Genomic DNA, 137957 nt, shown 5'->3' with positions numbered 1-137957 from the left:
GTCTGTGTGTCTGTGTGTCTGTGTGTGTCTATAAACTTCCCCACTTCCAAGCTGGAACCGAGACTTACCCGGCAGAGAACGTCATCTCGGGGAAGGAGAAAGACCGCCCAGAAACAGGTGGAGTCGTTTCTCAGAGCTCCGCAGAGGACTTATTTGTCCAAGGCTCTGGTATCTTTCAAAGATAAATAATGGAATTATGGAAACTGAAAATGTATGCTTGCGCAACCTTTGAGAGGATCGGAGCGTGTGAGCCCGGGGTCTGCGTCAGCTAAAGCTTGTGCCTAGATAAAAACCGGGGCTTACGTCATTTGTTTCTGTGCGTTGAATGGTTTTCTTTGCAGAAAACAGCCATGTGCTGTGAGCGTTCATTGGAAGGGATTAGAGATATGCCCTTGTATTAATAGATTTGTTTTTTCATTGATAGATTTCATTCTTTGAGAACAGTTTTAGGTTTACAGAAATACTCAACGGCAAGTGTAGAGTTCCCACATACCTCCCTTCCCCCCACACCCAGTTTCCCCTATTATTAATATCTCGCATTACTGTGGTATGTTTGTCATAGCTGAGCCGACACTGATGCATTATTATTAACTAAAGTCCACATTTACATTAGAGATCGCTCTGAGTATCGTACGTTCTGTGAGTTTTGGCAAACGCATACTGACCTCAATCCACCATCACAGTGTCAAACAGAATAATTTCACTGCCCTAAAATTCCCCTGTGTTGCCCCTATTATCAATAGATTGCTTGAAGAAAGATTTTAGATTTAAGTGATTCCCCCCCTCCCACTTTCTTCTAGAAAGTAGAGGTGATATTGTGTCCCTTCCCTCCTCACGTCCACCCCCTCTCCATTCCAGAAAGCTGGACCCAATGGTTGGTGCTGACAACCCCAGAAGAGGTGGCCAGGACATGCGAGTGCAGGGTGGCCATGCGTCAGGCCCCCGAGGAATTGAGGGGACGGTCACACGATCGTCTCCCAACGTTGTAGTGGGACGTACTTACCCACAGTCCCAGCTCAGAAGCGCCCGGACGGATTCCATTCCGTTCGTCCACCTGCCGGTGGTCGCTTCTGGTTGGTCTGGTCGCTCTGTCTCTCTCTGTCTCAGAAATAAATAAACGTTTTAAAAAAAATTTTTTTTTAATTTTTTTAAATGTTTTTATTTATTTTTGAGACAGAGCGTGAGCAGGGGAGGAGCAGAGAGAGAGGGAGACACAGAATCCGAAGCCGGCTCCAGGCTCTGAGCCATCAGCACAGAGCCCGATGCAGGGCTCGAACCCACAGACTCTGCGATCGTGCCCTGAGCCGAAGTCGGACACCCAACCGACTGGGCCACCCAGGCGCCCCCCGGTTGTCCTTTCTCCAGCCCCTTCAAGTCACAAATTGGTGTCACGTTAGTCACTGAACATCTAATTCCGCAAAATAGTGGAAATCATCCATCTTCCTTTTGAGGAGATTGCTCTCCAAGCTGCGGTCCAGACGTAGAGAGAGCTGTGACTGGACAGAGGCCGGCCACCAGTTTCTGCTGGCTGCCGGCAGGGACTTCCGGCCCAGTGGCTGGGAGCGCCGTCATTTCTCTCAGCAGCTGCCTCCCCAGCAGCCCGTCCCCACATCCAGTGACTGGCCACAGGCCCACTGGGAGACGTCACAGGTCACCTGGCCCCTCTGTGCACTCCTGCTCCTGCCCTTCCTTTATTCAGGCATCCTTCCCTCATAAACTGCCCCGAGAAATGTCCTGCAGTCCAAACTCCCCCACGGCGTCTGCTTCCAGAGAAGCCAGCCTGAGAAGCCCTTCCAGCCTCTCCCTTTCTGCTGGCAGAAGTTTCGGACTGTCCAGGGCCGGCACTCAAGGAGCAAAGCTGCCGTCACGCTGATCCAGCCTCTGCGCTCTCCGGAACTGGGATGTATCTCAGGACAACCCCCTGGCTGGTACTTAGCATGGGTTTGCAGGGGTGAGGCTCTACCCTCTCCCCATCTAGAAGAATCTCCCGTATTTGCTGATGAGACAAAGCTCAGCTTACTGCTCACTGTGGTTGGTCGTCATAAGCAGGTCACTGCCTTGCAAAGCCCAGTAGTGTCTCAGAGAAGGAAAGCTAAGGTCGGGAGGTACCGAGAATAGTAAGCTTGGGACAAATCAGGCCTGGGGGGTGCTAGATTAAGACTGGGTAAGAATCGTGATACAACAGACCAGGATTGGTGGGGGCGGCCAGGCTAGGATTTTGAGCCACGGAATCTTAGGCCACAACGGTTGATGCTTCCCATTGGAGAGCTGGTCAGTTTTTCTGGGAGCCCCTCTACTAAATCAACTATTTGCTTGGGCAAGACAATCCCAGGAGAGCAGAGAAATGCCAATGAAGGCAGTGGCCAGCCATGTCCTGTTAACGGGGATGTTGAGGCATGCTTTGCGTCCGGGCTGAGTGTGGAGGAGAGAGTTTTGGGTTACGATTAGCTCCCTCAACAAGCCAAATGCATCGCAAGCCCCAGCCCTGGGCCTCTGGCTCTACCTCTAGCTTCTCTCTGCCAAGATGTGTTTGCCACTCTTGGACTGGACTGCAGTGACCCCTCACGAGCACTTTCATCCGATCCACGGGAAGCACTCACCCTTCCTTTCCCCCAGCAAACCCTAGAAGCACGGGCCCTGCAAGCCGCACCTGTTCTCAGGCCCAACCCTTATGTCCTCCATCCAGGAGCCCATCCATGCCCTGGGCTCTGAATGCCAGCAGACACATACTGAAAATTCAAAGCGGTTGGCCTCTAAGCTTAGGGTAAGAGGCAGGCACCCCTACCTACCACCTTCACGGGGGTGGGGAGAGGGGCACTCGTGGCGTACCAAAGCTTTCTCGAACATGCCTTTCTCACCCAGCTTCCAACCCTTCCATATCTACCCTGAGGAATCATGCCGCCATGTTGGTATCTTGGCCGAACACCAAACTCTGAAGCAAAGTATCTACTAACTCTATCCTTCAACCAGAACTCTCTCTCAATATCCTTTTAATGGCATCAGGACCTCATGCCTAAGTGGCATTAAACTCACACCAACATCGTTACTCTGGGTGTTCTCGGAGGACTCTCAGCCCAACGACGATAACACCTGCTCTCAGCCCTCCGTCACCCGGATGCCCGCCTTCCGAGAACCCCTGGAAGCAGGATCCAGAGGTAGATTCATAACGTCTACAATTCTGGTGGTAATATCTACCATTTAGCAAGACATTATGCTAGTCTTTTTCTAAGTGTCATTTCAAATAGTCCTCATAACAACTCTGTGAGACAGGTGTTCTTATCATTCTCTTTTCACAGGAAAGGAAACAGGAAACCCCGAGAGGTTAAGTGACCTGTCCAAGATCACACAGCCAGTGATTGGGAGGTTAGGATAGGAAGCAGGCCCATGGGACTCTTGTGGACATGCTTCCTAGTATCTATTCCCCTCTTCTTCCAGCCCCAGTGCCTGTGTTCATTTTGGGACCCATCCCCCCTCCCCGGACAGCCCTCATGGTCCTGGTGGGCATCGCCACCGGCCATAGGGGAGGAGCACGAGACCAGCAAGGTGCACTCCCCAGAATTCAATCATTGGTCCAGGAGACAGATAGGTCTGAGGCCAGAGAATCGGCAACGCGCAGGATGCAGCTATTTTCAGCGGGACTTGAACTTAACAATATCAGGTCTCACTGCTCCTGGCAGCTACCTGCCTGAGAATGTTGTCAGCACAGGAGACAGAAGCAGAGTGACGAGAAGAGGGGCGCTGGCCCCCACCAAGCTCCTGTGCCCCTGTGTTCACCTCCCCCCACCCCACACTGGGCAGACACAGCCCACACTCTCCTTCTCCCACTAAACCCAACTGAGTGAAGTTTTCTCCTCTCAAGCACAAATGAGGAATCTTGAGGACCTAACACAGAAGCCCAAGCAAGATCTGAGAAGCTCTCCCGCTACCTCTCTGGAACAAATAAAACCCAACAGAAGAGGAAGTCTAACATCCAAAATGCTACTGTGTGACCTCCGTGTTTCTCGATCTCGGCACTACTGACATTTTGGAACAGATAACTCTTTGGGGAGAAGGGGGCGCTGTCCTGTCATTGGAAGAAATTTATTTACAGTGTCCCTAGCACCTGACCACCCCCACTGCCAATCATGACCGCCATAAATGTCTCCAGACATTGCCAGCTGTCCCCTGGGGATGGAACTGCCCCCGGTTAAGAACCCCTGTGTTGGGGCGCCTGGGTGGCTCAGTCGGTTAAGTGTCGGACTCTTGAGGTCAGCTCAGGTCATGATCTTATGGTTCGAAAGTTTGAGCCCTGCATTGGGCTGCATGCTGACAGCACAGAGCCTGCTTGGGATTCTCTCTCTCTCTCTCTCTCTCTCTCTGCCCCTCCCCCCCACTCTCTCGCTCTCAAAATAAAGTTTTTTAAAAAAATTATTAAAAAAAGAACCCCCGTGGTAACTGACCACAAAGAAGAAGAAGAACCATCTAGATGCTCCAGGCCCAAGAGCAAGGGGAATGCACTGAGATTGGAAAGGCAGGGCACGGGGGGGCAAGAGGGGAGTGAAGATGTCTATCCCAGAGATACTTGTGGGGGCCGGGAGTTGGCGGGCAATGTAGGGGTCCCCAGCTCATGGAGTGAAGAGAAATAAATGTGGTGAGTACATGCTGAGTCAGGCAGGGTGCGGATCCAACAGGGCAGCCGGGGGGACTTCGGTGATGGAATCGTGTACAAGGTACGGGCAGCATCCGGAGATACTAACAAGCGACAGCCAAGCATCATCAGATTGGCATCTGCCGGGAGCTGTCACCTCCCTGGTGCCTGAAGGAGCGACGGCAGGAAGAGGCCTCTGGACATGAGCGGTGGCCTGTTGCCGTGGGTAAGGGAATTCAGCCACGGCTCCCCCAGCCCATCAGACCAAATAAACATCCCGGCCTCATCCCCTGCCTACCGTCTCATCTCCTGATGACGCTTCCTGAAGCCCAAATTCAACTGGCAGCCGGAAGATAAGAGAACCCGATAGCTACAGCTCATAGAGTTTCGCTTCCCAGAGAACTGAGCAAGGTGGAAAGTGGGTCTGGGAGTAAGTGGCAGGTGCCCAGCACACACACCACGGAGAGCTTTGCAGGGTTAGAAGCAATGGGTTGGGGTGGGGGTGGGGGCGCCCGGGTGGCCCAGTTGTTTAAGCGTCCGACTTCAGCTCAGGTCGTGATCTCACGGTTCGTTGAGTTCCAGCCCCGCATCGGGCTCTGTGCTGACGGCTCAGAGCCTGGAGCCTGCTTCAGATTCTGTGTCTCCCTCTCTCTCTGTCCCTCTCCTGCTCACACTCTGTCTCTCTGTCTCTAAAATCACAAAATACAAAATACAAAGCAGCAAGACTCTTTTTACAAGGACACCTACAAAGAAAAGATTCACTTGCGGGAGTATTTGCCTATGGCAGGAGAGGAGCTACAGAACGGCAAAGGGGAATGCGGATAACAGAGAATGAACTATCATAAACAAAAGAGGGGTCTTGCGTGGACTAGAGAGAACAGAACCGCATGAACTAGGCATGTGATTAACTCAAATTTCTGCACAGAACGCTGAAACGGTATGGGGCGCGGGGCATAAAAGCAAAGGAAGGAGGAAGGAGGACAGGAAGGAAGCAAGCTGATCCAGGAAGGGAGCAGGTGGGTGTGAGCAGGAGCTTCCCAAGGGCGCCCCCCTCCCTGGTCCACAGGGGCCCCAGCCCAGATGGGGAAACGGTTGTCTCAGGGGGCCTCTTGGCACCTTCTCCACGTTTCTCTGAAAATGGAAGACACGTCAAGAGATTGCACAAGGTCCTCATTTCCCAAAATGATTCCAGAATTTTAAGGCCACTAAGCTTGACACCTTTGATTTTGGAATGAATTCAAGTCCCAAGACCCAAATCGAGCCTCGACTTTGCAACCAGCCAGGCGTGAATCAGCCAACAGATGGTGGGTGTGCATTTAGAAATGAGCCTGGTGAGCCCTGGGAGCTAGAGAGGCTCCCAAGACGAGGCCTGCCAAGCTCAGCCTCTTCTGCGAGGGGCTGAGGGACCAGAGGCCGTGTGGGTCCCACTCTTTCAGGCTGCTGGGAGTTGTGGCAGTGGGGGCGGGGGGTGGCGTCTGTCTCTCAGGGCCTTCCCTAGCATCTCTTTTTGTCTGCTTCTCACCTCCAACCTTCCCAAGGAGAGAGGGTTTCAGTGGATGGCCCGGTCACCATCCAACATGGAGACTCTTTTTTTTTTTTTTTAATTTTTTTTTTTTTCAACGTTTATTTATTTTTGGGACAGAGAGAGACAGAGCATGAACGGGGAGGGGCAGAGAGAGAGGGAGACACAGAATCGGAAACAGGCTCCAGGCTCTGAGCCATCAGCCCAGAGCCTGACGCGGGGCTCGAACTCCCAGACCGTGAGATCGTGACCTGGCTGAAGTCGGACGTTTAACCGACTGCGCCACCCAGGCGCCCCGAACATGGAGACTCTTGATTGGGAAGCTTCAATTGGCTCGGCCATTGTTAGCTCATCTGGGGCAAACTGATTCTCTTGAAGCACAGGGCTATTTTCTCTGCATGGCTGGGTGGCACCGAGGCTTTGCACCTGCCCAGAGACGCGTAATAGAGACCGTGAGTCTAAGTTTCGTAAGCGTCACTGCATTCGTTGTCCTGTGCCACATGCTGGGACACCACATAACTGATGTTGCCCAGGCCGCTCCTCTGGAGGTCCGTACAGCTGACCCTTAAACAGCACCCATATGTACTGTGGGGGTTCACTTACATGTGGATGCTTTTATAGTCCAGCGCCGGAAATGTGTTTTATCTTCCGTATGATTTTCTTAAGAGCACTTTCTTCTTTCTAGCTGGCTTTACTGTTGAGAACACAGTATGCAACCCATACAACAATCAAAATACATGCTAATCATCTGTTTACGCTATCGGTTGGCTTCCGGTCAAGAGTAGGCTATTAGCAGTTAAGTTTGGGGGGAGTCAAAAGTTATAGGCAGATTTTTGACTGTATGGGAGGGAGGTGACACCCCTAACCCCCACATTGTTCAAGGGTCATCTGTACAAGGTAAACGGAAGCCCCTTGCTCCAGGGTTCGTCCCCACCAACATGGCCACGCGCCATCACCTCCTGCCTTTGGCGCCTTCCTCAGCGAGGAAGGCTCGCAGTTTCCTCCCGGTCCATGCTTGGGGGCAGAGTTTAGTGGCCAGGACCTTCTACTTTGATCCCCTCTAGACTGAACCAGACTGTTCCATCTAGTGTTTCTTATTAGCAAAGCTTCAGGCTTTATGGATTCCCACCCAGATACCGCCCTCTAAGCCCCCACGGGAGAATAAGATCCAGACATCAGTGACGGTGACAGTTTTGCCCAACGATGTCCAGAATAACTTGGCCAGCAGTGACCTTCTGACTGGGTCTCTCTGGTGGGTTCAAGCATGGAAACAAGAGGCAGACCTTCCCCAGAGAGGCACGGGGCTCATGAGGCTTTCCAACCCTACCCACTGCGTCGTCCTCTCCAGGGCAAAGAAAAGGACCTCCGGAACCAGATCAAATAATAACAGTGCAAATGTCTCCTTTCGATATGGCCTTGCCCGCGGGTTTTCAACGGATGAGATTTAGAACGTTTAGAAAGGAGCCTTCTGTTCTTATTTTGTGAGTGTTAGAGGTCACTGCAGAGCCATCCGCTGTCCTTGAAAGCAATCTCTGTTGTTCCCCCATGCCAATCTTGCATGCTCTGGCATGAATCAGCAATGTGGATTTTACTATTTCATGGAGAAAACTGAGCAGGGTGGGGGTTTACAACACTCCCTGGAGAGCAAACTCTTCAGATTCCTTGTCGCCCATGTCTTCTTCTCAGTCCCTGGTCAGTGGGTCCTTGGGGCTCTTTTCTGACCCTCCCCATGCAGCCCCTGGCATTGTTCAGCACCCCCACCTCCTGCTTCCTGGGCCCTTGCTTGTTTGTTTGTTTACCTAATCCTTATTAAAGCTGGGTCTTCATGTTGATCAGTCTGACCAGGGGCGTGCCAGGGGCCCACCTTGCCCTTGGCCCTTTCTGAGGCTCTTGTCCCACAAGGAGAGAAACTTGGGACAGAGACAGTATCACCCAGCCTTCCTGATGCCTCCCTGGGAGCCCCACTCTCCTCATCCTTCCACGCTCTCCACCCCCACCCCCCCCCCCCAATTACCTCGCTGACACTTTTCCTGCCACTCCTGACTCTTCCCACGGACCTCCCCCTTCAGTGCTCTCCTTCCTTTTGTGGAATGGGTTGGCTCCTCTCTGGGCTTGTAACCACATTCCTACCTACTTCCCTTTCCGTGACCTTGCTCAGGAAACTCCACTTACCAAGAACAGCGTTGAGACCCAGCCCTTAGGCCTTCAGAGGAGAAGCTTCTGATTGGCCAGTATTTGTCACGTGTCCACCTCTTGGCCCAAACACTGTCTCCAGGAAGATGTACCGCTAAGTTAGGGGCAGCCGGAGGCACGAGCCCACCCTGCTTGCAGGAGTGGGAGGGGCCCAGTGATTGACAGCACCCCCACGGTGCCGACAGGGCGTCAGGTGTATTTCCTCCAAAACAAAGGGGATGCTGTTAGCAGGAAAAGGTTGATGTGCACGCAAAACCAAAAGTTATCTCGACTTGGGGATCCCCTTGGAAGTGGAAGTAGGCTATGGGAGAGGGGGAGGAGGGATTCCCCTTCTTACTTTGCAACAGAACATTTTGGTTACTTTAATGGCCCCATCACCCTCTCTGCTGGATTTCTACCACTTGCCATCAAAAGAATCTATACTTTCACAGCAGCATTGCAGGGGGGAAAAATACCAGTTTTCGCGCTTCTTTTTCATATCCGCTTGGCTAAAAAATGCTTTTAAGAATTTTAAACTATTTTAAAGTTTGTTTTGAAATTCCGCAGCTTCCTTCTTGACACACGTTTAAAGATGGGCTTCTGGTGGTTTATCCTCTCTTATCTCTTCCGCATAAAACTTTTGAATTACTTATGACTAAATACGGCTTAACTTGGTGGTTTCTCAGGAAGTAGACGGAGCGTGACAGCCTGTCCACGGGAAGATCGGCCACCTGAAGAATTCAGGTCCTCGCCTTCCTGACAAACATGTCTCGCCCCAGTTCCCACAAGAAAACTTCTTGCTTCAGCTGATGACCTTGCTTCTTTAGTTTTATTTGAGCTTCAAGCACTTGTCGGAGCAAGCCTGTTTTTTTCATGGGTGGCTGCAGACCCTTTATGAAGAGGAACACTTCGCAAGAGTTAATGACAGAAAGCACTGTCAAAATCCAAGACGTGAATATAATTAAAATCACATGGTGGTCCCTGTTGGCCGCCGGGGCACACATTAAGAAAGTCTTATCTTCAAGAGTACGTTTAGGACGCCCTGTCATAGAAAATTAGTTTAAAATGATAGCTCAGAAAAAGAAATGTAAAAAGCTCTCCTGCCATTTATTATTAATGTGATTTATGTTAAGTCTCTCAGTGGAATGTGAAAATGTGCCAATAAATTCGTTCAAGAAATGGTGTGAAATTAAATATTAATGAAGGGCTCAAACAAGCGCCCATTATACCACAGTGTAAGTTTGTAAACATTTCCATAAGTAATTCACACCCCATGTGCAGGTAACCCTACAGTCAAAACAAAAAACAAACAAAAAGAATCCTCATTAAATTTATACCGAAACCTTTGTGTATTTTCCAATTCACTAATTTAATCTTGGCCTCTGGTTTTGAAAACGGGAATAAGCCGTCGGCGCTCGCACGTGGATCCACCGTTCGTGGACGGTCTTTGGGTCGCAAGGGACAGAAAGCCCAACTCACGTGGCCTCAGCGTAAAGAATTTGCATGTTTAACTGAAAAGTACGAAGGAAATGTGACTTCAGGCAAGGTTTCACGCAGCCCCTCAAGGATGTCACCAAGAACCTGGCATCTTCCGGCCTCTCTCGAGGGGGGGTGGGGAGGGGTGGGGAAAGGCCTGTGATATCCGAGAACCTTTCCTCTCCCTTCACTTCGGGATCTGGGCTCTCAGGCCCCCAGCGGTCAGGTGGCTTGACTGTTGATGGCTCACCGCTTGAGGCATTGTTTCATATTAGTGAGCGCTCAGATATTCCCATCCAAATACTCCTCTGCCTCGCCCCAGGTTATGTGGCCTCCTGATGCGCGGTACAATGGCAAGTCCTCTTGCCTAAATTTGAGACTGCTGAAGGGCCAACTTAGCCCCAGGGCTCCCTGCGGGACCGGCTAAGGCCTCTGCTACAACCGTTTGGCGGTTCACCTTCTTCCTCTGCTCACTCCTTCCTGGTTTGCCCTCTTACTGTTTCCTGAGACCGCTACAGTTTTTGAGACCACTCCCCAACTGATTTCTGGCATGTAAATCTGTTTCCAGGGACCCAGACCAGACCTGTGATAGTTGAAGCTAGGAAAGACTTTAGGAAGCAGACTTCTTTTTAAAAAATTTTGTTTTGGGGCGCCTGGGTGGCTCAGTCGGTTAAGCGTCCGACTTCGGCTCAGGTCATGATCTCGCGGTCCGTGGGTTCGCGCCCCGCGTCAGGCTCTATGCTGACAGCTCAGAGCCTGGAGCCTGTTTCAGATTCTGTGTCTCCCTCTTTCTCTGACCCTCCCCTGTTCATGCTGTCTCAAAAAATAAATAAATGTTTAAAAAAAATTTTTTAATAAAAAAAATTAAAAAAAATTTGTTTTAACATTTTATTTATTTTTGATAGAGAGAGAGACAGAGCACAAGTGGGGGAGGGGCAGAGAGCGAGGGAGACACAGAATCCGAAGCAGGCTCCAGGCTCTGAGCGGTCAGCACAGAGCCAGACAAAGGGCTGGAACTCACACACCGGGAGATCATGACCTGAGCCTAAGTCGGACAGGAAGCAGACTTCTAAAGCCAGTTTGGAGCTGGAAGGTCAGGAGCAGGGAGGCCCTGGCACTCTGGACCTGGTGCAATTGTTAAAACTTTCACTGGGGATGCCCTGGGTTGGGAAACCTTGGAAGGAAGGCACTGGTGGAGGCCAATCCCCAGGCATTTCAGAAGTTGGAGGGAAATAGGAATGCAAGGACTGTGGGGTCACATGGCTGGAGGCTATCAATGCTTAAAGAAAGGCAATGAAAGGCTGAGGACTTAATCATCAATTTAAGGCAAAGTGTAAAAGTCTCCTTGGCAGCAAGTAAAGAGAGACTTTTATCTTCTGCAGCTGGAGGGCAGAAAAAGCTAAGAATCAGGTCTGGAAATTCACTATAAGAATAATGGCGCAGCCACAGGGGAGACAAGATGGTGGATGGTTACCCTTCTCACCCACCCCTTCAGGACTCGTCGCCTTCCTCAGCGATGCCTGGGCCAAAGGAGCCAGTGCTGACCCCCGGCCTTCACCACAGGGGGCCTCACTATAATTCTGCCCCCCCCCCCCCCCCCCCCCCGCTCAGCACCTCGTACCTACCAAGTACACCATCCTGATTCACCAGGTCACACCCTACCACTACCCAGTGCCCCTCTGAAGTGATGGGAACATACCTGACACGCCCAGCCACCCCAGGATCCCCAGGGCCCAAGTTTGGACAGGCTACAGAAACTGTGAGCATCTCTGTCGACAAGGAGGAGGCCTCCTCTGTGGCCCCCAATAGCAGTGTGAAAACCGACCCCAACGGAGAAAGAGAAGAATGGAGATCCAGAGAGGATCAAATTCTCAACCGAAGACAAGTCTGTCCTGCCAAGGTCATGCCCCAGTAGACAAGGATTAGGACTCAGAGACTTGGCATGGAAGCATCTGGGTCAATGCACTCAAACAGCTCGAGTCTCGGGGTTCCACTGAACCCCCTGCCCCTGAGGAAGTGCTCCACCCACCCTGTTAAGGGCTAAAGCCCCCCTCCCCCTCCCAGCTTCTAGATGGTGCGGGGTCCCTGCCAGGCAGCATGGCATGCATGCCCTCGCCTGGCCCCCAGACAAAGAACACGAGTCAAGTCGCAACAAAACCCAGCCTGTGAAGGGGAGGAAGAAGCCCATACCGTACCCTGGAGGCGCTACCGGAATGTCCTGCCAACAAGTCCTGGCAGGAGTCCGGAGAGTGGATCTGAGGCTGGGCCCTAAGAACGAGGGCCCCGGGGGCAGAACATAAGGTCTGATTGGAGAAGATTTTTGTTTTAAGGGTATTTTTTTAATTTATTTATTTTGAGGGAGAGAGAGAGAGAGAGAGAGAAAGAAAATGCAAGTGGGGGAAGGGCAGAGAGCGAAAGGGAGAAAGAGAATCCCAAGCAGGCTCCGCTCTGTGAGCGCAGAGCCCCAATGTGGGGCTCGAACTTCACGAACCATGAGATCATGCCCTGAGCTGGAATCAAGAGTCAGACCCTTAACCGACTGAGCCATCCAGGGACTCCTGCTTAGAGAAGATTTAATAATATGGAAGCACGCTGCTGTGATACAGGATTCCGCCAGGATGGCTTGGGTGGGCCTGGACACAGCAGTGGCCCAAAGTAAGTGAAGCAGAAAAGCCAGAACTGTGGTGGCAGGTGATAGAAGGAAGGATCGAACGGCTTACTGGACAGGGCCTACTAGGCCGGATTATCCTACAGAAGGCCTGAAGACCCCCCCAGCTGGCTCTACTCCGGAGACCCCACAGGACACGCTGACCTTCTGGAAGAAGTTCGTTGTTGACTGTTTCCTCCACTGGCCGGGGCTGCGGGTGGGAGATGCTGTTCCAGAGCAGACTCCCTGAGAGCAGCGGGGATGAGAAGAACCTATAATGACAGAGACCACGTGGTAGCACTTGACTGCTGCAAAGTGGGCACAATTCTCATAGGAGCAGCAAGGTCACAGAAGCAGCCGGAGGTCCGGACTCCCAGGGGGCCATGGAAATGGTTAAGAGCACATGATATTCCTCGAGGCAAGATACGCAGACAGACAGAAAGAGCATTGCTTGGGGCGGCTGGGTGGCTCGGTTGGTTGGGCCTCTGACTCTTGATTTCGGCTCAGGTCACGATCCCAGGGTCACAGGAAAGAGCTCCGCGTTGGGCTCTGCGCTGGGCATGAAGCTTGAGATTCTCTCTCCCTCTCTCTGCCCCTTCCCCGCTTGCGCGTGCGCTCTCTCTCTTTCTGTCTCTCTAAAAAACAAAAGAAAGAAAAAAGAACATTGCTTATTTAAAAACGATCAGCCAGGGGCACCTGGGTGGCTTGGTCGGTTAAGCGTCTGACTTCGGCTCAGGTCATGATCTCACGGACCGTGAGTTCGAGCCCGGCGTCGGGCTCTGTGCTGACAGCTCAGAGCCTGGAGCCTGTTTCAGATTCTGTGTCTCCCTCTCTCTCTCTGCCCCTTCCCTTTTCATGCTCTGTCTCTCTCGGTCTCAAAAATAAATAAATGTTAAAAAAAAAAATTAAAAAAAATAAAAACGATCAGCCACCCCAATAAAAAGTCATGATCCCTTGCCAGCTCCCAGCCTAAGGTAAGACCTAGAACCTACTGAATAAAGAAGGCCCTACATCACCTGGCAAACGTATAGGGTGAGGTTTCCCCACGCTTTTCCATGGGAAGAAATTGGGTACTTGAGAATCATACACTGGGGAAAGGGGACTACACAGACATTTTGGAAACTGTTGGACCCAAAGTCCAAGTGGACATTATTACCCAGGCACCCGAAATGTCATCGTGGCCCCTTCCCAAAGGGAGAGCATGAAGGTCAGGTAGTAAGCGTAGTCCAAGTTCATGACCTGCTTTACAGTGGGTCCCCCAGGTCCACAGAACCACCTAGCAGTCATTTTTCTGGCCTCTCCATATATAATTGGGATAGACGGAGCTGATTTGGATCCTCATCCTATGGAGTGAGGGCCACGAGGATGAGGCGGGAGAAGGGGAAGCTTCTGGAACTGCCTCCCACCCCAGCCAACCAATAATCCTGTCTCTTCTGGGCAATGGCAGAGATGAGTGCTGTCCTTAAAGGCCAACCTCGTCATTTCTCCCATTTAGTCCCTCAGTCTGACCCTCTGCCATCCACCGCCATGGGATCCGCACCTCCCGCTTCGGCCGCATCTATAGCCACCTTGGGATGGAGGGATTGGGCTCACAACCAGCTAGCTGGTGGGAGAAGAAAAAGACAATGTTTGGTTCACGGATCAGTTGGCTGGGCATGTGGGGGAAAGCCACAAAGGACTACAGCTGCCCTATAGTCTTCTCAGGGGCGGTCCTGGAACTGTAGGCAGGAGAAAACTGTCCCCCGTGGGCAGAGCTTCAGGTGCTACATCTGGTCATCTGCTTTGTGCACAAAGAGAAATGGCCTGAATTGGGGATGTGCGTGGATTTGCGGGGGAGTGGTAAATAGTTTGGCTGGTCAGTCAGGGACCTAGGAGTAGCATTCGAAGATTAGGAAAAAGGAGGTCTGGAGAAAGGCGTGTGGACAGACTCCTGGGAGGAGGCACAAGGTGTGAACATTTTCTATCACTCGTTAATGTGATCACTGAGCCCCGCATGGGGGCTGGGGTTGAAGCCAATCCCTCTCGGGCCAGAGAGAAGGGATAAAGGGCAGAGGGGGACAGAAACAGTAGATGCCTACTGCCATGACAGATTTGTTTGGGGAACAAGTCGCCAAGAAAAATGTGCCTAGATTCTTACTTCTAGGACGGAGCGGAGAGATCATCGCATCCAAGCTCTCACCAAAAAGGTAATTAACCAGCCTCCACTTGAACACTTTCAGACAGGACGTTCGTTACCTCTCCCGGGAACCTGTTTCTCTTGAGGACCTTTGTGGTTTTGCCTTACGTGGCCAGTTGGGGTTTTCTCTTCCTGCCGCCAAGGAGGTGCGCCCCCTCCCCCTCTGTAGGTCCCATGCCGAGCAAGGACCTACAAGAAAGTATTTGGGTAAAATGGAGAGAAGTGAAAGATACTTTGGTAGCAGAAAAACTCCACGAAGTCGCCTGCAAGAAGTGACCCATTTTAGCCAGAGAAAGAATTGTTTCACTGGTCAGTGTTTCACTCAGAGGGAACTAAAACCCTCTCCCTCAAACACAAACCACCTCTGCTTCCATTGAGAGAAAACCCAGAAAGAACCATTTGACTAAGAGCCTGGAATGTAGCACATGGGATAAAATGACCCCAGGACTAGCTGTTTGGGGGGGGGGGGTGCGGGGGGGTAGGGGGCGGAGGAGAGAATAAGGACAAACCAGAGAGGGAGCTTTCAGATGTCTGCTGGTCTGAGCTCAACAAAAAATAGGGTGAAATTTTCTGTACCATTCTTCAGGCTCAGACTCAAGGATTGGTTGTCTAATGATAAGGGTTTACTTTTAAATTTGAAGGGTTATTCTTTCCTTTAGCTTAAACTGGTACTAATTCTTTCTCTCTCTCTCTCTCTTTTTTTTAAGTTTATTTTTTTATTTTGAGAGAGAGAGAGAGTGCAAGTGGGGAAGAGGCAGAGAGAGAGGAGAGAGCGAGAATCCCAAGCAGGTTCCTCACCGTCAGCGCGGGGCCGGATGCGGGGCTCGAACCCACAAACCGTGAGATCGTGACTTGAGCCAAAATCAAGAGGACTGGCACTATTTCTGAGTATAACCAATGTCTCTTGGTAGGGCCAGTTTAGGGGGAAGGCCAGCATGGCAGCTGCCTGCTGGGAGGAGAACCCTTGACCCTAATCAGAAAAGCGGTCCCAGCTAACTCAGGTTTCCACATGTGACTCTGTACCTTAGAGGCAGGATATAAATGACCCCCACTCTTGCCAGAGGGGGCAATGCCTGTGGTGCAAATTTTAAAATAGTGTTCATCGGCCCCCAAACAGTTTCTGTTGAGTATTTCCTCCGACGTGGAAATCACAAGGTGCAGCCATGGTCATGACAGGGGCCCTAAGCCAGCCGGCTCTGAGGAACTTCCCTAAAGACCGCAGCTGCAGTCGGCTGAAATTATGAAACCAAATCACACCAGGGGAAGACTGCTTACCCAGAAGGCGAGATTTATTTTATTGTCTAATATTTAAACAGTTTAATATGCCTCCCAGTACATTGTCTGAATGGTTCAAAAGAGACCATATAACAGATATATGCAGTAAGTCCCTCATTTTTTTATTAAAAATTTTTTTTAACCTTTCAGTTTATTTTTGAAAGACAGAGAGACAGAACATGAGTGGAGAAAGGGCAGAAGAAAGGGAGACACAGAATCCGAAGCAGGCTCCAGGCTCTGAGCCATCAGCACAGAGCCCGACGCGGGGCTCAAACTCATGAACCGAGAGATCATGACCTGAGCCAAAGTCGGTCGCCCAACCAACTGAGCCACCCAGGCGCCCCTATTAAAAAAATTTTTTTTAACATTTTTATTTATTTTTGAGAGAGAGAGAGACAAGCATGAGTGGAGGAAGGGCAGAGAGAAAGGGAGATACAGAATCCGAAGCAGGCTCCAGGCTCTGAGCTGTCAGCACAGAGCCCGACATGGGGTTCGAACCCAACAATTGTGAGATCATGACCTGCGCCGAAGTTGGACGCTCAACCAACTGAGCCACCCAGGCGCCCCAATAAGTCCCTCATTTTTAACGTAAAGGAATTTATATACAGGTTTATTGACAGAGCACCTGTTTCTCCCCATCTACAACCAATGTGTTTGGGGAATGTCGGTTTCAAGGGCACCTGGGTCTCTCCGTCCCCCTGGCCCCTGGACTCAATAGCCTGTGGGTCCAAGTGAGGACAGACACATCATCATTAATGCCCCAAACACAAAAGCTCTTTGCTCTGGCCTGCAGCACCCCAGATGGCCGGCCACCCCCTCCACAGCATCTCCGAATGAGGGACCTCTCTGTGCCCTAGGACAAGCCTCCCTGTCTGAGCCTCCTCCCCAGCCAGCCACTGCCCGCACATCTCCTCGAAGACGGTTCCAGCACCGTCTCTGCTCCGGGAGCTTTGCAGAGGCCAAGGCCTCTCCTGATGCCTGCTAGTCTTTGCTGGGACACCCAGAGCCCTCCCGCTGGGAAGCTGCTGACGCCTGCCCGTGGAGACCTGGAAGGGGAAGGGGAGAGGGAGGACGGCCCCTCCGCAGCTCCACACCGCATCCTGTCACCTGGGCTCCAGAGGGACAGGGGCGTGTGCAGTCTCCCCACATCCTTCAGCTTCTGGCCCCGCACCTGTCACCGTGGAGGTTCTAAACCAGTTCTGCAGGCTGGGCCAGGACGCATGGGCCACTCCGTTCCCTCCCTTCTCCACTCTCACTTCCTCCCTCTCCTGGATCTCCTTCCACACGATGTGCATGTGTGTGTGTGCACACGTGCACATATGCATACACACACAGACACACACACGTGAATGTAAGCTCCATGAGCGCAGGTATTTTTTTTGCCCGTGTTCTTCACCATCGGCTCTTCAGTGCTCGGAACAGTGCTTAGCGCATAACGGATGCTCCAGAAACTCTGTAGAAAGAACAAGAAAAAAAAAGTGAATCCCTCCTGCCTCCTCCTTCAGCGCAAGAGCCCATGCCCCCATGTGTATCATTTCAGACAGAAGAGCCCACAGGGCCCCCAGTTCCTCCAATCCTGCAGCTCAGCGAGGCTCAGCGAGGATCCCCAGCCCTCAGGCTTATTGGCAGGCCGTGGCCTCAGCAGCCTGGGCTCCCGCTCCCCTCCCATCATCTGTGGGACACCCGGCCTTTTCCAGCCTTCTGCCCCTACCATGGCTCTGCTTTCGCCACCCATCCCCTGCCCACTGTGTCACAGCCCATCCCCGGCCCCCGTCAGGGTGACCCTCCTCATCCCCAGGACTGGCCCAGGCGCTCCCGGGAGTTTGACGCGATAGTAGGAGACTAGGTTCCACCTTGTAAAGACCCAGCTGCAAGTGTGAGGGGAGAGGAGGCCAGCAGAAGAGAGACACTTTCTAAATATTTCTTTTAATGTTTATTTTTGAGAGAGAGACAGAGTGTGAGCAGGGGAGGGTCAGAGAGAGAGGGAGACACAGAATCCGAAGCAGGCTCCAGGCTCTGAGCCGTCAGCCCAGAGCCCGACGCGGGGCTCGAACCCACGAACTGTGAGATCATGACCTGAGCCAGAGTCGGACGCTTAACCGACTGGGGCACCCGGTCGTCACTTAGGGTTGAAGACCGCTGTCCGAGACACCAGCAGTCTGGTCGGAATTAAGTCCTGCGAGATCCAGGCCAGATTCTTTTAAGTCAGAGTCCATCAGGGTCGGGCCTGTGTGAGTCTCCCCAGAGCCTCAGGGCCCCTGATCCATGAGTGTATGAACACACACACACACACACACAGGCGACACAGATCATTGAAATCCGTTCTGAGAAGCTTCTGAGTCTGTAAACCGAGGTCCAGTTCTGCACAAATGCACCGCATTGACATTTGGAAGCAGACCGCTCGCATTGTGCTCGGGGTCGGTGTGGTCAGTGACTCAAGGGTCCTCCCCAGGAGGGACAAGTGGGAACCTGCGGGTCAGCCAGGTAACTCGTGTCTCCCGGTGTTTGGCCCAGAATAAGAATGAGCCTTGGAGCAAGGGGAATTCGAATGTCCTCCACAACCGCTTCTAATTTGCAGATGGCGGTTTTTTCCCCCTAGGCCCAGCCAGCAAGGTTTCGGGAGGCCTCCAGCCTTCCACGCCACCCACCACAGCACCGCCCTCCCTGTCCCTAAAGTGCACCTCACTTGCTTTATCTCCTCTGGCACAAATACCCAGGAGGCTTGGTTCACGGGGAATGGCTTTAGCTGTACCAGCCTCTCCCTGAGAACATTTAAAATGTTAAAAGCTCAGAAGATAACTCCTTTAAGTGCTTTTGCAATCAGAAATCAAAGGGGAGGAGGAAACCTTTTGAAATCAGAACAGGCCTGAGGGCGCCTGGGTGGTTCAGTCTGTTAAACGTCAGACAGCGGCTCAGGTCACGATCTCACGGGTTGGTGAGTTTCAGCCCCGAATTCGGCTCTCTGCTGACAGCTCAGAGCCTGGAGCCTGCTTTAGATTCTGTCTCTCTCTGCCCCTCCCCTGCTTGCACTCTGCCTCTCTATCTCCCCAAAATAAATAAACACTGAAACATTTTTTTAATTAAATAAAAAAACAATAATCAGAATAGGCCAGGAGTGGACCACATGCCTCCCAAAATGCATGAGCGCACACTGATGGGAGGGGATACTTGCACGGGGTTTGAGGTGCGGGGGAACATGTGGCCACTTCTGCTTGGGGAAGGGGGAGGGCCCAGGAAGAGAAGGACAGAAGGAGGACTTTAAACGGCACTTAAGGGGCGCCTGGGCGGCTCTGTCAGTTGAGCGTCCGACTTTGGCTCAGGTCATGATCTCGCGGTCCATGAGTTCGAGCCCCGCGTCGGGCTCTGTGCTGACCGCTCAGAGCCGGGAGCCTGTTTCAGATTCTGTGTCTCCCTCTCTCTGACCCTCCCCTGTTGACGCTCTGTCTCTCTCTGTCTCAAAAATAAATAAACATAAAAAAAAATTTTTTTTAAACGGCACTTAAAGATGACGTGGCGTTCACCAGGCCACAGCCAGCCAGCTGTGCAGGGGCCAACCAGGCCTCTGTCCTCAGTGCCTGTGCTCATGAAAAAATCCCGTCACCATCAAGGGGAAGGGATCCAAACCCCCGAAGCATCGAATGGTAAGAGTGAGAAAACATGGAGGTTTCTTGTTTTCAAATATTCAAACAGACCTAAGAATTGTGAGGAAGCGAGTAAAACTTGGCCGGGAATTCCTGGCAGGAGGGTAGCGTGGACACTGCTCCCCGGATATCGCTCTCAGCCTTCCCTCCTCCCGTCCCGACAGAACACTCGCGAAATGGCCACCAGAGAAAGGGGAAGATGTGCGTCGGCCCCGGGAACTAGCCATCCGCGCGGAGGAAACCAGAACTTTCTGTCAGGGCCAAATAGAAGGCATCTTGAGAGAAGGCAGGCTGCTACCCCATTGGACAGAGGCCACATGTCCAGGACAAAGTAGGGGATGCTGGCCACCCAGGAAGTGCCCTCACTCAGCAGGCAGGGTGGTCCGAGAGATGGGGGGAGAGGGTCACCCCTAAGCTTCCCTCCTACCTCTGCACGCCTGCAGCTTTCTGACCACCCCGAGTGTACTTTGTGTGCCTGGGCTGGTCGCACCTGGGCACAGCCACGGAGAAGCCCTGAGAAGCTACTGGTAGTTCTCCGAAGCAGAAAAGCCTTCTTTTCTGTTCCTTTTCTTCCTGTTGCCAGGAATTCCCCCAAACCTTTGATGAACTCATTTGCAATGGTTAATGGCTTCTTGAGAATTTAAAAATAATACCACCCCATTTTTCCCCCCTTTTCTGAGAATGCATCCATAGAGGTGGCACAAACTCAACCAGAAGTGGCCGCTTACCTCCTTTCTCTCACACCTCCTGGGCTGCACCATGTCCGACATGATCATTTCCCCTGTGTTCTATTTTCCTCAATTCCTGTGGCCTGAACCTGGTGACCCTCTGAGAGAGATTCAGGCAGGAACTCTTACCAGCCTCCCACTGAATGTGGTTTGGTTCCTTGACTTGAGTCATTGTTGGATAGGCCAAAAAAAAAAAAAAGGTATCCCTTTCTTTCCCTCCCCTCATCGGAGACAAAGGTCACAGGAATTAGACAACTGAAGATCAAAACCTCAGGTTTATCACTGACGAAGGGGACTACAGAGTGTGGCTTTGGCTCCTTAGACACATAGGCTCCCTAGTCATTGACACCTGACCTGGACGGACTTGGCAGGCAGCCTCTGACACTGCCCCCTGCAGGGCTAAGTCTGCTATTGCAGGCACAGAGCAGCCCAGGAAACACTGAGAAGGAGCTGAGCCGCAGTCACCAATCAGAGAAGACACTCCTCTGAAGAATGGGACAGACGCCTCCCCTTGTCACCACCCCTAATCTCACCCCCACGTGGAAAATGAAACTGGGGAATAAGTATTCTACCCTGACATCCATACCGGGCAGACTTCCCTCTGTGAGGATGAGGCAAATGAAAGCTCATAGGATCTGGGAAGTTTCTGCAACTCAAAAGATAAATATCCCGGAAGGGTTCTGTAGAAGCTGCCTCCCTGGGGAAAAAAATGTTTACTGCGGCACAGGTTTAAAAATATATATATCTGAAAAAGAGAAAAAATAATAAAAAATCAAAAAATATATCTGAATATCTGATTTGAATTTTCAATAAGATTCCAGGGCTGGGCACCTGGGGGGCTCAGTCAGTTAAGCGTCGGACTTCGGCTCAGGTCGTGATCTCCCAGTGAGTGAGTTCAAGCCCTGCATCGGGCTCTGTGCTGACGGCTCAGAGCCTGGAACCTGCTTCCGATTCTGTGTCTCCCTCTCTCTCTGCCCCTCCCCTGCTCGCACTCTGTCTCTCTCTCTCTCTTAAGAATAAACATTAAAAAAAACAAAAATAAAAAAAGATTATGGGGGCTCTGGAAAAGATCTAGAAACTAGAAAAGATCATAATAACGAGGCAGAAATCTAAGAGCAGGAAGTAAAGCAGGGAGACAGAAACCACAATAGCTGGGTTAAAACCCGTGATGGAGGCTGTAAATAGATGAGACACTGGAGACAATACAATTAACATGGTCAAGGGTCAGACGATAAAGAGATGAAAAGGAAAGGGGCAAGCAGTCAGGCACAGGGGATACAACCTGGAATAATAGGAATTCTGGAGAGAAAAGAATAGATACAACAAAAGTAGTCATCAAAGACCTGGCAGGAGAAAATGTTGCCGATATACAGAAAGAACTCAGTTGGAAGCTGAGCATATGTTCGGAGTCCCGAGCAAAGTTGACAACAAGAAGGCGGCCACATTTAGACACACTATGGTGGCATTCTCAAAGTGAAAAATAAAAGTTAAAATTTCCAGAACACAGGCACACACACACCGCCCTTGGAATGAAATTAAAGACAGATTTTACTTTTCTTCTGATAATCCGTTGTTCTGGGGTATGTTGTGTGTGTGTGGGGGGGGGGGGGGGGGGGGTTAAAAAACACTATAGGCAGGGATGCCCGGGTGGTTCCGTCAGTTAAGCGTCTGACTTCAGCTCAGATCATGATCTCGTGGTCTGTGAGTTCGAGCCCCGCGTCAGGCTCTGTGCTGACAGCTCAGAGCCTGGATCCTGCTTCGGATGCTGTGTCTCCCTCTCTCTCTGCCCCTCCCCCACTCTCACTCTGTCTCTCTTTCTTTCTCAAAAATAAAATAAACATTAAAAAAAGCTTAAGAAACACCACATGCATATATTTCTTTTATAATTAAAAAAAATAAGCTTAGATGGGGGGAAGGGCAATAAATTAGGATCTTACAGACAAAAGGGGAGAAGAAAAAATAAAAGCCTAAACTAAAACGATCTCAAAGTTCTCACGTCATCCAGAGAAGTAAATGTCAATATCTTTTCCTACCTAAACTCCTTGCTAGAAACACATTTTTTACTTTTGGGGGGCCTGGGTAGCTCAGTCGATTAGGTGTCCAACTTTGGCTCAGGTCATGACCTCGGGGTTTGTGAGCTCGAGCCCTGCCTGTGTCGGGCTCTGTGCTGACAGCTCAGAGCCTGGAGCCTGCTTCGGATTCTGTGTCTTCCTCTCTCTCTGCCCCTCCCCCACTCATGCTCCTCTCCCTCTCTCTCTCTCTCTCTCCCTCTCTCTCTCTCTTTCTCTCTCTTTCAAAAAAAAAATATGAAAAAAGAAATACATTGTGCTTTGTAAACCATAGATAAGTATGGACAAAAGATACAACAATTCTAAATGTACCTCTTACTTAGATCTTCAGACATTCATGATGCAAAAGTTACCTTCAGTGCACTTCAATATTTTCTATTCTTGTCTCTGTCCTTCTATGCTTTTTCAAATGCCACCGCAATGTATTAAATTGAGTGCGTTGTGACCCGGGTTTGAAATCCACTGATGTAGAAAACCTAAAGGAAAAGCCATGCTGTCATTCATGAATGAAGGCCAACAAAAAGACCTTCTTAGGTGCGGAAGTTGTTTAAAAAATAATCCCTCCCGAGTACTTTCCTTGAATAAATCAAAAACTCCTCTTGAAAATGTCTGGTAGGAAACTACAGGAAAAAATCAGATGCAGGAACTCGTGAATGAGAAAAAAATCCACCTGGAAGCCCTTGCTTAGAGGTCTAGGGAAAGGACCACTTTCATATATTCTCAGAAGGATTCAGATATTGCAATCTTCTGGCAATGTCTTTTTCCAAAATTGAAATGTACACACTCATTTCACTCTTGCAAATCTATATACAAAAGTAAAGACAACAGTATAGGAGGAAATATGAACTCAGGTGGTTCTTAGAGCAATGTGTGTAATGGCAAAGTAGTTAGCAATGATCAACATGTCCAATAGCTAGTTCATGGTTTAATAAGTGTCGGTATATCCATACTAAAGTAGTGTACATCGCATAGCTGTTTGTAATAAATTAGCTATGTATACATTAACCTGGAAGAGTGTCTGTGATGAAATAAACCTAGAACAGTGTCTGGGATACAATGATGTTAACAAGCAAGGAGTTGAATCATTTCTGCATGATCCCATTTCTGTGAAACGTAGAGGGGGACCTATTCAGGGCTTACATCTGCATGTATTTACGAGAGCAGAGAGAAAAATGTGGAGGGAAGAAAACAAACTGTCAAAGCTGGTTAATTCTATATTATTCAGTCATAAAAAAAAAAAAGAAAGAAATCTCACCGTTTGCAACCAAGTGAATGGAGTCAGAGGGTATCATGCTAAGCAAAATAACTCAGAGAAAGACAAATACCATATGATTCCGCTCATATGTGGAATTTAAGAAACAAAACAAATGAGCAGAGGGGAAAAAAGAGAGAGAAACCAAGAAACAGACTCTTAAGCATTGAGAACAAACTGATGGGGAGGTGGGTGGGGGGGATGGGTGAACTAGGTGATGCGGATTAAGGAAGGCACCTGTCGGGATGAGCACCTGAGCACCAGGTGATGGATGTACATGTTAAATCACTGTATTGTACACCTGAAACTAATGTAATACTGCACGTTAACTAACTGAAATTAAAACAAATAAACAAGGGGTGCCTGGGTGGCTCAGTCGATGAAGGCTCTGACTCTTGATTTTGGCTCAGGTCATGATCTCAGGGTTGTAAGATCCAGCCCCGAGGCTGGCTCCTCGCTGGCAGTGCAGAGCCTGCTTGGGATTCCCTCTCCCTCTCTCTCTAAGTTTTTTTAAACTTAAAAAAAAAAAAGAAAGAAAGAAAAGAGGGGCGCCTGGGTAATTCAGTTGGTTGAGCATCCGACTTCAGCTCAGGTCACAAACTCATGGTTCATGAGTTCAAGCCCCGCATCGGGCTGTGTGCCGACAGCTCAGAGCCTGGAGCCTGCTTCGGATTCTGTGTCTCCCTCTCTCTCTGTCCCTCCCCAACTCATACTGTCTCCCTCTCTCAAAAATAAATAAACATTAAAAAAAAAAAAAAAAGAAAAGAAAGAAAGAAGAAAAAGTGGGAGTGAATGGGGGCAAACTGATTTTCCACAACAGGGAGTTAAAATCATAGTTCCCTACAGACTATGATCATTAAATATCACAACCACAACATCTGAAAACCTTCAAGGTAAACGCAAGTAGAATGAACAAAGAACTCTAATTCTTTCCTTCTAAATTATTGAGCATTATGGTAAACAGTCTACACTGCACTAGAAAGGAAATTAACAACAATTTTAAGTGCTGCTTTGGCACGTGGTGAAATGAGGAGGACCTTGAATGGCCTGACCGCCGAGTTCCCCTCCCCACTTTGCTCCTCAAATAAGGTCCCCCAGCCAAAGAACTCTCCTTATCAGGGGTACCAAGAGCAGGTTCGGTTTATTCCTGAGGAACAAGTTTCAGTTCCCTGCTAGCCTGCATAATTATTCAAACAAGCCAATAATGTTCTCCCATGAAAACCAGGGGTTATCACACCCCTTTGATAGTGTAAAGGCTGCCTTGCACAGCCTGTTGGTACACTCTGTTCCTGAACACAAACCTCCTACGACCCTGCACAGTGCACTGTTTTCCCCTCCCCTGGGCAGTGAGTATATGTGACTAATAAACTGCCCAGAATTGGGCATCATGTGTTCGGCCATCCCAATAACCCTAGGGAAGGAATCCCTCCTTCACCAAAGAGGTGAATAAAAGGCAATTAAAACACAAGAAGATATAAAAACAAACAAACAAACAAACAAACAAACCCAGAAAGCTCAAATAAGTTGACAAAAACAATACCAATCCTGGTACTGCTAGGAGAGGAAAGGAAAATAGACTTTCTCAATTCAAAAGAAGGTAGGAAAGGAGGAAAAAAATGTGGAGAAAATGGAAGGTGAGGAGAAAATACAGCATAATAACAGAAGAAAGTTCAAATAAATCACTCACAGCAATAAATATGAATGGATTAAACACACTTAGGAAGATATGGCTTATGAGATTGGATAAAAAATAAAATCTCTATGGTATGTTACGAGTTTTTTCTCCAACTCTGGAATAATCTCAGCTATCAAACCTTCAATATTATTTCCCTGCCATTTTCTTCATTCTTTTCCTTTGTAAATCCTATTAGAGGCTCTAGATCTATTCTCCTGTTCTTTGAACTCTTTTCTTTTGAATTTCTCTATTTCTTCTTGCTGAATTCTATGTATATCCTTCCAAACTATCATCCAGTTCACCAATTTTATTGTTAGCTATATCCAGTCTAAAATTCATCCCATCTTTTGAGATATTTTTTTCATTTCATGACTAAATTTTATCTCTGAGTTTTTTTGTTTTTGTTTTTGTTTATTTTTTAAAATTTACATCCAAATTAGCATATAGTGCAACAATGATTTCAGGAGTAGATTCCTTAGTGCCCCTTACCCATTTAGCCTGTCCCCCCTCCCACAACCCCTCCAGTAACCCTCATGTTTTGTTGTTTAAGAGAGAGAAAGAGAGAGTGAAAGCAAGCAGGCAAGAGGGGCAAAGGGAGAGAGAGAATCTAACCATGGGATCATGACCTGAGCCAAAATCAACCAACTGAGCCACCCAGGTGCCCCTATTTCTGAGACTTGTAGTTGCTTATATTTCATTTCATTTTTTTTTTAAAGATTTTTTTAGGTAACCTCTACTCAATGTGGGGCTTGAACTTACAACCCCAAGGTCAAGAGTCACGTAGTCTCCCGACTGAGCTAGCCAGGTGCCCCACTTATATTTCATTTCTATATGTTCAGTTTATTTTCATCTGCATTGTTTCATAATTTCTTGTTTGTCAAATGCTGTCCTCATTTATCTCTCTGAGCATCCTTATTTTCAAGTCTTTGCCAGATTAGTCCAAAAATGAATCTCATCTGTGAGTGCATATTTCAGTTGTTGAGTTGGCTGGTTTATTTAGCATTTGATTTCTTCACGTGCTTTGGAATTTTAGTTTATAGGCTCATTATGGCTGGGAGTTTTTGCTTTTACTTTATGCTATGTTTTTCTCTCTCTCTTCTTCCTTGTCTGGTGGTTTTAGTTTTGTGACTGCATCCACAAGATGATTCCAGAACTGGTCTTGTGACGGCAGCTGTGAACTTGTGCTTTTCACCGACTTGGGGGTCTTACAGACTCAGTCATGGGCTTAGGGGAGGGCTTACCCAGTTATTGGCCGTGAAGCTGTCTTTGCTATGCTGCTTCCTCAGGCCCGCAGTTTTGGCCAAAGCCCCTAAGAGCTGGTCAGTTGCCATCCTTTTTTTTTTTTTTTTTTTTAATGTGTTTATCTATTTTTGAGACAGAGAGAGACAGAGCGTGAGCAGGAGAGGGGCAGAGAGAGAGGGAGACACAGAATCAGAAGCAGGCTCCGGGCTCCGAGCTGTCAGCACAGAGCCCGAGGCGGGGCTCAAACCCATGGACTGTGAGATCATGACCTGAGCCGAAGTCGGAAGCTCCACGGATTGAGCCACCCAGGCGCCCCAGTTGCCATCCTTTTTTTAAATTATTTATTTATTTATTTATTTATTTATTTATTTATTTAAAGAGAGAGAGTGTGCACAAGCCGGGGAGAGGGGGCAGAGGGAGAGAGAGAAAGAGAGAGAGAGAGAGAAAGAGAGACTTAAATAGGCTCCATGCTCAGTGGGGAGCCTGACTCGGGGTTCTTTCCTATGACCCTAGGGTCATGATCTGAGCTGAAATCAAGATTCAGATGCTCAACCACCCAGGCGCCCCAGTTGCCATACTTTTCAGCCACTTTTTCACAAATCAGGGGCCTTACTCCAGTCCCTGGCTTTAGCCAGAGAGTCTGGCTTTATCCTCTATTTCATGTGCAACATTTTAGCTTCCATTACTCCGTAGGCCCTTGGCTTTGGCTCTACTTGCCATCTTGGTTTCCAGTGAGATGTTTATCCTGGTGTTTTGTTTTGTTTTGTTTTGTTTTGTTTTTGTTGGTTTGTTTGTGTTAGTCTGTTTATCCTTTTTGTCTCTTGCATGCGTTTGGAACATAGAGAGTAGTCAAAGCACGAACTCTCCAACGTTCCTCCCGTTAACGTTTTTGTTTAAGTCACTCGGAGATGGAGTTTCTGCTTCTCACAGTGAAAACGTGCTGGCAGATAGAGTTTGGGGATTAAAGAGATGGGTGTTGAAACCACAACCGTGGAAGTACAAGTAATGGGCTTTCGTGTGGGTTTAGTGGGCTGGGCAGGGCTGTGGGTCAAACTAGGAAAAGCCCTTCTGGGCACCTTTTAATTACTGACCAGCTTCGTACAGCGCCTCCACGTGGCAGCAAAATGATTTGCAGGAGCGGAAGGTTCCAACCAAAGTGCTCTCCTGTTTGGGGGTGGAAACCCAGCTGCCCACACCCCCCCCCCCTCCTTTTGTGAACTGCATGTGCCCAGCACGGGCTTTTTAGACAACTCAGAAGACCAAGAAAAAGCTAATCCTGCATATGGGCCCTCAACTGGTTAAACAGAAAGATAAGCGATCTACCCTTTCATTTTTGGAACAATTCATACCGTTGACATACACTATAAACAAAATAACTGAGAACGAAAAACAAAAGAGACATAGTGGAGTGTTTAAATCCTTCTCCAGAAAAGAGATTCACGAATTTCAGGACCGGCCCAAAATTTCAGCACAAAATTCTGAACAGACCAATAGCCAAGAGGGGGAAAAAAAAGAAGTTGTCAAAGAATTAGCTCCTTGAAGACTCTTGGTTTACATGGTTTTTTTGGGTGTTTTTTTTTTTTTCTGACAAGGCTTTTCTAACATTTAAGGAACGGCAGTGTCTAGTATAAATTATTTCAAACACAGAATAAGGAAAGAATGTTCCTCGATTTGTGTTGTAAACTGATATAACTCTCAGATTTACCAAAAATAAAAAGGACAAAGAAAACCATCGACTAGGGTTTTCAAATACAAGTGTCTATAAGCCAGAAAGGAGTATAAATGGGTGAAGTTGCTTAGGTGTGAAATGACAGGGGAAAGTGGGAGGTGCTGGAACTAGAGAGAAATTCAAATCCAGACACCTCAGGGGCACCTGGCTGGCTCAGTCGGAAGAGCGTATGACTCTTCATCTCAGGGTCGTGAGTTCGAGCCCCGCGTTGGGTGTAGAAAGGACTTAAATAAACAAACGCAAAAAAGAAACTCAAAGCCCTGGGCTGCTGAAACAAACAAGTCCCATGAGTCACCAGTCTGCAGCCTCCGGTGTAGGTCGGGCTATGTTGTAACCACAGATGCCAATATTCTAAAATCAAATACTGGCAAATCCAATTCAACCTACACTACAATTAAAAAAAAAAATCTGATAAGACCAAGTTACATTTATCCTAAGAGATGTAAAAAAATGTTTTAATATGTGGAAATTGTTTTTTGTTTTTTAAATAACCCATTACCTCAACAGGTCGCCTAAGAAAAACCCACAGGATCATTTCAATAGATGTTGGAACTTATTTCCTGACAAGCAGAAGCCCCGGGACCCAGAGCTGCATTGGCCGTGGGTTGGCAGAAGTTGTCCCAAAGGTAGCATCGTGGGATGAAGCCAGCACCGGGCCCAACAGACAGCCCAGTGAAGTGTCCATCCAAGAGAACCAGACGGAGAAGTGGAAACCAGAAGAAGGCCAGAAGACAGAGCTTGGGGAGATGCTGGGAGGCACAGCCTCCAGGCTTCACTGCAGGGCCCTGCACACCCTCTGGTCCTGAGCCAAGTTTGGACGCTAGCTGTTGAAAATGCATTTGAAAACATTCAGCATCCAGGTCTTATAAATAGCTCCTAAAACCGAGACTAAGGAGAAAGCCTTCACACAAGAAAGACTATGTCATACAAGCAGTCCCCTTAAAATGTAAAAAATGTTTTAAAAAAACAAACGTAAAAAATGTTTTCCTGCTCTGAGTTTTAAGGAGCCATTTTGTCTTTTCAAGAATTCTCTACAATAAAAGGAAAAATAAAAGGATGGAAGTTATAGGGGAGCCGGAAGAAACGAGGAGACCGTGGGGAGCAATGAACCTCGCATTTTCTATGGTCAAATCTAAATCAATCTATGCATGTTATAGCTCAGTAGCAAGTGTCTTAGAAAAATTAATAAAATCTCGGGGCGCCTGGGTGGCGCAGTCGGTTAAGCGCCGACTTCAGCCAGGTCACGATCTCGCGGTCCGGGAGTTCGAGCCCCGCATCAGGCTCTGGGCTGATGGCTCAGAGCCTGGAGCCTGGAGCCTGTTTCCGATTCTGTGTCTCCCTCTCTCTCTGCCCCTCCCCCGTTCATGCTCTGTCTCTCTCTGTCCCAAAAATAAATAAAACATTGAAAAAAAATTAAAAAAAAAAAGAAAAATTAATAAAATCTAAACAGGTATTGAGAGAGTAACCGAAAAGAAATGCTAAATAAAGACTTCTGCACCTCTGCCTCATACCATAACACAAAACAAATTCCAGGTGGGTTAAGACGTAAATGTAAAAATGTACGATAAAAATCGGAGGAGAAAATGTATGACACCGAGTTCCTCATGAAGGACAGGAGACATCTGCTACACCAGAACGGAAAACGAGAAGCCATAAAACAAGAGAAACATACTTGATCCTCCAAAAAGTTAAATATTTTTAGAAAGGTCTGAAAAAGTCCAAGTGCTGTGATAAATTGAGGGACACTTTCAATTTTTAAAATGATGAAAACCCCTTAAAATGGATAAGAAAAAGATAAATAATGCAATTGCAATAGATAAACTCAGGAAGACGGTGAAGAGGCTGTTTTGGGAGGAGCAAATCCAAACAGTCAAGAAACCAATTAATACGCACCCCCCAGCAGAGAACCGAAAATTAAAAAAACCAAGGAGGTCACTTCTCAGTTATCAGATTAGCAAAAATTAAAAACAGAGCGCCTGGGTGGCTCAGTCAGTTAAGTGTCTGACTCAGCTCAGGTCATGATCTCACGGTGCCATGAGTTTGAACCTTGCATGGGACTCCCTGCTGTCAGCATGGAGGCTGCTTCAGATCCTCTGTCTCCCTCTCTCTCTGCCCCTCCCCTCCCTCTCAAAAATAAAGAAACATTAAAAAAAAAAAAGATAAAAATCTGCCGCTGAAAGGAAAATTAACACTCTCGGACAGTGCTGTTGGAAATGTGAATTGTCACAGCATTTGGGGAAAGCAAGTTGGCAATGCTATTAAGATTTTAAATTCTTGGGGCGCCTGGGTGGCTCAGTCGGTTAAGCATCCGACTTCGACTCAGATCTGATCTCACCATTCACGCGTTCAAGCCCCCGTCAGGCTCTGTGCTGACAGCTCAGAGCCTGGAGCCTGCTTCAAATTCTGTGTCTCCCTCTCTCTAGCCCTCCCCCCATGTGCACTCTGTGTGTCTGTCTCTCTTAAAAATAAACATTAAAAAATTTTTAAAAAGGGGGGTGCGGATGGAGGGGTGCCTTGGTGGCTCAGTTGGTTGAGTGTCTGCCTCTTGGTTTTGGTTCAGATCATGATCTTGCAGTCGGGGCATCGATCCCTGAGCTGGGCTCTGCACTGAACCTGAAGCCTGCTTGGGATTCTCTGTCTCCCTCTGCCCCTCCCTTGCTCACACTCTCTCCATCTCTCTCAAAAATAAACTTAAAAAAAAAAAAAAAAGATGGCCCTTAAAAAAAGAAAAAAAAAAGAAGGGATGGGATATTATGTAGTCATTTAAAAAAATAATGGGTTAGGGGCACCTGAATGGCTCAGTCGTTTCAGTCTTGACTTCAGCTCAGGTCATGATCTCGCAATTCGTGAGTTTGAGCCCCACATCGGACTCGCTGCTGTCAGCACAGAGCCTGCTTCAGATCCTCTGTCCCCCTCTCCCTGCCCCTCCCCCGCTAGCCCTCTCTCACAAACAAATAAAACATGTAAAAATAAAAATTAAATAAATAAAAAAAGAATGGTTTACACCTGTCTCATCCGACTTGGGGGACTTTCTACTATGTATTTATGGTTAAGGGAAAGAAGCAAAATACAGAGAAGTGAGTGTAATATGATTCAATTTTTTAAATATAATGACACTCCTCCCCCCCCACCAAAAAAGTCTGTGTGTGTGTGTGTGTGTGTGTGTGTGTGTGTGTGTGTGTGTGTGTGTTATTAGGAGAAAGATGAAAGGAAGGAAATTAGGAAAGAAAGAAAGAAGCAAGGAAGTAAACCAAGCTGTTAACATGGTGGGAAAGTGAGAAAAACCCTTGAAAATATTTGAAAACCATGTAATGTGACCCCATCTGTGCAAAATTATGTACACATAAAGAAATGGCAGAAAAGAGGGTCACCAAAATATTAATGATGATCATCTTGAGGGATGGGATTGCAGGTGACTTTTACTTTATTCCTTATATTTTTTCTGTGTTTTAAATGTTATACGATGAGTATATATTATTTAAATAATCAGTGGAAAATAAAGCTATTTTCACAGTGTGTGTGTGTGTGTGGGGGGGGGGCAGTATTGGCAGGTAGAAGTCCCTAGGGGACCTGATTTAATGAGCACACAAGATCAATATTTAATTAACATATCAATTGCTGGCTTGTCAACTGATGTTTTCCAAAATCCTTGAGGTATAGGTTCTCTTAAGTAGCCAAACTGTCATCTGAAACATTGTTTACAATTCTCCCACTTAACTAACGCTGAAGAATGGAATGATTACAAATACCAAAGGGGCAGGAGATGATTAAAGTAGGTCTTAAATTTAAGTGCCATCAAATACTGGATCTCCTGTACTCAACACAGCTTAGAATTCCCTCACCAGGTTTATCTCCTGGCCACTTGCAACATTTACATTGCTTTAAAAAATATATATAGGGGCACCTGGGTGGCTCAGTGGGTGGAGCATCGGACTTCGGCTCAGGTCATAATCTCAGGGCTGGTGAGTTCCAGCCCCGCATCCGGCTCTGTGCTGACAGCTCGGAGCCTGGAGCCTGCTTTGGATTCTGTGTCTCCTTCTCTCTGCTTCTTCCCCTCTTGCTCTCTCTCTCTCTCAAAAATAAATAAACATTCAAATATATATATATATATATATATATATATATATATATATATATGCATATATTAACCATTTCTTTTTCCAGACCACTCTGAGGTGGATCTTAAAGTCTTTCTTTTCTTTTAATTTTTTTTCAACGTTTATTTATTTTTGGGACAGAGAGAGAGAGAGCATGAACGGGGGAGGGGCAGAGAGAGAGGGAGACAGAATTGGAAGCAGGAGCCATCAGCCCAGAGCCCGACGCGGGGCTCGAACTCACGGACCGTGAGATCATGACCTGGCTGAAGTCGGACGCTTAACCGACTGCGCCACCCAGGGGCCCCTTAAAGTCTTTATTTTCAATCCTCTAGTTTGGTTTTGCTCTTTTTATTGCTTCGTCCCCACGGTGTTTGGCACTGGCTGGGCATGCACTTTTCGGTGGGCACTGCTTTCCCTCCTCTTGGCCCTCTCTCTGTGGACATGCCAGGTTCAGGGGAGGGCTGTGGGTGTTTAGACCTTGTCTACACTGTGCTTGAACATGCCAGACTCTCAAAAACTGTTAGGGTCAGCTGGTTAAACAGCAAGTTGGGCTTCGCCTCCTCTTTCTTTTGAAACATTTCTTGAGCACTGCTAAGTGTCCAATGTTAAGACAAGAATTCAAAGGTGAATTAGGCAGGATCCCAGAGAAATCACGACCCGCTATGTAGTTAGTGCTCAACTGCACAGTGTTGGGGAAGCACTTGGTGGGAGGGATGTCATTGATGGGGAGGCGGAAGGAGGCAGGCAACAGCTGCTAGCACTTGGCAAAGAGATCAGATATGCAAAGGTCTAATGGTTCTCCAAGTGTAACCCCAGACTAGCAGCATCAGCATCACCCGGGAACTTGTTGAAAATTCTAAATCTCGGGGCCCCACTCCCGACCTACCAAAGCAGAAATTTTGGGGTGGGAACCTATCATGGTCCTCCAGGAGCATCCGATGAACCCTAGAATTTGAGAACCCCCGGCTCCAGTAGAGGCCTTAAGATCCTTAGGATGAAAAGAAGAGGCAAGAGGAAACGAGGCTCTGTGCAAAGCCTCGGGTGCCAGTCAAGGGGGTTAGACTTTGCCCGTGGGCGCGGCCTCCAGGGTTTCTAAGCAGGGGCCTGTGGCGTTTGAACGCTCTCTCAACTCGGCATTTCTGGGAGCTTTAGCATTCTCTGCGCGCCCAGGGCGGAGAGCTGATCAGCAGGGGGCTGAGTTGCCCCACCTCCCGCGACACCAGGCGGCGAGCAAGACAGAGGTCGGGCCGCAGACCTCTCCGCAAGCCGGCTTGCCATCCTGGAGCAGGTGTGCGCCCACAGGGACCCGGCCACGGACGAAGACCGGGGAGGAACCACCAGGGAGGCGGACGCCGCACGGGCCGGGCCCGCGGCTCTGCGACCCCAGGCTCCGCCCCTGGCCTGCGGGGCGCGGCATTTCTGGCCCGTGGACCCCGCCCCCTGCCCCGCCCCGCCCCGGCGCGCGCCAGGCCCGCCTCCTATGGGGGGGCCCACAGGCTCCGTCCGCGCCCAGGCGCGCGCCCGCGGCCGGGTTGCAGGGCTGGGCGCGCGCCCCGCGTCCCGGGCAGGAAGATGGTGGCGAGCGCGCGGGTGCAGAAGCTGGTGCGGCGCTACAAGCTGGCGATCGCCACGGCGCTGGCCATCCTGCTGCTGCAGGGCCTGGTGGTGTGGAGCTTCAGCGGCCTGGAGGAAGACGAGCCGGGCGAGGTGCTCCGACGGCCGGGCGGGCAGGCGGGCAGGCCGGGCGCGGGGACGCGCGGGGTCCTGGCGGGGCTGCGGGCGGCCCGGGCCAGGGAAGTGGGGCACCGGCCGCGTGCGTGCTGGCGCGGGCGGCCGCGGGGAGCAGGACATCGGACCCCTGGTGCCCCTTTCCCAGGAGGGCCCCAGGGACTGCGCGCGGAGGCGGTGCGTGACCCGGAGGCCCGGGCCTCGGGCGGGCAGGGGGCCCGGGCGGGAGGAGCGGGTATCGGTGGGGTGGTCTCCGTCCCGGGGAGCTATGAAGGTCAGGCGCGGGGAGCAGGACCGGGAGGCGGGGCCGGGCCCGAGCCTGCTCGGAGGTGGGGAGCCCCAGGCCAAACTTTTTGAAGTTGGGAGGGGGCGGGGGTGTGCGTGTCGTAGGCGGAGGAGCGGGGCCGAGGGACCCCGGGCATCGGCGCCCAGCTGCGCCTGACGGGCTGCCGCCAATGGGGAGGTGGAGCCCTGGGCTGGAACTCAGTACAGCAACTGAGGGAACAGGGAGTGACCCCGAGGAAGAGAACTGGGAGTGTATCCCCCAGGTGTGGTTTTCTTAGCCTGGGGTCTGAAGAAAAGTCGTGGGTCTTCAGGAGGAGATGGTCGGGAGAAGTGAGCCGGTGAGTGGCCTCAGGACATTAGGGAATGGGGGTGGGGGGAGTGAGGGGGGCCTCTAGCCCTTAGGGAATGGGGACAGCATCAGCTGGTTCAGCAGAGACTCAGGCCCGGGAGCAGGGACAAACCTGTCCAGCTCAGTACCCAGGTCCCTGCCTTGAGAGTGTCACTCACTCGTGGCTGGGTTCAGCTGGAGGCCCATACACGTCCCCTCCCAGGGTGTTCAGGAAGGATCCAGTGGGGTCTGAGGCCATTCTAGAGGGTCCAAACCCTGGTCCTGAGCTGTGGACCAGAGGACAAGGCTTCCCTGCCCCTACCCCCACCCCGTCGGTTCTGGTGCCTCTAGGGCTCTGAGTCAGACACTCTGCTTGGCATCTCCTCTTGGGCCTCTCCACCTGGCAGTCAGAAGGCCAAGAGAGGCTCCATGTTCACTTCCCCTTACGGCATCTCAGTGGTCAGGAAGGCCTGGTATGGAGACTGGGAGAAGGGCTGCCCTTGCCTTTCTGGGGAGAACCAAGAGGCTGGGAGGGTGAAGGAGCTGGAACAGAGTCAGGTGAGACCACAGCTCCAAGAGGAGCAGAGGGGGGTGGGCGGGGGGGGGGGGGGGGGGCTGGCTCTGTGACACCCAAAGGGAGTGAGCTTGTTCTGTGTGGACCCATAAGTAGGAGGAAGACGAAGAGTGTTTGGGGACAGTGTGAGAAGACTGGGCAGATGAGATGTTCCCAGGCGCCCTAGGCTGCTGAGGCAGTTGGGGAACCCTCTGATCCTGGAGTCTGAGTAGACGCCAGTGACCACTGTGGGGAGGGCTGTGGCACAGCATCGGAAGCTTCTCAGAAACAAATGGCCCTGAGGTGCGTGGCTCTGTGCGTCTCCCAATGGGCTAAGAGATTGTCCAGGCCTCAAATCCCAGCTGCCCTGCCCATAGCCTGGGGCGGAGAACTGGGGAGTAGAGCAGTTGGGGTCCCACCACCCCACCTCCTTCTCCCAGGTTCCTGGTAGAAGCTGACGGGGCTGGACTGGACTGGAACAGAAACGATGCTCGATGACCTAAACATTGGGCGGTCCAGGCAGCCATTGGTGCTTGGACCCCTTCAGCGGCCACCTCGCTAGAGCTCAAGGCTTTCCAGGCAGCCTAGCATAGAGCTTAGGAAGGTGGGTGCTGAAGTTGTACCGCCCCACCTCCTCCACGTCCTGTCTGTGTTTCCAGCCTTGCTGCTAAGTGGCAGGGAGACCCCGGGCCAGTCACCTAACCTCTTTCCGTGTCCTCATCAGTGCTCCCTCTCGGGAGGGGGTAACAATAGCCCCTCTCTCATTGGGTGATTATGAAGACTAAAAATGAAAATGAAAATGATACCTGGGAAGGACTTGCAGGAGTTCCTGGCACAAGCTAAGCCGTCAGGAAGTAACTCTTGCTATTATCTCAGTGCTACACACTGGGAATAGGGATTCATTAGCCAGCCATTCTGTCAGTCAGTCAGTCAGTCAACAAACACTTGTTCACTCCTCCTTAGTAGCAGCAGGTGCTGTGCTAATACTGGGGCTACAAAAATAAACAAAGCAGGGGCGCCTGGGTGGCTCAGTCGCTTAAGCATCCGACTTCAGCTCAAGTCATGATCTCACGGTTCGTGAGTTCGAGCCCTGCATCGGGCTCTGTGCTGACAGCTCAGAGCCTAGAGCCTGCTTCAGATTCTGTTTCTCCCTTTCCCTCTGCCCTTCCCCCACTCACACTCTCTCTCTCTCTCTCTCTCTCAAAAATAAATAAAACATTAAAAAAAATTAAAAAAAAAAAAAAAAAGAAAGAAAGGAGACAAGGCCTGGGCCCTGAAGGGCAGACAGAGTGCAGGGAGAGACTGACAGCAGAAAGGAAACTCCGTGTCAAGGGGGTTGGTGGAGCTTGGTGAGGGAAGGCTTTGGCAGGAAATGGTATGTGAGCTCAAGAAGCCAGTCATCCGAGTTTGGGCAGAGGCCCTGAGGAGAATGGGCTTAGCTGGGTGCCTTCGAGGAATGGGAAGAAGGGTGTGGGCCTGCTCCCTGGAGGAAGGTTCAAGAGTTAGTCTGGGGCACATCCTAGAGACCCTTAGGGAGGGCTCGGGTTTTGCTGTAAGTGAAGTGGGAAGGTATCGGAGGGGTTTCAGCGGCGCTGGGGTCAGACGGTGCCTTTCAGACTCACACTCTGTCCATCTGTGGAGGGGCTAGAATGCAGACCAAGGCTGACCATTACCATCCAAAGAGCCACTTTACGGCTTTAAAAGCTTTCACAAACATGGTCTCACCACTTAACTTTAAACACCGTCTGAGAAGTCTGAAGGTGGTAGGATGTGGGGTAAGCCATTCTGCGTTGTCTGCCTCCCAGGCTCAGAGAAGGATTCCAAGCAGGACTGCAGGGCCAGGAAATGGCAGAGGACTTTGAATGCCTCCTCAGTGGGGAGGAGGCACCTCGGAGGTCAGAATGCATCCAGGCCAGAGGTCAGAGGGCGAGTCCCTCCCCCTCAGTAATCAGAGGGGACCCTGACCTCCGGGCTACTGAGGATCGTCCCTTTGGGGGCACAAGTAGGGGCCCCGCTGATGCCCCCATGAACGCTGGTGGGAGGGGGCAGAGGTGGGGGCTGGCTGCCCAGCAGGGGCCCCCTCCCGGTCCTCACTGCTGCCTCTAGGGCCCCCAGCTTCCTCTGGGATTGACCTTCTCAGGGTCAGCCAGCTCCCTGCTGCAGTGCAGGGCACCAGCCCGCCCATCTCCTCCCACATCCCGTCCCCCACCGCAGCCAGCCTGGCCGTGTGCCCCGTGCCCTGCCCTCTTGACCAGCTTCCTGCCTCACTGGTGCTGGCTTCCACCCCGAGAGCCCACAGCTGCTCTGCCGTCTCTGTCCACCTGACTTCTGCCCACCGTGCCACCAGGTCACCCATCACCGGGTCGACATACACTCAGCGCCACGGAGCTGCTTTCTCCTTTCCTGGGGGCTTCCCAGGCCAGGGCACCGTCCCCACCCTACCCGTCGCTCTTGTAGCGTCTCCTCAGACGGGGACAGACGCCCGGAGCTCTCATGGGGCACCTCTCAAGAGATCAGAGGGCCGGATGGGTGCCGTGCACGGAGAGTGCGGGCGCCTGGGTGGAGGAGCGGGGCACGGACCCTGCCATGCGAGGTGCCTGCCATGTTTTGACAGGGGAGGGGAGAAAGGGCCTAGGGAGGGAAGGGGCAGGGAACACTTACTCAACCCAACAGCGTCCAAAATGTCTGAGCGCCTTTGCGCCTCTCCTGACTTCCCTAATCCTCCTCCAGTGATAGTAATAGCGGTAATAATAAGGATGTCAGGAGGTACTGAATGCTGAGCCTATATCAAGAACTTTATATTCATTCATTCCTCCATACGACAAATATTTTGGGAGTGTCTGCCTTTGCCTGACATGCTTCTGGGCGCTGGAAGGCACTGGTTGAGGAAACAACAAAAGCCCTGTCCTCGTGGAGGTTGCATTCCTATGAGCGGAGAGACACGGGATAACGCAATATGGATGCATTATAGGATAAGAGAAGGAAGTAAGTGCTGTGGGGAAGGTAAAGTGGAGGCTGAGGGAGAGCTGGAGTTGAAATGCAGCGGTCAGGATGGGCCTTGCTGAGAAGATGCCATCTGAGCAAAGAATTGAAGGGGGCAAGGCATGAGCTATGGAGACATCTGGGGGGGGTATTCCAGGCACAGGGGACAGTGTGTGGCCAGTGGCGTGGAGGGACAGCGGGAAGGCCACTGTGGCTGGAGGAGAGTGGGCATGAAGAGAGGTTAGTAGGAGATGAGGTCAGAGGGGGAGGGTGGTGGGAGGGACAGCCAGACCGCAGCTCTTGTGGCCTCTGTGGGCTCCTGGAGGGGCTTTGGGGTTTCACGCTCGGCGGGGAGGCCAGGGGTGGTTTGGAGCAGGGGGGTGGCGAGACGGGGCTTGTTTGAACAGGAACACTGGCTACTACTGCGATGGGAACAGACCATCGGGAAACCAGAGTAGGAGCAGGGGGACCAGGGACACCGGCCAGGGAGGCCGTGGAAACCCTGGGAGGGCATCCGGTGGCTGAGTGGGGAGGGTGCTGTGGACCAGCAGGTGATGCTGCTGAAAGGCCAGGCCAGAAAAGGCCTGTGGCCTGTGCGGTACTGCTGGGGGCCGGGGGGACCCACAGAGGGGTCACAAGGGAGCAGCGGAGGGCCGGTGGAGATGGCTCCTTCCAGCACACTCTCTTGTGCTCTATCTCACTTACGCTTACACCTCCCTCCCCCCTTTAGAGCTGAGGGACCTGCTCAGAGGAGGTAGGTGGCCAGGGGGACAGTCACACAGTGCCTCCTGCTCTTCCCACGTCTCAGCCGCCAGACAGCAGCCAGGTGTCCTACTCCACCAGACGCTGGGAGGTGGGGCTGGTGTGACAGTCTCTCACCTGGGAGCTCTGCCTGCCGGAGGAACCTGACCCTCGGGGGCAAATGGGGTGTTCGCATGAGGGGGCTTGGAGCTGGATCACGAAGGATGGGTGGGATGGGGTGCAGGGATGGCGGGGGGTGGAGGAGGGGACAGAGGGAGCTGGGAAGAGAGTGCCAGTCTGAGAAGAGGCAGGGGAGCCAGGAAGCAGGGTGAGGCGGCTGGGACAGATTTCCCTCCCGGAGAGAACCCACCGAGAGGAGCGGTGAGGGGCCGGCCTCCAGCTGCGGGTGCCTTGAGGCTCGGCCTCAGCCCTCCGGCCAGTGACGGCATGTGGCAATGGTCCACGCCATTCGCATTAGCTGGCCACGGCTCCCTCCGAGCTGCGCCGTTGTCTGAAGCCCTTCCTTCTGCCCCCCTCCTAACACCGGAGTCAGGCCTGCTAGGTGGTCTGACGGCTTTGCAGGCCCAGCTCCGGCTCCCGCCCCCGCATCACCCACGGGTCTTACCCCCCAGGGAAAGTCACACACTCTGACTCCCTCTTGGTCTCTGCCTCCCAGAGAGCCCAACGAATATGGTGTCCCCCCCCCCCCCCGCACCAGGCACGGCCCATTCACTCGCACCACCTCCACACTCCCACGTGGAAACGCTGTAGTTAGCGGGATGCTTTCTTCCTGTCTCTTCCCAGCCAGGCCTGGGTGGGACCCTGGCATCCTCGGCCAGGCCCGCCCACCCTTCTTTTGTGACATACGCGGACATCGTATTTGCTGGGAAAGAGGGTGGTATTTGATTCCCAAGCACATGGGGACGCACAGGTGCCCTGTGGTCTGGACATGTGGGGACAGGGGTGCAACGGTGCCGTGGAGGTAGGATGGCACTTCTTCGGCCGGCTGGTCGGAGAAGCCTCTCGGCGGACATTGTTGCTCGTGCAGAGTCCTCCCGTGAGGAGCACTCACTGGGTGCAGGGTGGCTGGGGCCAGCAGGGAGCTAAGGGAGCAGGAGGAGGGTGACTGTCCCCGTGACCTGTGTTTGCCTGTCTCTTACAGAAAGGAAGGCAGAGAAAGCCGCGGCCGCTGGACCCCAGCGAGGGCTCCAAGGACACAGACAGTTCAGCTGGGCGGCGGGGCAGCACGGGCAGAAGACATGGGCGCTGGCGGGGTCGCGCTGAGAGCCCCGGCATGCCTGTGGCCAAGGTGGTACGGGCCGTAACCAGCCGGCACAGAGCCAACCGCCGGGTCCCGCCAGCCCCACCCCCGGAGGCCCCAGGCCGCCAGAACCTCAGTGGGGCAGCAGCCGGGGAGGCGCTGGTCGGGGCAGCTGGCTTCCCGCCACACGGAGACACGGGGAGCGTGGAGGGCGCCTCCCAGCCCACGGACAACGGCTTCACCCCCAAGTGTGAGATTGTGGGCAAGGACGCGCTGTCTGCCCTGGCCCGGGCCAGCTCCAAGCAGTGCCAGCAGGAGATCGCCAACGTGGTGTGCCTGCACCAGGCCGGGAGCCTCATGCCCAAGGCTGTGCCCCGGCACTGCCAGCTGGCTGGTAAGAGTACGAGACAGGCACGGGCGCAGGGGTGGCAGGGTCTTCACCTCATTTCTCAGAGGAAGAAGGCTCAGAGGGGCTCACCTCCCTGGCTAAGCCGGCGATAACCTGTGCTGAGTGGCAGAGGCAGCGCTGGGACCAGGGAGTGTCGGGTGGGCGGTCCCTCTTCCCATCTCACTCCTGCCCCGTGGCCTGGGGAGGGGCCTCACTGATGCCCCTGGTCTCTCCTCTCAGGGAAGATGAGCCCCGGCATCCAGTGGGACGAAGTCCGGGCCCAGCAGCCTGTGGACGACCCCCCGGTCCGAATCGCCTACATGCTGGTGGTTCACGGCCGTGCCATCCGCCAGCTAAAGCGTCTCCTCAAGGCTGTCTACCACGAGCAGCATTTCTTTTACATCCACGTAGACAAGGTACTGTTGCGGGGGGGGGGGGGGGGGGGGGGGGTAACCACACAGGCATCTGAGCGAGCGGCACCAAGACCCAGAAGGTCACAGATGGACAGGGTCTCTGATCTGCTCAGGTGGCCCGGAGAGAGGGGAGCAGGCCTAGAACATGGGGAATGGCCAGCACGAGGCGACATAGCCAGTTAGGAGCTGAGTCCTGCCCGGTGCTCTCTCCATTCCATGTCACTTGTCCCCGGGGGTGGGGTGGGGAGGCTGTGATACTGGGGGTCCCCTGTGGCTACTGAGTCTCGCCCACCTACCCCCAGCGTTCCAACTACCTGCACCGCGAGGTGGTGGAGGTGGCCCGGCGGTACGATAATGTGCGGGTGACGCCCTGGCGCATGGTCACCATTTGGGGCGGGGCCAGCCTGCTGAGGATGTATCTGCGCAGCATGCGGGACCTGCTGGAGGTGCCCGGCTGGGCCTGGGACTTCTTCATCAACCTCAGTGCCACCGACTACCCGACCAGGTGTGGGGCAGTGCTCTGAATCCCGCAGAGCAGAGGGCGGCCCGTGGGGGTGCTTGGGGTGGGAGGGGCCTGATAGACTCCTTCCCTTCCCCCCCACACCCAGCCTCATTCCGGTCTCTGGACCACAGCCATGTGTTCGGAGAGGGGCTGGTGAAAGGTGATGTCAGGACTGAGAGTGACAAGGGACCAGGGAGCATGCAGAGGCCCAGACCTGGGTGCTAGCTGAGAGGGCAAGGGGCGGAGGGAGGCTGCGGGTGCCCCCACCCCGGAGCATCATCTGGGGGCAGGGCCAGTGGCTAGGACAGCTCTCCATGAGGCAGGGAGGGGTGGGGAGGGAAGGCAGAGGGTGCTGAGGGGGCTGTGCCCCGGGCCTGAGCCAGGCCCCCTACCCACACCGCCCACGCCCCTTCCCTTCTCTAGGACGAACGAGGAGCTGGTGGCTTTCCTGTCTAAGAACCGGGACAAGAACTTCCTCAAGTCACATGGCCGGGACAACTCCAGGTGAGGGTTCGGGGCGGGCGGGGGGGGGGCCCCGGCCAGGGGGCTCGTCACAGCCCCTCCCACACACGACCGGTTTGCAAAGCCTGCAAACCAACCACAGACTGAGGCCCACTGGTCCCCGGGTGCCCGAGCGAGCTCGTCTGCCACCCGCAGGTTCATCAAGAAACAGGGCCTAGACCGGCTCTTCCATGAATGTGACTCGCACATGTGGCGCCTGGGCGAGCGGCAGATCCCGGCGGGCATCGTGGTGGATGGCGGCTCCGACTGGTTCGTGCTGACGCGCGGCTTTGTGGAGTACGTGGTATACACGGACGACCCGCTGGTGGCCCAGTTGCGCCAGTTCTACACCTACACGCTGCTCCCTGCGGAGGTGGGTGGCCCAGGTCCCCGGCGAGGCCAGGGAGGCTGTGTGACGGGGTGCCCGAGGCTCACCCTCCACCCTGCCCTGCCCACCTCCCCCCCCCCCCCCCCCCCTCCACAGTCCTTCTTCCACACGGTGCTGGAGAACAGCCCAGCCTGCCAGAGCCTCGTGGACAACAACCTGCGGGTCACCAACTGGAACCGCAGGCTGGGCTGCAAGTGCCAGTACAAGCACATCGTGGACTGGTGCGGCTGCTCCCCCAACGACTTCAAGCCACAGGACTTCCTCCGGCTGCAGGTGCTTCCCCGTGGCCCCTGCCCCCAGCCGCTCTGCGCGCTTCCCAGGGTCGGAAGGGATTCAGGGTGAGCCCACCAGAGCATCTGGGGGGGGCCTCCCCTGGAGCAGCGCCTGGGGCTCCGGGGGGCTTCCAGCGGCAGCAGGGAAGGGCCCCAAGAGGCCGGGGAGGGCCCCCACTCCAGCCACGCCATCTGAAGGGGCCTCCGGACCCCTTCACCCTCCTTACCTCTCCCGCTGCAGCAAGTCTCCAGACCCACCTTCTTCGCCCGGAAGTTTGAGTCGACTGTGAACCAGGAGGTACTGGAAATCCTGGACTCCCACCTGTATGGCAGCTACCCCCCAGGCACGCCGGCCCTCAAGGCCTACTGGGAGAACACGTACGACGCGGCCGATGGCCCCAGTGGGCTCAGCGATGTGATGCTCACCGCTTACAACGCCTTTGTCCGCCTCAGCCTGCGCCATGCTGCCGCCGCTGCACCCCGGCTGGCCACCCCCCTCTGCAGGTGAGGCCTCCTTTTGACATAGCTCAGGTCCTCAGGGTGCCCCATGGGGAGGTCAGTCAGAAAGCGACAGCCCCCGCCCCAGGGAGCCCCCAGTCTGAGGCAGGGAGAAAGGCAAGAGCCAGGCGTGCAGGTGCTGGGGGCGTGAGATTTGGGGCGAAGGAAGCGCCTGGGGACGGGACTCCCCAGAGCCCCCTCCCTGGGACTCCAGGCCAGTCAGGTGTGCTGATGGCATCTCCCTTTCTCCCTGCTGGAACCTTCTTAGGTTTGAGCCCAGGGGCTTGCCGTCCAGCGTGCACCTGTATTTCTATGACGACCATTTCCAGGGCTACCTGGTGACGCAGCCGGTGCAACCCTCAGCCCAGGGGCCGGCAGAGACGCTTGAGATGTGGCTGATGCCCCAGGGGTCGCTGAAGCTGTTGGGGCGCAGTGACCAGGCCAGCCGGCTCCAGAGTTTGGAGGTGGGACAGGTCCTCCCCCTTGCTTTCTCCCGACCCCCAGCAAGACTCAGGGTAGTGGGAAGAGAGGGACAGACCTCAAGGGAGGGAGAAGGACTGGGCTGGGCCTCTCAGGACTGAGTCCATGGGCTCTTTCCCCGTGATGGAACCCTGGCTCATGCCTGTGTCTCCCCCGCATGCGCACACTGAGAAGCACCTCTCCACTTGGGGTGCACCGAGGACGTGCAGTGAGCAGGGAGGGGACCGTAGCTGCTCTATGACACGAGCCCAGGCTTCAGAAACTTCAGTGATTTTCTTCTGGAGGGACTTTGCTACTCCGTTAGACGTTTGAGTGTCCTCTTGCTCTCAGAAGCCTTGGCTTTGTGTGGAGATGGTCTCCGGGCAGGACCTCAAACTTCATCTCTGCCTTACCGCCCCCACCACTGCAGGGCAAGCCAGGACAGGAGTGTAGAACAAATCCGAGAGCTGAGAAAGATACTAAGGAAATCCTAGTCCAAGCCCTTCGTTTTGCAAATGGGGAAACTGAGGCCCAGAAAGATACAGTGCCTGGCCTGAGGTCACACAGAGAGTTAGAGGCAGCATCAGAGTAGAGAGGACTTGCTTCCCAGGCTCCTGCCCAGCTGCCTCCCTCCCTACAGGTCGGCACCGAGTGGGACCCCAAGGAGCGTCTTTTCCGGAACTTTGGGGGGTTGCTGGGGCCGCTGGACGAGCCTGTGGCCATGCAGCGCTGGGCCCGGGGCCCCAACCTCACGGCCACCGTGGTGTGGATTGACCCCACCTACGTGGTGGCCACATCATACGACATCGCGGTAGACGCGGACACCGAGGTCACGCAGTACAAGCCCCCGCTGAGCCGGCCCCTGCGGCCAGGGGCCTGGACTGTTCGACTGCTTCAATTCTGGGAACCCCTGGGCGAGACCCGCTTCCTCGTGCTGCCCTTGACCTTCAACCGCAAACTACCTCTCAGGAAAGGTAAGGATCTAGGCCCAGAAGCCAGATAGAATAGGATTTGCCTGGCAGGTGACCCCGAAAAGCTGACCATCAGAGCTGACCCTCGAGTAGGGAAAGAGGCAGGGTTGGGGCCCTGATGGTCTGGCCCTTAGTGTCCCCGCACTGAGGTAGGGTAGAGAGGCAAGCTTTGGAGTCAGGCAGACTTGGCTGTGAGGTGTAGCGGACGCTTTACTTGGTCCTTTATCCTTGGCAAATTATTTGGCCTCCTGAGCCCCAGTCTTACTACGTGTAAGGTAGGAGTGATACAACTATTGGAGACCTCCTGGGTGTGTGCAACACAAGTCCCCTCAAACTAGCTCAAGTACAAAGGGAAAATTGTTGGAAGAGTACAGGGCTGTCCCCCAGAACCCAGGAAACGTCTCGGGTTTCACCGGGAACCGGAGGTGCTTTGTCTGTCTCTGTGGGGCCATCTTGTCCCTCATCCTGTCCCGTCTGTGTGTCAGCCTCAGGCTCTGGCTTCTCAGTACATGATACGTGGCCTCTCAGTGCAGCAGAAACTAACCAGGGCCTCTTGGGGCCCCCGCTCCTCATTCTTGGGACAGCAGATCCGATTGGCCCTCAGTCCGTTGTGTGGCTGGGTGGGCAGGGTCACGTGGCCCACCTCACACTTGGCTGAGGCTAAGTGAGCAGGCTCTGAACACAGGCAGAGACTTCAGTTTCCCTCGAGAGGGGCCTAGTACAGCCACCGCCCGGGAGATGTGAGGGATGAGCATGTGGGTGAAAGTAGCCCGTATCCAGTAGGTCAGCAGGTGCTCAATGGGTAGGTAGAGGTTCCCTTCCTCCGGCTACATCTTATCACAGAGAAAGTGGGTCAGAGCAGGGGTAATCTAGAGAAGGAAGGGTGGGGGGCGCTGTGGCAGATTCAGAGCAGACAAGCCGCACCCCTGCTCTCCTGGGACTCCCAGCCTGATGCAGGAGATGGGGACAGATGGAGGCCGCTGTTGGAGCTGAGCCTTGATGGACTGGAATTTCATAGACAGACAGAGAAGGGCTGTCCTAAGCTGAGGTGTCTGATGCACAAGGGGAACAGAGAGTCACAGGAGTAGGATGTAAGGAGCGGTGGGAAGGGAGGCTGGACAAGCGAGCTGGGCCCCAGAGCTGAGGGCCTGAGTGGGGGGCCATTCATGGTTCTGGGAACCACTGGAGGTGGTTGAGAAGGGGCACAGGGGACACAGACCAGACCACTACAGGAACGTCACCTTATCATCCGTCATGCCTTGAACCCACCGTTCTACTTAATCCCCAAGTCGGGGATTCAGAGATGACCGCCGTGATTTTATAAAACTAACAGTTTTACAGGCACAGAAGGTTCGGCAGATGAGCCCAAGGTCATAGGTCACTCAGCCGTACGTGACTCAGTGGTAGAGTTGGGACAGAAGCGGGGGTGCCCAGACCTGAATCTCAAGAGTCTGGCCTTCGTGGCCTCAGTTGGGCGGGGCATGCTTACCACCTATTCTGTGTCGTCCCCCCCCCCCCCCCCCCCCCCCCCCCCCCCCGCCGCCAGATGACGCCAGCTGGCTGCACGCCGGGCCACCTCACAACGAGTACATGGAGCAGAGTTTCCAGGGCCTCAGCGGCATCCTGAACCTGCCTCAGCCAGAGCCCGCGGAGGAGGCCGCCCGCCGGCACGCGGAGCTCACGGGCCCGGCACTCGAGGCCTGGACAGATGGGGAGCTGAGTGGCTTCTGGTCTGTGGCCGGACTGTGTGCCATGGGCCCCTCCACCTGCCCCTCCCTGGAGCTCTGCAGACTGACCAGCTGGAGTTCTGTTTTCCCCGACCCCAAATCAGAGCTGGGGCCCGTCAAAGCAGACGGGCGACTCAGGTAGCAGGGCCCCAGCCAGCACCTCCGGATGACCCCGGGGGAAATTGCACCTTACAGACAGCGGAGGGACGTCCCCTCCCTACAGGCAAGAAGCAGAAGCCCAGGCAGCACACCCACGCCAGCCATCACGAACCCGCGCGGGCGGCAGCGAAGGTGGGCATCATACTTCCTGCTAATGGTTTTGCTGGGGACCAGAGGTTGGCAGGAGTGTGGGGAGAAGGGCTCCAGCTTCCACGCCCCACTCTTCCTCACTTTTCCTTCTAGGTTTCTTGGGTTTTTTTGTGTGTGTTTTTGTTTTTGTTTTGTTTTGTTTTTAACGGGTGGTAGGGGGAGGAACTGGAAACGAAATTGTGCAATAGGGCTCAGGGCAGCTCCAGGAAGTGGGCCATGGCTCTGGGGAGCAGGGGCCTGACGAGCCCATCTGTTGTTGTTCTGGAGGAGGCTGGGCCTGCCTCACTCTCCAGGGCGTCGTCTCCCAGCCGGGGCCTGTGGTGCTCATGGCTGAGGCTCTACAGGGGTGCAAGTGCCATGCCAGGCTCTGAGGCCCGGAGAACAGGTGATTTGGGGGAGCGCTGCAGAGCTGGACTCTAGCGGGACAGCCTCTCCTCTTGTAGCCAGGGGACCGTGGAAGAAGGGGTGGGGCTGGTTCTAGGGCTTTCCAGCATGTCCTGCCCCTTGATGGGCAACACAGGGCACCAGGGCCTGCTGAGACCAATGCAAAGTCTCCCAGGTACCCAGAACTGCAAGCAGGGCCTGGGCTCCTGCCCGGGAGGGCGAGCCCTCACAAGCAGTGTGGGAAGAAGGCTCTGTCAGGGCTCTCAGAAGAACCTAGAACAGCATTGTGCCTGAAGCTCAGTGTGAAGTCTGAAATATGCAACAGAAGAAATATATCTCTATCTCTCTAAGTCGAGCCTCTGTGTTTTTCCTCCTGGGTGTCGGGAAGCCATCACTGTCGGGCCTTGGAAACGTCTTCGCTGGTATATCTTGGCAGCCGTGAGAAGGTGGAGGTCCCATTTGCCCAGAGTGGGAACGGTTTAAGAATCCAAGAGCCAGAAGGGATACAAGAACCCATCTGAAGCAGCTCCCTCTTTTTCTGGGGGCTAAGCAGGCCCAGAGAGGCTTGGAGACTTGCTCATTGCCACCCAGTAGGGCGGCACAAAAGCCAGTTCAGTTCTCATGGGTCCTGACCCAGCGCTTTCCTGCAGATGTGGCTTCTTTGCCGTTGGCATAATGAGGGCCCATCCCACAAGCCCTCCTCACTCTCCTGCCCAGCTCTGAGTTATGGAGCATCCTTGAGAATGGAGGCAGCCCCAGCCACGGCCTGATCGTTACTGTTGGAGCTTTAGGGGCAAGAGCCACGGTGGCTTGGGGCCGTGCCACGGCCCCAAGACCTGGGAGGGCCAGGCTGGAAAGGTCTGTCCAGCCTCCCTCCTCTGCCCAAGGCTTTTCTCCCTCCAACTCTCCTGCCATTGTCAGCAAGGGCTCCGTATCAGCCCCTTACACATTACCTAATGCAGGAGCGAGGGTTTTTCAGACCTTTAAAACCGTCCTAACATCACGCCTGGGGACAAAGGGCTCAGTTCCTGCCTAGACGGCCTCACGCCCAGTTTTCCTAGTTGCCAGGAGAGGGCACCCCTGCCCGCCAGGAACAGCCCTGGGGTTGTGCTTGCAGCCCGCGTGCTGACCCTGCGGGCGGCGTCCTGTGGCATCCTCCCAACCTGTGAGGCAGGAACTTTTATTACCTGCATGTAGCATGTAGCACATTAGGAAACTGGAATGATGAGCCCACAGCTATCAGGTGGTGGCAGCAAGCCTCACAGACACCTGCCTCCTGCCTCCGAACCACTCTCACTACACCCTGCTGTCCTTAGGGCGGCGAACCAGGAAGGAGCCCACGGTAGGATCTCCCAGGAAATAGTGCTCGGGTTAGGGGCTAGGATGACTTTTTTTCCGGCTGCTTTTTTTGTGAACATCTGAAACTCCCCTCCGATTCTCTAGAATTTTTTTTTTTTTCTTTTCACATCAACTCTCAGGTCGATTAAAAGAAAAATTGCTAACTGGGTCCAGCCTGTTACGCACAGGCAGCAAGGGTCAGAACATGAGGCTCTGCTGGCTGAGGACTTGCCGTCCAGCGGGCAGGTTTCACCCGGGCTGTGCCGCTGTTAGGCTTAGTGCAACAGTTTCCAAAGTCCTGTCTCTTTAACTTGGTGGGGCGTGAGCGCCATCTCGGCCCCTGCCACACTCACCCCATCACACCAGGCCCTCTGTTACTTATTACTCCGGACTGTCCCCGGGTGTGGGCGTTCTGAGTTTGCACTTTTAGCCTAGTGGCCTGGCATCCTGACTGAGGGTTCAGAGTTCGTTGGTGTGAGGAGGGAACCCAGGGAAAGTATGGGCTCAAAGCTCCCCCAGGAGATTGTGTTTATTTTGAGAGAGAGCGCGAGAGAGAGCGCCTGTGCGCACAGGCGGGGGAAGGTCAGAGAGAAGGAGAGACAGAATCCCAAGCAGGCTCCACGCCTTCAGAGCAGAGACCGATGCAGAGACCAATGCGGGGCTCAAACTCCTGAACCCGAAGATACTGACCTGAGCAGTCGCCCCTCCCCCAGGAGACTCTAATGTGCAGGCCAGCTCCACCCGCACTGCTCTGGAGGGCCTGCTTTGGCCTCCTGAGCTGGAAGTATTGCAGGACCTGGGTGGTTCAGAAGGCAGCTCTCCTCTCCTGTCCTCTCTGCTGTGCAAACCAGTGAGGCAAGAGCGAGTGCAGCTTCTCCGCCGTGTTCCTCATCCCCATCTGTCTGTAGGGTGAGCTCAACCTGGAGGCTTGGGCTTTTTGAGGCTTCTTTGAAATCCTCTCCTGGGGGGGCCCCTGGGGTCAAGATCAGGATTCAGGGCAGGCAGGATGTGGACGGGGTGGGGGTGGGGGTCTTCTGGGGCAGGCTGGACCCTTAGGCTGCTGGGATAATTCCTTTGGAAGGAGGGGGGAGATCCCTCGCAGAGAGGCTTTTGTATTTTGTGGCTCATGCCCGGTTTCCAGAGCAACCGTGGACGCCTCAGTTCCCTTAGAGGCAGGAGCGGAGACCAGAGGACAGCCAGTTGGCATCCGGAGCCCAGTTACCTGGGCCAATGGGAAGTGGCGGGCCAGAGTTCCTGCGAGGTGATCTGGAACGGAGGAGTACAGAGGTCTGGGCCAGTTGGAGCTCCCCTGGCTGGCCATGGGGTGTAGAAGAAGCTGAGCCCATTCCTGCCAAAACCCCTTCTGAAGGTTGTAGAGGGGACTTGGTGGCTGCCAGGTCCACAGAGGGGAGCGCCCTCTGTGGGACAGGAGGTCCTGGCACCGTACTGGCAGGACCAGCAGGGGCAGACCAGCTCACAGATACCCTGCCTCGAATGCAGTTGCTCCTCTGGGCCAGAGTTTCTGGGCTGGGGGTGGCCTGGTGACAGAGCAGTCCTGTGGCCCTGCCGACTGTCTTCAAGGTGGCTTAAGGCCGACGCCCTGTCTTGGCACCCCTCTGCCACTGCTGTTCTGCATGCAGAGACCACCATGGGCAATAGCCTCCTTCCTCGTCCTAGTTGTGGCCACTGGTGAGTCCCAGGGTTGGATCAGACGTACCCTTGACCCCTCACCGTAGGCCAGAAGCCCAGCCTCTTCATCTATAGGGTCACCTAGGGCAAGCCACTTGGGAAGAAGGCTGCGTATGGCTAGTCCCTTCCCTGCCGAGTTCTGAGATGCCACAGTCTGTCACGGTGGAGAAGGGGCTGGGCACTGGGGTCAGAGTTCAGGCTCTGGAGTCCTCCCCTTTCCCTTCAGACTCACAGCTTCTAAGGGTGCCACAAGTTCCTTCTCCTCAAGTTTGTCCCTCTCTAAACTCCTTACACACATCACTTCCCTGAACTGAAGAAAGAGACAGGATAAAGCTACACCGCTCTCCTAAATAAATCTCTGCCCGCAGGGGGTTGATGCAGCAGCAAAAAGGGAGCTGCCCGCACCCCAGTCTCCCCTGCCTGTCAAGCTGATGTCAGACTGGCCAGCTCAACCCTACTAAACTTCTGGAGCGGGATTCCAATGTGGGGAGGTGAGGTGGGCCTGTGCGTGCCAGGTCCAGGCTGGACCCTTGACCTGTGCCCCTGGGGGCAGGGGGAGAGGTAGCGTTATGGACTCTGCACTCCCAGCCTGGGTTCCCTTGGGGCCAGAGCATCAGCATGGAAAAGGTTAATAACGTTGTCAGCGTCCTGCCTGGTTACTGTTAACTGGGACCCAGTGCTGGGAGTTGCTGGTGAGGACAGTGGTCTCATCCCAGCTCTACAAGCAACTGGAGGCCCACCCTCTCCCTAGTTCCCAGGGGAAAGCCCAGAGCACTGCCTTCACTGCAGAGAGGTGATGACTACAGTCAGGCTGCTCCCCAGGGACAGGATACCGTATGGGAGCCTAGGTACAGAGAGCAAAAGGAATCATCTGACCTGCAACCTCCCCAGGGCAGGAGGAGGAGGCTTTCTCTGACTCTCAAAGGTCATCAGAGCTGGCTGCCAGACCATGTGAGAATGAGCTAGTGGTCAGAGAGGACTGGGGTCTCTACACTGGGTGCATCTCTGAAATGCAGAGGATTGAGCTCTGTGCCTTGGCCTGGAGACAACTAGAGGGGAGAGAGCCATAGGGACAGAAGGGGTTGGGCTCTGCTCTCTTGCTTGCTGACCCCAAATCCTGAGTTTACTCAGTCATCCTTCATGCTCCCCAGGACTGCCACCCTCCCTGCTTCCATACCACGGGACACCCTAGCGAAGTCCAGGCAGTGGGAAGCTGCTGAGATCCCCAGGGGACACACGTGAGGGAGGATCCTTGGGGCTGTCACCCGGGAGTCAGCAGAGAGATGTTGGGGGGGGGGGGCGAGGGAGGGGAAGGGAGGGGAGGCTGAAGTCAGGCCAGGGGCTTAGGGTGGCTGGGGATGGGATGATGCCTAGAGACTTCTGGGAGCGTAGGCCAAGTGGTACCCCAATCTCAGACTCACCCTGGGGAAGAAGGTCTGGATGGAAGTTAAAGGGTCATGTGTGCCTGCCTGCCCCCCTTCAGCTTTTCTTGGTCACAGGGCTATTCTGTGTGTGGCTTCCCAGCAGCTACCAGCTGCCCCTGTGGCAGCTGGCTCACCTGCCCAGCTATGAGAGTATTCGAAAGAAGACCCAGCAGCAGCAGGTTCACCAGCTGATTGCACGGCGCTTCGGGATCTGGGCCTGCAGAGAGGCGAATGTTCGGCATTCCTAACCTTGGGCGCCTTGGACAACTGAGCTTTTGTTCATATTACTGATACATAATGCCCAGTTAGAGCCCAGGATGAGGAAGGGGTCACTGGTGGAGAGCCCCAGGCTTTGAGAGGAGGCCCCACTTCACCTCTTCGGGGGGAGGGAAGGATGGGGTCTGCCCTGGGATTCAGAACAGGCTCCTGCGGAAGGGATTGTGTGCAGCCAACAGCTCCACGACTCAGCTTGTCTCCAGGAAGGAACATCACTAGGGGAGAGGAGACACAGAAAGCTGAAGCCAAAAGAAAGGACATGTGTACGGGCGGATGGAGAGGCTGGTGTGTCAGGAAATGGTTAAAGCCTTTACTCTCCTATCCCTCAGCTGTCACCAAGCTATGAGGAGGCGAGGCCCTCAGGTCACTGCCTGCACCACGACCGAACTGTGGCTCTGCTCATCCACCCCATGAAGCAACACTTGCTCTGCTCAGGGAAATACCACTGTGTAGGAGGAACACCCTTTCCCATCCTGCCCCTTTCTGCTTTTCCAGAGGACTGGCAAAGACGGTGCTGAGCCTACAGAGACATCTCCAGCCATCTCCCCCAGCTGGGCCTTGGCACGTGAGCCCCCACAAGAAGGAAGCCAAAGTGAACCTCAACAAACCCTGGGCCACCTCTGCCAAGGATCTGCAGGAGGTGGAGAATCTGGGGTCGTGTCCTGAGAAAATAAGGTGACAAGTTCAAGGCAGACCTTCTTAGGTTGGGAGGCTTCTGTGCCCCGGTCCCTGAAGCTCCTGCCTGCAGGGCTGAGTCCTTGGGAAGAAGCCACTGGACCCTACAGGCCCTGCTGGGGCTGCAGCCCAAACTGCCCACCCCCAACAGCCAAGACAGCCCTCTGCCCCAGCTGAGACTTTCTTCCTGGCCTTGCCACTCGAAGCCAAGCGTCTAAGGTCTTGGGCTGGACTGACAGTGAAGGCCCCAGCCCAGTCCAGGCCCAGATTGAGTTCCTAAAGCCAGATCCTTTGCTGTTTATGGTTTGTGATAGATCAAGAACCAGAAAAGGATGTGAGGTGGGCGTGTCTTTCCCCAGGAGATGGAAAGCAGCCCATTTGTCACCCATTCTACCTCATCACTGAAAGGACCTGGGTATTCCAGGGTAGATGGGGACTTTCTACGCTGGACCCACAGAGTCAGACAGGGCCACTCCTGGGGCTGCAGCCCCAGCTCCCTCCAAATATGGCTCCAGGAGAGGACATGACCATGTTGCTTCCTTTACGGCCCCTCCCCCACACCCCCACTCCCCCCAGGACCCGGCCTGGGATGGGTTCCTGGGGGAGAAGGAGCAGTGACACCCTCAAGCACAAGCTCTCCTCCTCCTTCCCCTCGGGGAGATGGCTCTAAAGCAATCCCTTCTCAAACACACTCCCCTCTTCTCTTTTCCTCACTCTGGCAGGCCGCTTCTCTGCTTTGAGGGTGCTCCGTGGTGCACACTACAGAACGTGGGTAAGGGCCAAAAAACCAGTAAGCAGCGCCATCCAGGTTTATCCCCACACAGCACAGACTCATGACTCCAGCACACTTTATTTCTGGCCCCAGGTCAGGTCTCCCAAGAGCCAGTCACTTCAGAGTCTTCTGCAATCACCACCAAACAGACGTCCTCAGCAGACCTTGTCGTGCCAACCCTTGACTTTCGCTGCTGCCATCCTCTCCTGTCACCTGGGCTCCAGTCTCTGTCCAGCGGCCTTGACCAGGAGTTCAAAGCATAGCCACCAGTTTGAAGGTGCCCTCAGGCTTGGTAGGAACCACATGGACAAAAGTCTTATAGAGCACAGCACCCTTGGGCAGCCTGGTGACCAGGTCCACAGCCTCCGCGTTGCTGGGACTGGGCACATAGACCTCCTTAGTGTAGCGGACTATCCCCTCCTCCAGGGCATAGAGGTACTTCTTCTTCCCCAGCCCCACCTGCAACACAAAGACCCAGTCAGCTGGACCGACGGCCAGGTGGTCCATCCCAGGGCTTCAGAACAAACTTCTCGTAAGGATTCAGGCCCTGGGCCCTAACGGGAGATCAGAAAGCTCTACCCTGGGTTCCCTTTCCTACTGCTTGGCACTTCCTTGACTTCTACTTCTTTACCGACCCTGGGACAGAAGGGGGAAAACAAAAACTCCGACAGCCAATCCACGGGGTTGCTCCGTCCCCGAAGGCTGGTATCTGGACCCGTGTCTGTGCAGCTGGCCAGAAGCCACACCAGACAAATCCCCAAACCCCAGGCCCGGGGAAACTGCCCGTGGGAGCTTGCCTCGCTTAAAATGAAAAAGCGCTGGAGTTGTCAGAGTAAACACACGTTTGCCATATTTTCATCCAAACAGTGATCTCTAAAGTTCAGGCTTTACGGGAAGGACAGAGCAAGGCCGTATCTATGGCAACACATACACTAACAAAACAGCAGTACCAATGGTATCCGCTGATATGTGCATCAACTCGGTTAACTCTCACCTGTCGGGGCAGCTGTTTATTTCTAGCTGTTCTTTGGGCGAAGACTATGAGCAGAGAACAAACTAAATAAACTACGAGCTGCATACACGGTTTGTAAACTGTATGTATTTCGGCATTTTTCTTTTAGAGCTTGAGATTGGCAACACGGTACTCAGTATTTCTCTGATTAAAGGAATGAGCCCTAGAGCGAGAGTGCCTGGTTCAAATCCCAGCACGACTACCTACTATCGTGTGACCCGGACGAGCTGTGTTACTTCACTGTGTCTGGGTTTTCTCATCTGCAAAACGGGGGTAATATCAACTGCTTTATGGGATCAACTTGAGGAATTAAATGAGTTCATCATTAAGAGCTCAGAATACTGCTTAGCTCACAACACGTTAGCTTTTGTTATTGTCGCTGTTATTACTTTGGCAAGTCCCAAGAGTTAACACAGCCACACAGCCAATGTCTCAAGTTCTAAAAGACAAAGCTCCTGCAAGCACAGTCAATTCACATACAAATTAGCATTTCTGACATAAGTATTGGCTACTATCAGTCTTTCGGTGCCTCCTAAAATTGCCAAAAAAGGGGCGGCAGGGGAAACGGATTCCAAAGGAAACCAAACCAACACTTAAGATAACGTGAAGAGTCTCGTACCGATCTGCGTTGACAAAGATCTTTCCTACGTCAGAAAGTAATCCCAGCTTGCTGAAGCTGAAATCCCTGCCTGCCGTAGACCTGATTTCTTGCACGTCCACTGTATTTATTAAATCCAAACTATCTTTTTCAGCCATCTATTAACTTCGTGCAAAACAGCGATTAGAAAGAAAGAAAAAGGAATACACTAGAATTAGCTTCCCCAGATTCAAAAAATATCTCAGATCACTAAGTGTCTCCTCCTCTAACAGGTGGGGGTTAGAAAGGAGACCCGAGAGAACCAGGCTGCTGCTACACAAGGCAAGGCACAGTGACCGGGAGTCAGGCATCCCTGGCATGAACCCCAGCTCTGTCACGTGGACCCCTCCACTCTCTAAGTCTCTGGCATCTTATCTGGACAATGGAGGTGCCATCTACCGCATCACAGGGATGGGCTAAGGGTGAAATGAGATAACGCAGGCCCAGGAAGCAAAATGATGATTGGCATTTGATAAGTACCCAATGAACGCAACTGTTTTGTTATTTACTATCATGCTTAGGAGCACAGAGAGGTGGTCCTGGGAAAGAAAAAAGGGGAAAGGGCCACGGAGCAACTCACATGGGCGCCCGGGTGCCAACGGAAGTGGCGCTGAGTCGCAAGGATGTTGCCGGCATGAACGTAGTGATCTAAAAGAGAAGTCCACAAGCACACTGACGCTGGGCCCCAGTGCTGGGGCAGCACAGCTAACTGCTGGGAAAACACACCGGCCCTCGCTTTCCTGGACCAAGTGCTGCACGCCGACCTCTAAGCCTGGCCCTGGACAAAGTCAATTTCTTCATGCAGCAGCAGCAGCCCCGGGTCTCCCTCTGCCAGTTTTCTCTCTCCAGTCACATGGCCCAGGTTCACAGCTATCTGCTCTTCCTCAGGACCCCCTCCCTGCCCCAGGTCTTCTCTGCATCTGGAATCTGGAACCAAGTGCTCTGGCGAGCTAAGTGCAGAGCAGAGGACCAGGAGTGTGCGTGGTTTTCCTGTTCTGCAAAGGAATGCTGGGGACAGCACGGGAGGGGGCAGGTGGGAAGTGGAAGCCAAGGCACACCCTCACCCTCCATTTTCTTGAGGCCAAAGCGTTTGCCTGGTGACTTTCCACCCAGGTTTTTGGAGCTGCCGCCTGTCTTCTTGGATGCATATCTGACAGCATGAGACGCAGTCTGAGGGGGGCCCAGCAGGGTTGTAACTGCAGACAGAACAGAAAAGTTGGTCAGAGAGGCTCCCAATCACTCCTGCTCTGCCTCAATGGGCCATCTGCTAAGCTGAGAGGTGACAAGGGGGCAGTGGCAGGGGAGGGGAGGAAGATATGTGAGCAGAAATGCCACTTGACTCTGTTGGTTTTCAGGGAGTGTCTGCAAGCCCTTGGCCTTCTCCCACGGCAGGGGACAAGTCGTTCCTTGTATTGTCCAGGGTGTATGCACTCATGCGAAGAGTGTGTGTGGCCAGGGGAGGTGGTGGGTAGTGAAATATTCACGGAAGATAAATAAACACCATGTGCCCTGGGTCCTGACACATTCAGTCCTGCTGAGGAGAGACAAACACCACAGAAACGTAAGCCATCAAGAGGACACCACAGAGCTGCTGGCTTCAGCCTCACTCACCACATGTCGTCAAAGCTCCAGGCACTGGGGAGGGGCCAGACCACAGGGCCCGGCAACAGGACACCCAGGCAGAGGGTCCTGCTTTGGCCTCACCCACCACTTTCTCAGCCATCCACCCATCCACTGCACACCAGATACGTGTAAACAAAAAAGGGCAGCTTCTCTGAGGGTGGCTCCCACAGGCTCCCAGCCATTTCAGAAGGCTAGATTCTCTTGGGCAAGCCTATCCAGCACAGGTCCTAGCCAAGACTGATACCCTGCCCTTGACAACCTGACCTCCCCATACGCATTCCGAAATGCTCAACGGCATTTACTTCTGAAAAAGGAAGTGAACTAAAATTCACACTAACCAAGCTAGAAGCCCCTTGCTATATGACAAGCACAGGGCTGGCAGTCCTTGCTCTCAGGTGTCCGGACACAGCCAGGGCTATGCCAGAGTCTTTAGAGAAGTCTTGTGAGTCCCCGGAGCTTACAAGTTCAGTGTTCCTGAAACCAGGTTTCTGAAGCTTTAATGAGCACAGAGAGTAGCTGGGGCAAAGGACCAGATATAAATGCTCAGAAAGACATGTTAAATACCCAGCACCGAGGGGCGCCTGGGTGGCACAGTCGGTTAAGCGTCCGACTTCAGCCAGGTCACGATCTCGTGGTCCGTGAGTTCGAGCCCTGCGTCAGGCTCTGGGCTGATGGCTCGGAGCCTGGAGCCTGTTTCCGATTCTGTGTCTCCCTCTCTCTCTGCCCCTCCCCCGTTCATGCTCTGTCTCTCTCTGTCCCAAAAATAAATAAACGTTGAAAATAAATAAATAAATAAATAAATAAATACCCAGCACCGGGATCTATCTACTTTAAACCTATTCATTTATTCATCCTCTTATTAAGCTGAAGAATGGGGCTTTTGTTTTACCTACATTTTCTCTTTCATAAATCTTTGCCTTTCAGCCTACTCCCCATCCTTCACCTCAAAGTAAATGATGCGACTACCTATGCAGTTGCTCAGGAAGAAATCAAGACCTTGCAGATCGCTTCCCTTGGCTCATCTCACATATCCAGCTCACCAGCAAACTCTGGGCTCTATCTCCCAAACAGATCTTAAAAACCACCCACCATTTCCCTCCAAGTTCACTGACACTAGCATCTTGGGGAAATCCTCTCTCATCAAGGCTCCCATTTCAGCTTCCCATCTGGTTTCCTCGTTTCCACTCTTAAAACCCTCTTTAAATTCACGTAAGAGCAGCTGTTTGCTTCTCAAAATGTAACACTGGCGTGAGTCACTCTCCGGCCCCTCATTCTCTGACAGGGCTAGGCCTCCTATCGTGCTTTGGGTCTTAACTTAGAAGTCACCTCCTGAAAGGCCTTCCCTAATCACCAACCCCCCGCGCCCAGAAAAGACACCCCCACACACGTATTTTTGCTTTCCTTAACAGCACGTGTCACAATTTAAAACCATTTTGTGTACGTGCTTATTATGTATTGGCTTCTCCACTAGAAAGAACCGGTCCGGGGGACAGAGACTGTCTTCATCTTCTCTGCTGAGATCCCCAACACCGAACCACAGTCTAGCACAGACACCGAGCGGGTTATTTGGGGGGGGGGGGGCACCAATGTACAGTATTTATAGATGAAGGGATCCAAATACACCAGGGAGTGGAAGCGAGGTGCCCAAGTCACCAAGCGCCAGGGAAGCTGTACTGGCGCGCCCGGCAAGGGAAGAACACGTGCTCCCCCAACCCATCCACCACCCACTGCCGGCCGCCCGAGACGTGTCACGTGACCGGTGACAGCCGCCCCTCGAAGCTCGTGGGCCCTCCCACACGCCCGACTCCGCGCCCAGTGTCCTCCGCAGAGAACGGCCTCCACCCCCAGGCTCCCTGCAGGGCCCCCGCTCCGCCGGCACCCCTCGCCCCGCAACAGCCGCGGCGTCCCGTTACCGGCCGCCCGCGTCCTCAGCGCCAGCGCCGCCGACGCCATATTTGCCGTACATTCGCTTCCGGTCTCAGAGACCTGCTTCCGCTACCGGGCGATCTACTTCCGGGGTCTTCGCGGCCGTTGAAAAAGTGGCGCGGGGAGTGGCGGGGGAGCGTCGCTGTGCTGGCGCGGCGGGCGGCGAGCCGGGGCCTGCCTCCTGAGCACCCCTCTGCAGGGCCTGGGTGACCAGGGCATCGGGGGCTGTGCCGCGCGGTGTGGACGAGCCGGGCGCGTCTGGCAGGCAGCCTCGTTTTGCCGGACGAATGCGAGACCCAGGGAGGGGACCGGGAGGAGGTCCCTCTGGAGGCATTCAGCGTGTTTACTGAGTGCTTAGCGTGTGTGCCTCGTGCTGTACCGAACGCTGTAGACGCACGATTTTACTCCTCAACAATGTTACCACGTAGGTATTGTTATCTTCCCTATTTTGCTACGTTGGAAAGCGAGGCTGGGGAAGGTTAGGTGGCTCATCCGGGGGTCACACCTACAGTGTTAGTGAGTGTTTATTCAAAGATACGGATTCTTGTACCCGACCCAACAGTTGCACTCCTAGGTGTATGAGCAAGAGGGTTGAAAACACGCCCCCACGAAAACGTGGAGATGGATGTTCGCGGCAGCATTGTTCATAATGGGCAAACCCCAGAAACGAACCAAATATCCGTCAGTGCTGAATGGATAAACAAAGTGTGGCCTATCTACGCAGTGTTACACCTCAATCTTTAAAGAAAGGATGCCTTGATAACCTGCATGTCAAATGCAGAGATCAACCAGGGGTGGTGTTGAGTCTTGGCGTTGAAATTTTCTCATGGTGATCTCCACTTTGTTTATAGGTCGCCTTGACCTAGAAGGGATTTGAGGCGTCCCGTTAGGCTACAGACAGGTGAGTTCCAGGTTGAATGTGTTGGGACCGCATCCTGTCTTTTCTGTTTCTCTAGATACCGTACGTATTTCCGTAAAGTTGGGCCACAGAACGTGTCTAATGGACTGAATTCAGTGCTAGTCTGTGTCTCATCTCTCTTTTTCCTTTTAGGGAGTTAATTTGATAGCGCCTATCGATGGCTGTAACGAAGTCATCACTGTCGCTGGAGTCCAGTGAGAGTGACTCTGAAGAGTTGCCGACGTTTGCCTTTCTGAAGCAGGAAGCGTCTTCAACGAAGAGGAGGCAGCCTCAGAGGGAGAAGATTGTTGTGGTTGACACCTCGGATTCTGAGGCCTCCCGTCCTCCATCACCAAAGTTGAAAGATACACCACCTGTCCCAGACATAGCGGAACCTGTCCCACAAACGGAGCCAGTCAGGGTGCTAAGCAGTGGAAGTGAGGATGAGGAAGAATTAATCCCCCTGGCCCAGAGGCTTACATGTAAGTTTCTGACCCGCAAGCAGCTGAGCCCTGAGGACGCTAGCTCCCCGATTCAACCTGTGTGGGGTCATCGGAGTACTGAAGGAGCATCGTGCGGCTGGAAAAAACAGTCCTTTCCAAAGGTCCCTGATGCCTCCTTCCGTGACACCTCAGAGAGACGTTCATCAAGTAACAGGGACCCTGTGGGAGACCGTCTGTGCCATCAGCTTCCAGCCTTCCAAGCCACCTGCCCTGTGCAGAGCGACAGCTTGACAGCGACCAAAACAAATGCTGAAGCCCCCCCACTTCAGAAGAGAACCAAGCATGGTCAGAAGGTCCAGAGGAGAGGCTCACGGGGATGCCAGCCGCAGGGACGAGCAAGCCAGAAGGAGAGCACCCTGAGACAACAGGAAAGGCAGAAGAAGGCGGCCCCGGTGAACAGGCTGAAAGCTCAGAGGCCCGAGGAATGCTTAAGGCACATCATTGTGGGGCTGGATCCAGGTGCTTCTGACAACTGTCTTCATCCTGGGCCGGGCCCTTCCTGCTCCTGGGCCACCCACTCATAGCGCCTTTCCTGTCGTCTGTTGCAGTGCTCTTACAGATGGAAGGCGGAGGCCAGCTCCTCGGGGCGCTGCAGTCCATGGAGTGCCGCTGTGTGATTGAGGCACAGGCTGTGCCTTGCAGCATCACCTGGAGGAGAAGGGCCGGGCTAGCTGAGGTAGCAACTTTCTGGCTGACGTCTCTCCTCCCCTCTTCTTTTTTTTTTTTTTTATTTTTTATTTTTTATTTTTTATTTTTTCAATGTTTATTTATTTTTGGGACAGAGAGAGACAGAGCATGAACGGGGGAGGGGCAGAGAGAGAGGGAGACACAGAATCGGAAACAGGCTCCAGGCTCTGAGCCATCAGCCCAGAGCCTGACGCGGGGCTCGAACTCACGGACCACGAGATCGTGACCTGGCTGAAGTTGACGCTCAACCGACTGCGCCACCCAGGCGCCCCTCTCCTCCCCTCTTCAAGCCAACCGATACGTGTGCTTTTATTGTTAAGAATATTAGGCAGGGTCCCAGCAGGAAAACAGAAGGCACACTCAACTTAGGGTAATTTGAGGAAGATTTAATAAAGGATCTGTTTTTTAAAGCGTGGGCAGGCTACAAGGAAACGACAAGGGACGACACAGTACCTCAAGGTAATAATAACACCGTTAACTCAGGATTTCTCCACCTCAGGTACGGTCGGCATTTCAGGTCCGATAATTCTCTGTTGTGGGGGCTGTCCTGTGCACTGTAGAACGTTGAACGGCATCCCTGGCCTCTATCCACCAGATGCCAGTTAGCACACTCCCGGGCATGACAATCAAAAACGTCTCTAGATGGTGCCAAACATCCCTTGTGGGAAAAACTCACCCCTGGTTGAGAACCACTGACATGTTTCTTACCATACCTCGGCCTGAATGGATGAAGGGGAGAAGTGGTTATCAGAATCCAGGAGAGAGAAATGTAGACAGCACCCACCTTGAGAGAGGCTTGACCTCCAGTAGAGGAAGGTAGCAAACCCTAAGTGACCCCATCTCGAGGGAGCCAGGGAAATATCTCGACTTCATTCCTCCCTCCCTCCCTCCCTCCAATCTCCTCCTGGGTTTCCCACCAGCCTTTGCACCAGATAGCCTGGTGATGCGGCCTCCTGCAGGGAGCAGAGTGGGGAAGGAGGGAGAGGGGATCCGTGGGGGGCAGAGAGAAGGTAATTCTCACAGGATTTCTACTTCTCTCTAGCTGGGCTTTGGGAATGGGTGGGCTTGTGCTTGAATCTCAGCCCCAGGCCTTTATGGCTATGAGCCTAGGCAAATTATTTCATCTCCTTGTGCCTCATGTGTAACATGAGGACACCGTTACATCCTTTTGGGTGCCCCGTGTCGTGGGGACTAAGATAACCAAGCACCGGCCCGTAGCAGGCACACAGCAAATGTTCCTTCCTTGGCCCGGGCTCCCAGGTTAGTACAGCTGCTGTGCCTTCCACTTGTCTGGTCTGTGAATCCACAATACTCCACCCCTCATTTAAGAGTTTCTAGATGAAAACGTTAAGATTTTTTCCTCTTGGGGCACCTGGCTGGCTCAGTCAGTAGAGCACTTGACTCTTGATCTTGGGGTCATGAGTTCAAGCCCCACTTAGGGTGTGGAGCCTGCTTAAAAATATTTTTCCTCGCATTTGGCTTTCATTTGCTCAATAATTTAGGGCAATTGCATACTTTTTTTTTCTGAATTGATTTTATTTCTTTTGAGAGAGAGAGAGAGCACACAGGAGGGGCAGAGAGAAAGAGAGAGAATCCCAAGCAGGCTCCGCACTGTCCGTACAGAGGCTGACCCGGGGCTCGAACTCACGAACCGTGAGATTGTGACTTGAGCTGAAATCAAGGTTCAGACGCTTAACCGACTGAGCCACCCAGGCGCCCCTAATTGCACACTTTTTAATTTGGGTTGTTAGCAAATCTTTATATCCATGTCGCAGCTTAACCTTTCAAGGCACTTCCGCATTCTCCCTCTTGCGTCAGTCGCGGTCACCCCAGTCACCCCGCACAGAGGGAGTTCTTACCCCCACATCACAGGCGGCGGGGAGGCAGGTCAGAGGAGCACAGCTGAGCGGGAACTAGAACCCACAGCTCCTCCCACTGCACTTTGCTCTGTTCTAGGCCTTGGCTTTTGCTTCCAGGGACCCAGTCAGAAAACTGCACTGGCCCTGCTCCCGGTCACTGTGCGACACTGGATTGTTGGCCCTGGTGAAGAGAAGGTGCTCTCCCAGGCGGAAGTTCCCCTGTGGCTCTTATCTCTGTCACATAAAACCTGTGTGTGTGTAAGGGCCATTCAGCTCCCAGTCAGCATCTACCCTCAAGGGCCAAGTTACTTATTTGTACCAACCCCTCTGGAAGAGTTTCCTTCCCCTCCACCCCCCTATCCAAAGCGCCCAGAAACATGGGCAGTTCTCAGCATTTCCACACCTTTTACTCACCGCTTCTGAGATCCAGTATGCCAAGGTCGAGCAGGGGAGGACTGGGAGGGACAGGATCACGGGTTGCCGTTTCTGGCCACCACGGCTTCATTCCAGAAGAATACTGCACAAGTGGGCTCGGCTGATGGGAATAAGTTCATCACCCAGAAGGCCTGTGTCTCTCACGGGTGCTGAGCACCTGCTGAGCTGCCCCTCTCTGCTGGGTCCCGGGTCCTTTGGCAGGATGGAGAGGAAGGCTGGGTGGAGGAACCGATGGTCCTGGTGCTGCTCCTGGCAGAGGCGTTTGTGTCCATGGTCTACAAGTTCAAGCAGGTGGGCAGAGACAAGTGTCCCGCGAGGCACGGGGCAGAGGGCCGACTCTAGGGAACAGACGTTAACGCAGCGTCTGCCTTCGCACAGGGAAGCCTGGGTGACTCTGAGAAAGGGAAGGAAACACTCCGGAGCTTTGTAACTGACACCGCAGCGAGGACAGCTGGGAAGGCTCTGTCCCTGGTGATTGTGGACCAGGAGAAATGCTTCAGGTTTGAATTTGTCCTCGAGACAGCCTGAAAAGGGGCAGCTCTTGGGCCGTCGGGGTGCACTTACTCATCGCAGATCTGGGTCCTCCCTGGCAAGCCCTGTGGGACCCTCTGGTCTGGTCTTTTCACTCCTTTCCTGCCTGAGCTCAGCCTGGAGCTGCTGCTCTTTTATCCCCCCCCCCCCCCCCGATTCCAGCGCTCCCCATCTTCCAAGAAGAAGGAAACGGGGAGTGGCAAACAGAGAACAGGCCAAGGAGAAGAAGCGGACACAACCAGAGGCCAGCGCAGGGCAAATGGTGTCCAGGGTAGATGTGGAAGAGGTAAGAACTCGGTGTTGCCTGAGTCGGGCTGGGCTGTCACTCTCCCCTAACCTAGTTTGCTGTGGATAAAGAACAAAGTGCCTGCTGGACACGACTCTCTGCCTTGGCACCGAGTAGGAGAGAAGGGGCTAAAACAGGGAGCCAAGGCGCTGGGGTGCAGCTTCGGCGGGTGTGAGAGGGCAACTTCGACGAGGCCGAGTCCCTCTGCCCTTCCAGCCCGTCCGCTTTTGGGTGTCTAGGCATTGGTGGATCTGCAGCTATACACCGAAGCCCAGGCCCGAATCGTGCAGAGCTGGAAAGAGCTGGCCGACTTCGCCTGCGCGTTTACAAAGGCTGTGGCCGAGGCGCCCTTCAAGTGAGTGCCCCCAGCAAGTCTCCGCCCCACCGCCGGGCCTGGTTCTGTGCGGATGTCCTCTTCCCCCGGGGTCTGCTGCCGGCTCATTGGCGGTCAAGCTGGCGGTGGAAGGAGCAGACCTCATGCTGGGGATTCTCATGAGGAGCCCTCAAGCCTAGCGCCTGTAAAATGTTCTGCTTTAGCTCGTGTAAGTTCGTGGCCTGCAGGCTGCCCTGGGTCACCAGTAAGCCAAGTTGCCAGGTTTCATTACATGGCAGGTCACAGTGTAATAAGCCCTCATGAAACAAACTTTTAGCCTACTTAGTTCTAGGGGTGTTCGTGGTCGGAACTTAAGAGTTAGTAAAAGACCTCAGAGACCATTCAGGCCAAGTCCCTCCTCATTCCATACCTGAGGGAACTGAGGCCTTAAGAGAGTGCCTTGTCTAAGCTCCTAGCAAGTTAGAACTGGACCAGGTTCCCCGATTGCCTGACACCCGGTCCCTTGTGTCTGTCTGTCCTTGTGCACACTGCTCTCTGGTCAACACAACCCAATTTCAGCATGTGAAACAATCTGGTACTTTCCTGGTGCTTTCTCTCTTAATGGAAAGGACTAGGTGTTGTTTTTAAGGGAACCAGCAACTAGCGGTGTTTGGGAACAAAGCACTCAAATAGGCCAGATACAACACTGTGCCTGCCTCTTGGGAGGTCAGTGGAAGGAGGGAGGGTTTTTAAGTTCCCAGCCGAGGGGACAGGTGGAGTGACTGACTCATGACTCTTCAACTGCTATTCACAGGAAGCTTCGAGATCAAACCAGTTTCTCTTTCTGCCTGGAGAGTGACTGGGCGGGAGGGGCAAAAGTTGACCGAGCTGGCAGGGGGCTCGCGCTGGTCTGGAGGAGACAGATTCAGCAGCTGAACAGAGTCAGCCTGGACATGGCCAGTGCCATTGTGGACACCTATCCCTCCCCACAGCGTCTGGTCCAGGTATGCTGCTGCAGGGGTCACCCCCCACCTGGCACCCCATGGCCTCGGTGGACTCCCAGGTGGCTTCCTTGGGGCACACCGGTGGTCCACAGCGTGGGCCTGCAAAAAGCAGTTAACACTGACCCGGGGAGGACAGGTTCTCCTCCCCAACACCCTAGCTTACTGCCCCCTTATGGATGCACAAGGGTGACTGGATGGTACAGTATTGAGAGGTCTTTTGCCACTTGCAGGCTTACAGGCGGTGTTTTTCGGAGCAAGAGCGCCAGAATTTGCTTGCGGACATACAGGTTCGCCGTGGGGAAGGTGTGACCTCCACCTCCCGCCGTGTTGGACCAGAGCTCTCCAGGCGGATCTACCTTCAGATGACCACTCTGCAGCCAGCTCTCTCTTTAGACAGTGCAGACTGACGCCAGCCCTCGGGGACAAGGATGACAAACGAGGTTTGCATCTCCTCCGCCTTTGGCCACAGGAAGAGACTGGACGCGCCTCCTTGAAGCACAAGCCTGGGTCGGACCACAGGCTGTTCCCTGGGCGCCCTTATCTGCAGAAGTCTCCCTGTCAGCTTGGGACAGATGGCTGAGATACTTGTGTTTACCTTCACAAGCCTTTAATTTTCCTCTCCTAGCAAAAACCCAGCTGCCGTGCACAAATCACCCCTCCCCCCTCCAGCCCTCAACCCTCAAAACACAAAGAAACAAAGACAGACCACTCAGACACATATTTAATAATTGTAGAAATCCAGAAGAACCTCAGCATCAAATCTCGAGATCATGAGTGAACTTCCCTCAGCGGGTTGACTTGACTAGGGCCGGGTGTGCCCTGCCTTCCTACACCCACTGAAGCCGCCTCAACCAGCCCCTGCGTGGGGACTTCCACATCCTCTTAATCTCATGTCACGTACTGTTTAGTTTCAATAAAGCATTTGTACCAATGGCTCTGGAGCTTGGAGGAAGACTAAGGAATGTGTAGTGATTCTGAGTAAGGTATGGGCTTTTGCAGCAGAGCTATCTGGGGAGGGAGAAAGGAACAAGTCACTTCTTCCAATAGGACGGTCATAAGTGGCCATCCTATCCAAATGAGCCACTAAGGCTAAAAACCCCGGACCTCACTCTGTCTCTGAACCATGACAGGTTCTTGTTCCCCTGAGGGAGAGACAAGAAGCTCGTAACTGGGACCTTTCAGTGAATGAGCACCATGATGGCCATTTCTTTTCCCTTCATCCGGCTTTTGTGAAAAAGAGAGGCCAAGGAGGCCACAGAGCAAGCAGAGGCATAATCTGGGAGACAAGAGGATGGACAGTCCTGCCCGTCTGTGCTGGTCATTAGGAAGTGCGCCACTTTTAAACTCCGTGGTGCCACTCGCTTCCCTTCATTGCGGAGGTGGTTCTAGGTCTAGACCCAAACAATTCTAGACGTCCATCTCCATGAAACTTTGGAATTTTCAGGTTGACTTTGACTTACTTTGTCGCACCAACTACCAACAGCTGCCCGAGACAATATGGCTTTGCAATGGTCCACCTCGTTGTTTACTGGCAATCAGGGAGTTAATGCTCTAAAATTGAGGCAAGGAGCCTGGGCCGTCCCCATTTTGCGAAAGCCACATGAGCCGGGGGCAGGGCTCTACAGGAGCTGCCAGGACCCTCATGGCTATGAGATTTCTATTTGTGGGACATGAAGCTTGCCTACCGTCAAAGATTTTACACCCCAGCTGAGAGACACTCAGTTCTGGTGTGACTTCTGTTCTCTCCTGACATTATTATGGAAGCAAAATGACAGAGAGAGAGGATACTGGAGCAGGAGTTCAGTTCTGCCTCAACTAGCTGGGAGACCATAGCAAGTCACAGAAGGCCTCAGTTTCCCTGTCTGCAAGTGTTCTATTGGACTGGGTGGTCCTGAAGTCCCTTTCACAGCCTGAGGTTTTATATGGTCATTAAAAATGTCTGAGGTCCTTAAGAAAATAGGTATCCCCCCCCCCCTCCCAATTTAGGCTAGATTTGCTGAGTATGGTGTTCCCGTAGTCCCCAATCACACTGCCTCCTGATCTGCCCTGGCTGCCCAGGGAGGAATGAAAGAAAGGGTTTGTGACATACAAAAGTATAAATGTAGTGACAGCTGACCTGACCGTTTAGTAGAAACGAGCCTTGCCTTTACACAGCTTTGTAGAACAACTAGAAAAGGCCGTTTTTCCCTCTCCCTACCCCAAGCCTATTCCTTTAGGCATGCAGGTAACTCTCCCCACGTCTCACTTCTTATTCCGCCAGGGGACCCTGACCAAGGAACGGAGAAGTCCTACAAAGAGGGGATCTCAAGTACCAATTGGCAGCCATTTGATGATGGCAGGTAGGTCGGACGCTAAAAAGAGGTTGTGTCCAGCAGAACCCAATTCCATAGGAATCCAAGCTCCAAGGCTGGGAGGCAGCAGGTGTGGAGGACAGGCTCACTGCTGAGAATCGGCCTGCAGCACCCACTGCAGGATGTCGTGGCTGCGCAGACCCCGGACCGCGTTGTCGTAGATGGTGTTCACGCTGGTGCACAGGGGCTGCCGCTGCAGCTCTGTCACCCGACAGGCGACCAGCCCGCCGGCCACACACAGCAGCAGCAGCAGCAGCAGCTTCAGCACGGCCCAGGACCTGGTGTGTTTCCGGGGGGGCGGCTTGCGGGGGCGAGAGCCGGACTTCGATTCTGGAGGGACAGAGTCACAGCGGACAAGAGCGTTCAGTCAGTGGGAGACGACCCACACTCTGCCCATTGAGGCAGATCCGCCAGAACCCCCTCCTCAAAGGCAAACTCCCAGGCCCTGACGAGAGGACTTTTTAAGGCCATCTGAGTTCTTGAAACCCTCTGCTTATGCAGAGCCCGAAACAGAAGTCCTCCTCCAGTGGATCTCAAGAGGGCACACTCAGAACGAGGAGTCATTCTGGGCGCCTCACGGAGCTCAGTCCCCAGGGTCCCTCGGGATCAGGGGAGGGGCTTTTCAGGGGGCAACAAGCACAGTTAGAATGCTGCTTCAATGCTAGAGTGAGTATATATATTACATTTCTAATTTTTTTAAAAAATTGGTTTTGAGGGGTGCTTGAGGAGCTCAGTCGGGTGAGTGAGTGACTTCGGCTCAGGTCATGATCTCATGGTTTTTGAGTTCAAGCCCCGCACCGGGCTCTGTGCTGACAGCTTGGAGCCTGGAGCCTGCTTCGGATTCTGTGTCTTGCTGTCTCTCTGCCCCTCCCCCTTTCATGCTCTGTCTCTGTTTCTCTCAAAAATAAACATTTTAAAAAATAATAAAATGTTTGAAACGCTTTAAAAAAATAAATACAATAAAATAAAAACCGGTTTTGAGATTAAAAAAAAATTTTTTTAATGTTTATTTATCTTTGAAAAAGAGAGACAACGTGCACACGCGCGGGGGAGGGGCAGGGAGAGACAGAATCCGAAGCAGGCTCCAGGCTCTGAGCTGTCAGCACAGAGCCCGGTGCGGCGCTTGAACTCACGAGGTGAGACCGTGACCTGAGCCGAAGTCGGCCACTTAATCGACTGAGCCACTCAGGCGCCCCTGGTTTTGAGATTTTTAGCCAAAACTTTTAAAAACTTGACTGAGCACCCACATGCCAAGAACTGCATGATCCTGTCACATAGGTTTTCTTGCTTAATGCTGTCGCTATCCTGTGAGGAGGTGGAATCCTCATTTTACACAAGGAAACAGAACGGTGGCCAGGCAACCTGCTCTAGGCCAGCGAGGGAGAGCCGCGGCCGGGCCCCATGCCTTCACCCTCCCTACAGAATTCCTTCCCCGGCTCAGGGGCCTCTCCCTCACGGGCCCCATTGGCCCAGAAGGTGTACAATCCTCCCCTATATATGGAGCCATGTCCCTACACAAATCCAACTGGACGTATTCAGGCAAAACACTGTGTTTTTTATACAGCATGGCTCCCTGAAGGCAGCAAAACGATTCCTCTCGTGTTCAAGCAAAAAGAGGGCGCTCTGTTCCGACTTGGGAGAGAAAACCAGAGGTAGTGCTGGCATCTCTGAGACGGTACCGTGCACTCAGAATGCCCTAGTGCACTTCACAGATGATGTGAGGGACTTTTAAGGGCAATGTGACCACATGCAATCTTCACTTTATGGTGATTTTGCCATCCAACCCTTACAAGAAAGAAGGGCAGCTCCCTATTCTGGGAACGCTCTAAGCCATGTCTCACCAAACACCTGTACGTAAGCACCTGCTCCCCAGGACAGCCCCCCCACCCCCTGTAGGCAAACCCTCCACGTGACTCCCAGGACTGAGAGCATGCTGGATCTGACCAGGTCTGCAGCCTCACTCACTGCCCCCTCAGTGCCCCCACGGCACCCCCGCCGGAACCCTGCAACTGCGAAAACATACTCGGAGCCTGATTTGCTTCCTTCTTCGGCTTCTTCTCCTGCTCCCGCTTGGCTGCTTTGAGGGCGTCATACTCCTTTCTCCGGCGCTCCTTCTCTTCCGCCTTCTCCCGCTTCCGCAGCTCCCGCTCCTGCGCCTCCTTAGCTCGCTGCTTGGCCTCCCGCTTCTTCTCGGCCTCTGCAGGAAAATCCACCCCAAGATGACTTCTCACCCACAAACCTGCAAGAGTGCTTTCCTGAGTGACTAAAAGCACGGGCTTGGCCTTTCCCTTATGCCACAGGTCACTGAAGCAGTCTTAAGGAGACAGCTATCTTCCTGCTCTCCAGGAAGTAAGCCCTCCCTCAAATACGGTAAACTGCTCTCAGGGTTTGCTGGATGGATTATTGAAAGGTTCCCAGCCCCGTGCAGTGGAGAGATTAGGGTAATGTAACAAGGGTACATGAGGAAGGCATGGGTGACGAGCCTGGTGATTCAGAAAGCACAGAGGGACACCCTTATTATACAACTTGGCTGTCAAGAGAAGAAACCGTGATTCTATGGGATTCCTGTCTTCCCAAGCTTCAGAAGGGAACGTAGCATGGGAAGGGCAAGTAAGAAGACAAAGTGAGCACTCAAGTTCACAGTTAGACACGATGGAAATGTTTTCCTGAGAAAGCAAGACTAATCATTTGTCAGAGGGAACCTCTAGGCTCCCACTCAGGAATCTGTGACACATTCTGATTTACTTCACGGTTCAAGTACGTTTACATCCAATGCCCAGCTTACAAATTACTGGGTTCTAAAAATGCACTTCCAGATTAGTTATTTGGAAGCCTGAAGTACATTTTTCCAAAGCCAGAATGCCACAAATTAGGGCTTAAAAGCCCATCTGACCCATAATGTAGCTGAATTCTAGTATGCGAAGTACTGGAGCTTTCCACTGCTTTTTTGTGTACAAACAAGCTCCAAGTTCCAGCTGGGCAACGACAATGCCAAGAGCACATTCTACCCCACCCGGAGAGAACATGTGGAGGCAGGAAGTCAAGCAGCAGTGGTCCAAGGAAATACAGCATCACAGCAGCCACGCATGTGAGAAGGCCCGGTGTCACTCAGGCTCTTTCAGGGTCTGCCCATGACCAGTACTAAGCATGTCCTCCCCCCCTCCAACCACGGAATCCTCCAGTAAGGGGGCTCAGACATCTGCCAGTCAACAGAGCGCCCGCTGTGCGCCAAGCCTTGTTCTAAGTGCTTGAGATACAGCAGTGAAGACAAATCGGGTTCCAGCACCTAAGACCTTCTAGAGACGGAGACAAACGAGTGAACAAACAGAAAAAAGATAACAACATGCGCCACAAAGAGAGTAACAGAGACTGTGATGGAGTGACGGGAGGGATGCTACCCACGTCTGGGTGGTTCGGAAGGGGTTACGGTAAAGCTACGGCAACATCTGAGCAGACAAGAAGGACATGAACCCAGCCGCGTAAAGACCCGAAGAAGAAACCAGGCACAGCCCCTGCAGTAAGACTGGACTTAGCGTGCTCGAGCAACAGCAGAGGCTCGTGTGGCTCAAGTTAACAGCGTTCTCTCCCCTGGGTGCGGGACACAGCTGGAGAAGCTAGGCCTGGGGCCATGGCGGGCCCAGTCATCTGTGGAGCTAAGTTTGAATTTCATCCTAAATTCAATCAGGAGCCATTAGAGTGTCTTAAGCGAATAGCAGCATCACCGACTTATGTTGTAAAGGGATCCCTGTGGCTGCCGTGCGGAAGGGGCACCAGCGTGGAGACAGGCCACAGAGCTGGGAGGGGTCTACAGCGCGGAGGCTGAATTACAGTACGGCCCGGGGGTGGAGGAACCATCACACTCGGTCCTTGCTGACACACTGGATACTGGGGAACTGAAGACAGACCTCCGGACATCTTTCCAGTTTCAGGCTTGAATAACTACAGGGATGGTGACAGTCTAGTCCAGGGGACCCCCGGGAGGGCTCGCAGGGGACTGACCGTCTCGGCCACACTTAAGTTGAGCTGCCTCTTAACCCTCCCAGCCGGCTGCCGGACTCTCGAGCTCAGCGGAGAAGCCAGGACTAGACACAGATGACACCATACACCACCATACTCCTCCTCACGATGCTTCCACGCACCCTGGCTCCTGACCCGTGGGAGCCAGCGGCCGGGCGAGGACGGGAAGATGGCTGGCGGAGAGACGGCACCTACCTCGTTCTACTTCCAGCCGCCGCTGCCTCTCTCGCTCCTGGTCAGCCTGCACGGCCTTCATGTGCTGTAACACCTGCAAAGGGGGAGCGGAGATCTGAACTAGCCCAAGCCGGGGGCTCCACGGCACACAAGTCTGCTCAGGAGGCTCAAAAGCACGACGGCTCCTTTTAGGTGAGCACGGCCCCGCGGCAGCGCGGAGCTAATGGAGGCCATCCTGTCTTCGTCTCCTACCTTATTAAGCCGGCCTTAGCTGGAGAAGGGCCAGCGGAGCCCAGGCCACTAAAGCTGTGAGCAAACACGTTTGTGAAACCCACTGCCAACTGGAGCGTGGAAGGAGTCCTGCTCTTTACAGTCCCTGTCACGCGCACGATCTCATGTGTGCCCCAGGCAACTCTTGGTGGTGGGCAGGACGGCACTTCCGCCGAGACCTTCTGACTTCCTGACCTCCCTCCCTGGGCCACCTTACAAAGTTCCGCTCTTCCCAGTCCTCGGGAGGCCTCTTACCTACGTCAGTCGTAATGCTAGTTTCCCTAAGGGTGGCGACTACTGTCCCATCTGCGGGCTAGACACTCAGTATGTGTTTGATGGATGACTGACTGGATCCCCACCTCAAAAGGAAGAAAGCCAAGGCTGACGGGGGGTGATCTGTCCACCTCGCGTGGCTGGAAGGTAGCACAGCTCAGAGGACTGGTCTTCTGAGCTCCTGGGCCAGAGCTTGTCCCACTCAGGTCAGCACACAAACTAAGGAAGCCTCTAGGAGGAAGCCAAGAGCCATTTGGCCCACACACTGCTCAAAGCCGTGGCTCCCAGAGCCCCTCAAATCCTCGTCCAGTCAGTCGTGGACAGCCCCTGACAAAAACAGCCCCAGAGATTCTCACTATGGGCATGGTTAGGGGAGGAGGTAAAAGACTTTATTTTTTCAGGCTGTGTTTTTAGAAGCTATCCCTTGTCTGTAGAGGACAGAGTGAAAGCTTAGAGCCCGGCACAATCCTAACGCTACCACTTACGGACCCTGTGACCTTAGCAAGTGACTCAACCTCTCAGGCTCCCTGCAAGAGCCTGCTTTGAAGCCACAAGGAACCCTGTCCTGAGCAACCCAGGCCTTGAACCTGCCGCAACCTCTCAGAAGGGAGTCAGTCTTACTAAAAAAAAATGGCCACTCAACAAGGAGTGCAGGATCTGCAGGAAGGTCAAGCCTGATGGTGAGAGGCAGCCCAAGTTCAAAGTCCCTGTCTTCACTCTGAATTCCGAATACTAAGTAAGCACCAACCATTCAGGCGGTTTTAAGGGGTGTACAGGTGGCTAAATAAAGAGCTGAGAGGTTTAAGAGACCTCCCTTTTTCCCCGGGCCCTAATACATCAGGAGTTAGCCGAAAACAGCCAGTTCAGAAAAAGGAGCGACTCCTCTGGTGCAGACCGTGAGCCCCGAGGGTGGATTTTGTCCACCGGTCCCAGTCCACGTTTTCTGATAAGCACTTGATGAATGCTTTCCAGCTAACAAATTATTTTTAAAAGGTGCTGTACTACGCACCAGGCTTATCAGTGACTACAGCTGACCCATGCAGCCACAAGGTCAGGGCTGGTGAGATCTACGCTATCTCCCGGGGACAACTGACCTTGCTCTGGCCGGCCCAAGCCACGCTACTACAACGCCTAAAGGTGTGCCAGAGACCGCTCTGGGCAGCAGTGCCAGGGAGCGTGGCTCTAGTTACCATATCCACGACGCAGTGTGCTACCTGGAGGTCCGTCTGGAAGGTAGGTGCTAACACTAAAGACCTCTGTGCTCAACAGAAGTTATCCTCGTGGAGCACCAGCAATTTCACGAGGTTTCACATATTACTACTTGAATGAATAAAGGGAGAAATGAAACGTGTGTGCACTGGGCATGTCTCGGGTCAGAGAAACGGAAGTTGTATCTCCTTCCCGGGGTTATGAGGAGCATGAGGTGAAATACAAAGCATGCAGGACAAAGGGAGAGTCATCCCTTACAGCTATCGTTCTTCCTCAGAACACACATCACTCCTAAAGCGCCAGGAGTTCCCCGATCACTTGTACTGTTCTCAGCTAAGGGCAAGCTGTTGCCGTGGCTACCTGGCTGCACTGACCTTGTACTTGGATCTCCTGTGCCAGTGGATGACAGAGATGATGAGACTCTCTCAGAAGCCCTGAGCTAATGACAAGACAAGGCCATTATTCTTGAGCCTCACCTAGAGACCCGTGCCGCACACCCCCCTCGTGCCCACATCTCACTGACATCAATTCTAGGATTTAAATCTAAAGCGTTTAAAGTCTATTCTGTTCATCAAGCCTCCTCAACACGGCCAAGTAAGTCATCTGGTGCTCAGCTGAAGCAGCAGCAATCTGTTCTAAAGCTGGAGGGAAGAGGGACTGTGGCTGGAGTGTGAGAGATGCGTGGTGTCGTTCTTAAGAAGCAGCACAAGGCCCCCTCAGGGTTGCTGGCTGTGTCTGCTTCCGTGCTGCCTTTGGTTCCTCGTTCCTCTATCAGAGGACTTGACTGAAATAAACCAGATCTGCCCAGGACATGCCTGCCTATCGGTACAGCACCCAAATGTTGACACCATTATCAATATTCCTATAACCACCGCAACTTAGAAAGGCCACAGCCCCTACCCTTCTTGTCCCATTTGAACAACTGTCAATAGTGTAATGTGGGATCAGGCAAGGTCCTGGTTTCTTAAATGTTTATTTATCTTGAGAGAGACAGAGAGAGAGAGAGAGAACGCACAAGAGAGCAAGTGCGTGAGCGAGTGGAGGAGGAGCAGAGAGGGAGTGAGAGAATCCCAAGCAGGCGCTGCGCTGACACATGGGGCTCGATCTCACAAACCAAGAAATCATAACCTGAGCCAAAATCAAGAGTCGGATGCTTAACTGGCTGAGCCACCCAGGCGCCCCAAGGTCCTGGTTTCTTAAGAATGGAAGTTTTGCAGTAGAGAAGACAGTCTCGTTCTGCTACTTGTAAAGTCAACATAGAAACAAAGGTCCCTCTGCCTGACAGGCTCATAGCAGACGTATTTCACTGGGACCTTAGTGCTCGAATCAACACACAGCTACAGGTGCCCTGGGAGGGAAAAACAAGAGGAGGCAAAGGCTAGTCCCCGGGGAATGGCAGAGGCGACCCGGGGGAGCTTCGTGCTTACCTTGTTGGCACACTGCTTACACTGCTTCTCATCCAAGCAATCCCCTGCCACTTTGGCCAGGACAGGATCCAGGGGGTTATCCTTCAGGTCCAGCCACTTCAGGCTCTGAAGGGATAGAACAGAGAGGCTGGCTAAGCCCAAGTTCACAAGAGAGTCCCTCAAGGCGAGCAAAATGAGCAGGAAGAAAGCCCCTGTGTGTTCCAGCTGCAGGGAAAGCCGTGCGAGGCAGCACCAACAAGGGGGCATTTCCGCCAGCCTTCCTCACAGCCACACTCCATCGGCCCCCGAGCCCCGTGCCTCTCCCGCCCGTGGAACGCTGCTTCGTGAACCGTTACCTTGAGCTGAGCAAAGCTGACGGGCAGGGTCACCAGCTTGTTGTTGAGGAGATCCAGGTGCTGGAGGTTGACCAGACGGCCAAAGTCTGCCGGCAGCTGCTGCAGTCTGTTCTTACTCAGGTCCAGCTTCACCAGGTGCGTGAGGCCACAGAAATCCGACTAGGACCCAAAGAGACAGCGCCTAAGCCTTGGGCGCACACTCTGGTGTAGCCACTGCAGAAGCCCGCGAGCCAGAGGCACCGACGTGTAAACCCTGACCCTACCTGCCACCGGCTGTTCCACCCTGGATGAAGTGCGGCTAACACTCAGCCCCTCTGGTGCCAAGCAGTGAGAAGTATGTGGAAAAGGACGTAGCACAATAAAGTGGGCACAAAATAAGTGTGTTCCCTCATGCTCTGTTCTCGCTGCGACTGGAGCCATGAGGGGGGTCCCTCCTGTGCCCCCACAGCACCCTGTGTTCTCCTTGCACAGGAGCTGTCGAAACACAACGGAACCATCCGCCTTCCTGAAAAGATGATGCGCCCCTTAAGCGCTCAGTGTCACTCTTTGTTCTTCACGGCACCTAGCACAGTACCCACCTGAAATCAAGCTCCGGCCTCAGCTAAGAGACACTACTCATGCTCTCCGGGGACCTGAAACCGCCAGTGATTCTGCACTGCCGAGGAAGGCACAAACAACTGAGTTCAGACCGAAAAGAGCACCAGGGGCTGCTTGAGTGACTCCCGACAAAGTGTACAGCAGCATCAGGCTGCACGGAACAGCCACCATCCTGTCATTAGACATGGAATACTTCCTAGGGGCAGCGGGGCCTCAGCTGCTTTTTCAGTGTGAAAAAACGGTTCCTGATGAGCCGCAGGAAGACGCTGCAGATAATGAGCGAGGCCCGGGAGAATACTGAGAGGGGAACAGACTAATGATCCAATGAATAACCTGCCAACTTCTGAGACTCGGTCCCTGAGCCGGAGCCCAGCGGAGTACGTCAGGGAGTGACACGGCCAGAGTGATGGATGGAAAAGGCAACGAGGAAGGAGCACTGCTCTGGAGGAGAATGGCTATCACCCCGGAGAGGCTGAAGAGCTGAACCACTCCAGGGCCTAACCGGGTATAAAGGATGGTGAACTGAAGAAATCTTGAAGTATATGAAAGAGGAGAACTGGGAGAAGTTGTGCAAGAAAAATCAAAAGGATCTGACCACAGACTGGCTGTGTTGAACAAAAAAAGTGTCTCGAGTAATTCAAGGGTTGGGAGAATAATAATATGGTAGTCCCCCAAAACCACACTTTTTTCCTGTTCCCCATCAAAAGGAGGCTGTTCGGGGCGCCTGGGTGGCGCAGTTGGTTAAGCGTCCGACTTCAGCCAGGTCACGATCTTGCGGTCCGTGAGTTCGAGCCCCGCGTCAGGCTCTGGGCTGATGGCTCAGAGCCTGGAGCCTGTTTCCGATTCTGTGTCTCCCTCTCTCTCTGCCCCTCCCCCGTTCATGCTCTGTCTCTCTCTGTCCCAAAAATAAATAAACGTTGAAAAAAAAAATTAAAAAAAAAAAAAAAAAAAAAAAAAAGGAGGCTGTTCATAAACAGCTTTCTCCCTGCGCTGCACAGCAACTTCCGGAATGGCTTCTAATCTCCTCTACCCAATAGAGAGGTAAACTGTTCTTCAAAGGAATAAAATAAGGCAGAAAAAAAGATGAGCCCAATAAGTGATTCAGCCAGCACTCCGCTGCCTTTAGTGTTTCGTGGCCCGACTTTCCCACTGTTCTGAAGAATGAAGCCTTGCTTCCCTTCTTGCTGAGACAATCCACCCCACCTCACCCACCCCCCAGCATGCTCCGATTCAGTCACAGCCTGTCTGCAGGGCCTGTCCTGAAATTGCGCCTTATGACCTAACTCCTCTAAACAAGAAGGAGAGGGGTGCCTGGGTGGCTCAGTCAGTTGAGCATCTGACTTCGGCTCAGGTCACGATCTCACGGTTCGCGAGTTCGAGCCCCGCGTCAGGCTCTGTGCTGACAGCTCAGAGCCTGGAGCCTGCTTCGGATTCTGTGTCTTCCTCTCTCTCTGCCCCTCCCCCACTTGCACTGTCTCTCTCCCTCTCTCTCTCTCAAAAATAAATAAACATTAAAGAAATGAAAAAAAAAAAAAAAACAAGAAGCAGAAGCAGCATCAGGCTCTAGAAGGAACTGTGCTTGCTTGCTGATCTTACCGGTAGACTAGTCAGTTTATTGCAGGACAGATCCAGTATGGTGGCCTTTGGGAGGGCAACCTAGGAAAAGGAACAAGAACAAAATGTCAGACCAGCACATGGAATGATTCAGTGACATCTGCTAACGAGGCAATTTCCAGAGAAAATTCCCACAACTAGGAAAGGCCTTTAAAAATCGGCACTGAGGGGCGCCTGGGTGGCGCAGTCGGTTAAGCGTCCGACTTCAGCCAGGTCACGGTCTCGCGGTCCGTGAGTTCGAGCCCGCGTCGGGTTCTGGGCTGATGGCTCAGAGCCTGGAGCCTGTTTCCGATTCTGTGTCTCCCTCTCTCTCTGCCCCTCCCCCGTTCATGCTCTGTCTCTCTCTGTCCCAAAAATAAATAAACGTTGAAAAAAAAAAAATCGGCACTGAAATATAACGTAGTAAGAGCAGCGTGCATCAGCACTTGCTACCTGGCGAGTATTTTACATTACAGTCTTAATCCTCATAACCCTAGAAGATGGGAACTATTATCACCATTTGATAAATGAGGAGGTCTAGGCATAAAGATTAACTAGCTTGCCAAGGGCACTCAAGAGATTAAGCAATGAAACTGGAAATCTGTTCTAACTTCCGCACTACAGAGCCAAGTGCAATTCGTTAAAGGCAGTGGGGAAAACGTAGGTCATCCCAAGTAATGCTAGGGTGGGGGGGTGCAGGTAGGAAACCCGGCGGGAAAAGCGGGGACTAAGATCTAACTCTACCCTGGCAACAATCCAGCCGTGTAACCTTCTGGGACCTCGGGCCTCAGTTTCCTGAGTGAGAGCCTGGGAGGAGCGGGGTGGTGGGGTGGGCGGCAGCGCCCGGATTCGGGCCAGTTTAAGCTGGAATTTGGGAAGAGCCCTCGCCGGCCCCGCAGTGACACTTCGCAGAATTCAAGGAAGGACGCCTCAGGGCTGGGACAGCCGGCTGGGATGGCCGGCTTCCTAGAAATGCACGGTTCTGGGCCACACCCAGGTCTACCCAGAGGCCTACTTCTCGGCCGAGTCATTCATTCATTTGTTCATTCATTCTCCCAATGCAGCCAGCAACCACACCGTGGGCGCCTACTTTGAGTCAAGCACGGAGCTGAGCGCTGCGAAAGCCCCCAGACGAGGGGAGATTCACTCCCGACGCGTAAAAAGCTCAGGGCCGAACAAGCAGCTCCTTCTCATCTTCTGGAACTGCGCCAAAGTGACACGTGTACATCCAAGGAAGAAAACTGGGGGCAGAGGTGGGCGCCCGAGGACCGAGTCCCACTCCTCCCACCTGGTTTTAAGACCTGGAAACTGAGGCATGGGAAAGGAGGCGGCCCGCGCAGGGGCCAGCGCCGGTCTCGGGTGGGCACCTGTGCCCCGCGGGACTATACTGACCAGCTCCTTGATGGGGACCTCATTCAGGTCGCTGAGGCTCAGGTCCAGCTCGTTGCCGTCCAGCTTGTCGCGGAGGTTCCCGCCCTTGCTACCGGCCTTGGTCATGGTGACGCCGGCTGAGCGGTGCCGGCTCCGGGGCTCCGACGGGCAGGAGAGGCGCCGAGAAGCCGCTCGTCGGTTCAGCGGACTCGCACCCAACCGACAACGCCTGCGTCCGCCGCCGCCGCAGGTGCAAGACGCCGCCGTCCGCCCGACCGCCCGCTGCACTCTGAGCCCCGCGCCCCGCTCCCACCGGTGCCGCCGCGACGACGACCACTTCCGTGTCCACGTCACCTTCCGCGGCCACTGAGACGGGCGGGGCCAGAGCGGCCCGAGTGTGCGCGAGACCGCCCTCTGGCGCTTAGGAGAGCGCACTGCAGTCGCCTCCACGTCCGGAAGGGTGGGGTTCAAAGCCTTGAGTTCTGCTGCCGGGCGAAGCCGCCGCTTCCCCCTCCCACTCCCCCCTCCATCCCGGGGCCCTTGGTAGGCCACTGTCGCTGACAACGCCAGGAGGCGAAAGGGCACGGGCCTGGGTGCCAGAAGACCTGGGCTGCATCCCAAACTGACCTCACCAAGTCACCCCCGTTCCCCTGGATTAGGAGCTGAAACCTCATGTCCTTCAAAATTGCTCCCTGCCCTCTTTAACTTAATCCCCAAATCATTATCACTCGGAAAATTCGAGCCTCAGAATCTCTCTTCTCTCCTCTTCCCTGCCCCAGTCCTTGTCTAGGCTGCCGTTAGCTCGTGCCTGGATTTCTCTTGAGTCTCTCTCCCCTCCACCTCTACCCAGCTGCCCAGATCTTGCTAAAAATCTAGCCAAGTCTTTCCTCTGCTTAAAACCCTTCCAACCTTGGCTACCTCTAGGATATGGACCCTCTCTTTTCTAGACCGGTCCTTGCCTGCTTCTGCAGTCTCCTCACAAACCCCAGTCCCTTCCTGCCAGGGGTGCTGTGTAGACTGCCATTAGGCGGCCTCCACACCTTTCCCTCTCCTGGGATGGCCTTGCTTCCCAACGCACCTCTGCCTGGCTAATTTTTAGACCTCCGGGAAGCCTCCCTGTCCACCATGAACAGCAGACTGAGTTAGGGGTCCCTCCTTGGGACTCTGGCAATGTCCTGTGTGCTGCCTTATTATCAGAAGTGGCAGAGTTTGGCTACAGTGGGGCCTCTGGCTCTGCCCGTTGCTGTTCATGAAACCGTAAGCGATCGCCGTGCCTTATTTATGGATAGATGAGAAATGTGCATAATAATGATACCGACTGGTAGCGGCGGGGAGGACTGAATGAGCCAAACACACCAAGAGCTTGCCACAGTGACTGGCACTCAGTGAGTACCTGATAAATATTTGCCTTGATTCATAATCTGCCTTGTGTTATCTTTAGGTGTCTGTCCTCCACTCTGGACCATGAGCGAGGGATATGGTCTTTGTATCCCCAGTGTCTGGGTGTCAGATGCACCACAGTTGCTCATTCAAAGGTGGCTGAATGAATGAATGAACGAGTGAAGCGTTTCACCCGCTTCACACCTCTGTTTGCTCATCTTGGAAGTGGGGATACTAAAGCTTATCTCAGAGGGCAACTGTGACGACCAGGTGAAGTCCGTGTGCATATCCTTGCGCACACGCCTCCTACCCCCAACAAGGCGCCGTGCTGGGCTTCTGGGAGCCAGGCAGGACAATTGGATGAGAATACATTAGCACTTGGCAATCTCTAAAGCCATTGAGCATCCATTATCTCATTCTGATCAAGTACACGAAGAGATGATTGGGCACGTTTTGTTGTTCTCTCTCTCTTCTTAAGGAAGAAACTCGGGGAGAAGCAACTGGTCCTCAGTCACTTAGGGGCAGACCCGAATCTTTTGATTCCAAATCCTGTTTCTTTTCACTCCACCCTATCATCCCTATCCCCAAGGAGCCTACAGTCTACGCAAATAATTATTCTAGAAGGTAGAAAGGATAAGGGCCCTAATACATACGGATAAAATCTGTGGAGAGGTGCAGAGCTGTGCGGGTATGTGTTAGAGCGTGATAACATCAGACTACAGTATTTGAGGGCATTCTGTGTGACTATGACCATGATTTTCATACATTATTTCTTTTAAGTCACAGCGGCAGATACTCTTTCGGTTTTCCAAAGACAGTAATTGAAGCTCAGACAAGTCAGCTACTTAGCCATCGAAGGACAGTCACAGCAAGTAAGTGAATGTATTCGGAGGAAGGTGGGTCATGCCCAGCACAGAGGGGGACAGGAGCCTGGAGGAAGGGAAGACAGCAGAAAAGGCACCACAGAGGAGGTGGCTGGGAAGAATGGGTCAGGTTCAAACAGGCAAAGCAGGGCGGAAGAGCGAGCACTTTGACAGCAGCTTGTCCCCACAAGTTTCTTCTTTGAAAAAAAGAGACTCAAATAGCCCTTGAGGATGGGAGCCCCCAAAGTACTTTTTAATGCAAGTGATCTCTCTCTATGGTTTATTTCTTTACATAGACTTGCTTTAAACACTTCCACAAATAGAGAGGTACGCCATGTTCACTGTAGATCAAATTCATCTGGAGGGATGGACGTACAAGAATTGCCAAGAACACTTCGTGGAATAAAAAAAAAAAAAAAAAAAGCCACAAGGATCCTGCCAACCAGACGGTAGACCTCGTAGTAAAGCTCAAAAGAGTATAACATGGTCATGGGCAGGTACCAGTGGAACAGCATAGAGAATCTGGAAACAAATACAAATGCATATAGGTCCTTAATATATAACTGAGATCACATTTAAAGTCAAAGCCATCAAAAGGGGAGTGGTTGAATAAAGCAGAGTGCATTCATGCAATGGAACATTACTGCACAACATTCTGCAGCATGAAAGAGAATGAGTAGAACTATATGTGTTGACCTGCAAAAAAATGTTGTATATGGTCAAGTAAAAAGATGCAAGTCACTGAGTAAGATAGATGCAAGGCACGATCTCATTAAAAAAAAATTTTTTTTTAGGGGTGCCTGGGTGGCTCAGTCGGTTGAGTGTCCGACTTCGGCTCAGGTCACGATCTCACAGTCCGTGAGTTCGAGCCCCGTGTCGGGCTCTGGGCTGACGGCTCAGAGCCTGCAGCCTGCTTCCGATTCTGTGTCTCCCTCTCTCTCTGCTCCTCCCCCGTTCATGCTCTGTCTCTCTCTGTCTCAAAAATAAATAAAAACATTAAAATAAAATAAAATGAGTTAGGAAGTTAGGGGTTCTTTCAATGGTGGGGGTGCTAGGCACTTCATGGGCCAGGAGTACTTAGTGCCGGCAGTGTGGACACTTAGGGGCACCGGGGTTGCTCAGTCAGTTAAGTATCCAAAACTTGATTTCAGCTCAGGTCATGATTCAGGGTCATGAGATTGAGCCTGTGTCAGGCTTTGCTCTAGGCTTGGAGCCTGCTTGAGATTCCCCCTCTCCTTCTCCCTCTGCCTCTTTCTATCCCCTCAAAAAAAAAAAAAAATTGACTTTGACATTATTTTAGACTTCAGAAAAGTTGCAAGGATAGAAGAAAGAATTCTTGGATACTTTCTACCCAGATTTGCCAACTGTCAACATTTTGCTACAGAAACATATGTATATTTCTAATCTATTTAAGAGTATGCTGGAGGGGCGCCTGGGTGGCTCCGTTGGTTAAGCATCTGACTTTCAATTTCAGCTCAGGTCATGATCTCATGGTTCACGAGATCAAGCCCCACATCGGGCTCCGCGCTTGGCGTGGAACCTGCTTTAGATTCTCTCTCTCCCTCTGCCCCCTCTCCCCCGACTCGTACTCTCTCTCAAAAAATAAAAAAATAAAATAAAATAAAATTGCAAAATAGAAGTATGCTGCAGACATGATGCCTCTTTATTTGTAAACACATCAGTGTGTTGTCTCCCAAATATGAGGAAATCTCTTATATAACTACAGGACAATTATAAAAGTCAATGAATTAACACAGATCAATACTACTATATAATCCATGGACTTAATTCACATTTCATCAAATGTCCAACATGGTCTCATTTTTTGGAAAAAAATACATATAAAGGAAGGGCATTGGAGAAACACTTATATATGTGTCTACATGTTTGTATGAGCCTAGGAAAGGTTTGAAAGAATATCTATCCTTTTAATGTGGGTTGAGTATTTGCCACAAGGTGCAGGTATTACTTTTGTAATATATTAATGTAGAAACTGGGGTGCCTGGGTGGCTCAGTCGGTTAAGCGTCCAAACTCTGCTCAGGTCATGATCTCACGGTCCGTGAGTTCGAGCCCCGCGTTGGGCTCTGGGCTGATGGCTCAGAGCCTGGAGCCTGCTTCCGATTCTGTGCCTCCCTCTCTCTCTGCCCCTCCCCCGTTCATGCTCTGTCTCTCTCTGTCTCAAAAATAAATAAACGTTAAAAAAAATATAAATAAATAAATAAACATTAAAAAAATGTTTTAAAAATGATTCCTGTAAATCTGCTGAAATATCTCGTGTGTTCCCACCTTCTCCTCTGTGCCACGCCATTCTGCTTGGAATGCCCTTTCCTGGAAGGGTCACCATCCTTTCATCCTTCAAGGCCCAATTTAGATGCCACCTCCTCCAGAAACACCCCCCTGATTACCAGAAGTGAGCCGTTTCTGCAGATGTTCAATGGCTACCCCGTGCCCACAGTACTGTGGCTTGCTTTGCACTGGCGTTGTTCATAGGAATAACGATGATGGCAATGGAACCCCAGGGGAGCGTGGTGGGTGGCCCTAGGGAGAGGCCTTCCTTGCTATTCAAAGGCTGCCATGCCTATTTGCTGGTTCTTTCTTGTGTGATGCCTGGAACTGCCATCTTGAAACCGTAAGGAAAGACACTACCTGCACACCGAAAATAGCAAAGTGGCAAGAAGGGTTAGCTCGGGTCATTGTACCAGCTCTGGAAGCATCCTGACACAAGGACGAAGGCCTGAAAGGCCTCACTTCTTGATCATAGCATTTGAATCCCACCAAAGGGGATCCTTTTTATTTGATTTGATTTTTTTTAAAAATTAAAAAAAAATTTTTTTTTTTAACGTTTATTTATTTTTGAGACAGAGAGACAGAGCATGAACAGGGGAGGGGCAGAGAAAGAGGGAGACACAGAATCTGAAACAGGCTCCAGGCTCTGAACCGTCAGCACAGAGCCCGACGCGGGGCTCGAACTCATGGACCGTGAGATCGTGACCTGAGCCGAAGTCGGACGCTTAACCGACCAAGCCACCCAGGCGCCCCTATTTTATTTTTTTTAAGTAAGCCCAATGTGGGGCTTGAGCTCTCAACCAGCCTTGAGATCAAGCATCACATGCTCTACTGGCTGCACCAGCCAGGTATCCCTGGAGATCCTTTGTATATTTCCACCTCCAACAAATGTACAGGAGGCATTCTATGAATATTATTTGTCTGAGTCATTCATTTGACCCAAATCAGCAGAAGTATATTGAATACCTATCACATGCCACACTCTAGCTACGGGCTCCCTGGGAATAAAATCCACAATCATTGTAATATAGGCCCTGACTCTCTCTCCCAGAAGACTTTACCTTATCTCTCACTCCTCCCAAAAAAGCGCTCTTTGCTCCCCTAACAAAACCACCAGCAACTTCCAAAGCGCACGTGCTCTCCGTCTTCACATACATTTCCTCCCTATTCCCTTCATATGTATTCCCCCTAGAACATCCCATTGGCTGTCCACAGTTTCTCCTCCCAACCTGCCTGTGGTGGCTGCATGATGGTCCGCGGTGATGTCCACATCCTAATCCCCAGAACCTGGGAATATGTTACTTTCCATGGCGAGAGGGACTTTTCAAATGTGATCAAGTTAAGGATCTTCAGATGGAGAGATTATCTGGAATCATCCGGGTGGGCCCTCGATGTAATCACAAGGGTCCTTATGAGAGAGGCAGAGAGGGATTGGACATACAGGAGGAGGGGGCAGAGATGAGAGTGACACGGCCACGAGCAAGGACGGCCTGGAGCCACCAGAAGCTGGAAGAGACAAGGAACAATTCTCCCCTGGAGCCTCTAGCAAGAACCGTTGCAAGACTTTTTTACCTCAACACCCAGAATTCGTTTTCTCGCCTCTTCCAAGAATGAAAAGGCAGACACAAAATGACCAGCATTATACTCTATAATCTTAGAGTAGAAGATTAGAAAGGAAGAATAGTATGAAAGCTCTCTTTACAGAGAAGGGACCTGCAGAAGTGAATGCCCCCGTCTCCAGGCACGAGCCTTTGCTTTATAAGGTTCTGATCATCACCCTCCCTTCCCTTCCCCCTCGTTCCTTCTCAGGTTCTGCCCTTACTGGCTTGATAGCTCTGGGTGCTGGGTTGTCCATTCCTGATTGGCTCGATTCCATTGTACGAGGGGTGATCTATGGCCATATCATTTCTTGTGGGTCATGTCTTTTATGGTCAGTCTACTACCATATCGTTAGGTCTTCTTTCAAATTCCCGAGGAAAATCTGAGGGGAGTGGGTGGTGTCTGTTACACTCTTTTTTTTTTAATGTTTATTTATTTTTGAGAGAAAGAGACAGAATGTGAGGGGGAGAGGGAGACACAGAATCCAAAGCAGGCTCCAGGCTCCGAGCTGTCAGCACAGAGCCCGTCGTGGGGCTCGAACTCACAAACTGCGAGATCATGACCTGAGCTGAAGTCGGATGCTTAACCGACTGAGCCACCCAAGTGCCCCAAGTGTTACGTTCTTAAGAGGAACCTTATGCCTGAGGGGGGTTGGCTGTGGTCAGACACTCCCGGCATTGTTCCAAAATATGTGTTTTCCCCCAGCCCAAGTGATGGGGTTTCGGGGTGATGGTGGGGTTTGGAGCCGATAGCCAAGAAAGAATTCTAGGAAAGGTCTTGGCGCAAATAGGTGATTTTATTAAAGCACAGGGACAGGGCCTGTGGACAGATAGAGTTGCACTGGGGTTGTGACAGGTAACTGATTATATACCCTCAGATTGGGAGGGGCTCAGGGCCAGCTCAAGTCTCTAAGGAATTTTGGAAGCAAGGTTTCCAGGACCTTGAGGGGCTAGCTGTGTTAGGAAAATGCCATTTATTACTGAGGTTAGCCTGTACTTTGCCTTCAGCTTGTCCCTAGGCTCCCTCAACACAGGGACCTCAGGTTCTAACCTTTCCTCTTTCCCTCTCTGCCTCCTGAATCCTATCTTTTCCTATCATGGAACCAGCCCCCCAATTACCTTGATTTTAGTCCCATGAGACTCACCTCAGACTTCTGGCCTCCAGAAATGTAAGAGAATATGGTTCTGTTGTTCTGAAGCCACTACATTTGTGTAATTCCAGCACTAATAGGAAACAAGCACACACTTGTTTTTCAAGGACTCAGCTCAGATATCTAGGAGACCTTCTGCGACATGCCCAGGGTAGGTGCCTGTCCCCCGTGCCCCCTCTCCCACAGCACTGGCCACATCGCATGCCAGCGTCCGTCTCAGGGTGAGTGTTCTTTGCTAGACAGTGAGTTCTCTGAGGGCAGATGTCCTGCCTTATTCACATCTCCAGCCTGAGGACCCAAGGCTGTGCCTGGGACCAAAAAAGGACTCAATGAATGTCTGCAGAGCCAATGAGTGAGTAAAGGAAGATAACTTTGATTTGATCTAATAACACTGGGTCTTTACCCAAGACTTCCCAGCTGACCTTCCTCCTGACTTTGACCCAGGAAAAGTTAACAATTACATCACCCAAAAAAGATTTTCGCCCTAAACTCTTTACGAAAGCAAGGCTCTCACAACCTTTGGCAGCTGCGAGGATCGCGGCTTGTTTGGTTTTTCCAATTTTGAGCTGTGGGCAAGAAAACAGGGGATGTTTTAAGGTCATACCTGCCTGTGTCCGCTATCAACTATTAGTTGTGACCAAAATAAGTTTACTCTTCAGAGCAGTTTGGAACAAGTTCCCAAATTTCACTTTCAGTTTGAATGTCAGACACAGCCATTCCTAGAACCATTGTTATCAGCCTTGTTCTTTTATCTTCGGTGCTGGCTACCAGGTCTGATGGGCAGAGTGTGAGCATTATGGTGTCCCAGGGGACCGTCGTCTCGTCTTTCATGAGCGCTCTTCTTCACCCTTGTCTCCCTTTTTCTCCACCGGCGTCGCCAGCGTCTCGACTTCCCACCTCTCCTTCATGAGCACTGCATTCCTAACCAGACATGCTGCGAAGAAGATTCTTTAAAGGGGACGTCTTTCATATACTCCTTGGAAGCAGGCGATTACAACAGAGAGCGATGAAAAATTACCCCAGAGGAAAGAAATTTTTTTTTTTTTAAATTTTTTTTTTTTACGTTTATTTATTTTTGAGACAGAGAGAGAGCATGAACAGGGGAGGGTCAGAGAGAGAGGGAGACACAGAATCTGAAACAGGCTCCAGGCTCCGAGCTGTCAGCACAGAGCCCGATGCGGGGCTCGAACTCACGGACTGCGGGATCATGACCTGAGCCGAAGTCGGTCGCCCAACCGACTGAGCCACCCAGGCGCCCCCAGAGGAAAGAAATTTTGTCCAAGGTCATTGAGAAGACAGGCAGTAGAGCTGGATTTCTTCCCAGATCTGACTCTGAGGCTGACGACGAGCCGGAGCAACCCCTTTGCACTCATTGGTGTCTAGTGAAAAACCTCACCAGACATGCTAGTCCCTGTACATGATCAATGGCACTCATCAAGAAGCCTTTCTTGGCCTGCTAGCAAAAAAAAAAAATATATATATATGTATTAGAGATAAAACATGTAGGAGGCGCCTGGCTGTCTCAGTTGGTAGAGCATGTTGATCTCGGGGTTGTAAGTTCGAGCCCCACGTTGGGTGTAGAGATGACTTGAAAATAAAACCTAGAAAGATGTTTTAGGAAAATAAAATGAGAAAAAGGCTTTTGAACAAATAAGCATCGGTTCTCTGTCCCACCCCTCCTTCTAGTCCCATGCTCCAAAGAGAACTTTGTTTTATTAGTAGCAAAATCGACATAAATAAAATACACCAGTTTACCATTTTGAAGTGGACGGTCCAGTGGCATTAGGTACAATCATGCTGTCGTGCAACCATCCCCACCATCCATCTCCAGAACTTTTCCATCTTCCCGAACTAAAACTCTATACCCATTGAACGCTAATTCCTCACTCCCCCAATCCCCTGCCCCTGGCAACTACCGTTCTAATTCCTGAGGACTTTGACCACCTTAGGACCTCAGGTCAGTGTCTGTTCTTCTGCGTTTGGCTTCTTTTACTCAGCACAATGTCCTCAAGGCAGCACGGGTGAGAGTTTCCCTCCTTTAGAAGCCTGAATAATATTCCGTTGTATGGACGTACCACAACGTCGTTTATCCACTCAACCACCCGCCAATGGGCATTTGGGTTGTTTCTGCCTTTTGACGATTGTGAAGAATGCTGCTATGAACCTGTGTGTACAAATGTCTGTCCAGGTTCCTACCTGCACTTCTTTTGGGCACAAACCCGGAAGTGGCGTTACTAGATCATGGGGTGATTGCTTTTAACTCTTTGAGGAGCTGCCATGCTGTTTTCCACAATGGCTTCCATTTTGGAATGGAATGGCTTCCATTCCATTTTACATTCCCACCGCAGCACACGTGGCTTCCAATTTCTCCGCCTCCTCACCAACACTTAGCGTTTTCTGTTTTATTTTATTTACTTTTTGTCATAGCCACCCTCACGGGTGTGAGGTGGTAGCTTGTGGTTTTGATTTGCGTTTCCCCAATGACTACTGATGTTGACCACCTTTATGCCTGTATTTTTGTACCGAGTATCGTTTTCATGTGCTTATTGGCCATTGTATGCCTTCTTTGGACAAATGTCTGTTCAGGGGCGTCTGGGTGGCTCAGCCAGTTAAGCGGCCAACTTCGGCTCAGGTCATAATCTCTCGGGCTGTGAGTTCGAGCCCCGCGTCGGGCTCTGTGCTGACAGCTCGGAGCCTGGAGTCTGCTTCGGATTTTGTGTCTCCCTCTCTCTCTGCCCCTCCCCAGCTCACACTGTCTCTCAAAAATAAACGTGATGGGGCACCTGGGTGGCGCAGTCGGTTAAGCGTCCGACTTCAGCCAGGTCACGATCTCGCGGTCCGGGAGTTCGAGCCCCGCGTCAGGCTCTGGGCTGATGGCTCAGAGCCTGGAGCCTGTTTCCGATTCTGTGTCTCCCTCTCTCTCTGCCCCTCGCCCGTTCATGCTCTGTCTCTTTCTGTCCCAAAAATAAATAAACGTTGAAAAAAAAATAAAAATAAACGTGAAAAAAAATTTTAAATAAATAAATAAATAAATGAAATGTCTTCTCAGATCTGAACTATTTTAACCACGTGCGTTTTATCTTCTGTTATTTGCCTCGAAATATTATACTTACACAGCCATTTCTTGATCTTCTGTTTGACAGGGGAGGATTTGTACTCACTGCCGTGTCTTCTCCCCAAATCCTCCTAATACAGTTGTATTGTTATTTTCGAACACAGACTGGTTGCCTGTGCAACTTTATTTATTTTTTTTTATGTTTATTTTTTGAGAGAGAGACAGAGACCAAGACAGAGGGGCAGAGAGAGAAGGAGACACAGAATCCGAAGCAGGCTCCAGGCTCCGAGCTGTCGGCACCGAGCCCCCACGTGGGGCTTGAACTCACAAACCACAAGATCATGACCTGAGCTGAGATCAAGAGTCGGACGCTCAGCCGTCTGAGCCACCCGGGCGCCCAAGTGACGTTTACATTTTGAGCCCAGTTCTGAAGCACAAAGGGAAGGATTTTGGCAAAGGGGACGGACTAAGGGCTTTCTCAGGGTCGCCAGGGGCCTGAGCAAAACCAAGGCACCATAAACCATCCAAGTCAGGTGCAGCACTCAGCAGGCATGCTGGGCTCGGGCAGAAAGCCCCTTGGGAATCCGTGAGGAACTGAGTTGGTTGCAGGGACTGGATGGCAATATGCCCTGCTCACCACTCCCTCAAAGAGACCCAAGAATTCTGGTCAACAGACTCAGGGGCTCCCTCATTAGGCACTAGCATTTTCTTTCCTCCCAACCGTCCTCCCCTTTTATAGAACCAGTGCCTACCACATCTTTCAAGGCTTTGCAGAGATGAAAAACAATTCCTCCTGCTAAAAAAAGGTTTGCAACACTGAACACAGAGGAAAGTCTCAGAGTGTAGACAACAGGAGGAAGGAGAGGATAGAGAGAGAAAGTAACAATCACTGAAAAAGGGTCAAGTGCTAGGTCTGTGCCACCACACCCAATCCTTACCCCAACCCTCTGCATGAGGCTGGTGTTATCTCCAGGTTTTTTTAAGTTTTGAGAGAAAGAGAGAAAGAGAGAGGGAGAACAAGTCGGAGGGGTGGGGGTGGGCAGAGATAGGGAGAGAGAGAATCCCAGGCAGACTCCGTGCTGACGGTGCAGAGCCCGATACGGGGCTTGAACTCATGAATCATGAGATCATGAGATCATGAGATCATGAATCACTCATGAATCACTGAGCTGAAGTCGGACGCTTAACCGACTAAGCCACTCAAGTGCCCCATCCCCATTTTATTATATTATTTATGTTGAAAGAGAGCGCATGCGCAAGAGTGCAAGCAGGGGAGGGCCAGAGAGAGAGGGAGAGAGAGAGAATCCCAAGCAGGCTGCGCACTGTCAGCGTGGAGCCAGAGCCGGATGCAGGACTCAACTGGGAGCCCAACTTGGGGCTCAACGCAGAGCTCAACCTCACCACCCTGGGATCATGACCTGAGGCGAAATCAAGAGTCAGACGTTTAACTGACTGAGCCACCCAGGTGCCCCTATTATCTCAATTTTAAACATAACGACTTGAGGCCCGGAGAGGCCCTGTGACTTGTCCAAAGCCACCAAGTGAGTACAGGCTGAGCCCTGGCCTGCACTCACTGTGCTCACCTTGACCTTGGGCAAGTAGCGGAACCTCCCTGGGGCTCGGTTTCTTTTTCTTTCTTCTATTTTTGTAAAGATTTTATTTGTAAGCAATCTCTGCTCCCAGTGTGGGGCTCGAACTTACAACCCCAAGATCAAGAGTCACGTGCGTTAGTAACTGAGCCAGCCAGGCGTCTTTCAGTTTCTTCATCCATAACACCAGAGACATATTCCAAGGCATGCCTGTTCCTTGCGGGGTGATTGTGAAGGGAGATAATGTCTCTTAAGAGTATGGCTTGAGGAAGGTATCCTGAAATCGGTGACTGTTATTCCATGGCACTCATGTCCGGGAAGTCAGAAAAGCCTGCGGATGGAGAGCTGAGGCTGGAGCAAAGTTCGAGGAGGAACCCATCCTTCTCTTGCCCCAGGGCTACCCTCAAACTAGCAAGGTAACTACCAGGACCACACAGCCAGTTACCGGCAGAGCTGATACCCTGGACTTGGGCTATGCCCCGGGGCACTCCGTCCCTGGGCCAGGCTGTCGGAGTAGGAGAATTAGCATCATTAGAAAGGTGTGTCCTTGCCAGCTCAACTGGTCGTAATTTCTCTGCTCGCCTGTCTTCCTGCCCCATCCCCACACACTCTGAAGTGTGGAGACCGTCCCCCAGGAGCCAGGGTTTCGGGAGGATCTGAGGCCACTCCCATCATGAGGACGGATGCAGCATAGACTCCTCAGGACCTCAGTCGGAGGCCAAGTCCCCAGATAAGGGCAAAGGTCTTCTCAGGCCAGGCCCCACCCCTAACTAACCTTTCTGCTTGGCCCAGATTTTCACTGCTTCCTCTGGGGCAGGAGCGGGGAGGTCACCCTGCCAGGGCCTTTCCCCCATTGCTGTCCTCCTCCTCTGGAGAAAGGGTCAAGACAATGTGGACCTGGCACTTGTGCCACTCGGGTGCCCGGTGCCGCCTTTCCCAGCCAGGACCAGAGATGGAACAGGTGCGGTGGGCTGAACCTCTGTCCACTGCTGCTTTCCATTCACGCCTCGGACAGGGCACGGAATGGGGCCCTGGGCCCGAGCTGGGGTTGGCAGATGGCGGTGAGAAGCCCAGGTTTCAATCCCTGACGCCACCTTACACGGTGCACTGCGAGCCGGGGCGGGGGGAGTCGAGGCAGAGGCCCAGGGTGGGAGGCTGCCCGTGGGAGAAGGGGGTACCAACTGGTGTCCGTTCTGAAGCTGACTTCTGGCTTCCACCTGGAGTCGACCGAGAGGGGGATCGCCCACGGCACCCTTTGTCCGGGCCACTTCCCTCCCCCTCCCCCCCCCAGCAACCCACCCCCGCGAGCCCTCTGCTCCAGCTGGCACGCCTCGGGGCGCTTCTCGGAGGCGCCTCTGGCTCGCACCCCGGAGGGGAGCTGGCAGCCTATGACCCGCTCTCTAAACCGGGCTGGGGCGGGGTGGGGGCACGGACGCGTCTGGGCCTCGCCGCCCGGCCCACACTCGCGCCCCGCGGGCTCCCCCTCTACAAAATCAACAAGCTCTTGAGCCCCCAAACTTAGGCCCCCGGTGGTCGGCAGGGGAGCCTGGCCTCGGGCTGTGGCCGGGGCCTTGGGATCCGCAGGGAAACCAGGGAACGTCTTCGAGGTGGGCGGAGAGGGCCGCGGGTCCGAGGGGAAGGTGGCCCCGCGCGCCGCAGCTTCCTCCACGCCTCGCCCCGCCCCCCGCCCCGGCGGGACCGAGTCCTCCGCGCCCCATAGGCAGAGGCGACCCTCCCCGCCTCCCCGCCAGCTCCGCGCTCGCCCCGCCTCGGCTCACTTTAAAAGTTTCCTGGGGCCGGGACGCGGGCGCAGAGAGCCATGGCCATCTACCCCTGGGGGCTGCGCCTCGGGAGGCTGTGCGCCGGGAGCCCGGGGATGCCGGGGACCCGGGCCGTCCTCGCCCGGGCATGGCAGGAAGCGAGACTGCAGGGCGCCCGCCCCCTCAGGTACTCGGCCCCTGGGGGGAGGGGGGGAAGGGGGGCTGGGGGAGAAGGGGGCGGCACGGGCCCCCGGGAGGGAGGGAGATTGGGGGTTCCTGCAGGGCTTTTCTGGGGGGCCGAGCCCACCCCGGCTGGCAGGCCCGCGGCTGGGCTGCCGCACCTCTGGATGGCACCCGCTGGGGAGCAGGTAGCCCGCGCTCAGCGCCTAGGCAACAGGAAATGCTGGCCTGGCCCGCGCAGACCCGGGCTGCGGCTGGTGGCTGCCAGCGACCCTGCACTGACTGTGAGTTCTCGTCCAGGACTCTAGGTTGTTTCCGTTCGTGAGCACAGAGGGCCAGGCGTGTGGGCCTTTGGCGATCTAGCCTGAGAAGGAGGGGCAGGGGCAGGGCTCTGTCTTCAGAACGCTGTCTCCGAGCTGGACCCCCTTTAGGGATAAACTTGGGGGGGGGGGCCTTTGGGACCGCTATGCTCAGCCGCGTCCCCACTCCTCCTGCGGTGCTGACAAACACCGGTTTTGCACCTTACCGCCTCCTGGGCCTGTCTGCTCATGTCCTCCGTGCAAAGGTGGGATGGGGGCTGGCAGGTTCCCACTCCTAGTGGCTCCACTGCCTCCAAAGCCGTGTAGGAATTCGTGCCATTTTCCCGTAAGATCGAAGTTTGAGCGCGTGTTGGCTGCTTAAGCAGAGCTGGGCTCCAACTGATGTTATCGGTGGTGGTTGTCTTCAGCACCCAGAAACAGGAGGCCTGGGCGCCACCGAGCCTGCCCTGCCTCCCAGGAGGGCCAAGAACTAAGTTCGGGGAAGAAGAGGGAAGAGAACAGTGGAACTTCTCCTCTGAGAGAACTGTTTGCTTCACAAAAATCGGATGGGGGCGGAGGGGATTGGAAGGAGAGGCAAATTCCTCTTTGGGCTGAAACTTCAAGGTCAAAACCTCTCGCACTTGCTGGTTCCAACAACTAGAAAGCACGCCATGCTCTTAAATGGCTATGCCTAGTTTTCCGGGAAAACCCGGTGGCTCAAGGCTGCTCCGTAGATGGGATTGTGAGGAAAACAGCTGGGTTTTCTCACCGTGCCTCCCTAGGCAAATTCTGTCATCGACACCCCTAGCCTCCAAGCCCCACCTCTGGACTCCTGGGTGCCCTCTTAGGATGTGAGGACCCTATGGAAAGTTACCCCCCAAAGTGTACATGTTTCATGATGCTAAATCAGGCCACTTCTGCTCGCATGGCAACATTGCTGACCTTTGATGTTTTTATGTGTAAACAAAGCAGGACCCTTACCTGGTCCAGGCCTACTATCTCAGGGTAGGGGCACCAGGCCTCAGAGAAATTCTGACCCTGCACCTGGAGGAGATCCCTTTGTCCAGAGAGAGAAGGTTTCCTGAGCAATTGGTCTAATTCCTTCCCATCCCTTCCCCCCCCCCTCGTTTTCTGTTGACTATGATGATTTGGCCTAAGTTCACTCCCACTTTCCCCTAAAGAAACCCTCAGGAGTCTCAAGCATTCAATAGATATTGCTGAGTACATACGTCCTGTCATGTCAAGCACCTGGTGGGTGCTGTGGATACAGAAGCCAAAAAAACCTCGGACTCCCAGGAATGTGCAGTTTAGTGGGGGAAAAGCTAAGTCAGGTGATCACTACTCAGTGTTCTGGTGTAATGATATGTGGAATGCTCCTGTTGTTCTATTCTCTGCTCTTCCTAGTTACACATAAAACCTGCTTTTCTGCTGTCCACCCACCACCCACCCAGGCCTATTACTTATCAGATCCCCAGCTTTGCCTGTCAGGAAAGAGCAAGAACTTTGAAGCCAGACTGCCTTGGGTTACAGTCCTGGCTCCTTCACCTACTCACTGAGTGACCTTGAGTGCATTACCTAACCTCTGAGCCTGGTGAGTTTGTCGTTAATGCTACCGGTCCGGTCCCTGAGACCTTCAAATGATGTCTGGGTAGGAATTCCAACTGACTTAAAAGTGGCAGGGCGGGGGGGATCAGTGACCTCTTTCTTGCACCTGGTTCTTCCTTCTGCCAGTTGCCAAGATGGTAGTCTCTGCCCAGCCACAAGTCCAGCCCTTGGATCTGCTAGACGCTCCCTGTCCATCAAAATCGGGGTTGTTCAGAGCCTTTTTCCCCAGAAGGAAAGAGGAAGCAGTCCATTGCTCTCCAGATCTCCTGAACCACCAGCTCCTTCCCCTTGTCCACACATCCCCTTCCCCCGAGGAAAATGGATGGGCTAGTCTGGGGCTTCAGGGAGCCTTGGAGGGAAGGTTCCTTGATGAACCTGAGATGAGCAGGTTTCCTCCAGACAGACCTCTAAAGCTGGCCTGGGGTTGCCTGTGGGGCAGTTGCATCTGGGGCACTCGGAGCTGAGAAAAGCAGAAAGAACATTGACTTATGCCTTTCAGAATTGGGAACGATGTTCAGAGTCGGGGCCCCAGTGACTTGATGCTGGTAGTAGGGCAGAGGGGTACGTGAGCTTCATGGACTACCCTCTAGGGGGATGGCTGTTATCAGGTGGGACCAGTAACAGCAACTATAAAATGCCATCCCTATATGAGGCATCCCTATATATTAAGTCAGGAAGTGTTTTGGTTGGAAACCATAATGGTTGAAAAAATTAGACTCTTCCCATAGTTCCCCAAAGATGATTAACAAGTGATCTAGTAATGATTTCCCTACACATTCCACTGGGGATCCTCCATTCTAAATGTAACAATAGAAAATAAACTACGAACTTGGACGTTGTAACCAGTGAGTGGTACACATCAGCTTTGGTTACCCTTTTGGGCCTGGCATGCAGTAGAGAGAGGTGCTATCTACTGTGGAAGGTGCAGAGAGAGTATAGAGATGAACTTGTTTTCACTGAGTTCTTTTTGCCTAAAAGGGATCTACAGGGGAAGACCATAGACCCCCCTGATTCAAGGCAGAAAGGGTGTTGTTCCTTGGAAGATGCCGATCAAAGCAGGAAACAATCTGATTGGTGGGAACGGGACCGAGGAACCTTGCTGGCGAGGCTGAAGTTTGAAATTGATCCCTCCGGGCGATAGGGCTGTAGTTCGAAGCATGAAGCCTATATACTCACGTGAAATCTTGCCTGTGCTTGAACTCTTTTGAATCCTGGGAATGAAGCTCTCCTAACACCCCCCACATTTCTATAGGCAGAAACTTTGAAGCCAGGCATATCTGGGTTCAAATGAACCATTTTAGCTGGTTGCTTTGGGACGAAGTTGAACTTGATCTTTCTCATGTGTAAATAATGTTGTCTGAGAGTTAAAGAAGGTCACGTGAAGAAAATTCTTGGGGCACCTGGGTGGCTCAGTTGGCTGAGCGTCCAACTCTTGATTTCGGCTCAGGTCATGATCTTGAGGTCCATGGGTTTGAGCCCCAAGTTGAGTTCTGTGCTGAGTGTGAGAAGCCTGCTTGGGATTCTCTCTCTCCCTCTCTCCCTCTGCCCCCGCCCCCTCCCTCTCTTTCTCTTTCTCTCAAAATAAATTTAAAAACTTAAAAAAAAAAAATAAGAGAAAATTCTTAACTCACAGCCTGATGCTAAAGACATCTTCAACCCATTGCACTGATGAGCTATTATACAAGTAATGTGCTTGGTAACAGTGGGTTAGTGCATTCCTATAATGATCTCAAGGCCCACAGTTCCACAGTTTAGTAACTGTCTGAAGAGTTAAGAGGGAGACAATTCTGGTAGGGCGACTGCCTAAACCAAGCTGGGCTGCTCGGGGTATATAACAGGCCCATGCTCACACTTTCTGTGTGGGGGGGGGGGGGGGGGGGGAGGGGCAGGGGAGGTGTCGTGTTGAGCAAACCAAAGTACAGTACAGGATGTAATTTCATGTCTTTTTGTTTTGTTTTGTTTTGTTTTGTTTTGTTTTTTTTTTTTTTTAATTTATTTTTGGGACAGAGAGAGACAGAGCATGAACGGGGGAGGGGCAGAGAGAGAGGGAGACACAGAATCGGAAACAGGCTCCAGGCTCCGAGCCATCAGCCCAGAGCCCGACGCGGGGCTCGAACTCATGGACCGCGAGATCGTGACCTGGCTGAAGTCGGACGCTTAACCGACTGCGCCACCCAGGCGCCCCTGTAATTTCATGTCTTGAGTAGGCCTTGCTAGGGGTGTGTCCTAATAAATGACGGGTACCAATAATTCTGCCAGGTGCCTCTCCCTACATAAATAAATGAGTTGTGTCTCTAGCTCACAAATCCTGTTTTGTGGACCTTGCTGGCATGTGTGTATTTCTCAGTTTGGGAGTTCGATGACAGGAGAGCAGGTCCCAGCCCTGTCACTTCCAACTCAGTATCGTGTTGGACAAGCCACTCCATCTCCCTGCACCTTGTTTGTAAAATAGGCCACTTGGACAAGAAGCACTGTACATTTCTGGAGACATTCTGTGATTCCTAAGGAGGCTCGGGTTTGAGCCCAGTCCCCTAATTCAAGAGGGCTGTGGGTGAAGTGGGAACCCTAGTGAATTCCTCCTAACCTCCTGACACTCTGTGACTCTCTCTGGTCCTCCAAGTGAACAGAACACATTGAGGGTTTTGTTAGATATCTAAGGTCGTAAGCTCGCCTCGTCTGTACCTCGGCGACCCCATCAAGGAGCAAGTGTTCTGAATCAGCCCTCGCTCTGTACAAGTGACACAGGGGAAGACTTACAGTACGAATGCCTCACATACAGTACGTAAGCTTCACAGACTTACAGCATGAAGCCGAGAATTTCAGGCTTTCAGAAACATCTTCTTGGGTTTGCTAGAGTCAAATAATAACTTCCTGCCTGTTTCTATATACGTGTAAACACACACGTGCCAGTGGTTTTAGTCAAGATACTAAAAATGGAAGCTTCCAACAATACAGGGTATCTTGCTCACATCTTTTTTTTTTTAACGTTTATTTATTTTTGAGACAGAGAGACACAGAGCATGAACGGGGGAAGGTCAGAGAGAGAGACACACAGAACCTGAAACAGGCTCCAGGCTCTGAGCTGTCAGCACAGAGCCCGACGTGGGGCTCGAACTCATGAGCCGCGAGATCATGACCTGAGCCAAAGTCAGATGCTCAACCGACTGAGCCACCCAGGCGCCCCTCTTGCTCACATCTTTATTGTAGCTCACACCACTCTGGAGTTCTTTTTTTTTTCTTTTTTAATTTTTTTTTAACGTTTATTCATTTTTTGAGAGACAGAGCATGAGCAGGAAAGGGGCAGAGAAAGGGAGACACAGAATCCGAAGCAGGCTCCAGGCTCTGAGCTGTCAGCACAGAGCCCGACGCGGGGCTCGAACTCCCGAGCTGTGAGATTGTGACCTGAGCCGAAGTTGGACGTTCAGCCGACTGAACCACCCAGGCGCCCCTGCCACTCTGGAGTTCTTTGTAGTCTGTGTCCTTTGTAAGCTGTAGACCCCTTCGGGAAGGTTATATTGGGTGGCGGAAAAATCAGGAAGCTTTGTGGTATAATTACAATGCACAAACTTTGTACAGTTTGACGCACTTTAACAAATGTGTGTATATACTCAACCCCCCAAGATACAGGACTTGCCTATCACTGTAAAACAGTGCTCTTCAATCGATATATGAGCCCCATGTGGACTTTTAAATTTTCTAGTAGCCATATCAACAAGAAAATGAGAAATATGTGACATTAATTTTAATGGTGTATTTTCTGTAACTTAGTATAGCCAAAATGTCATTTCAGCAGGTAACCAACCTTTTAAAACTTTCTCATAAAATGTTTTACCTTTTTTAAAAAAGAAAGTCTTTCAAATCTGTTGTATATTAAACATTTTTTTTAATGTTTATTTATTTTTTGAGAGACAGAGCACGAGCAGGGGAGCGGCAGAGAGACAGAGAGGGGACACAGACTCTGAAGCAGGCTCCAGGCTCTGAGCTGTCAGCACAGAGCCCGACGCGGGGCTCGAACCCATGAACTGTGAGGTCATGACCTGAGCCACTCAGGTGCCCCTCAAATCTGATGTATACTTAACACTTACAGAACACCTTCATTCAGACTAGCCACATTTTAAGTGTTCCACAGCCACTTGTGACTAGCAGTTACCGTATAGACAGCATAGCTCTAGAACTTTCTCTCTGCTCATTTCCAGTCAATCTCCTTCCCTCACCAGAGGCTACCACTGTTCTGATTTCTAATCTCCATAGGTTAATTTGGCCTATTCTTGAATCTTAGAGTATATGCTCCTGTGTCTGCCTTCTTTTGCTCAAAAACCAAGGGGTGCTTTTGGGAGGAGGGACCTGTTAACCTTGACAAAAAAATCTTGAAAATGTGTGTATTATGCATTAAACAGCTTAAATAGTTAGCTTTCCTTGATAACCCTAGGGAAACAGACATGATCTCATCTGCCCTATATTTTACCTCTTGGGTGTGACAACAGAAAGGCAAACTGAGAAATGGGGACTCAGATGTGTCAAGGGGCCGTCCCAGCAGAGAGTGGTGGGGACACTGTGGCTTCTGGACCCACTGAACTGGGTAGCCTGGTTATACCTTGTGGTCCCCAATATTATGTAATCTAAGTTAACCTTTTTATTTTGAGATAATTATACATTCACATGCAGTTGTAAAAAATAGTGCAAATGGGGGCACCGGGGTGGCTCAGTCGGTTAAGCGTCCGACTTCGGCTCAGGTCATGATCTCGCGGTCCGTGAGTTCGAGCCCCGCGTCGGGCTCTGTGCTGACAGCTCAGAGCCTGGAGCCTGCTTCAGATTCTGTGTCTCCCTCTCATTCTGACCCTCCCCCATTCATGCTCTGTCTCTCTCTGTCTCAAAAATAAATAAACATTAAAAAAAAAAAAAGAAAAAATAAATAGTGCAAACAGATCCCATATACCCTTTAGTCAGTTTCCCTTAATTGTAACCTTTTGCAAAGCTAGCACAATATCACAGCCAGGATACTGACATTGATATAGTCAAGATACAGAACATTTCCATCTGCACAAGGATCTTTTCATAGCCACACCCAATTCTCTTCCACTTCCAGCCCCTGCTTAATCTCTAGCAATCTGGTATTGGTTCTCAATTTACGTGATTGTGTAATTTCAAGGTATTATGTAGATAGAGTCATACCATATGCTACCTTTTGATACTGATTTTTTCACTCCACATAATTCTCTGGAGATTCATCCAGGTTTCTTTGTGTACCAATAGTTCCTTTCTTTGTATTGCTAAAGAGTAGTCCTTAAGGGGCGCCCGGTTGGCTCAGTGGGTTGAGCATCTGACTTTGGCTCAGATCGTGATTGCACAGGTTCGTGAGTTTGAGCCCCACATCGGGCTCTCTGCTCTCAGCCCAGAGCCCGCTTGAGATCCTCTGTCCCTCTCTCTCTTTGCACCGCCCCCCACTTGCACGCCCGCATGGTCGCTCTCTCTCTCTCTCAAAAATCAATAAAACATTAAAAAAGAAGAACATTCCTTGATATGAATGTTACAGTTGGCTTATCCACTCACCACTGAAAGACATTTGGATTGTTTCCAGTTTTTTCAAATAAGGCTGCTATAAGCATTTGTGTACAGATTTTTGGGTGAACATAAACCTTTGTTTCTCTGGGAGTAGAATTCTTTACCTGGGATAATTGCCCCTAATGTGTAATTGCTGGCTCGTATGGTAGTTGCATGTTTGGTTTTAAAGAAACTGTCTGGGGGCGCCTGGGTGGCGCAGTCGGTTAAGCGTCCGACTTCAGCTCAGGTCACGATCTCGCGGTCCGGGAGTTCGAGCCCCGCGTCAGGCTCTGGGCTGATGGCTCAGAGCCTGGAGCCTGTTTCCCATTCTGTGTCTCCCTCTCTCTCTGCCCCTCCCCCGTTCATGCTCTGTCTCTCTCTGTCCCAAAAATAAATAAACGTTGAAAAAAAAAAAAAAAAAAAGAAACTGTCTGTTTTCCAGGATGCCCATTACCATTTAATGATGCCACCAACCGTGTGTGAGTGATCAGCATTTGCTATGGTCACTATTGTTTATTTTTGCCATTCTGATAGGTATGTCATGATATGGCAGCTCTAAGATGAATTTCCCTAATGGCCAATGATGTCGAATATCTTTCCATGTGCTTTATTTGCCATGTGTATGCCCTCTTTGGCAAAATGTCTCTCTGTGTCTTTTGCCCATTTTGTAGTTGGATTATTTTTAACCATTGAGTTTCCAGTATGCCTTATGTATTCTAGATACTTGTTCTTTGTCAGATACGTGTTTCGTGAATATTTTCTCCCACCCTGGAGCTCATCTTTTTACCTTTTTTTTTTTTTTTACATTTATTTATTTTTGAGAAACAGAATGAGACAGAGCGTGAGCGGGGGAGGGGCAGAGAGAGAAGGAGACACAGAATCCGAAGCAGGCTCCAGGTTCTGAGCAAGCTGTCAACACAGAGCCTGATGCGGGGCTCGAACCCACGAACTGTGAGATCATGACCTGAGCCGAAGTCGGACGCTCAACCGACTGAGCCACCCAGGCGCCCCTCATCTTTTTATCTTCTTTTTTTTATGTTTATTTATTGATTTTGAGAGAGAGAGAATGAGAGGGTGCATGAGAGGGGCAGAGAGAGAGGGAGAGAGAGAGTATCCCAAGCAGGCTCCGCACTGTCAGCGGAGAGCCTAACGTGGGGCTCGATCGCACAAACCGTGAGATCATGACCTGAGCCAAAATCAAGAGTCGGATGCTTGAGCCACCCAGGCGCCCCCTCATCATTCCATCTTCTTAACCAAAATTTAATTTTGATGGGGCCCAGTTATCAATTTGATGGGTCATGCTTGTGGTATCGAGCCTATAAATTTTTTGCCTAGCCCTAGATCCTGAAGATTTTCTTCCATGTTTTTTTTTTTAATGTTTTTATTTATTTTTTTTTAATTTTTTTTTTTCAACGTTTATTCATTTTTGGGACAGAGAGAGACAGAGCACGAACGGGGGAGGGGCAGAGAGAGAAGGAGACACAGAATCGGAAACAGGCTCCAGGCTCTGAGCCATCAGCCCAGAGCCTGACGCGGGGCTCGAACTCACAGACCGCGAGATCGTGACCTGGCTGAAGTCGGACGCTTAACCGACTGTGCCACCCAGGCGCCCCTGTTTTTATTTATTTTTGAGACAGAGACAGACATAGCATGAGCAGGGGAGGGGCAGAGAGAGGGGGAGACACAGAATCCGAAGCAGGCTCCAGGCTCCGAGCTGTCAGCACAGAGCCTGATGCGGGGCTCAAACTCACGGACTGCGAGATCATGACCTGAGCTGAAGTCAGACACTCAACCAACTGAGCCACCCAGGCACCCCTCTTCCATGTTTTTTAAGTTTTATGTTTTACATGTAAGACTGATTTCGTCTGAGGTTTTTTTTTTTTTTTTTTTCCTAAGAGACTTAAGTAAAAATTCCTTTTCTTTTCTTTCTTGCTGAGACCCTTTTTTCACATCAGTCATTCTGTGCTATCAATTAAGAAAACGACCATTCAGTCGTGGTCTTGTTTGGATTTTGTCACAGCAGCACCATCCTTTTCTTGAACAAAGCTGTATGTTGTCGCTGCCGTAAATGTGTCGCCCATCTATGCAGATACATGACAACTAGAACTTTATTTCAGGGTGAAACAGCTATTACAGGCTCCACGTGGTCCCCTCCTGCCCAGGCATCTGCTGTCTCTACTCCCATATCGAGTACCACTCCCAGGTCAACCAGCAGCCTGGTGTCTTTGTACAACTTAGGGGGAGGACGGGACACAGCCCCATGGTGGGATCAGTGTGTCGTCCAGGGGCATGAATCTTGGGGTCGTATCCAAGCGGGATAGGAGAAGAGGAGAATCTGCCTCTTCTCTGCCACGAACTAGGAGGCATGCTGGCACTTTTAGCTACAACTGTGCCTCCCGCAAGAGTGAGTGTGTTGACTGAGGACTGAGGCTTGCCCGTGAGTACGGCACGTGAACTTCATGCACAGACTGGGGCTCTTTCTCTTTTATTAACGTTGGTCTTGCCCTGGCCCTTCACATGACAGGGCCGGTGCGTCTCACGCCTTCCACGCCAGGAAGTTGCTCCGTCTTTTGAACGTTTTAGGTGCCCCTTCTGGGGAGTTTATCAACCTCTGGTATTCTCCTTCTTAAATATTTCATATAGAAAAAAAAAAATTAACCACGATCACAAGCTAAAAAAGAAACACCTGTGTACCTACCACTCCAAATGAACATAGAGCTATGCCTGGTAAAGAAATTTATAAATGAAAGAAATAAAACGTTATGGATCAAGTTCAAGTCCCTTTCGTAGCCGTCCTCCAACCCGTCCATCATTGAGAGCTATAGTTCGAATGCATGTCGTGTCGGAGTGAGTTTTTTGCTTTTAATATGTCTCTGAATCCGTAAACAGCATATTGTATCCCGTGGAAAGCACTTTGAATCGTATCGAGCCGGTAATCAGTGCTTTCAGTTTTCCTATTTTTTGTTTTCATAAACAGTGCTTAGGCTTTTATAATTTCAGCACAAGCTGCACCAGAGTGCCATTCTTTTTTTCTCTCAACGGTAGGTTTCTAAGATCTATTTACACGGACGCTATAGATCTGGATTATTCTTTTTCCATTTTATGACTGTGCCTCTAGCAGTGCAATTGCTCTATTAAAGGGTGGGCATTTCCAGCTTTTCTGGAAATAGCCCTGGAGAGAGGCTTTGCTGCTGTGACCACCAGAAGAAACCCCCGTGTGCAGAAGAGTCCCGTGTGCATGCATTCTTGCAAATGCTTTGTATTGCCTAATGAACGTTGAAATGCTTGCCCCTCCAGAAAGGGCCCAAGCATATCTCACTGTGGTCTGAATGGACCTTTCCCTGATTAGCAGGGAGATCGGGCTCTTTTGAAATGTCTTCTGTGAATCTCTATTCATAATCTTTGCCCATTTCTTACGTTGGGTTCCTTGTCCTTATTGATGCGTGAGTTTGTTTTAAATACAAGCGAAATACGAATCCTTGGTCTCTTACGTGTAGAATGAAATTTGTAAACCCAGGCAGTTACTTGTCTTTTAGCTGTGTTGATGATTTATGTTTTTCTTAGGGCCCGGGGACCAACCAGCCTGGGATCAAATGCCTGTGGCGGGGGAAGGGCAGAGGCCAGTCCATGACTTGGAACCAAAACAGTCTATTGCTTTCAATGTCGTTTCTAAAGCCTTCTTGCTGGTGGCTGGCATGGCACCTTGCCCAGGGGAGCAGTGGCCTGCCTCAGCATGGGGTGTATTCCTGCAGTTCCCGGGGGGGCCCTCGCATCTAGCCACCCTCCCTGCCTGGTGGCTTCTGAAAGGATTAAGAGCTTTGGCCTAAGTAATTTCAACCCCCAGCATGGGCAGGATCCACCTGCAAACCTCTGGCCCCTGTCCCGAGCGCCTCCTCCCAGCAGGTAATGTGTAGCAAGAGTCAAAAGAGTTTCTAATCCAAGCAGACAGTACAGACCTGTTTTCTCAGGTGTCATGACGGTCCCTGCCTCCCTTGACTCCTTCCAGGCTCAGTTCTGCCCCTGTCAGGACTGTGGGATGCTTCGCGCCCATGGTGGCCTCCAGCCCTGACTTTAGCCGCCAGCCCTGGAATGTCCAGAATGCCACGGGACCTCCCCAAACCAGCCAGCCCCCTCTTTTCAGTCTAGGTCCTGCTGGAAGGCCAGACCGGACCGGGCAGGGCCAGCACTGGGGCACAAGGCTTACCATCTTGGTGTAATGGGGGAACTGGCTATGCAGTTATAAGACAAAGCCACTGTGGTTGGTGCTAGGAGAGGTGAGCCGGAACATGAGAACGGGACAATGAGATCGGAGGCAGTGAAGGTAAATCAGTTTCCACGAGTAAATCCCAGAAAAAGACCAGTGTGTGCTGAAGGTCTGGGAGGTAGGGGCCGAGTGGAGATATTTCTCAATGGGCTGGTGGCATTCCTAGGGCCCCGTCAGCCTCAGGTTTGCTGCTCCAGACCCCATAGGGGCCCCCAGAGGAGGCTGTGGACTGGCTGCAAAGAGCAATACACATAGACAGGGATCCAAAGTTGCCACCCACCGGATTTGGAACCCTAAGAAAACCAACCTCTTTCTTCGTCATTAATAAAAAAGAATAATCCTTGTTATAGATGGTGCAAGACTGATGTTCATGTAACACACACGGGGAAGCCCACTTTTAGCCATAAATTCACTTTGTATTGTATGGAGGCCTTGAAAGTCCTGGGTTTGAATCCCAGCCTCGTTACTCATTGGCATTTCTTTGGGCTTCGTTCCCATGTGAAAGTAGGTATGAATCTTGCCTCAGGGAGCAGTTAAGATTATAAGAGATCAGGGGCGCCTGGGTGGTGCAGTCGGTTAAGCGTCCGACTTCAGCCAGGTCACGATCTCGCGGTCCGGGAGTTCGAGCCCCGCGTCAGGCTCTGGGCTGATGGCTCAGAGCCTGGAGCCTGTTTCCGATTCTGTGTCTCCCTCTCTCTCTGCCCCTCCCCGGTTCATGCTCTGTCTCTCTCTGTCCCAAAAATAAATAAACGTTGAAAAAAAAAATTAAAAAAAAAAAAGATTATAAGAGATCAAACATAATGGAGTATTTAGAAGAGAACCAGCATGAGGACACATCAGTAAATGTCTGTTCACATTATTCTGAAATGTGCTTTTTCACCTAAAATGTATTAGACATTTTCCATATCGTTAAATATAGAATGTCTTCATTTTTTTTTAATGGCATAGGTTTCCATTATACAGATGCCCCATGATGTGCTGATCTAATCCCTTACTTATAGAAATAAAGTGTTTTTCTCAATTCTTTGCTAAGCAGCAATTAATCATACTTTTAGGCATTTGCTAGTTTGTTGTTGTTGTTGTTGCTTGTTTTTTAGGATATATTCCTAAAAGTAGAAAGGCTGGCCGAAGGGCATGCGTATTCAAATGTTAACAGATAGTACTAAATCAGAAGGGATTCAGATTTGGGGGTCCTGAAGTTTATACGATTTTAGATGCATCTTTATAAAAACCAAATTGAATGCAAATTGACTATTAACAAAAGAATTTGCTACATAGGAATTGCTGGGGCCTTGAATATTCAGGTCCTTGTGAGATTCCTTATGCTGTTTGCCAGAAATGCTGACATATAAATGCTTCTTTTTTTCTTAAGTTTATTTATTTATTGGGGGCTGGGCGGGGTTAGGGGCAGAGGGAGAGGGAGACAGAATCCCAAGCAGGCTCCGAGCTGTCAGCACAGAGCCCATCATGGGGCTCGATCTCACCAACCATGGGATCATGACCTGAACCAAAATCAGGAGTCAGACATTTAACCAACCGAGCCACCCAAGCACGCCAACATATAAATGTTTCTTAATTTGCAATCAGCCTCCCTCTTGAGTTTCCAGGAAGTTCCGGCTCTGGGAGGTGGGGCGGGGGGTCCTGACGCATAAGCAGCATCATGGCTGCTGTCTTCACTGCCTTGTTAAAATTTTGTACCAATTTACACTTAGGCCCATTTCTTCACATCCTTGCCAACAGTCTGTGTCATCAGTCATTCTTGTTTTTATGTTGAGATTAATAGCCATGTTATTAATCTTCTCTAATTGGGGAGCTTTATTTTGGCAATATTGAGGGCAGTGTTGTAATCCATGGGCTCTCTGCTGAGTCCTTCTCCCTATCCTGGGATAAGCTCACATAATGGTTGCACAAAGCCGAGGATGCCACAGACTGGGTATCCAGGGGTACCCTGAACTCTCATTGAGCTGAAAATGCTTTCCAGTGTTGCCTGTGGGGACTCTTTGGCAAGAACACCTTGTGGGGAATTTTGAAATTAGACTTAGACTCCTCTAGAAAGACAGCACTCTTTGCTTTGGGCAGAGGATTATTGGTTTGTTACATTTTCCCCTGTAGCGACTTTTCATTTATTACAGAATCAGACAGACTGAATCACTTTCAAGATATGTACATATATACATACATATATACACACATACATATATACATACATACATACACGTATATATGATTTTTGGGAGAACAGCTTTTTGGGTCCGGTGCTGCCATAACCCAGATGAATGGCCGAAAAGACCGAATTTGAAATACCAGCTGCTAAAGTGTCGGGGAGTACGTCTCTCCCTCCATACATGCCCTGTCTCTCCTTGCACATACATGCATGTGCCACACCACACCACACACACACGCATCACACACGTATGCACCACACCACACCCACGCACACGCACAAGCACACACCTCACAGTTCTTGCCACCACTTGAAAATAAGTTGCAGACGTTGTGACAGTATTTCCCACCTTTGCTGATCTCTTGGGAAACAAGTGCCTCACGGTTGTTTTGCCCTGACTTGGGCAACATAGAGGACATCTTTCCCTATGCCTGCCCGCCACTTGTCGACTTCTTCCCCAAGTCTGTGGCCCATTGCGTTTCGTGGGTCGACGCCGCTTGGTCTGTTTTTGCGGAAAGCGGTTTGCGATCAAATGATGAGGCCGTTTTCATCAACTTTTACTGCAGCATTTGGACAAGTCGCTTAACTTCTCCCTCGATTTCTCCATTTGTAAGACAGGGACAAAAGCACTTGGGACGATTCCCCCCCCCCCCCCCCCGAGAAAACCCACATGACGGCCTTGCAGGGGAGATGCTGAACGTTCTCTTCCTGCCTTCGGGTCACCCCCCTGCAGGAGATTCACCCACCTCCGCCCTTCCTCACGGACAGCGCCCACCTCTTCCATGAATCAGGACCCTCACACTCCCGACTTGTCACTAAACGTCTCTACAGACGTCCCTGGATATTACATTGTAAAGCAGATAGCCATCCGGTGGTTCTGGCTTCCTGCTGAAGCAGTATTCCACAGCCTTTGCATCCAGTAAGCGACCTTCTGAACAGCAAGCAATGTGTCACAAGCTGCTCTGTGCTCTTGAACCTGGAGAACATGCGGCTGTGTGTGTCACGGGGTGGTTGGCCCAGGAGCCCCAGTGTATCAACAACTGCACAGAGGACACCTAAACTGCTTTACCATCTACTGGGGTTCTCAGGGCGGAAGATCCTGCCGCGTTCAAAACAGAGATTCTCTCTTTGCTGGAGTAATTTCTAGAACAGAGATCATGTGTCAGCTTGACTTGCCCAGCATTTTCTGTTAATGTATGGATGGGTTTTGCACGTGCTGCTTTTATTTTTTTTTATTTTTATTTAAAAAAAATTTTTTTTAATGTTTATTTATTTTTGAGACAGAGAGAGACAGAGCATGAACAGGGGAGGGTCAGAGAGAGGGAGACACAGAATCTGAAACAGGCTCCAGGCTCCGAGCTGTCAGCACAGAGCCCGACGCGGGGCTCGAACTCACGGACTGCGAGATCGTGACCTGAGCCAAAGTCGGCCGCTCAACCGACTGAGCCACCCAGGCGCCCCTTTTTTTAATTTTTTATTTTATTTTATTTTATTTTATTTTGCTGCTTTTATTTTTATGACAAAATGGTAAAGAGATGCCATAGTCTACCACTAAATTTAGTTTATGAAGCACGAGGATAACAATACTACCAGCTTTAGCCCTAGGAGAGCTTTCTTTCAAACTTTGTATTGAAGTATACCACAGATCAGAAGGTACACTTTTGAAGCACTCCCTTTAGCGAATTTTCTATGAACTCTACACACACACTTATAACGAACACCCATTTGGGACCGCTCTCCTGATTTCCAGCAGCTTAGATTAGCTTTGCCTGTTTTGTGCCTATACGTGGAATCCAGGGCACGTGGTGGTGTCAGTGAGTTAAGCGACGACTCTTGATTTCAGCTCAGGTTCGCCAATCTCATAGTTCGGAGTTCAAGTTCCAGTGGGGCTCCGTGCTGCCAGTGCAGAGCCTGCTTGGGATTCTTTCTCCTCCCTCTCTCTCTGCCCCGCCCCCACTCATTCTCTCTATCCCCCCGCAAAGTAAGTAAATATAAAATATATTATATAATATAACATATATAATATAATATAATACAATATAAATATATATAAATATATTTAATTAATATATTAAATACATATAAATCTATATTAGATATTATATATTTATATATAAATATAATATAAATATAAGAATATAAAATATAATATGAAATGTAAAATTTATATTTACAAAATATAAAAAAGATAAATGGAATCAGACAGTATATACCTTTTTCTATCTGGCTTCTTTAACTTTTTTAAATGCGTTTCACCCCACATTACTGGGTATAGTCATAGTTCATTTGCTGTCATTTCTATATAACATCGTAAATAAGAAATCACCATTTATGTATCTGTTCCACGGCTGGTGGGTATTTAGGTAGTTTCATATGGAGATAACGCAAACATCCTCGGACCTGTCGTTGGTGAGCACACGAATGAATTCTGCTGAATACGTATTTATGAGTGGAAGTGTCTACGTTTGCTTTTTATTAAAAAAAATTTTTTTTAATGTTTATTTATTTTTGAGACAGACAGAGACAGAGCATGAACGGGGAGGGTCAGAGAGAGAGGGAGACACAGAATCTGAAGCAGGCTCCAGGCTCTGAGCTGTCAGCACAGAGCCCGACGCGGGGCTCGAACCTCACAGACCGTGAGATCATGACCTGAGCCGAAGTCGGACGCTTAACCGCCTGAGCCACCCAGGCGCCCCTCTACGTTGCTTTTTAAAGTATACAGTTCCACAGTTTTTAGTAGAGTCATGAATATGTGCACCCCAACCACAGTCAATTTTAGAACATTTCCCTCACCTCAAAGAGAAACCCCATTCCCTTCGCTATCAACTCTGGACCCTTCCTTCCCCTCAGCCCTAAGCAACCACTGAATCTACTTCCTGTCTCTGTAGATTTGCCTTTCCTCCTCCTCAACATGTCATATGTACGGACTTATACAATATGTGGCTTTCTGTATCCGGCCTTTTTTGCTTACTATAATATTTTCACCGTTCACCCACGTTGTAGCGGATATCAATACGTTTCCTTTTTATGGCCAAATAATATTCCATTGTGTAGACAGTCCACGTTCCGTGTATCCATTCATCCCGTTGCTGGAACCAATGGGTTGTTTGCATCCTTGGCTATTGTGAATAGTGCTGCTGGGAGCATTTAGGTACAAGTGTTTGTTTGAGTCCCCGTTTTTAATTCTTCCGGGTAGATACCCAGGACTGGAATTGCTGGGTCATCTGCTAATTCTGTGGTTAACTTTTTGGAGAAGCACCCAGCTGGTTTGCGCCTTGGCTGCACCATTTTACATTCCCACCAGCTGTGCACAAGGCCTCCAGTGTCTCCGCATGCTGGCCATCACTTGTTACTTTGCGTTGTTTGAGTCTCGCCTCCCTAGGGTGTGTCACTTTTCGTTCGCATTTCACATGCTTGTGGGCCAAATATCTTCTTTGGAAAAACGTCCATTCAAGTCCTTCACTCATTTTTTTTTTCCGTTGGGTTGTTAGGAGCATTATTTGTAATTCACTCATTTGGTCATTCCGTTGAACACCTCTTACATTCCAGGCACTGTGAGGCACTTGGGGATAAAACAGTGAATGCATTCGTTGCCAACAATAAAAGGTCAAGAGAATAAAAGAAAAATCCTCATTTCCTGACTTCTCACCTGAATTCTCAAGTGCAACTCTCCAAGGACACCTTTAGGTGGGGCTTTGTCTCCGGTTTTTCACGGCTCCCACCTGCCTAATTTATGTGTTTTAGGATGCCCAACCCAAGTAGCTGAAGGCCTCACTAAATATTTACGGTAGTTTCTCCTTATCCATGGGGGATATGTTCCAAGACCCGCAGTGGACACCTAAAACCACAGCTAGCACCAAAACACATATACAAAGTTTTTTTTTCCTATGGAGACATACTACGGTAAGGTTTAATTTATAAGTAGGCATGTATGAGATTAACAACAATAATAATAAAAACAATTATAACAATATACTGTAATAAAAATTACGTGGATGGTCTCTCTCAAAATATCTCCCTGTATTGTACTCACCATTCTTGTGATGATGAGACATGGTAAAATGATGTAAAAGGATGTAAATATGAGACACTACTACTGACCTTCTGACAATATGTCAGAAGGGGGATCCCCTGCTTAGCCATGGGTAACTGCAGATGGTGGGGAGACCATTCGACTTTAGTTCTTTGAGTTGGAAGCCACAGGAACTGCTGGCTCTCCTCCTCTGACTCATTAAGCTTCCCACCCAAACGTTAAAAATATTAATAACAGAGGCGTCTGGGTGGCTCAGTTGGTTAAGCGTCTGACTTCGGCTCAGATCATGATCTCACAGTCTGTGGGTTCGAGCCCCGCGTCGGGCTCTGTACTGACAGCGCGGAGCCTGGAGCCTGCTTCGGATTCTGTGTCTCGCTCTTTCTTTGCCCCTCCCTGCCCATGCTCCGTCTCTCTCTCTTCTCAGAAATAAATAAACATTAAAAAAAAAAAAAAGAACAGAAAAAGAAAGGGGGGCCTGGGTGGCTCAGTCGGTTAAGCGTCCAACTTCGGCTCAGGTCATGATTTCATGGCTCTTGAGTTTGAGCCCTGAATCAGGCTCTGTGCTGATGGCTCAGAGCCTGGAGCCTGCTTCAGATTCTGTCTGTCTCTCTCTCTCTCTGCCCTCCCCACTCATGCTCTGTTTCTCTCTCAAGAATAAATAAACATTAAAAAAAAGAAGAAGAAGAACAGAAAAAGACGGAGTGCCTGGGGGTTCAGTTAGTTAAGTGTCCTACTCCTGATCTCAGCTCAGGTCTTGATCTCCGGTTTGTGAATTCAAGCCCTGGGTTGGGTGGGCTCTGTGTGGAGCCTACTTAAAGAAAAAACAATAAAAGAAAAAGAAGTGGCTGCCCCTTTTTGCCCAAGGCCCTTGGGGTGTGTTCGAGGAAGGAGGAGAGTAGAATCAATTGTTTGCGCTTGGAGTTTCGAAAGGATGGGTGGTTCTTACCTTTAGGAGCAAACTGCATTCATACGAGTTTCTAGAATTCTTAAGTCCTCTGGAGGAGCACCTGTTTCCACCTCTGTTCTGCCCTGCTCTGGTCCCAGGTTCCTGAGTTCAATGAGTAAACAGTGGAAAAAAACAAAATGGAGATTAGACAGTCGGGGGGACACATGCAAAGCCTAAAGAACAGAATTGCCCACCCACTCCTTCCTCCCCGATGTGTTCCGGGGGCGGTTTCACTGGCTTACCCGCTGCAGACTCAGCTACTTGGGCTCTGTGCATTTCACTCTCTTTACCTATAGGATGGCAGTTCATGCTTCCCACCTGTACGTTTTAGGATTTGCTTAGCATATGTCAGAGAAACCCACTCTCACTGTGGCTTTGAGGAGATGGGAGTTTCTTTTTCTGCGTCCTGTGTGACAGCCACCTTGTGGAGGCTCGGCGGCACAGTACACCCCCCCCCCCCCCCCCCCCCCCGTCAAGGCTCCAGCCTCTTTGTCTCTGCCATTCCCTTCCTGTCGCAGATGGCACTCCAGCCAGTGGGAAAGGAAAAAGGAAGATGCCCCTTTCCTTTAAGGGAAGTTGCACCTAGTACCTCTCTTTAAATCCATACCTTCACCTTTGGGCCAGACCACCTGCAAGGGAAACTTGGGAATGTGGTTTCTATTCCACATGGCCATGGCCAAGTAAACTCCCCGAGGGTGGTTTCTTAAGGACAAGGATCTATTGGGGGCCTTTGTACCTATCAGCACTGCTGTGAAGATAAAGGATATAACATATGTGACAATTGAAATGGATTTTTCTGGTTTTTTGGTTTTTTTTTAATTTTTTAATGTTGATTTACTTTTGAGAGAGAGAGAGACAGAGTGCAAGTGAGGGAGGGGCAGAGAGAGAGGGAGACAGAGAATCTGAAGCAGGCTCCAAGCTCTGAGCTGTCAGCACTGAGTCTGACGCGGGGCTTGAACTCACAGACCGTGAGATCATGACCTGAGCTGAAGTCGGCCACTTAACCGGCTGAGCCACCCAGGAGCCCTAGTTTTGGGGGGAATTTTTTGCACATAAACCAACCTGTTGATCTGCCAACTAGAATTTCCAGGAGGCCACTCTCTGGTCTGAAATCTATGATTGATGAGTAGAAACCCGGTTCCGAACCAAGGACAGTGGTCAACTTTGAGGATAAGAGGAAACCTGTTATGCTTTGTTGACAACAAAACCTTTAAAGTGCCTGAGATTTTCTCTTGGCTGCCTCCTGATTCCTATGCTGGACTGTGGGAGGCTGCCTGCCAGGCCTTCAAGGGCACTGGTTATCCACTGAACCTGAAAACTGTAGGTATATTAGGATGTATCCGTTATAAGCAACAGAAATGCAACTCAGACTGGCTTAAGTTTATTTTGGTTTGTTTGCTGATTTATTGGAGTCCACGAATAAGTGAGATCGGGCAATGTTTGTCTTTCTGAGTGTGGCTTATTTCACTTAGCATGATGTCCTCCAGCTTCCTCCTTGTTGCAAATGGAATTTGGCATTCGCCACCCGCCCCCCTTCCGGAAACTGGCTTAAATTTAAAGAGGGAATTTATTGCCCTTTGACAGTGGAAAGTCCAGAGGAAGGCAGACATCACCTGTGGCCGGGCCTAGGGATTCAGAACCTCAAGATGAAGTTTGTTACTGTGCCTTCCTGTCTCTGTCTCTCTCTTCCTACTTAGTAACCCTGTGTTCGTTTTCTTCTTTTTTTTTTTTTTAATTTTTTTTCAACGTTTATTTATTTTTGGGACAGAGAGAGACAGAGCATGAACGGGGGAGGGGCAGAGAGAGAGGGAGACACAGAATCGGAAGCAGGCTCCAGGCTCTGAGCCATCAGCCCAGAGCCCGACGCGGGGCTCGAACTCCCGGACCGCGAGATCGTGACCTGGCTGAAGTCGGACGCTCAACCGACTGCGCCACCCAGGCGCCCCCCTCGTTTTCTTCTTAAGCAAGTTCTCCACATGCTTGTTCTTGCAACTATCACTTTTGGCAAACCCAAAGGAAGAAAGCATACTTGTTTCCCAGTGGGCAAAAATGCATGCCCTCCGCTGCTTGCTTGTGACGTAGGGATTTGGGGCGTGTAATCCCTTTTGAGGGGTGTCATAGTGGCCACTGGGAGCCCGCTCAACAGTATTTTAGGTCGGTCAACCTAGGGATAGTAGGGTGTGGGGCCTCAGAGGATTTTATAGCCCTGCTGTCTGGGCTGTTTTCTGCCCACCTGCAGGAACCACCTGGCCTACGTGGCTGGCCACAACCCTTTGATAAGATTAACTGGGTCATTTACAAAGTATCCCCTTTCACTTGAGAATAACCACCGATCCAGTCCTCAGACTACTCCTAGGTGGGGAAGCTGAGGCCTAGAGAGGAGAAACCTGCGTCTTTTCCTGATGCCCCTGAGAACAAGGCCTGCAGGTGGTTTGTAATGCTAGGAGGCAGGAGGCAGGAGAAAGAGGCAGGAAGAGAAGCTGGCATAGAGTGTTTTATTCAAGTCACAGCCAAGGCAACAAGGGCTTTACCCACCAGGACCTCTGAGAAGGTACAGATGCCTCCCAGCTCTGTCCAGCTGCAGAACGGGAGAGAACTGAAGTCCCTGAGCAGACAGGATCCCAAGGAACTGTCCCAGTAGCTGAAAGCAGAGATGCTCCATGGAGTGACATGGGACACCAAAGGTGACTGTGTCGGTTGCCCACCCAGCCAGCAGCGTACTCGGGAGGAGCCCTCAGACCCCCGATCCCAGCCTAGTGCTCCCTTGCTCCCCACAGAGCTGCAGCGGGTCCCCTCAGCTTCCCAGTCCGCCTGCCTCGTGACCCACCCTCCTGCAAGGTGGCAGCGACTTCCTCTCCCATTTATGGGGAAATCCAGTGTGGCTCCCCTCTATCCTGCATACCTTGTTCTTGCCCCAGACTCTCCCCTGCAAGACCCAAGCAGTCAATCAACAAAAGGGACACGTGGTCCTTTTAGCATAGCAGCTGCAGCACCGAATTGACCAACATTGGCCCTCAGGCCCCACACCACACCCTCTCTGATGGGAACAGGGTCTGAGACCTGTTACACTCCCACATTTAACCAACTGAGCCACCCAGGCGCTCAGAGTTTTTTTGAGTACAGCTTTAGAGTTGCGGAATAACTGAGCCTTTCTATCGGGTCGTGGTTCCTGGGGATGGGACAGGGGCGGGCACTTGTGCACGCTGTGAGCAGCCTACCTCCCGGCCGGGTGTGCCAGCCCCTGGTGCCAGAGCGGCCTGGCCTGGCACAGCAGAGTCCATCGCCTCTCTCCCCACAGCTCCGCAGGGGCAGATCGCACCGTCCCCCTGCCCGTCGGAGGCCTCAGCTACATCCAGGGCCTCACAAGACAGCGTCTTATCAACAAGACTGTGGGGCAGTGCCTGGAAGCCATAGCACAGAGGGTCCCCGACCGGGAGGCCTTGGTCGTCCCCCAGGAGAACATCAGGCTGACCTTTGCCCAGCTCAAGGAGGAGGTGGGTCCTGATCTTGAACCCTCGAAGTCAGCAGGTGCTAGCCCCCCCAGGCTGCACTGGCTGGGTGGAGCCCTCAGGGCAGCACCTGGCTATGGGGCAGGGTGAGGGGGCTGCCTGAGAACCCCAAGGGATGGCAGGAGAAGGGGACAGGGCTGAGGCAGAAGGGGCCCGAGGTCACCTGCATCACTCACTACTGGGCTGCTTGTTCACAATGCACATTCCCAGGCCACATCCAGGCCCACTGAGGCCTGGGAATCTGCCTGTCCCTTGCTCCCAGGTGGTTCCGGTGACAACCCCCAGGCCAAGGGCTGAGGTGGGAGTCAGGGCCCCTTCCGGCTCGCCCACGTCTCACCCCTTTTGCTCTATTTACACCAGGTGGACAAAGCTGCTTCTGGGCTCCTGAGTATCGGCCTCCGCAAGGGCGACCGGCTGGGCATGTGGGGACCCAACTCCTATGCGTGGGTGCTCATGCAGCTGGCCACCGCTCAGGCAGGCATCATTCTGGTGAGTGGGAACAACTGGGTATGTAGGGGGTGCAGAATTCACGGGGAGTCCCCCAGCTCCTTGGCCCCCAAACCGAACCGGTGCCTGACTGGTTTCAGACCGCATAGTGCCTTCTTCCGAAGCCCCCCAAGGAGGCCTGGACGGGTAGGGCACTGCCTCTGACGGCATGGTGTTTCTGTGCCTCCTGAGAGTGGAGAGGCAGCGGGAGGGACAGGGTCTGGCCGAAACACTCACTGACATACCCTCGCCGTCTCCACTAGGTGTCTGTGAACCCAGCCTACCAGGCTATGGAGTTGGAGTATGCCCTCAAGAAGGTAGAACCCGCTCCTGGGGGAGGGGGCTGGCCAGCCAGCCAGCCAGGGGGATGATGGGGGGGGGGCGGGGGCGGTCAGAGAGGTGTGCGACACCCAGAGTCTGTCCGTCCTCAGGTCTGTAGCGGGAGGGAGGAGAGGGTGGTCGGTCAGACCCAAGGCCGGCGTGTGTGTCCCGGGGTCAGCACAGGTGTGTTGGAGGCAATATGCGTGTGAGCCGGCGTGTGTGTGGCACCTGCGTGTGTCAGGGTGGTGGCGTGTGTGTGTGAGAAGGACTCACTGTTAGTGAGAACTAGCCCGGAGCCCCCGCCTGGAGCTTCCTGCTGACCAGGGGGCGGGGGGCTCCCCCTCCACAGGTAGGCTGCAAAGCCGTCACATTCCCCAAGCAGTTCAAGACCCAGCAATACTACAACATCCTGAAGCAGATCTGCCCAGAGCTGGAGAAGGCCCAGCCGGGGGCCTTGAAGAGTCAGAGGTGGGGCTTTCCCACACTGGGAAGGGGGCGCGTGGTGTGGCCCCCTGGCCCCCTGATCCCCTCCCACCCCCCAGGGATGAGGCTGGTGTCTCCCTGGGCCTCCCCTCAGCCCTCCCTCCCCGCAGGCTCCCAGATTCTCACTACCCTCCCTCCCCGCAGGCTCCCAGACCTGACCACAGTCATCTCGGTGGACGACCCTCTGCCGGGGACCCTGCTCCTGGATGAGGTGGTGGCAGCTGGAAGCACAGAGCAGCATCTGGCCCGGCTGCGGTACACCCAGCAGTTCCTGTCCTGCCACGACCCCATCAACATCCAGTTCACCTCGGTAGGGCAGCGGTCTCCAGGCCCCAAGCCCCGGCTGGCCTGCTAACCCCTGCCCGCCCCTGTGACCCTTGCCCAAGAATGAGGAGATGACAGAAGAGGCCCAGGGCGCGGACACTCTTCTGGGGCCGGCCCTAGCTGTCCTCTCGGCCCCGGGAAACATCGCCAACTGGCGTCCTTGTCACATGCCCCCCCCTCCCCCGGCCCTCTCTTCCTCAGCACGGAGGCAGGTGCACTGGGCCACGTCAGGCCAGAGCTGACCGATGTGCCTCCTCATTTAGCAGATGAGGAAACTGAGGCCCAGAGAGGGAATCCGCCGCTGGGCCACAGAGTTCTCTGAGCCACTTGATGAGGGGCATAAGAACAGAGACCTTATCTTCCACATTTCTGGATCCTCACACCCGGCACCATGCGGGCACATGGTAGACCTTTGTGAACACACGTTCAATGAATGAATGGATCAGGGACACTGGTCCCGGTCTCCTGACTTCCGGTCCGACGCTCTCCCATATGGTGGCCCAGGGTGGGAAGGACATGGGGAGCAGCAGCCAAGCGTCACCTGCTTGTCTTATCAGGGGACGACAGGCAGCCCCAAGGGGGCCACTCTCTCCCACTACAACATTGTCAACAACTCCAACATGATAGGGGATCGGCTGAGGCTGCACCTAAAGGTGAGGGGGCTAGCCCAGGCCCTGCAGGGGGTGGGGGTTGCTGGGCTCCCCCTGCTGGCTAGTGGAACTGGCTGGGGGTGGGGGTTGGGGGGGGCACTTCTGGCTCCAGGGTAGAACCAGCTTCCTGCCTCCATTTCCAGACGTCAGAGGACTTACGGATCATCCTGCCCAGCCCCCTGTACCACTGCCTGGGTTCTGTGGGGGGCACGATGGTGAGCCTAATGTATGGTGCTACCCTCATCCTACCCTGTCCGACCTTTGATGGCAAGAAGGCGCTGGAGGCCATCAGCAAAGAGAGGTGGGCATCAGTGGGTAGCCCCCCAGGGGCCGATGAGACCCTCTGATTCCTCACTCCGGGGCTCTGATCCCTTTCTGAGATGTGTCCCCGCTTCAGCCCAGAGAAATGGAGACGGGGTAGTGGGGGACCCAGGGGAGGACGAGTTCCTGCCTCCAAAGAGCTTCTCCTTCCTGTTTCCCACATATACAGCCTTGGCCCTTCCTGGGGGGGGTTCAGGGTGGGGTGGGTAAGAAGAGGGAGCTCCCTTCCACTTCCAAGCCTGATTCTGAGACTCCCCCCACCTTATACAGAGGCACCATCCTGTACGGAACCCCCACAATGTTCGTGGACATTCTGAACCAGCCAGACTTCTCCAGTTACGACATCTCATCCATGTGTGGAGGTGGGGTAGGGCTAAGGGTAGCCGAGCAGATTGACCTGATGAGTGGATATGCACCCAATCTCTATTTAGGAGGCAATAAGACATTGCAGAAAAGCGGGTGGGAGGGAGGCAAATCCCCAGTGTCCTTGAACACCAGCCCAAGGCCAAGTGCCAGGTGTAGGAACAAGTCCAGGGTCAAGGGCAAGAGGGGAATGTTCTGCTCTAGAAGGAGCTGTAGGTGAAGGGGGTCCACAGGGCCTGGAGAAGCAGGGAGCTGTGTCAGTCTTCTCTCTGATTCAGGTGTGATTGCTGGGTCCCCCGCACCCCCAGAGCTGATCCGAGCCATCATCGACAAGCTAAACATGAAGGAGCTGGTGGTGAGTGGCAGCTGGGCTGGGGCTGCGGGCAGGGGGCACGCCAGGCCCGGGGTGGGAACAGACTGGTGTCTGTAGGGATGAGCTCGGGCCAGATCTCCAAGGAAGACCCTCTCGGTTGGCCCTCCTTCCAGAAAGCAGATGTGAGAAAGTGCAGTCTGACCTCATCAGCAGCTGGCGAGTCATAGAAACAGGTGACAGGGGAGTAAATATTACCCATACATAAATTTATATTATGGAAATCTGGAAGAGAAGGGCAGCATGGGAGGGTAATGCGGCAAAGCACCAGTATCCCGCTAGAGTGTCCTGGCAGGCAGGGGGCTGGCGGAGTTGGGGTATGGGCTCAAGACCCTTTCTGGACGAAAGGAGAAGGGCAAAGATGTGGTATTCGTTTCCAAAGGGCAAGGCCAGGGGAGCAAAGGGAAGGAGGATTCGGGTTCTGGTTCTGAAGGACTTGGGGTCTTGGCAATAGCTTCTCTGAGAGGAGCCGTGGCGGTGGGGCCAGGCGTGATGGAGCTCTCACCGTCAGGGGGAGCTGGGTTCGTGCTGGAGTGCCCGAGTCCCCCTGCCAGGACGTGTCTAGGTGTGAACAGCTCTGTGCATCAGCAGAGGCTGTGGGGAGAGGTGGGGGTCAGAGATGGGAAGGTCAGTAGTTTCTCCAGCTGGAGGCAGAGGCCGGTCACCAGGACCGGCTGAGTCAGGACCTGCAGTGAGGCAAGGTTCAGCGTCAGAAGCCCGATAGCCTTGACAAGGCTTGCAGAGAATGGTGGGAGTCCCAGGCAGCATCATTTTCCCCCTTAGAGGGGAGCCCCAGTCCTCCCCTCCCCTCCCTGCACAAATGGAGAGTATGCATGCCCCTCTGTGGGCACAGAGTAATCCTGGGACCCCCTCCTCACTTGCTAGAATCTCCAGAGAGGGGAATAGGGGAGCTGCCCACCCGTGCCCCACCTGTTCAATGGCGGCCGGCTTTCTTGGACCTCTTAGTGGGGAACTTGCAGCCGCGGAAGGCATCGGTGTCACGGATATGCTGGCCTTTGAACTTGGCGGGTGAGGCACAAGTGGCATCAGGGCGGGAAGCCTTGGCTTCGAGCCACCTAGAGAGACAGAGAATCGCTGGGATTGGGGGAGAGAAGGCAGGGGGCGGGGGGGGGGGGCGGGGGGAGGGGACAATGAGCCAGGGGGCCAAGATCAACTTATCTCTAGGATAGCCTGGAACTGTCATCTTCATTTTACAAACTCCTAGGGCCCACACCTGTTAGGCAGCAGATCTAGGACATGTGCCCCAGACGTCGTACTGCAGGGCCAGTGTGCCTCCACTCCATCCCATGAGGGCAGGTCACAGCGGGTAGCATGGGGGTGTTCTCACCTCCGAAGACCCCGGAGCTGGCAGGTGCACTTCCAGGGGTTGTTGGTGAGGGTGAGGGTCTCTAGGCTGTCAAAGGGGAAGTTGGAGGGCAGCTGGTTCAGGCGGTTGTTCTCCAGGTGGATGTGTTTCAGCGTGGTCACACCCAGGAAAGCACCGTCCGAGAACTGGGGAGTGAGGTGGACGTGAGTGAGGACCCCAGCCCCGGTGTCCATCCTCTCCCAGCTCTAAGGTCCCACGATGGTGGCTCCTGAGGCTAAATTGTCTCAGATGACCTAAGCCATACAGCCACCGATTGAGATAGGTGGTGTTATTTCCAAAATGCAGATGGGGGGGCGGGTTTGGGCGTGCTGTGGGGGGGGGGGCAAGTCTCTTGCCCAGGGTCACACTAGAGAGTAAACAGTAGCTGCAGGACCACACCCAGCTCCTCTTCCCCTGGCATCACACTCCCTGCACAAACACTGGGCCTGGGGAGGCAGCCAGAGTTTGGCTCCAGCGGCCTGCGTTGGCACACGGTGAAGCTGGTCAGTGTTTGGTGGGATGGGCAGTGGGCCCAGGCTCCCCGCAGCCCCAGGGTCCTGGGACTTCCCCCAGCTCTGTCCTCACTGCTCCCTCACTGCTTGCCAGATGCTATTTGTGGAGCCTCCTTGGTGGAGCCTTTGGCCAGGCTGGACGGCTCCAGAGGAAACATTCTATTGGTGCCCGCATCTTGGCCCAGGCATCACAGTCCTGCCTGGCCGCACCGCCCCCCCCCCCCCCCCCCCCCGCCCCAGATCAGCCCCTACTGCCCTGCTCTGCGACCCACTAAAAGGCCACTCTGGCACCGGTGGCCCACAGGGAAATCCGACTTCATGTCTGCAGGGGCCGGGGCTGAAGAAGGGCGGGCCGCATCCACCCAGACAAAGTTGGCTGCCATCCAGGTATGATTCTGCCCTCATCTCTGTGGCTCAGGGAGGGGTGCGAAGTTCCCTGGTAACCAGACTGTTCTGATGACGGTCTTCTACACCTTGCCTTGGTCCTCGCCCAAACCTCCTGGCCGAAGCCCCTGTACCAGAGTGATTTTCCAGTCCCACGGAGAGATTCCACCACCACCCAAGGCAACCCCACCTGGGTATCACAGGGGAGGACGGGCTGAGCAAGGATGCAGCCAGGAGACGGGTCTGGTGACTGCGGTGGGCAAAGGGCAGTCAGTGGTCTGGGGGACAGTGCGGCCCAGCCAGTCTTCCCTGTATGGAGACACCCGGAGTCCTGTGCCAAAGGCTGACAGTATCATGGGGCTCTTGCCTTTGTCCCTTGGCAGAGCGCATGGGGCCATCCCTGCGACCTGGGGAAACCCCTAGTTCCTGGGCCCCCTCCGTTGAAATGAACCTGAGAACGCAGCGGAGTGTGTGTGGTGAACTGGAGGGGGGCGGGGTGGGGAGGGGAACATTCGCCAGGGCCTCTGGGGGGCATGGAGGAGGTCTTCTTCCTCAGCTACTTGCTTTCCCTTCACCCCCCCCCCCCCCCCCCCCCACTTTTGCACACATGCCCCCCCCCTGCCCCCCCCCCCCCACCAAGAACAGGGTCTCTTTGTGGGCCTGATTTGCCCAGCTCCTCTGGAAACCTTCTCAATAAACAAACCTTCCTTTATGGGGTGGTAGGCCTGCTGGAGACAGGAAAAAAACAGCAGAGGAGGGATGGAAGGGCCCGACAGGAAGAGGTGGCTCCTGCCCACAGCAGGGGGTTGGGGAGCACTGGATGTGCCTCCCAGGGGCCAACCGAGGGGCCAGGGCAGCCCCAACTCTGTCCGTAAGTAGGAATCCTAGGAGGGCGGTGGCTGAGACTAGGGACAGGGGTGAGGATGTGACAAGATGAGGGACGGAGGTGGCAAAGCTCCTCACCTTGGAGACAGCCAGAGAGACAGAAGCAATTTTAGGGGAGAAGGGACGGTGCCCGGCTGTGGCCCTGGATCCCTGGGCCTCGAGGCAGAAAAGGAGCCCGGGCAGAGCTCCGCAGCTGGCAGCTCACCTTCTCCAGGTTGGTGTTGTCCAGCCAGAGGGTCTCCAGGTATCTGCCGAAAGACTGGAAGGCATTGTCGGGAATGCTTTTCAGGGGGTTGTGGGACAGCTTCAGCTCCTCCACCACCCGCAGCTTGCTGAGGGCGGCTGAAGGGTAGCCGGACAGCTGGTTCCTGTCCAGGTAGAACTTGGCGAGGTTCTCCACGTCGTCCAGAGCGCCGGGCTGCAGCGAAGTGAGCGCATTTTCCGACAGGTAGAGCCAGCGCAGGTCCTTGGCGCCCTGGAAGGCGCCAGCGCGCAGCTCGCGGATCTTGTTGTTGTGAGCTGCAGAATGAAGAGGTTGACCAGCGGGGAGAGCAGCCCCCGGGCAGCTCGGTCACCTTGTTGTGGTCCAGGTAGAGGTAGGTGAGCTCCGTCAGGTCGTCGAAGGCGCCGGCGCGCAGCACACGGATGTCGTTGTGGGACAGGTACAGGTAGATGAGCTGCTTGAGGCCTCGGAAGGCGCCAGCGGCCACCTCGCGGATCTGGCAGTGCTGCAGGTGCAGCGACACGAGGTTGGGCATGGCCCGGAACGAGTTGGCGGCCAGCACCGGGAAGTTGTTGCGTTGTAGGTTGAGCAGTTTGGTCTTCTCTGACACCTTGGGGATCTTCTGCAGCCCCACCTTGTCACAGATGACGTGCTGCAGGTCTCCGTGGCAGTGGCAGTTCTGGGGGCAGGCGGCCAGCGCCGGCAGCAGGCCGGCCAGGAGGCCGAGGCTGAGCAAGAGCAACGGACGGGCCATGGCCGGACGCGGGGGGGCCGGGGGGCCGGGGGGCAGCGGCGGCGGGGCGCGGGCAGCGGCAAGTCCTGGGCACTCCGGTCTCCCGCCCTATTTATACGGTGGCCCTGACCGCAGCCTGCAGCCGGAGCCAGCTTCTACGTGGAGCATCCAGGCCACCGGGCTTAACTCCCTCCCGCCCAGGGATGCGCCCCGCCCTCGACGGGAGGGGCGGGGCCCTGCCCCCAGCTGGCGACCGTGCGGGGGGGGGGGGGGGGGCTGGGACCGTTGACCCAGAGCCTCCTCCTCGCCCCTGGCCCCTTCTCCCTGCTCTCTCAGATCCTGCTTCCTCCCGACCCTTCCCGCCACCCCCCCCCGCCCCGCCCCGCATCTCCTTTCCCCATCCTTTGGGGGGGGGTGTTGGGGGATACGAGTGCATCCAGAGCCACAGTTCACACCCTAGAGCGGAGGCGTTCCCGAACGTATTTGTTTGCTCAAGTTTGCATCCTGAAAAGCCGCCCCCACCCCCCACCAATTACACAGCTCGGCGCGGAGGCCCTGGCCCCGGGGAGGGAGGAAGCGGGGCCGGACAAGCCGGACGCCGAGTCTCGCCGCGGTCGGCCGGCCGGCGGCGCTTTAATAGCACTCTTGTGCGGCCGCCGGTCCGAGCGTGCGATGCCAGCGCTGGCGTCGGGCTCCCCCTTCCGGCCGGCCAACCCCAAGGCGAAGGGCGCTCCTTCCCCCACCCTGGGTGTGGTCTCTGGCCCCTCTCGCCCAGCCCGGGCTTGAGTTTCTGTCCCCTGCACTCCCATCCCGTTTTTCCACTGCTGAAGGCTAACCAGAAATGTGGGAACAGGGGCGGGTAGTGGGGGGCGGGAGGGGGGGGGTGGTGACCCGTAGAACTCGCAGAACACACCTGAAGACCACAGACGCGGAGCGGGGACAACTGAACCAGCACAGTCACACCATCTCTCCCCGACCCCCTCCCTTCATTTTCCCTAAAATATCTCCATCTCCTCATCCCCCACCGCCAGCGGTCAGGACATGCCCCTGAGGGGTCTCTCAGGGTGGCGGCCAGAGTGGCGCCAGGTGTACTTGGCCAGAGGCCACACCTGGGCAGTGGCCCAGGACTATGGCGAGGTGGGGGGGGGGGAGGGGAGTCAGGTCCTGGCTACCAGCGATCAGCTCTGGACAGCTTAGGTCCTGTGGGCCAGCCGTCCCCCAGCTGACCAGGTCTCTGTGTGTCCATTTGCCAAGCCATGGTGTCCGGATTCCTGCGGAAAGGGGAGGGTAGGTAGGCAGGGTAGGAGCCCTGGGCTGCCTGGTAGAGGCTGTTGTCTGGGTTTGAGAGGGGGAGGGGAGGGGAGGGGCCCCAGCGGTGTGCCAGCTACCACAGAGGAAGTGGGGAGGGGGTTGGGGGGGGTGGAGGATGGACAAAGGTCTGTTGTCTGTGTTGATCAGGAGTCTAGATTACAGGGTACCTAGCCCCTCTCCTAAGCCCCTTTCACCCGTTGCCTTAGACGGGGGTCATAGTTGGCTCAGAACATTCCCTGATGGTATTTAGGTTCCTCCAAGGTTGGCTTTCTGGTTTTCTGTTGCTCAGGATGTTCCAACCACTGGAAGTGTGGGTGGGAGTGGGGGGGGTGTGTGTGTGTGTGGTGTGTGACTGGCTTTTAAACCGTGCTCTGGCTATATTTTAATTGTGATGGAAATACATTTACAGGAAACTCTCCAAAGCTTCGGGGTCACCCACCACAAGGCCAGGCATTGATCTCGGGGTTTCAGGCGGGTGGGTGGGTTGTGTCTGTGCAGTTTCCAGCTGGGCCAATGCAGGCTGGCTTTCTCATCAAGTTCATGGGGCCTTCAGTTTGGAAGGGAGGGAGAGGGGATGTTGCGGCCTGAAATCAGGGAGAGGGTGCTGAGACAGCCTGGGGAGGAAGGAGAGAAGGCTGGGGCGTCGGGAACGCAGGGAACCATGGGCTCAGGCACATAGCTGCTCCAGGAAGCAAGAAACAGAGAGCCCTGGCTAGAAAAGAATGTTCCTTGATCTCAATTTTATTTCAGACCTGGGGCCCCTGCTAGTTGAGCAAGTCCCCTCTGCCGGGGTGCCTCTTTTCCCATCACCCCACTGCCCTCCACTTTCTCCTGGGTTCCTTCACATTCCCCCAGGGTAGCTCACCCTTCACACTGCATCTCCAGTGCTCCCTCCAAAACGCCTTCCCCAACCCTCTAGGTGGCTTACGGAACAACAGAGAACAGTCCCGTGACCCTTCATGAACTTCGCCGAGGACACTGTGGAACAGAAGGCAGAAAGTGTGGGCAGAATTATGCCTCACACAGAGGTTAGCCCCAGACGGAGACCTTTGGACCCCACCTCCTATCACTCCACTGGTGCATTCCTTGGGGACATTTATTGCTTTCTTTCTTTCTTTTCTTAAATTTTTTTTCATCTTTATTTTTGAGAGAGGGAGACAGAGCGTGAGCAGGGAGGGGCAGAGAAGGAGGGAGACACAGAATCCGAAGCAGGCTCCGGGCTCTGAGCTGTCAGCACAGAGCCTGAACACGGGGCTCGAACGCACGAGCTGTGAGATCATGACCTGAGCTGAAGTCGACGCTTAACTGACTGAGCCACCCGGGCACCCCCATTTCTTCTATCAGACAGCCACACAGCTCACTCAAGGTGCCAAGAGCACCCCGAGCCCCCAGCAGCAAGGTCCTCCCCAGGTCTGGCCTAGGGCTTTTTCTGAGCCTGAGGCTAAGGCCTGAGAGGAAAGAGCTGGAACAGTGGCCTTGAGCAGCCGCCAGCTGAACTCCCGCAGCCTCCCCTTCCTGTCTGAGGTGTGTTTTGCCAAGCCCACTGTCTGTTTCAGGGGCAGCACAGGATGGCCTCAAAGAGGAGCCAGAGCACAGAGATTTTTCCTACACAGTTTTTTTCTCCTCCCATACCCCCCGCCCTGCCTTCTACAGAGCCCGTCTTTTGGCTGGCATAAACACTTAGTTTCCCAGGCAGCCTGTCCCTTTGAGGGCCCCTTGCACCTGAAGGCTGACCCAGAGCAGCTCTCACTGATTGGGCTTGGGCAGAGCCAGGGGCTGGAAAGGCGAAGCTCCCCCCTCCCCCATCCCGAGGCGCCCCCCCCCCCCCATCCTGAGGCGAGAGGGCAGGAGGCCCCAGCCTGAAGTTGCCTGGTCCCAGGCCCAGATTGTGGACATGAAGACGGGGACGCTGGCCGAGCTGAACACGTCCGGGGAGCTGTGCATCCGAGGGTACTGCGTCATGCTGGGCTACTGGGGCGAGCCCCAGAAGACCGAAGAAGCGATTGGACAGGACAAGTGGTATCACACAGGGTGAGGAGGCAGCTGGGGGCCAAGGAGAGGCTGGGGGGTGGGGTGGGGGGGTGGGGGTAGGGCCTGAGTCTTAGCTGGAAACATCAAACTAACACAAGAGAACTTGTTTGTCAAGAGGGCTCCTTCACATCTTGGAGACTTCATTTCCAAAATGTGTCAGATGAGGATGATCGTGCTCCCTGCACAGAGCACCCAAAAAGATCAAACACAGCATGGGTGAGAGCGCCTAGGACAGGGCGCTATACGGGTGTCTGTAAAACCTGAGCCAAGACTCAACTGTCAATTGAGAAAAACAATTTTTTCTCAACGCTTTTTTTCTTCTTCTTCTTTTAGCGTTTATTTATTTTTGAGAGGGGGAGAGAGAGAGAGAGAGCACAAGCTTGGGAGGGGCAGAGAGAGAAGGGAACAGGGGATCCGGAGCGGGCTCCACGCTGACAGCGGAGAGCCCGAAGTGGGGCTTAAACTCCTGAACCGCGAGATCATGACCTGAGCTGAAATCGGACCCAACTGAGCCCCGGGCGCCCCTCGAGTGAACCAATTCTTATCGTGCACCTCCGATGTGCCAGCACTGTTCTGGACAATGGTTGGTTGGCCAAGGGAAGGCAAGATGAACAGGGGTCCTGCCTGACTTTCCACACGTCTTGGGAGGAAGACAGATACGAAAGAGATCAGTTCAGACATGATAAACGCCAGGAAGCCAGTAAAACAGGGTCAGAGGAAGAAAGCAGCAGTGGTGGGGACAGGAGCTTCTCTTAGATTGGGGGGTCAGAGAAAACCTCTTTAAGGTGGACGTGTTTAAACTGATCCCGAATGATAAAAAAAAAAAAAAGAAGAAGGAAAAGAAAAAAAAAGCTTAGCCACGAAAAGCATATATCCAGAACGTCTTATTTTTGCCATATCCCCCAGAGTCTAGGGCAGTGTGAGGCACACAATAGGTGCTCAATAAATGTTTGATGGCTAAGCCAGTCAGAAGAGGCAGAGGTGAGAGGTCATCCCTGGGCTTTCCTCACAGAGACATCGCCGTGATGGACAATCAGGGCTTCTGCAAGATCGTGGGCCGCTCCAAGGATATGATCATCCGGGCGGTGAGAACATCTACCCCGCCGAGCTTGAAGACTTCTTTCACACACACCGCAGGTGCAGTAAGTGCAGGTGAGGCACCCCGCCCAGGCGAGCCCAGGTGAGCCCCCAGGAGCAGGAAACAGGGATGGGCATGGCAATGTCTGACATCTGTCTCTGGCGCTGCAAGGTGGTGGGGGTGAAGGACGACCGGATGGGGGAGGAAATCTGTGCCTGCATTCGCCCTGAAAAGGGGGAGAAGGACTACAGCGGAGGAGATCAAGGCTTTCTGCAAAGGAAAGGTGGGAACCTCAGCCCGCCCCACGCTGATGTTGCTTTGTGCTTCAACCCCCTCTCCCTGCCAGCCAGCCAGGCAGCCCACTGCCCCCTCCTCCTCCCCCCCTTTCCTGCCCCCCCCCCATCCTCACGCTTTATCTCCTCTCCCTATGGTCTGCAGATCTCCCACTTCAAGATTCCCCGATACGTCGTGTTTGTCACAAACTACCCCCTCACTGTCTCAGGAAGGTGAGTAAAGGAGACCAGAGAGGGGCAGGGTGGCCTGGGGTCCTAGGTACAGAAGGCCCAGGTGGCTCGACCTATGCCTCCCTCCGTGATGGGCAAAAGAGTCTGGCTTGCCACAAACTCTTCCCCACTTTACCCTAAGAAACACCTCAGTCCAGGCAAACCAAGCCAGCTGGGAACCATGGTTGGCAGAGGCCCTGAGCCTGGCTCTCACTCTGTTCTTTTTCCTCTAGATCCAGAAATTCAAACTTCGACAGCAGATGGAACAACATCTAAACCTGTGAATAAGGGCGGGGGGGGGGGGATCTCCCAGGCCCTCGATGCCCTCTTCCCACATTCCCCTGTCTGTCTTGTGATTTGGCATAAAGAGCTTCTGTTTCTTTGGTTGGTCTCTTGCTGGTGTGCTCTCTTGACAGCTGCTATGGGATGGAGAAGGGAGGGACACTTTCAGACCCTCCGGTTCCTTGTCACGAAGGTGCCGACTTTGGTGTGCATTATCTATTTCATTTAATCCTCACTTTGATCCCTTGTGAGACATGAACCCAGATCATTGCTTTTTCACTTTGTTGTCAGATTAGTCAGCAAGAAGTATCCTTTTTATTATTTATTTATTTATTATTTATTTATTTATTATTATTTATTTTTGGGACAGAGAGAGACAGAGCATGAACGGGGGAGGGGCAGAGCAGAGAGGGAGACACAGAATCGGAAACAGGCTCCAGGCTCTGAGCCATCAGCCCAGAGCCCGACGCGGGGCTCGAACTCACGGACCGCGAGATCGTGACCTGGCTGAAGTCGGACGCTTTAACCGACTGCGCCACCCAGGCGCCCCAAGAAGTATCCTTTTAAAACAATAACAGCTTGGGGCGCCTGGGTGGCTCAGTCGGTTAAGCATCCGGCTTTGGCTCAGGTCACGAACTCGAGGTTCGTGAGTTCGAGCCCTACGTCGGGTTCTGTGCTGACACCGTGGAGCCAGGAGCCTGCTTCAGAATCTGTGACTGCCTCTCTCTCTCTCTCTGCCCCTCTCCCACTCATGCTCTGTCTCTGTCCCTCAAAAAATAAATGTTAAATTTTTTTTTTTTTTTTTAATTTATTTTTGGGACAGAGAGAGACAGAGCATGAACGGGGGAGGGGCAGAGAGAGAGGGAGACACAGGAATCGGAAACAGGCTCCAGGCTCTGAGCCATCAGCCCAGAGCCCGACGCGGGGCTCAAACTCGCGGACCGCGAGATCGTGACCTGGCTGAAGTCGGACACTTAACCGACTGCGCCACCCAGGCGCCCCTAAATTTTTTTTTTTTTAAACAGTAACAGCTTGGGGCGCCTGGGTGGCTCAGTCAGTTACACATCCGACTTCCGCTCAGGTCATGATCTTGCGGTTCATGAGTTTGAGCCCATATCAGGTTGCACTGGTGGTACAGAGCCTGCTTGGGATTCTCTCCTCCTTCCCCTCTCTCTGCCCTTCACCACTTTGCATGCATGTGCTTTCTCTCCCTTGAAATAAATAAAATACTTAAAAAAATAAAACGATAACAGATTTACTAGTATATAATTTCACATACCATCCATTCACCCACTTAAAGTATCCTATCGATGGTTTACAGTATATTCACAGATACGTGCGGTCATCCCTGAAGTCGATTTTTTTTAAATTGAAGTATATAGTTGACACACAAATGCTACATGAGTTTTCCAAAGTCAGTTTAAACATTTCATCACCTTAAAAAGAAACTCCATACCCTTTAGGATCAATCCCACATCCTGTGTTCCCCGCCCCCCCCCAAAACCAACCCAATTTTGATTTCAAAAAAAAAAAGATGAAGCTGGGGCTTCCTTGAGGGGCTGGGCCAGTTCAAGCCACTGTAGCTTGACCCAAGAAATAAAACAGCTGTGTTCCAAAAGGCACATCACTTTCCAGTTCACAGAGGCGGAAACTTCTCCTGCTGTTTTGAATACCTACCTCCCTGCAGCAGAGGCGTCCTCTTTACTTTTTAGAAAACAACTGAAGTTTAGCGTGCTCTGGGTGCCCAGCCCTAGGCTAGGTGCTTTCATATGTATTTTCTCTTGGAATTTTCCCACCAACCCTCCCAAATAGGCACTTGCCCCATTTCACAAACGGTGAAACAAACTCGGAGAAGTTCAGAGTCTTACCCAAGGCCACACAGCTGGAATTAGAACCCAGATATTTGGCTCCAAAGCCCGTGATCTTTCCACTTTATCAAAGAGTTCTTCAGATGCCTGCTTTCCCAGCCCTTCACCTGCACCCCGTCCCTCCCAAGGACACCGTCTGTGACTTTCCTCCCAGCAGGTGCCCAGGCCGGCCTGACCCAGGAGATGACAGCTTACTCTGCTGGCCAAGCTAATTGTCCTTGGGAATCTCTGCTCCTTCAACATCCAGCCCAAGGTGCCCTCTCCTTTCCCACTGACTCCACGGTCCCTGAAACAGACCAGCCACACAGCACAGAGGACACTGCCCTGATATCCAGCAGGTTTGAGTTAGTATCTATTGCCTGCTGTCTCTTGTTGGTTTGTCTCTCTCCTGTCACACCTGTACTGCGACCTGATCTTATGTATCTAGATGTCCCCAGTCCCCAGCTTTGAGTCAGGCACATACAATGTGAAGGACTGAACGGACCAAGAGCTCCTGCATGGGGCGGGGAACTCGCCCTCGGACAGGGGGCCAAAAGGCAGGCGAGGCGGCTCAGCCCACAACCCTCTCCGGGAAAGGACAGACGGGCGGGCGCGGTGAGCGCGTCCGGGCCCAGCAGGTGGCGCCGCAGAGGCGAGGCCCGGGGCCCTCCCAGCCCGTCCGGGGACGCGGCGCGCGGTCACGCAGTCCCTCTTCCTCCTGCCGGGGCGGCCCGGGCGACCCGGCTGGCGCGGCTCTGCGCACTCCCGTGCGTCCCGGGAGCGTGTCTGCCGATCTCTCCGCGCACCAGGCCGCTCCCCGCCGTAGCGGGCGCCATGGTCGCTCCCGGGGCCCGGGCCCGCGGCTGGGCGGCGGCGACCAAAATGGCCCAGAGGCGCCGCCACGCGGAGGGCGCCAAGGGACCCCGAATCCTGAGTCCCCGAGCCTCGCGCGCGGGCGCTTTAGCTGCACGTGAGTGGGGGCGGGGGCGGGGCTCGCGGGGCGCGGCGGCGGCGGGGCTGGGTCCACGTGGCGGCTTGGTCACGCCGTGAAGCCACCTGCCGTCCCTCCCCGCCCCCAGGCGAGGTTGGGACGGGACGCGGTACCATGGCAAGGAAATGTCCCGGTCCGGAGACTGAAGTCTCTTGGTGCGCTAACCAGTTCGGTGACCTGACCGAGTGATTTCCCGCTGAGCCCCAGTTTCCTTCCCTCCTAACGAAGGGGGCATAATATTCCCCATCCCACCTTCCTTGGGGAGTTGTGTGGCTTAGATGGCTGAGCCGCTGTTGACGACCTTGGGGTGGGGATGCGTGCGACGGAACCCTGCAAGTGGCTGGAGCCGCTGGGGTCACACCTCGCCCGGCCCTTCCACCCCTGCCCCCAGTGGCCGTACTGCGAGAAGCGCTGCAGCTACTGCAATTTCAACAAGTACGTCCCCCGCGGCGTGGAGGAGGCTGCCATGCGGAGCTGTCTGGTGACTGAGGCGCAGACGCTGCTGGGGCTCAGCGGCGTGCGGCGGTGGGTGCTGGGGCTGTAGGCGGGGTCTTGGAAATTGGGCGAGCGGCTAGGACCGGTGCAGACGTCCCGGAGGGCTCCCCCCAAGTCTCAGCTCCTCCATCTTCTCTCCCCAGGGTGGACTCTGTGTTCTTTGGTGGGGGCACCCCCAGCCTGGCCAGTCCCAACACTGTGGCTGCTGTCCTGGAGGCGGTGGACCGGGCAGCCCACCTGCCTGCAGACTCCGAAGTCACATTGGAGGCCAACCCCACTTCGGCCCCAGGCTCTAGGCTGGCAGCTTTGGGGCAGCAGGGATCAACAGGTTGTCCATTGGTCTCCAGGTAACCCATCTTACCCACCGCATCCCAGGGCACCCAGACCCTCCGTGCGGTCCCTCCTCTGGTCACATTCATTAACTGGGCTCCTCTGGGTGCCAGGGCCCAGGAGGCATGTCTGCTGCTGTGCTAGACCACAAGCTCCATGAGGCAGGGATCATGCCTACCTTTTTTTTTTTTTTTTTTTTTTAATCACAGTATTCCAAGCACCCACCATAGTGCGTGGCACATAGCAGACGCTCAGAAAAATTTTTTGTTACATGATTGGAGACCTAGGAGGAGGCAGAAGGGTCATCAGATCACTGCACCATGGTAAAGGCTGCCAGTAAAGGGAGTCTCAGCAAAAAGCTTTCAGAGTACAGCCTGAAGGGTGTCTCAGTCTGATGAAATCCTGGAAACCTTCCTGGAGGAGGTGATCTTTGAGGAGGAGGAGTTCCACAGGAGAGAGGGTGTGAGAGGAAAAGACACAGGAATGGGAGAGCCTAGTATGTTCTGGAGAGCTGTGAGTCACTTGCCATTGGAGAGGCTGGAGGCAAGGCTGCAAGATAGGGCCCCAAAGCCTTGAGCATCACACAAGGGAGTTTGGGGTTTTACCTGGTGGTGATAAGGGACTTGTTGAAGGTTTTTAGGTAGGGGAGAAACATATTCTTTTCCGGTTGACTCCTGGTACTTCCATATCCAGTATTGTCCATCCTTCTAATACATCTGCCACTTAACCATACAGTTTGGGGTTGGGGCTTTGTCCCAATGGGATATACCAAAAGAGATACATCATTTCTGAGATATTCTGGCCCCAGATGTATATCTTAAATCTACTTGTGAGGAACCATCACGAAAATCTAAATTAAAAGACTTTTGGTTGTGGGGGGGGGGGCCGCCTGGGTGGCTCAGTCAGTTGAGCGTCTGACTTCGGCTCAGGTCATGATCTCACGGTTTGTGACTTGGAGTCCCGTGTCTGGGCTCTGTGCTGACAGCTCGGAGCCTGGAGCCTGCTTCAGATTCTGTGTCCCCTTCTCTCGCTGCCCCACCCCTGCTTGTGCGCTCTCTCTCTCTCTGTCTTTCAAAAATGAATAAACATTAAAAAAAACTTTTTTAAAGACTTTTGGGGGGTGCCTGGCTGCCTCAGTCGGTGGAGCGTGCAACTCTTGGTCTCGGGGTTGTGAGTTCAGGCCCCACCTTGAGTGTAGAGATTACTGAAATAACTAAATAAACTTAAAAAACAATGTGTGTGTGGTAAGAACAGATAACCTGAGATCCGTTTACCCTCTTAACATATTTTTTAGTGGACAGATCCGTGTTGGTAACTATATGCACAGTGTTGTACGACAGGTCTCTAGAATTTATTAAGAGACATTTTAAAAACAACCAGCCGGTATCCATCAAAAACGTCATGGCCTGAAAGACAAAGGCGGTGTATCTAGCCTGAGAAACGAAAGAGACAACGAGGGCTGAATGTAATGTGTGACCCAGTTGGATCCTGGATTTGGCTGGGGAGAGGAAATTACTCCAATAGATATTATGGGGACAAGTTTGACTCTGACTGTGTATTAGATAATGGCATTGTGTCAATGTTACATTTCCTGAACTCTGTAATTGGATTGTGGTTATGTAAGAGAATGTCCTTGTTCTTAGGAAATGCACACTTAAGTATTTAGGGATACTGAGGGATAACGTTTAAGTTAATTACATTTAAGCAACCACATCGCGAGTGCCCTCTAGCATGTGGTCAGCGGCTACCATATTCTCCTAAAACGTTCTATATCTGCAGTGACCAATAATACAGTAGCCACTGACCACATGTCAGTAAACACTTGGAATGTGATTATTTAAATGTAACTAACTTGAAATTAAGTAGCCACATGTGGTTAGTGTCTACAGCATTGGACAGTGCACACAGAGAACACTTCTGTCATCCCAGAAAATTCTTTTGGTCTGTGCTGGTCTATAACTTACCGTCAAGTGGCTCAGCATTGTAATCACATACACGTATATTTAGAGACAAAGCAGATGTGGTGAAATGTTTTTCGGTGAATCTAAATGAAGGTGTTTATTGTACTTGGCTTTCAAACGGTCTGTAAGTTTGAAGTATCTTTAAAAGTAAAATTTAAGGGGCGCCTGGGTGGCTTGGTCGGTTAAGCGTCCGACTTCGGCTCAGGTCACGATCTCGCAGTCCGTGAGTTCGAGCCCCGCGTCGGGCTCTGTGCTGACAGCTCGGAGCCTGGAGCCTGTTTCAGATTCTGTGTCTCCCTCTCTCTCTGCCCCTCCCCTGTTCATGCTCTGTCTCTCTCTCTGTCTCAAAAATAAATAAACGTTAAAAAAAAATTAAAAAATAAAATAAAAGTAAAATTTAAAAGTACTCTCGGGGGCACCTGGGCGGCTCCGTCGGTTAAGCGTCCCAACTCTTGATTTCGGCTCAGGTCATGATCTCACGTTGGCTTCGTGAGATTGAACCCCACACGGGGCTCTGCGCTGACAGCACGGAGCCCGCTTAGGATTCTCCCTCTGCCTCTCTCTCTGCTCCTCCCCCGCCCACCCTCTCGATCTCTCTCTTTCAAAATAAAATACATTTATAAAAAAAACTTTTAAAATAATATAAATAGATAAATAAACAAAAACACTCTTGCCTTTGGAGTCAGACAGTCCTAAATTCCAGGTCTGACTTTGCCATTGTATGGCCTTGAGCAAGTTATGTAACACATCTGAACCTCCGTTTTCTTATCTGTAGAATGGAGCTAATGTTGGAGGATTAGAAGGATGCATTAGATAGTACTTAAAAATGCTTTGCACATAGCGAACCATAGTGAGGCGGAGCCCGTGGTACCCTTGGCTTGCGGCTCCCTGCTGTGTCCTGTGTATCTGTCCACAGTAAGGTCGGTCACCTGTTCCCGTCTGCCTCTGAGCTGGCCTCCGTGTTATACCTGGCCCTCTCTCCTCAGTCCCTAGATGACAAGGAGCTCCAGCTGCTGGGGCGGACACACACGGCCAGCGATGCGCTTCAGACACTGGCAGAGGCCCGACGTCTCTTTCCCGGACGTGTATCTGTGGACCTGATGTTGGGGCTTCCGGCACAAAAGTCGGGGCCGTGGCTCCGGCAGCTGCAGGAACTGCTGGGCTACTGTGACGACCACATCTCCCTCTACCAGCTGACCCTGGAGCGGGGCACCGCACTCTTCACCCAGGTGCAGCGGGGCACCCTTCCCGCCCCTGACCCCGAGGTGGCTGCTGAGATGTATCAGGAGGGACGGACGGTGCTCCGGGAGGCAGGCTTCCGCCAGTATGAGGTCTCCAACTTCGCCCGCAATGTAAGTCTTGGGCTGCTGGCTGAAGTTGGGGGATGGGCAGCCTAAGCCGGGAGTGGAGAATTGTGGGGGTGGGAGGTTGCTGCCGGGTGCTCCGGAGGCCTGAGACAGGGGACATTCTAGCCAGGTGCCCCTTACCTGAGCAGATGCGGGCCCACCTTCTTCTCGCTGAGCGGGCTATTCCCTCCTTCCCCACAGGGGGCGCTTAGTACCCACAATTGGACTTACTGGCAGTGCGGTCAGTACCTTGGCGTTGGGCCCGGTGAGTCCCCCGAGAACCATAGAAGGGATGACTCAGGAGCAGAATGTCACGGCTGTGTGATCTCGGGCCACTTATTAACCTCTCAAAGCCTCTGTTTCTTTATACGTGAAGTGCAGCAAAAAATAATACTTTGTAGAGCTAATGAATATGTATTTCAAGATGCTTGAAATCGTGGCTGTGGCACTGTAGTGCTCACTTGTTAGTGTGTATCACAATTAAAACTCGGATTGCTGAGCCCCGCATCCAGAGTTTGGTGGGGCAGGGTGGGTTGGAGTAGGGCCCAAGAATTTACGTTCCCAGCATATTAGAGGCTAATTGTCCAGGGACCGCATTTTGAGAGCCACCGATTTAACATCTGGCGAGCACACACAGCATTAAGCTGCTACTAAAGGTTGCTGATGTCGTCAGGGGCCCACGGGCGATTTGTGCCCCAGGGGGCCGGGGGCCACACCCGGGAGGCTCGGATCCAGACCCTGGAGCCTGACAACTGGATGAAAGAGGTGACGCTGTTTGGCCACGGCACCCGGAAGCGCGTTCCCTTGGGCGAGCTGGAGCTGTGAGCATCTGAGAGCACAGGGCTGTCACCCCGGCTTTGCCTGCACCCCCAGAGCCATCCCTACCGGCACAACTTAATTTCCTGCCTTGCCTTGCCCCCTCCCTCCCCGTCCTGCATGGCCTCACGAGCCCCCGTACACACATCCCAGCATAGGGTTTGAAGAATGGGGGTGCGGCCAGGTCTCCTCTCCAAGACACCTTGATGGTTTTTCTCCCAGGCTAGAGGAAGTTTTGGCCATGGGGCTACGTACAGACGTGGGGATCACTCACCAGGTAAGGGTTGGGGGGCTGTGGCACATCACTTCCTTCTCCTGGGTCTTTCGGAATCACTGTCTCGTCTGTGCTCACACATAGACACACATACGCACATCTGTTCCTCTGGGGCTGGCAGCTGGAGGTTGGCCTTGGCCCAGCCGAGCCCTGATGGGCAGAAGTGGTGGGCAGTGTGGGGCAGTGGTGAGAACCCTGGACGAGGGCCGCAGGCACCCCCACCCCCACCCCAGCTCTAGGTGTGCGTGAGTCCGTTGCAGAGACCCCTGTGCGGACGGGACCCTCCCTTGCCCTTCACCACACCCCCAGACGTGTGCCCAGACTAGCCAGCCACCCACCCTGCGGTCCCTGCCCCTCTCACCCTTCCGGTTTCCCAGCACTGGCAGCGGTTTGCATCCCAGCTGAGCCTATGGGACGTGTTTGGATCAAGCCAGGAGGTGAAGGCCTTGCTGGTACAGGGCCTGTTGCTGCTGGATCACAGGTGTGTTGGGGGGGGGGGGGCATGTCAGGAGTCCCCGGGAGCCCTGACTACAGATCCACAGCCCCAGGAAAAACGCAAAAGACCCATGAGGAGGGGCCTGTGGGGGCTGAGGGGTTCGTACCGGTGGATGGTGAAGATTGAAGTTGGTAAACTGAGGCAGTCACATCCAGGCTTCTTGGTTTTCCAGGGGTCTTCGGTGTTCCTGGGAGGGTCTGGCTGTACTAGACTCTCTGTTGCTGACCCTCCTGCCCCGACTCCAAGAGGCCTGGCTGCAGAGCGCCCCCTCCCCTGGGCAAGGGGGATGACCAGATGTTTCTGTGATCCCAGGACAGTGCCAGGTGGGCTCTGGGGGCCGGACTGACGCTCTCCACTGGCAGGTGCCGTCCCAGCTCCAGTCGGTGCCCTTCCTTGGTATCCCCAGGGGGTATGGCTACCATGAGGCGCATGAGAGGACATTGCTGGTTTGCAAACTGGCATTGAGTTTGCCCTCCGCTGCCAGAGAAGGAGTAATGGTTTCTGCAAGTGCCTCTCATTAGTGGGCTTCAAAGGAAATCCTGGCCCCTCCAACATAGGGCAGGACTTAGAGGGCCCGACCTGTGCGGCTGGACCCGTGCCCACATCCAGTACAGACACCTGCTGGACTCTGAGGACAGTGGGAAAGATCAGAGCAAGCCTTACCCTTTCTCTTTTGGCAACTGGGTTATGTCTGGGGTCCCAGGGCCACACAGACCCTCCTGCGTCCCCGGCTCCCCTCCCCTCCCCTTCTCTCACGAGAGTGAAGGTCGCAGGGAGCTAAGCAGGGAAAGGGGAGGGGAAAAGAATTCAGGAAAGACCCAGAGCCTGGTAATTTTCCCCTGGCCTTTTACCTGCACAAACGATTGCCTGGTTTTATTTAAACAGCCCAACAAGCCCAGGGAGGGAGCCCGCCTTGACCTTCGTCAGCTCCTTTTTCTAGGTTCCTTCCCTGGAGAGTAGAATCCTGATTTGGGGGCTCGAGGCTTAGTCTAGAGCCGAGATTCCTTCCCCCACTGTACATTCCATTTTAAAAGATTTCAAACCTACAGGAAAGTTAAAAGGATAGTTCAATGTAAACTACATAGCCTTCGTTGCAGGGTGCCTTGTACAGTCTGGAAAGAGGAAGGATTCATAATGTCATCAAGGACATCTTCAACCTGTAAAAAAATAAAATAGCCATGTTTCCAGACTTTGTGCTCACCCTGTAGAGTTTGCGATTGCTACATTTTGGCCACATTTACTTTACCTTTGAATAGCTAGCTAGCTCTTTCTTTCTTTCTTTTTCTTTGCTGCACCATTTGAAAGAAGGGTGTAGACATCAAACATTTTAGCTTGTATCTCCTAAGAAAAAGAACATTGTCCAATATAGCCACAGCAATATCACCAACCTAAGAAAGTGTATGTTCGTGCAATACTGTGTGGTCCATTTTCAAATGTTCCCGAATGTCTCCAAAACGTTGTAACTCTCTTTGGAAGCCGGGGGGGGGGGGGGGGGCGGGTGTCGAGAACACAGACTCCAATAAAGTTTTATGCTTTCCTTTCGCTGTTATGTCTCCTCGTTCTTCTTCTCCTTTTTTTTTTTTTAAAGCCCCCTTCCTTTTTGCTTATTTTTATGACACTGGGTTTTTCAGAATCAAAGCCGCTTGTCTTGTAGAATGTCCCACATTCTGAGTGTATCTCTTTGCTAATGATTGGGTTTAGGTGAAATATTTTTGGCAAGAATACATACAGATATTGTGTAGCTCAAGGTACATAATGCCAGGTCAGGCCCCTATCGATAATACTAATTTTGACCACTTGATTAAAGTGGCAGATGTCCAATCTGTCCATAGTATATTTCCCCCCACCTTGGAAGTTAATAGTTTATCAGTAGCGTGATACCTTGAGACAAATGAATGCCCTGTTCTCTGACAATCATTGCCCCAATGATTTTAGCATTCATTAATGACCCTTTGCCTAAATCAGTGACTAGAGTAGGAGATGCAAAATGTTCATTTTTGACTCTAACATTCTATCGACATTCGTTAA

At 52.6% G+C, this 137957-nt stretch overlaps 7 protein-coding genes, 1 long non-coding RNA gene and 1 other non-coding gene across 15 annotated transcripts; 6 read left to right on the top strand and 3 right to left on the bottom strand.

Moving 5' to 3' along the window:
- The first annotated feature begins 33874 nt into the window (after positions 1–33874).
- XYLT2 (xylosyltransferase 2) lies at positions 33875–47368 on the top strand. The gene is made up of 11 exons (XM_030295810.1): positions 33875–34035; positions 40108–40600; positions 40835–41010; positions 41310–41512; positions 41933–42013; positions 42167–42383; positions 42495–42671; positions 42912–43174; positions 43437–43632; positions 44268–44601; positions 46145–47368. Exons 1-11 carry the CDS (start codon positions 33901–33903, stop codon positions 46465–46467), a joined length of 2598 nt encoding a protein of 865 aa, XP_030151670.1. The 5' UTR covers positions 33875–33900; the 3' UTR covers positions 46468–47368.
- Positions 47369–51449: 4081 nt separating this feature from the next.
- On the top strand, positions 51450–53585 carry LOC115501799. Its single transcript, XR_003964911.1, has 2 exons — positions 51450–52420; positions 53143–53585. It is a non-coding gene; the product is annotated as an uncharacterized LOC115501799 (long non-coding RNA).
- MRPL27 (mitochondrial ribosomal protein L27) lies at positions 53252–62975 on the bottom strand. Of its 2 annotated transcripts, none has more exons than XM_030296997.1 (4): positions 62752–62975; positions 55906–56037; positions 55422–55489; positions 53252–53651 (listed from the first exon to the last, which is right to left on the bottom strand). In XM_030296997.1, exons 1-4 carry the CDS (start codon positions 62840–62842, stop codon positions 53445–53447), a joined length of 498 nt encoding a protein of 165 aa, XP_030152857.1. In that variant the 5' UTR covers positions 62843–62975; the 3' UTR covers positions 53252–53444. The 2 variants fall into 2 exon arrangements, with proteins under 2 accessions (XP_030152857.1, XP_030152858.1); XM_030296998.1 differs by lacking the exon at positions 62752–62975 and adding an exon at positions 58378–58517.
- On the top strand, positions 58533–65537 carry EME1 (essential meiotic structure-specific endonuclease 1). 5 transcript variants are annotated; one of them, XM_030296992.1, is made up of 10 exons: positions 58533–58814; positions 59242–59291; positions 59442–60250; positions 60340–60467; positions 62974–63063; positions 63151–63272; positions 63466–63589; positions 63829–63944; positions 64717–64906; positions 65137–65537. In XM_030296992.1, exons 3-10 carry the CDS (start codon positions 59467–59469, stop codon positions 65311–65313), a joined length of 1731 nt encoding a protein of 576 aa, XP_030152852.1. In that variant the 5' UTR covers positions 58533–58814; positions 59242–59291; positions 59442–59466; the 3' UTR covers positions 65314–65537. The 5 variants fall into 5 exon arrangements, 4 of the variants coding, with proteins under 4 accessions (XP_030152852.1, XP_030152851.1, XP_030152850.1 ...); XM_030296991.1 differs by having other exon boundaries at positions 58534–58814; positions 59242–60250; XR_003964910.1 differs by lacking the exon at positions 58533–58814 and having other exon boundaries at positions 58989–60250; positions 63806–63944; positions 65137–65227.
- Positions 65538–65609: 72 nt separating this feature from the next.
- On the bottom strand, positions 65610–78822 carry LRRC59 (leucine rich repeat containing 59). Its single transcript, XM_030296996.1, has 7 exons — positions 78545–78822; positions 77156–77215; positions 74963–75121; positions 74628–74732; positions 71470–71542; positions 69281–69454; positions 65610–67587 (listed from the first exon to the last, which is right to left on the bottom strand). The coding sequence occupies exons 1-7, from the start codon at positions 78647–78649 to the stop codon at positions 67343–67345; spliced, it is 921 nt and encodes a 306-aa protein (XP_030152856.1). The 5' UTR covers positions 78650–78822; the 3' UTR covers positions 65610–67342.
- Positions 78823–92171: 13349 nt separating this feature from the next.
- ACSF2 (acyl-CoA synthetase family member 2) lies at positions 92172–127090 on the top strand. 2 transcript variants are annotated; one of them, XM_030296994.1, is made up of 15 exons: positions 92178–92393; positions 114537–114732; positions 115108–115236; positions 115497–115550; positions 115904–116022; positions 116182–116347; positions 116919–117014; positions 117155–117312; positions 117603–117694; positions 117974–118050; positions 124399–124507; positions 125359–125510; positions 126523–126662; positions 126760–126871; positions 127027–127090. In XM_030296994.1, the coding sequence occupies exons 1-14, from the start codon at positions 92266–92268 to the stop codon at positions 126770–126772; spliced, it is 1629 nt and encodes a 542-aa protein (XP_030152854.1). In that variant the 5' UTR covers positions 92178–92265; the 3' UTR covers positions 126773–126871; positions 127027–127090. The 2 variants fall into 2 exon arrangements, with proteins under 2 accessions (XP_030152855.1, XP_030152854.1); XM_030296995.1 differs by lacking the exons at positions 126523–126662; positions 126760–126871; positions 127027–127090 and adding an exon at positions 120272–120330 and having other exon boundaries at positions 92172–92393; positions 125359–125445.
- Positions 99584–99669, top strand: TRNAQ-UUG. Its single transcript has one exon. It is a non-coding gene; the product is annotated as a tRNA-Gln (tRNA).
- On the bottom strand, positions 119000–122189 carry CHAD (chondroadherin). Its single transcript, XM_032591115.1, is given in 5 exon segments — positions 119000–119141; positions 119414–119577; positions 121418–121728; positions 121731–121772; positions 121775–122189. Coding segments are annotated over 5 exon segments (1074 nt in total).
- A 2879-nt stretch (positions 127091–129969) lies between the features above and the next one.
- On the top strand, positions 129970–137434 carry RSAD1 (radical S-adenosyl methionine domain containing 1). Its single transcript, XM_030296577.1, is given in 11 exon segments — positions 129970–130174; positions 130176–130190; positions 130603–130736; positions 130850–131007; positions 131010–131053; positions 133984–134349; positions 134545–134608; positions 135017–135164; positions 135382–135436; positions 135811–135914; positions 136102–137434. Coding segments are annotated over 11 exon segments (1326 nt in total). The 5' UTR covers positions 129970–130054; the 3' UTR covers positions 136220–137434.
- Positions 137435–137957: the final 523 nt, after the last annotated feature.

The sequence above is a fragment of the Lynx canadensis genome, chromosome E1 (assembly GCF_007474595.2).
Source record: "Lynx canadensis isolate LIC74 chromosome E1, mLynCan4.pri.v2, whole genome shotgun sequence".
Taxonomy (NCBI): Eukaryota; Metazoa; Chordata; class Mammalia; order Carnivora; family Felidae; genus Lynx; species Lynx canadensis.
Note: the sequence above shows the minus strand (reverse complement) of the source record. Positions and strands in the feature narration are given on the sequence as shown.

Bases quoted from the DNA above. Each gene is read 5' to 3' on its own strand.
- LRRC59 (XM_030296996.1), bottom strand. From the start codon at position 78,649: ATGACCAAGGCCGGTAGCAAGGGCGGGAACCTCCGCGACAAGCTGGAC. The intron at 74,733-74,962 runs GTAACGGTTCAC...CTATCCCTTCAG, and splicing joins TCAGCTTTGCTCAGCTCAAG to AGCCTGAAGTGGCTGGACCT. The intron at 69,455-71,469 runs GTAGGTGCCGTC...ATTTTCCTGCAG, and splicing joins GCGGCTGGAAGTAGAACGAG to AGGCCGAGAAGAAGCGGGAG.
- ACSF2 (XM_030296994.1), top strand. From the start codon at position 92,266: ATGGCCATCTACCCCTGGGGGCTGCGCCTCGGGAGGCTGTGCGCCGGG. The intron at 114,733-115,107 runs GTGGGTCCTGAT...TATTTACACCAG, and splicing joins TTGCCCAGCTCAAGGAGGAG to GTGGACAAAGCTGCTTCTGG. The intron at 116,348-116,918 runs GTAGGGCAGCGG...TTGTCTTATCAG, and splicing joins TCAACATCCAGTTCACCTCG to GGGACGACAGGCAGCCCCAA.
- XYLT2 (XM_030295810.1), top strand. From the start codon at position 33,901: ATGGTGGCGAGCGCGCGGGTGCAGAAGCTGGTGCGGCGCTACAAGCTG. The intron at 41,513-41,932 runs GTGTGGGGCAGT...TCCCTTCTCTAG, and splicing joins GCCACCGACTACCCGACCAG to GACGAACGAGGAGCTGGTGG. The intron at 42,014-42,166 runs GTGAGGGTTCGG...TGCCACCCGCAG, and splicing joins CATGGCCGGGACAACTCCAG to GTTCATCAAGAAACAGGGCC.
- MRPL27 (XM_030296997.1), bottom strand. From the start codon at position 62,842: ATGAAGCCGTGGTGGCCAGAAACGGCAACCCGTGATCCTGTCCCTCCC. The intron at 56,038-62,751 runs GTGAGTAAAAGG...TTCTGTCTGCAG, and splicing joins CATACTGGATCTCAGAAGCG to TTACAACCCTGCTGGGCCCC. The intron at 55,490-55,905 runs GTGAGGGTGTGC...CTTCTCTTTTAG, and splicing joins TGGCCTCAAGAAAATGGAGG to ATCACTACGTTCATGCCGGC.
- EME1 (XM_030296993.1), top strand. From the start codon at position 59,467: ATGGCTGTAACGAAGTCATCACTGTCGCTGGAGTCCAGTGAGAGTGAC. The intron at 60,251-60,339 runs GTGCTTCTGACA...CGTCTGTTGCAG, and splicing joins CATTGTGGGGCTGGATCCAG to TGCTCTTACAGATGGAAGGC. The intron at 63,590-63,828 runs GTAAGAACTCGG...TTGGGTGTCTAG, and splicing joins CCAGGGTAGATGTGGAAGAG to GCATTGGTGGATCTGCAGCT.